The sequence below is a fragment of the Varroa destructor genome, unplaced genomic scaffold (assembly GCF_002443255.2).
Source record: "Varroa destructor unplaced genomic scaffold, Vdes_3.0 BEIS01000007.1, whole genome shotgun sequence".
Taxonomy (NCBI): domain Eukaryota; kingdom Metazoa; phylum Arthropoda; class Arachnida; order Mesostigmata; family Varroidae; genus Varroa; species Varroa destructor.
This window is the reverse complement of record NW_019211460.1, coordinates 18,958,402-19,095,097: the sequence shown is the minus strand read 5'-3', so window position 1 is coordinate 19,095,097 and position 136,696 is coordinate 18,958,402. Positions and strand designations below refer to the sequence as shown.

Sequence of the window (136,696 nt, the reverse complement as noted above, 5' to 3'; positions counted from 1 at the left end):
AATAATGCTATGACCCATATTAATAATTCTAGACGTTTCCGTCGCGATCACCACGCAAGGATGAAGTGTTGCTTGAATAAATAGCGCTATTCTTTCCGTAGTTTTTATATAACATAGTATTGGCAGTGTAATACTCAAGTAGTGAGTCATATATATTTTTTAGCGGTCAGACGATAAAGCGTTCAATGCAATCTACAGAAGCTATCGGTTAAAAGCTATTTCCTGTCAGAGTTTAAAGGACGCAAGTAATGCATGCCATTCAGATGTAACCATCCACATTGAGAATCTATCTATCTATCTATTTGAAATGGTTTACATAACCCATATACGTTCCAAAGGGCCCCATGAATACCTGTCTAGGCTCTGGTTATTTCCTTTAAACATCAAGCCCTGTATTTACAAGGCACAGCTCTTTTCTTTTAAACTATACTAATATTTCTCCAGAAATTTTCTATAGTGATGATAATAAAATTATCATTTTAATTGTTACATGTTGCATCTGTTATCATAAATCGTATAGTTCCTCAAACGATGTGACTGTGAAATGGGCTCCTACAGGGAAAATGTGTTGTTTTGGAAAAGTTTGCCTTTTGCCGAATATTTATTCAAGGGCATGCCTTCCTGCACGATTATCTTGAAACACGGTCTACTCACACAAGGTCTATCAACCACCGTCTTCTACCCGTGATGTAGGAAATTTAAAAATGTGCATTTTTAAAAATGTCCCTCGATTCGTTCAGTGGTTAGTGGAGTTGGGTCGAAGAACAGCTCGCCTCTATGAGTATAATAAAACTCGTCAGAGGATATTGGCAAAGTATATATTAGCTAGCATAAGCCTTGCGTATTTTCTCACGTTTCTGAAGGCCGATTGACACTTCACGAATAAAGAACTGCACCGGTCTCAATTCCGGAATGAGGTGAGTATTATGTGCAGTAATTTTTTAGAGGGGAAAATAGTGTTACGCCCGTGGAGCGTGAGGCAATATACGTTCCAAAGTGGGATTCTCAAGAAAAATAATAAACCAAATGAGACAAGAAGAACAAAAAGTTGAAAAGTCGCGGGTCATTTGCAGTCAATATCCTCTCTTTCGCTTACACTGTGAAACTTAAACAGGGTTACATTCACAATTAAGGTCGAAGGATCTGGACAAGACAGGCTTCATGCTTCATCGATGTTTAAATAGAGAAAAAAACCTTTATGAGAATCTTAAGAGAACTTTCGTTTTTCTGTTTTTTATCTCTGTACAAAACTGCCTTAGAGCTAAAGAACAACGTTGGATGAAAAATATGTTTTTTTTTATGTTCATTTTAAACCTTTAGCTACAAGCACCGCTATAATAAGAACTGGAAAAAATGTCTAATTATTGCCCGTGGCAACTGGTCATTTCCAATTTGGGTCCTCGATATCGATCTCACGAGATCTCGATATCTATCGAGGAATACCAAAAAAGTAGAATCCAAATCGATTTTGACAACTGTAAACAAATGTTGACTCATTTCTCTATGAGTGCTGTTTATATATTGCACATTCATTGTGTGGTCATAGCGCTCCCGTCAGTCTGCTCTCAGATTCAATCATCCATCAGAAGAAAGCAACTTTCCACTGTAAATGTATGTATATTTTACATTGGTCTACGGTTGAATCGTGCAAAGCAAAAAACTAACACGATTACAATGCACGTTAAACTGCATATATTTGATCTATTTCCTAGTATCCTCTTTTCTTTCGACGTAATGATTTCTGCCTTTGTCTCAGCAAACTGTGTCGCACGTTTCCTGCTGTACTCACTTAGGCATCCCTGCAGCATCTCGTGCGGTAAAAACACGCGTTTCCGTTGTACATCTTCCCTTATCGGCCACAAACTTTTGGATCACAAGCCTTTGGATTGCACGTAGTTATGAAAACAAGGCGCGCATAAAATTCTCATTGAACAATTACAATAGCCTACGAATATATACGCCGGTTACCGTTAACTATTAATTATTATTATTTTTCGGTTTTGCCTGATCCCAGACAACTATACTTAGTGATACTGATTGGAAACGTAGTTCAACGTACATGTATATCTGTGTGCAAGGCTTTAACCCCATCTGTCGTCCGTCTCCGTAGATAACCCTGAAGTTTATTCAGATTCCATAAATTACTATAAACAGCGCTTTCAAAGCTGTCGATATAGCGGCAAATGTTTAGTTAGCTACTGCCTTAGATACTAATTATTAACTAGCATATTAATTTAATTAAGATTTTAACACTGGAAGCCAAAATTTTTCATATATTTAGAATGGGGTGTATGAATTATGTCAAACTTCGACGGGCCGTCGTTGCGTGTCGGGAGCGTTCATCCAGTTACCCCAACTCGACGATCTGGCATTTTGAATGCGGCTCCTAACATTATCAGGAAGCTTTTTAGACTAGATAAACCGGAAGATTTTCGTAGAGGACAGAACTCAATAACGTATCAAAACGGCTCCAAAAACTATTTTGATTCATTTATAATTTTCATAGGTGAATATATACAGAAACTGGCGTTTTAGTAACCGTTTAGACCGTAACAGGCAAATTCGGCAGACTCGCTCGTCACAGCGTCGTGGATGCAAATTAGAAAAAATTTTTGACTGTATGCTAGATATATTTTTCTTTATTTTTTACCAAGTCGTTCCAGCACCCTAGCAGCTTCTAGGTGCCCATATGTAATTTCACTATCGGTGGCTTATCGAAGCAAATCAATAGTAAGTTATACTTGTCTATTAATTATCCACAATCTGAGTGGTGCGCTCGGTCGAAAACGTCAATTAGAAATAAGAATGCGTTACTTCCAACACTAGCAAAACTGTGTGGAAAGGTGTGGATTATTACATAAGTGTTTACATACATATGTATAATAGTTTTCTCGCTCACATGAGTTTCCCCTGTCCGAACGCGTTCCTCCAAAGGATCCAAGGATGTTTGAACACAAAGTCATTTTATAGTATTTGTGACGTTTAAGCTTTAAATCATAGTTATCTACTTCCTTCAGTAGAGGAAAGAACGCCTATCCTCTGATACGGCCATAAAGTTTGATAGCCGCTGAAAAGCTTTCAATAATCACAGTGCTTTGGCGCGCTGTCAGCGAATGTACTTTGTAGCTCTTTGCCACGACGCCAACTCAGTGAAGCCGTATGGGTCTTTGTCGATACGAGCATGGAATACCTGTGAGAGCGTGAATGGAAGTCTTACTTTCTACTGGGAAACGAAAGGCTCCAAATGCACGAAGATCAGCACGTTCGGGCAGAGACACGTGACGTTTAGCTGGCTTTAAATGAGCACGCCTTTAAGTTAAATTTAACGTAATTATTCAACGATTACGCTAGTTGTATGTATGTCATCTCCTACAGGGATATGTATGCGTATTTGTCGGTTCAGTCACATAAATTAACTTGCCACAGCATAAGTTAGCTAGTCACCAGTTTGTATGATAAGGATACTGCTTCAGCCTGTTAATTGTACATACATAAGGCCGTTTGATTCTGAAAGCGATAGACAAACAAGATGTTATTCACACGCAGTCATATCTATAGACGTTTGTTATTTTTACAGATCGCTGAACTACGCGTATAATAAATTGCTCGTTACGTGAAGGTATGTATGTGTACAGGACAGTATATTCTATTGAAACTGAGAGTTTATGCATTTAAATATTTTTAACCTGAGGGATTGTGTACCGATTGCTTCTCTTAGGCTTAGCTTTTGGTATCGATCTTTGAATGGAATAGCAGAAAATGTTTTTATCGATCGCAGTCAGCAAAAAGACTCGTGAAAGCACATGTACAAACAAATGACTTGACCTATAAACTATCTTGTTTGAACACAAGGTATACAGAGTAAGAAACACGTCAAACTGGCCTTTTGACGTACCTACAGAAAATACAACGACCGAAGGCTAAGTTAAAGGGACTTAACAAACCCCCAGCGAAGCAAGCAGAAACGGCATTTTCGCTCCATTAATATGCCAGCTCTATATATATATAAACAATACCTGTTGCAAAACTTTCACCAGGGTCAATTCAGTCAACATAGCAAACAGAAAATACATATTTTTTTAGTAGCCTGGAAGTCGGCCGTGAAATGAGCAAAGATAGAAATGGTAATATATAATTTCTATATTTTTAGAAAAAAAAACAGGCGGCGGCGGCGGCGCCTTACGATGTTCGTAGTCGATACACATCGGCGGTCTACAAAGACCATTGTTTTGAGTTCAATTATAAAGAACCGCGCCTGTTGTGTCGTCGAAACTGTGCTTGAGTAGGCGCTCTGAGGGGCACATCGCACGAATCCTATACACGTTTTTCTGTACTACTTCTTAGACTAAGATATTCAACTATAATTGCTTATACGATTATTAAACGAATGAGATATAATCGCCATCGTTACAATGTCCTTTATTATCTGAATGAAGAACGAGGTACGCTGACACTCTACAAACTATCTTTAAATTGAATAGCATTTTAAGAGGCGGCTCAAAAAGCCTGCGCGGCTAAACCTCTGACCGAAATTGCTAGTTCAGGCCATTCAAATATTGTTTCCAAAATTGGAATTATTTTCACCGAATTTGCATCTGACCTGATTATTTGTATCTGATCCATCTGTATAATACATGTATAAGCCATCTATACATCCATAATTGCATGACGTTATCGAGCCTGTTCGGCGTTCCTCTCGGTACTGACCATCTTTTTCAAAGTAGACTGATAGTTCTCACAAGGTGCCTGTGTCAAGTTTCTTAAGTAGTTACATTATTTTTTTAGTCTTTTATTTATTGGCTATTTTTTAACTTATTCTATTTTGGCTATTTTAACTTATTCATATATTCCGATGGCGATCAATTTTAGCTTCTACTCTTATTACTGCACGATAAAAGTTGTATTACGTCAGATATTTGATTTTATTATCGCGCATTGTACGAATTTTCCTATTACACAGCGCTTTACGTTGCCGCCACGTAAATGCTAAACGATGGTCAATACATGAGCATAGTGGCAGTGCTTATAAAAAAAATTCCCAAGATGATGTAAAAGGCAGAGGCAGTTCACCGAAACAGCCTGTCCACCAGTCAACGTTTGTAGAATCCAGCTAGGATAGAAGATCGTAGGGGTCTTCTAGCAAGGTCTTCTAGGTCTCGTCTAAATCTTTACGGGCCTTGCGAAGTAAATACCACGTAGGTATTTTCGTAAGATAACAGAGAGGCAGTTTGCTGTAGAGACTATCTACGAAGTAGATTAGTAGATGTATATATATGTGATACCCGGAATGCAAGCATGCAAATTCTTGACGCACGTTCCGCCTTACCTGATATTTCCATGGCCGTTCTATCAAAAAGAGAAGAAAGCATCCATGATCAAGATTTAAGGCTGGCAGCTCCTATCATAGAAAATGGTCCTTTCATTCAAAATGATGCTTTTGAAACATCCGTCTGGCAGCGTATTATTGGCGCTCTTAAGACGGTCACTAGCAGACAACTGACAGAGATGCTATCTTTCACCAACATCAGCGAGCTTTGATGATCATATACAGTCCATTATCACCGGAGTGCTTCGCTTGCAGTACTGATTATTGTAACTAAAATCAGACGCATTCCCCTCCCAGGCCTTATATGCATAATGTTTTTGTTTTTCAGTAAACAGCATATATAATAACTTGATTCGTGCACGTTGCCCGTGCAGGCACTATAATTGATATATTGATTTCTACGGACTTCGTTCAGTCACGTTAAAGCGTTCCAAGATTTTTCCTGTATGAGAAATGCGTTCAATTGCTTCCTTTTTTGGTTCGGTAGTAAAGTAGGCATATTTTTTTACAGGATACTGCTAGTAATTATATCAATGTGATATCCTATTCTCACATAACACTCTCAGGTATATTACCTATAATCCTTACAGCGGTATGACACTGAAATAATTACATAGGTGCTAAGTTGTACGTCCGGATAATGATAGTACGAAACCATTGATATACGAACGATCTTTTTGGACCGGAATCACCTTCGTGGGTACATACATGCAATGTTAGAATTTCAATTGCAGCGTACTTTGTCTATTGTTTATTTGAGGAGTTTAATCGGGCTTACATGACTTAGTGAACGATGGGTGACAGTGCGAGCCGTTCCCTGAGCTTTCATTTACAGAGCCATATATATTTTTAAATTTTTTTAATTTAATTTTATTTATTTAGCGCTCACAAACGGTGGATAAAAGAGAGCAAAATATCTGTAAATCAGGCCAGTATCTCAGGCAGCACATACTTAACAATGTATCGTGGGTCCGTACGGCTATATTTAGTCAGCGTAAAACAGAATAGGGAAGGTCAAAGCATCCGTGAGTGGGCTAAATGCCAATTTTTAACATAAACTTGTAGATTTTCTTATGTGCTTCCCTGCAATGGTGCTATGTAAATAACAAATTACAAAAAAGAACAACAAAGTTTTATGGATTCAATTGACGAATAGCTTCTAACATTTATGTGATTTTGTTCTAACGATAAGCCTGGCTGCTTTTAAGGCTAATTGAACCTAAACCATTATGTATACGTTGGTTCCTGTATAGAAAAATACTTGACGGGCATCACGCACTAGAGTAGTTGAATCCTTCCTCTAAATTATTTTACATTTCTGCTATCGCGGCGGCTGCATTAGGTAATATAGTAAGTAATAATTAACGAGTTTCTCGTCATAGAATATGAAGCGGGAAAGAATTGTCGTGAGAAATTAGCATGAATTATATGGAAGTGGCGTATCACCCATGCCGATTTATTCACTCATAATGAAGGCATTGAGGCTGCTTTGTAGTGGTTTTGTTTTACAGGCAGAGTGGATTCTATCGTTTTTTGCATTACCGGTAATAGTGTCCTGTCAACTGACATGACGGCGCAGTGGGTGGTGTCGGAAATGTCGCTGTCATTATACGCTGTATGTATCTGACCTTACGTCAAAAGCTAATTATAGATGCAACATTTTCAATTAGAATGGCGGTACCATAGGTTTTACTAAAGTATGTAAAAACATAGTTTGTACAACAAATGGGCCTTGGATTACGTGTTGCGTTTGTATTGTCGATTCTGTCTACATCTACGAGCGGCGAGTGGTATTAACTCCTGTATATAAGGGGCTTCTATATACCTATACACCCCATAGTTTGTAATTAGAACTAAATGAAAACGTTGGCTTGCACTTAGATTCAATTATGACTAGATTTGCACGGCTGTATTTAGCATTTGTATTCAGGTTCTCGGCTATATATTTGTATGTATAGTAATTGTTTAACATCGTACAGATTGATTTGCTACAGGTAAAATGATATTTACTAGGAGCGATCTTGCATGATCTTCATCAAAACAAAGGTGGCCACTACGATTATCTCTAAACTTAGTTAGTAATTAGTTCAGTAGTTCAAGACCCTATTCTCTGCATCTTTGACTCAAATGACTTATATAGCTAATATAATTATATAGTTAATTACCATACACAGGTTTGGGTTGTATCGATTTTTTTAGTTATCGGAGCCGAGACCAAAATGTGAGCGCAGGATGCCTGACAGGACCCGAATACTGCAACTCAAAAAATGGTTTTGACATAGATCTGTATTAAAAGCAGCAGCTAATAAAGCAATGGCTGAGTTTATCATAACTAAAAGTCAAGTTTCTCCTCCACGATTCTGTCAGGGACAGCAAGCTGTTCCCTGTCTTGCTCACAGTTGATGCATTATCATGTTATTTAGTAGTCTTCGTTGGCCGATCGTCGTTAAATCAGGTAATGTAGAGAGCAATGCGGCCAAAGGAACAAAAACAAATCCAACGTAAGTGCTTCTTGTTTTTCTCACGTCTATCAGCTTGCACAAAGGCCAGTTAGTATGACGCGAGTAAACGCTTCTACCTCACATGCATCTGTTGTTGTGAGCCGAAATGAAACCTGTTTTTCATCAGTAGCGTCTTTTACGAATATTACTGATTTTTTTTTTTTTTAATATAGCAGCAGTTCATCTTCAGGATAACTTAATGCTTAAATTTAAAAACAAAGATGGCGTTAACAGCGCCATTTCAGAACTTCACCTCTGAGCGACGCATGAAGTTGTTGCAATTCTGCCGGTTAGGTAGGTAGCCGTTTAGGTTTAACCAATGCAACGCAAATATGTTGCGTAGAATGCATCGCAGGTCCTGCTGTTCCTCTCAACAAAATGCCCAAGGAATCCTCGCAGAGAGAAAGTACTGAAACCTGTAATATGTTGCAAAAACATGTGCAAACAGAAAATGACCTTCTTGCATGTTGACCTATAAGCTATCTCGTTCGTCATTTATCCTTTTTCAAAAACTTCAATTTCATCATCCGGGCTCTGGAGTTGCTAGAAGCTTCGGCAGTCCTTCTCAATTTTTTTAACACAAGTCTCATTTTGTCTTATGTTCTATGGAGTTACGCCAGTTTTAGATGTGCGAGAGTTGTGAGCGATAACGTAAGCGATAGGCGTAAGGCGTTGTTTGTTGTTGTTTATATCCGACAGGTGTTAGGCTGCTTTCGATATTCGACGTACCTTAGAAAACGTTGTGTTATTTGCAGCGGGTAAGCTTGGATAGGGCCCGCAAAAAAGGCTCTCGTTGCTTCAATTTATGACTTGCTATTTCTTCATCGTGTCATCGATTTCTACGTGTTATTTCTAATAAAGCAACGCTCAATTTTGTACGAACAACAGCAATCATCTCAGTACGATACTATTTGGCATCAGAGGTACCTCTTGCTAATTTAATTAAGATGACTATATTACAAAGCTTCATCGTCTTCTGTCGTTTACTTTCTAGCACTAAAGTTGCAGTCATCAGTTAGCCGGAAATGAGAACATGCCTTCCTCGTTCAGGAAAATTGTTATCAAAAGGTTTGTCAAACGAAATGTCACACATGTGTCACTTGCCGGAAACGCTGGCAGGCAAATTTTATCTACAACGTATTTTCTTGGCCTTGGCCCTTTCCACTAATGGCTTAATTGCATAATAGGTTACCTTTTTACATCGATCCAGACAAGCGCGCCTGATAACGCCATCCCTGTTATGTCGGCATGCTTAGAAATCTGCTACAATTGATACGCAGTGAATCAATAGAACGCGAAATTGTAGAATTTGGAAAAACTTTTGTTTTCCTAAATAATTTTGATGTTACGCTGTTTGCCCGGATTAATGAGTGATCACACGTAGTAATACCTTTCTGCAATGGGAAAGTTTAGCAATTGTACTTACTCTGTCTGGGTCAGATTTTCGGCTGTCTACAGAAACAACGAATGCCAGATATTTCAGTGTCTATTAATGCGACACGTTTTAATTTTTCCATTGATTGGTTCCAAGTAGGATCATTTGTACATGAGCTTATCGCTTGAGGCATCCTGGGCTACTGCGTGAACATCAAGTAAGTCTATTATAAAGAAACACATATTTAAATATACTAACCGTTACTAAGGGCTTTAATACAAAATTGAAATAAATTTAAAAGCAAGCCTTTTGTACTACTGATCAATATAATAAAAACGACTCCTAATATCGAAAGAGATTAGTGCTTTTTTCTAGCACTTTTTTGAAATCCTTTGAAAGAAATCCACGTATATCAGGACCATAACCTACTTCTTTTTTACCAGAAAAACCGCGCCGTAGTAATAACGATATACCCATATTAAGGTAGAGCTCTAGCTTGATTTTTTTTTGGGTCCAAATAAAATATTGTAGAAAACCAGCCTTGCCTTCATAAGAACTGGAAGGAAATTGACTTTAGAAATATTTTGCAAACTTCTATCATTTACCATTGTATGATGCTAGTCCTGAATATGCCAGAATACTCTAGTATCGGTTGTATACGTATCTTCGTTTTTGAATTGCTCGTATCGGCTATGCTGATTGAGCCCGTTTCATTAGACCATAGATTCTTCACAATTTTCCATCTAGCAGTTTTTAAACACTAACGTTTCGTGGCCAGACGCATACATAACAATCACCGTTGTGTATACTTCGATAGAGTTTAAATGTAGCAAAAAAAAAAAAAACCCTCAACAATCGGCCGGTGTCGTATTAGCTGTTCGAAAAGTATGTCAATTTGGCGTAAATTATCGACTATTCAGCTCTTCTCGCGCATAAACGTTAGACACCATAAATTAGTATTCTGCCTACAAGCTGACACAAAGATCTTCTTTTCAATCTATGATTTCTTTGGGAAGAGCGACTTGAGCCGGTTTGCGACTGGATAAGTATTCGTCGAGAGTACCTTTAAGGTGTTGTTTAAGTATATTCAAAGAGCTTAGTTGTCTATGCTTAAGTCTCTACCTAGTCAGAGCCACTTGGTACCATCGCTACTGGTAATCTAAATTTCTAAACGCGAGATCCTACTACCTGTACCTACCGTCGAACTGGTCAATACTGACAATTCTATGATATTTATATTGTGTACATGTATATACCGACTTTTGTGCTAAATATATTTTTTCATTTATTGATTACTAGCCTTATATCGTATGCGAAGATGTAGGCACCTTTATTCACGGTAGACTGGGCGACGCTTTACTCTACACAATACCGTTTTGCTGGCAGGCTAATAAAACAACAAAACGTATACGGCTGAACTGTAAATTTTTTAAAAAAATTTTCTACTCATTTTACCATATTTTGTTCCCTCTAATAGACAGATATACTTCGTTTCAGGTTCACCTTAGTTTCATCCTGAATTTCTGAGGAAATGCATGTTATTTCTACCAGAGGGTGTTGGAAGCGTGATGCCGAGGCACACCTCCAAGTCAAAATTTCAAAGCCGTCATCCTAAACCCATTGAAGTTCGCGTGCGGGCGTAAAAAGCGATCGAATTTGAATAGAGGATTTCGTGAACGCTCAACGATGTGCTTGCTGCGCTGCGCCGTCGTAGCTCCTGTCTGCGTATGTATGTATGTAAACTTGTTCCTTAGGTTGGATTTATACATTGAATAGATATTGATGTTGAATGCACCTTTCTATATTGGAGAGCAAGATACTTTTTTTAAACGACGGCTTACAATTTCCGATCTGATTGGGCTTACACTGAACGGATTGTTAGGCCCATTTCTGTAAAGTTATAAATGGATGTGGATCATACGTCGTCGGTAAACGCTGTAAGGGCACGATTATTGAAGCTGTTATTAGACCGAGTTGAGCTATTAGGCCGTAGCCATTCGAAATCTAGATATTTAATTAAGTGAAGTATAATAAGCGGTACATGGGTGGAAGTCTGTATTAGGAATACATACCGACTAAATTTTGAAAGGAAGCTCTATTACCATAGCACTAACGGATAGCAACTATCCTTATTTACAATGTGCCATTTTCATGCTCATTAAACAAAGCGCCTTTGGACATTTGTCCTAGTGTAGCCTTTCAAGTGCATTTTAACCAATGGCCTTTCGGGTGCGTTAAGAGTCGCTGCAGTCCATAATTAATATACTATACGCTCTAGACCGACTTCCCTATTCTGAGTTTGTTACGGGTTATCAAGCACAGGGTATCTGCATATATGATCGTAAACATTTAATGTATCTGTATTCCGGTGTTCACAACAGATCAACACACTCGTATGCTGTAACTATCCGTATAGTCATTTATTTCTTACGAAGGTCTTGACTTTTCTATTTGACGAAGTGGTACGGTATTACGGTCGCATGATTTTACGCATTTTAAAAAAACGCGCATTCCCAGTGAGCAATCAATTCTGTTCGAAATTAAATTATGACTTGAAGAAAAAAAGCTTCCAACATATGTAATGGTCAAAGATCAAATAGTCGACGGTGTCTTATACGCGAACTATCTCACTTGATATCTCGACGCGCGTAATTAATAGAGATGTTATGGATTCTACTGGCGGGATCGTGGACAGTTGATACCTGGTCAATCGAAGTATTAAACAACGTTTCGTTTCTGTTCTTCTGGACAATGCAATGAAACAGCTCCGGGTACCAAACATACGCCACACGCCCAAAGGTATGATGAGCAGTTACTTAAACTACGATTTGAGACAGCCTTTACACGTATCGTCGACGGACCGGGCTGACTATTTACTGCAAGAAATCCGCACTCTATGACTGCATGTGTTTAGTGTATGACTCTTCACGGTAGAACGATCATAAAAAACATCTTCGCAAATATACGAAATCTCTCTCCTTGCAACGTGCATTTTTAGGACACGTTTTAGGCTCTGACGTCTCAGATGCTAAACGCTTAAAAAAATGTATTATTTCAAAATAAAAGGAGAAAAAATAGGTCCTTCGATACAGAAAATAATCAAGAAGCTGTTTGGGTCAACCAGGCAAACCCTTCACTTTATTTTTTCTTTTATTTTTATATTATACTTCACTTTATTTTTATTAGATTTTCCTTTAACTCAAATATCACTGAAAATTCAAATTTCAAAATCGCTGTAAACAAAACCAAGACCAGCCGGGTCGGAAGCCCGGTTTTGTAGTATGCTCAATCATAACTGCCATCAACAAACATATTTCACCGTAAACTATCTGGCTTAAAAATAGTGCAGAAAGCATCAAAAGTCGTTCACTAATGGGCTATATAGGCTTTCAACTCGTTTTGACACGCTCCCTTAAATAGGGAATTTCAACGCAGTCAAGCTGAAGATAGTGTTATATTAAAGGATACGTAAATTTAAGTATGTGCAGTGTATTTGCGTTTTATTAAGAAAAGTTAATATATCTTAGTGTCATAATTTGATCTAATAAATAAAAAAAAAATATAGCTATCATTTTCAGATTTAAAATTTCTTGTATTTATTGTTTTTGTGAAAGAACTATTATATCAGTGCAAAGCTAAGTTACCGGTACGTTCAGCTTTTAGCAAAGCAATAATACTTTTGCTATAAGAGACAGTCTTTTTGGGGCAGGCAGTTAAGTCTTCTTAAAGATGACCACACCGATCAGTGAAGATAAAGTTGGGTTTAAATTAATAGCGACATTTTTCAAACTTAAGAGGCTTTCCAAGATCTATATTAATATTTAAATTCGTAACTCTACAGGCCTGCTATGCATTTGCCGCAAACCAAATTGTACGATTAAAAAGTTACGCGTGGGTAATAAATTTTCGAAAACGTCAACTATTCTTTTTTTTTTTTTGTTTCCTGATAAGGATCACCTGAAGCACCTTTACGGTTTCTTTGATTTATTTATTTTTCATCTTATTGTTTAATAACAAATATCTATTCTTTGCCTTAAATCTCGTTGATGGTTCGCTAAATCAAGTGTACACACATCTATCTCCCCGTGTTAATTCAGCGGTGCCATATTTAGCAGAAGTTTTACAGACTTAATCGTTTAAATCCGTATGTATCATACACGCTGACCCATAGGAGCATCCACTAGTAGACACTTGTCAGGCTAGTGGCAGCGTTCTGTCTTCGCTTGCCATCTGCATTATCGTCATTCATGGCCAGATCAAATGGCCGGATTTAATGTGTATGCAGACATCTGCCGTCAACCACAGAATTCCCCGGCAAACGTTCGACTGTGCCACCGTCATGGTTCCAATTTTATGCCTGGAACTGGGGTGCGCTCTCTTGCCAGCTGCAGCACTCCTCGTAGACGGCCGCACCACACTAAAGCATGCTCCGCAATATTTGTGTGCGTATGTCATATGCGATCCCTTTTCGGCATAACCACAGTGGCACGGGAAGATCGCCGCATATCTTCAGTGATGACTCGCAACGGGCCAATCAAGCTGTCCGTCGAGAGAATTAATTCCAATGAATGTTTACGGTATATTGCAGAATATTACTATGCCCCCGGGGATGTCGCCAAATATTGTGATTGTGCGTGTTTTTGTTGTCTGATCTATTCATATTTATGCGCAAGTGTGTGATCTTCATAGAGTGCCATTTATCAGTAGTATCGACATACCGCCGTCGTGTTCATAGTAATGTATGATAGTTTGCATCAGTGGGTTTAACTACACGGCTGAGTAATAGTAACTAAGGAAGGCAAGAGCTACGCTTAATTGTCAGCGACTCTGCTTCCGTTAGTATTGCTCTTATAAACCTACGGGAACTGTGGTAAAGGAAAGGTATGTACAATCTAGAAAGAATTTGGAGATTTGTTTTGACTGTATTAATCAGAAGATAGGGCTGGGGAAACGGTCATGAGAGACAAGAAAGAAGCAATATAAAAAGGTACTTAGAGAATAATTCACAACCTGCCTGTCTAAGCGAACCAGATGGTGTTAATAGGCCGATACCTCTAGTATAGCAACGTATCGATTGAAGGAGTGTAGTGACACAATGGATTTCTTGAGGTTTTGTAAAAAGCGGCGAAATATCAATGGAAGGACCAACTATAGGTAAGGTGGAAGTTAACGAACGGCAGAAATATCGCTACTATTGTCATCGCAACCGATACTTAAGCTCCGCTAAGTTTTATAGCCTTCGCGGAGCTGCGAAGTACTTGAAGAGAAGATGCATAGGTTCAGCGGTGTCGAAAAGCTTTCGTTCATACATGCATTGCGTCTGTTTTTAGCATGCATACTAACCATATCAGGCAAGACGACTAGCAATGGAACTACTGAATTGGCTTCCAGCCAAGATGAGAGTGAAGACTCAAAGAGGTATAGTATGCCCAAAAAGAGTGGCCGCATCCCAGAGCGTTCACGTTCGGGTTTCCTATGTACTCAATGTTCTCCTTCCCATCCTGGATCACCTGCCAACTAGCAGGAGAAGCAACACAAAAGCGACTAGCCATGAAGAGTTATCGCGTAACGACTCTCTACGGACATGATGTGCTCTGTCACAAGCGTGAAAAGAAAGCCGGCGCGTTTGAACTTTCAGGTGACAAGGATTCTTTGTGCTACTAGTAATGCCTCTGAACCACATTCAGCATACTGGTCTTAGCATAAAATGTGCAGCCATGCACTCTTTTTGTATGTGCCTTTTCACGTACGTCTCTAAAAGGAACTGGCGCGTTATCCAAGCGTCCGACCCTTAATTCCGCTTCGGCTGGCTTATGGCTAGTAACATAAAAAGGTGCCTGTATCAACCTTTTTGTTTAGTTTCGTCTCTTTGCCCCCCTTCCCAGTCATCCAAAGCGGCCCGCGCCACAAGCAGTGAGAAATGTGCTTGCGTGTTTGTTTGTGAAATGGCACCAAATAGTAAGATTTTGTCCTGACTATTTAAACGTAAACGGGTCCTCTGCTCCTGCAAGAAAGTACACTGAATTGTCTAGAGGCGTATAAGAATGACAAGCTAGGAAAATGTTTCTTCTAGAGAAGGATAACTAGCTCATAATATGCAATGCAACCTCGTCTATTTCTGGCTAAACGTTTGGACATTATATGTGATGCAACAGACGTATGCAGGACAAAGACACACGCTGCAACGGTTAGGTTTCAGTGTTATGTACGAATAGTAATAACTGAGCGACGACAGATTTCTATATTGTACTTGTCTTGTGAACAGATATTCGACAGACAACGCTAAACCGATAATTTTGTCTGTTGTTGAGACTACAAAACTAAAAAAAGAGAGTATATTTCATGCAATATATATATCTCTAAGCTGGCAGCAACAGACTATACGCTAGAGTGCACCGGTCCTTCGAGATGACTAACCAACTTACTCTGCTACTGATTGATAGAAGTTATTTTGGACAATCATCAGTCTATCCCAGATTATATACGTCCGTCTGTAGTATATATACATAAATATCAATAGTGCACGATAACATGTATGTATATGAAGTTTGCATAATCTAGACATGACAACAAGCCAAACATATAATTAAGTGAACACGGCCAATGGATAAGCTATGAAAGATTGGATAAAAGTTTATATTTTGACGCATAACAAATGGACGCTAAATATGTCTGCTAATAAATACGATCATAGGCTAATCCTCTACGAATAAAGTATTGCGATTCAATGTACTAAAAATATCTAGGTAGAGTATAGTAGCACGTAATGTCCTAATGGCACCCAGTTTCACTCTTCTAATGATCTAGGCCACATTAGCGAAACGTATTTAATGTCTGAGTGTTTGGAAATGTATACATTGATTTCTCTGGCTCAACTCGTGCATGCGTCTGTTGCAAAGCCTTACCAAGGCTTTTACCAAAAGCTGACAGCGTTGCTTATTCAAGTAGCGCCTGTCGACGCACGTAAGTTTTGCGTACACTCACATTTAGTCTAAGGCTTACAAAAGAACCAACAGGTGGAAGACATCGGCTGAAGCCCCCGACCAATGGCTATTACCATTACATAATCTCTCTATCCGTAGATACTAGTAAAATTGCGTGGTCATCGATTATGACAAAATCAGTAGCTGAATACATTAGTCTACCCTAGTAAATGAATCGGGCCTGTCGCAAATTGGCAGCTAGCCAATAAAAATTGTCTTCCCTGAGTCGTCTGGTCGGTCATACCGATACCCGGTCATACTCGCATCAGAAGCCCATGTAGAGCACTCCACAAGTTGAACACAGTGACACAATGGTGAATAGATGATGAAGGATCTACGGGTAAAGGTTGCTAAAAATGTATAGCACTGTAATAAAGTGCTCACCAAAAGATTTAAATGAATCTAGCAATGCTGGTGTCTTCAATGGCGAATGATAAATAAATGCGTTGTGGGCGTGCCAAATGACCAGACCATCAGCGTTACAGCATGTAGTACGAACACAAAGGAAACCCAACTGCCATTTTTCACAGGAATGCTTCGGAGCGATAGTCCAGTAGCATGTTTACAACTAGAAAAAAAAAAAAAAAATCTTCCGTTTCTTTAGGCAATTCGTTTGCCATATGAATGCGATAATACTGTAAGTAGCTAATAGCGGCGCATCTATTAATTGACACACTTCAAAAAATAAGAACTCAAAATTGTCATCAAATTCCTTCACGAAGGTCACACTGTCATCGTCAATTTTATTATATCATTAATCCTAAAATGAAGGCAACAAGATAGCATGAATGTTCGTGACACATATATCACCTATAAGCTTCTTCTCACAGCATCCCCACTTAATCCGTACGCTACCTGTCCTGGTTTTGATAAAAAACAAAGAGAAAAACCAAAAACTAAGAGTTATTGTTAGTGATTACCACTGAATAGAAAACAGAAGACAGTTTTTTTTTATACGAAAATATATGTTAGTTGTAGCTACAACCTTTTTGCGGTCTGCTAGTAATGGTGCTTTCTGTGAGCCGCCATTGCAGCGCTCGTGTAGTTCAAACAAAAAAAATTGCCAACAACGAGTTCGTTTCTCGTAGACGTCTCCACACAAAGCAACGAAATAAGAAATAATGGCTTAATTATAGGCAATCGCGAGGATTGCTCTAAGCTTTCACACAAAAAAAAATAGAGCAGGACCTTTTAAGCAGCAGCACGTAGTGATGGTAATGAATAAGCAGCAATGTGATCAACGCTCGAGTACAGAACACCCAAAACGCAGAAAAAAAACTCAGCGAAGTTTTCGGCCCTGAAAAGACCCGGATGCGCCTCGCTTGGTCAATCAGTTGTAGAAAAAAGCGGTAAACAAATAATGTACTATACGTAATGTGACTACCCTACCAACAAACGCTGACCTACTACTAGAAACAAAAGGTAACAATTGTCAGTACTACACAAACAAAAAACAAAGAACACTCAACCTCCTTGTATCATAACGCTTCGAACTATGTACCACTAATAAAAAAAGACCCGGATGATAAGTAACTCAAGATCTTCAAAAGACCTTTCCGGATACATGCTTGTCCCTCAGGCAATTGTTTCGTCTCCTATCCGCATCGAGCCATAATCGTGTCGGCGCTTCTATCGCAAACGTTATGAAACATCGTCTAATACTATTAAATTTGCGCATCGTCTTCTTGCTTCTACTGCCCTTGCCTATTCAGTAGACACTATCCTAAAATATCTGCCATTAGTACGAGTGGTTCGCATCGGTTACTTCGAAATGCCGAAATTAGGGTTGAGCCTGCATCGATTATCATGTGCTGCCTTCTCTCTATCGCGATGCCATCTACAAACCTCCGACTCAAAAATATTCGCCACTGCTGGAGATATACTTTTGCTTATACCCTAGATACGAAAGCCGATACCGTTGCAAATACAACTGACAAGGAAAGAAAAGATAGATGTGCCAAAACCACACGACAGGGCGAACCAAGATCTTTCTCCCGGCATCGTCTGGCATAGAATACGAAGACGATGCCTGGTTACTGGCTCCCTATGCCAAACCCAACCGATGTCAGTAACGCGCATTCGAGCAGAGGGTGCCTTTGTCCTATCCGTTCTGCCGGCGGGGATCACAGATTTCGCCGGATGAACCTGTCGCTCAAACGCTGATGCTTAAGCTATGTCCCGCTACAACGTATACTGCTACTGACGACATAGCCATTAACTCACGATTTTTGTCTCTCCGTGGACGAGACTCATACAAGTGGCCTCTTTTTGTGCATGACAAGAAATTCAACCGGCGAGACAGCCGACCGTCGGCGAACCTGACGCGGTTAGCCGTGAGTGAGACGATATAGACCATATAGGTGTATAGAGCCGCGGGAACACCGCACAGCCTAAGGCCCATGGAGGCTGCCGCAGCAGAAATAGTGTCTGGTATTAATAGCAGAATAGTATATGGCTACCGCAAAAAAAACAATACAACAACAAGAAAAAAAGACTGAATAGCGCTGGACGCCGAGTGCTGAAACCTACAACGTACCATCATTCGTGTTGTGGTTGACGATGCGCGAGTTGAAGGAGAGATTACTCAATGGCCGCTGTGATGACGACGATGGCATAGACTCAACACAATATTGTATTATGTATAGAAAGTGCGATCAGATGATGGTGTCCCCCTGATATTAGTGAATGCCATTTGATAGACATATTGTCGCTTGATTTTCGTTGTTTCGCGAAAGGCACTAGACTGTACGAGTTAAAAACGGCCTACGGTGATAACTGTAGCGGCAGTAGTTGCGAGAACACCACGTGCTGTTCGTCCCCTGAGTATAATAGACATGTCGATTGTCTGATTAATAAACCCAGAGGGATCTTCATTATCAATGACTTCTATCTAATCACTGGGCATACATATGTTTCAACTTACCTACGACCACTAGCAGCACTACCGTGTAGCTCGCTACTTAACCGTTGTTCGTTGCGGATGTATCGTGTGCACTCATAATGTACTGGCGGGATGGTGAAATGAAAATGTGTTGATCTGGACTATCGTATTGTCCTATATTGTTTCCCTAGCATTGATGTACAGTCCGATAAACGCTAAATGTTGTAGTGGTAAGACATCATCCAAGCAAGCAGTACTTTCAGGCTCATTTGTGTCCTGCTTAAAATGGTGTGGACTTCAAAAAGTTTCTTCCCGTCGCATATGTGAGGTGAGAGACCTTCATGGTTTGCTTGCCAGAGTAATACCGAGCATAAAACGTAGCACACTTGCAGCTGTAGATCCATAGTATATTCAATCTATGAATTTGACCATCGACGTTACCGGCATTCGTTTCACTCGAGCTTTTTCATTTTCATTACTAGTTTAACGTGCTCTCATGCAATGTATCAGGTCGGCGGCTGAATTCAGGCGATAAGAAGCCTGTTTTGTTGATAGGCCGTAGAAAAGAAAGTAGGTTCGATGCAGGAGCTGGTGCCATATGCATAATTATTATTTTATAGTCTTTCTGTATTTTGGAGCATATAAAGACCGTGTCTTCGTGATATTCACTTTACGTACGACGGAAAAGCGCTGTTTGCCTGCTTTAATACGGCAAACAAACAACCGATACGATTTAGATTCAAATTGAACAGAACAGAATAGATACACATGATTATTCCGTTCCACTAGCGACTTTTGACAGGTAACGTCCTGTAGAGCTTGTTCCTATTGTGCCACGCCAGGTTTTCGTAACGCGCGATGCCTGCCACTTATGGCACAACCCTACTACCAAATGGCATCCAATTAAGGTCGTTGGTCCTCCGACCTATACAGAGGCAGCCATGACTGTCGTCCCCATCCTCGTCTCTGCTTCATGCAAATATACCGAATTTTCGTATGTTGCAAAACATGTTGGACAATCGTCGTTTACAGATGCCCTTTATAACGGAGGCAAAGCTTGCTCGAGCTGCCTGTGATAGACCTCTTGTGTGTTTTGCAAAAATTGAGCGCTAGCATGCAAAAGGAAATTAATTTCACAATATATATAGCGCGAAAGAGAAAGCAAGCGAGCCGGTCTTTAGTATTGTGCTTTCATAAAGGATCCATTGCTTGATTGCACTATGAAAAGTTTAGCTAGTCTGGCTATTTCGCATGAATAAAGATCGTATTTACCTAAATTCAATGGTAAATTGCTACCTAGTTCTACAACAAACCTAACAATTTTAATAAAATTAATAAGGGAATGTTTTATCACGCACTTACGAAAGTCTCCAACGTACGACGTTTTTTGCTGAACTTTTTCGTTTGCCATAGTGCCCCTTTAAATGGGTGTTTCCTGGGGTAGTGGGTCCAAAAAGTAGCGAGTTCGCTTTGTGACAAGATGAAAGATACCATATTTTTAATAAAGACATTTCAGTACCCGCGATAAAGCCTGGTATGCGATTTTAAATCGAGTGAAATAAGGCCAAGTTGAAATTATCTGTAGGTCTGTCCATTCATTAGATGTTCGCTTTTTTGGCTTTGAAAAGCTCTTTTGAGACATTAAAAAACTACCATTGATTCGTTAGACTAAGGTTTTGGTAAATAGGGTGTCACGGGTAAATAAGCATCTCGAGCTGTCTCTGTGTCACTCCTGTTAACGTCAAATACATATTCATGCCCATAGACCAGACTCAATGTGACAAAAAAAAAACTGACAACGTCTAAATATATACCCAAAAAAAATATTCGTCTTAACTCGTTTGGGTTTTAACGGATAGTATGTTGTTATCTAACATATAGAGTATAATATATTTTAAAATATATAGTAACTTGTGTCGAATTTCAACTAGAGTAACTCATCACAATATTCTCTCAACTACAGAGGTTTTTATAGCGGTTACCTACGTGCAAGAGCGACGGCAGACGTTATTGGTCTTATTTGTATGTCTTTATGGCATAGGTTTACCCGGTGTGCAAAGGTTAACATTTGTAGCGCTTTTGATTTTACTTCCATACTGCTTTTTTCCGTTCGATAACAATATCTGCGAAGATCGAACACAGCGTATTGCGTAAGGTGCTGATAACCAGCAGAGCTATACATGCGTACACCCAATGTTCGCTAGTGATTACCATTTTACGAGCCAAAGTCGGTACCTCATGTATGACTAATTTAGTCTTGTTCAATTTTTACAACTTTCGAGTGGTTTTTTATATGTGGAATCGCTTAAATTTCCATGTAGTCCAAATTACCCGACATTCATCATTATATATATAGAACATCCATTATTCTTTTGATATATGGTTGTTTCTGCTAGTTCTACTCGTATAATTCATATATTCTGCTTTATCAAACAAAAGAGCCTGATAACAATTGAATTATAATCAACAGCCATATATCATATGAACCAATATTGTAAGACAGCGGGTAGACGGAGAAGTCTGGTCGTACCTTAGTTTAATTCTTACCTTTCTACCATTAGGCGACATGGTGCCTCTAGTTGACTTCTCAAGCCGGTGATCCGTCCGTGAAAACTAAAGGCATCAAAAGCAACCATTCGAGTATACTTCAATAGGTACATTCAAAGAAGGTCGTGTAGGAGACAATTAGAGAAATGCCTCTAGTCTAAACAAATGACTTCTCACATCGGACACTGGAAATATTTATAATGGCCTTTGATATAAGTACGAAAGGTAAGTTTGCACAGATGCCTTCTACTATTTGAGCAGATGTAGGGAGATCAAGTAAGCTTCATAACTATCTTGATTCTAGTTCATTCAGCCCCAGATCTGTAAAGACGTTCTCGTTCAGTAGATAAATGAGCGCTTTTTTGACCGAAATCTATATAGATACTTTATATACTTTTTCACTTATTGTAGATACAATTACTAGTTTGAGATATTTTAATAAGTTTTACCGAGCACTATAGAACTATCCATTGTCGATAGTTGAACTTAATAAATGTTAGCTGATGCCTAACCTATGCAGATGTTCCTAAAATCACGTCTAACACATTCAGGCCAAAAGGTGCCGCTGGCAAAAAGCGACCTTTCCGCTCTTAGTTTTCTTCATGTCGTTTCACTAAGGGCCGTATCAGCATTTTCATTGAAAGATAGCCTTTAAAAAAAATTGACTGTTAACCTCTATCTACTTAGGCTGCGTTGGTGCATGGAGTTGACCACGCTTCAAGTCGGAACGTCGAAACACGACCCCTGATCACTCAGATGCGTACGGGTGTATCGACTGATTTTATAACTTATCAGCTGCATGATTCATGTAAAAAGGATGGATCAGGCAGAACATGTAACCACTAACCAAAATGGCGTTTCACGTATAGTCTATAGTTTAAAAAAGATGCAATTCGTCCATATTGTTGCTCACTGTAACGGCGTGACATTCCATCCATTAATTTAGTTTAAAATATACTCAAATATTCGTTACGCTAAAGTAGTTCAACGAACAAGTAAATTAAGACAGTGATCCGTTAAAAAAAAAGTTAGGTTATTGGAGGTTGCTCGTTTCAATCTTGAGTGTGGCAATAACAAAGATCAACGGTGAAAAGCGTGAGTGACGTTTACGGCGCGAGGCAGGCCTGTAGAGCAGACCGTGAAGGTTAAAACAAAAAAATCTTTTATCAAGTATTGGATGAACTGCGAGATAGAGGCGGAGTTAATGAGTATAGGAAATTAACAAAGGGGCAAATAGAAAGATTACGAGAAACCCGAGGAGTAGCGCATCGGGCATCATTTTATTAGACTTGACGCTATCTTATTTTAAGCCTATAGCCAGCCTCCGAAACAATAAGAAATAACAAGGATAAGCAACATTTTGTAATCAGAACTTATAAATTCAGAAATTATACTAAGCTTCTAAGATGGGAGAGCGAGCGAGAGAGAGAGAGAGAGAGGGAGAGAGAGAGGGAGAGAGAGAGGGAGAGAGAGAGGGTAAATCACATGGGGACATTCAAAAAGAACACGGTTATTCTGGAAATTGCTATGAAACCTTGCATTGTGTACAGAGGTGAAGTGATGTAGCAGAATTGATAAGTCGTGCCGCGTACTTGCCTGAAGGTAGAGACGCTGCGTGCAGTAATAAGATGTGGACTACATTTGACGGCAAATTTTAGGTGACAGGACCCACTAAGCAGATGAAATTACTATAATTAGCCAGCATGAAGATTTTAATTTTCCAAGTATTTAGCACTGAGATGATATCAGTAGAAGCTATGATAGAGGTGCAAGTACTTTGGTTGCATATAAATAGAGAAACTGCATATAGGGTCGAAACAGGACGGGCCCTAAGACTGTATACTGGCCGATGTTTCCGATAATCTGCACGAGTGGAAAAAAAAAATACTAAAAATGTTGATTTGGATAAATAGCGCCCCATGAAGAAACGCCGATATTGCCAGAAAATCCAGGAGCGGTATGAGTAGCGCAATTAAGCCACATCCTGAAATGTCCCTCCCTGCCCGTTCATTGCTACTGGAAACGCACGTTTTAACATTGTCGAGTATTGCCCAAAGGATCGTCTTCAGCGGAATATTCCTTAGCCGATAGAAAAGAAAAAGCAGCCCAAGTCATACTGACACTAAAGCTGGCTGATAATAGAACACCAAAAGCGATAAGAACTGTAGGTTGGCAAGGGGTAGGATAATTTGTTTGGACCGTTGTTCTTATAGATAAGAGTTTGGGAAGCTAGTTGAGATACAGAAATTATTAAGTATTTCGGGTTTCAGCTTCGGTGCAACTACCGTGAAGTGTTGCCTCAGACGTCTGATACTTCTCAGCGTGTCTCTATGTCCGCTTTTAAATCTATGTTATTTCACGGGTCCTTTGGCTTTCTAGGCGAACACATTACCACCGTGCTATCACAAAGATCTTTTAGATACAGCGGGAAATGGATAGTCGAAGAAGGAAATATTGTTGGTGAATAACGTAGGAACTTTCAGAAGTATTAATTGGCTTATAAGTTAACTTTACGATAACCACAAACTTTGCCAATTAGAGCGCGGTCTAAATATGAAAAAGGGATCGACGAAGCGGAGCTTAAGGAGCCTAAACCCGCATCGAGCTGAGCGACCCACCACAGGTCTTTGTATTTGCCGGGCTGCTTAGTGATTACTTGAAGGATGGACACTATAAAGTGAGAATATGTTGAAGGAATAGTACCTACGATAGCTCGGTAATTATGTACTACTAAAATCTATTGTAATTATATTATCGTAATACCGTAAAGATCTTATAAACGATGGATAAAAAAGAGGAATAATAGAAATGTCTTATCTTGGGGGGCGATGTACGTGACCTAAACAGCAGCGTAACACCGATATGACTGGCCAGATTGTTATATTTAGATAATTTAATAACATGTATAGTAACGTGTTCCTTCGCTAACCGGAAGGATGGAAACGAAATTTTGATTCGAATACTAGCGTGAACCCAGCTTGAGCTTCCGGTAAAAAAATTCAGTCATCAGTAGTCATGTTAGATAGTAATCTCCTTTTTTGTTTGGCTCTCATAGTCAATACTGGAACACAATATTGGAAGAAAGTGGTACCTAGGCGAATCGTAAAAGAGACCGTTGAGGGTCAACTGAGGAAAGTTTTAGGCCAAATTTGTCAAGCATTATAGTCTAATCTAGCGACGCCAAAATAATGAAGACATGCGCCAGATGCGAATATCGATTAAAAGATGAGATCTCATACCTCATAGAAACCACCGGTGGCGTATTATTGTCGACAGCCAATAGACTGATATGGAAATCTTCGAAGGAAAAATTGAAGTGGTTGATCGAGAAAAAATATACCGAGAACATCGTGTCGTCACAAGGATTAAGACAAACGTAAATTAATGTCACTTAGGTATCAACCGATTTACATTAAGCAAAAGCCTGAACAGATATTAACCAACAACCAAATATTTGCGGTTAGCAACTGGAGACAGAAGATAGCTACTTTCTGTTGTTATGGATACTCCCTTACGCTTCATTACATCTCTCCAAGCAAACGACTTTTCGATGGCTAGCATAAGATGGCGTAGAGGGAACTTGCAAGGGAACTTTATCTACGTGTAGTCACATGGACAGGGGCCCCACTTTAAATTTTGCTACACAGAAAATATTCCACACGGCATGTTTAGAGTATCACACTGTTAATGCAGGAAGTGTGTTTATTGACTTAGATCGGCTGTCTACACACCATCGTCGTAAACAGTTCTCGACGATATACTAAATCACCATTTTCTCCGCTTATAACCTTTCTCCAAGTCAATTGAGTGAAACCATACGTGCGCGACTATAGGCTGGTGTATGAGCAAAAAAACTGAGTATTTTATAAGCCAGCTGTGATCTTTGTATTAAATATGTGCGACTCTGAAAGAAATTAGAATTATTTCTTTTGTTTATTCTTTAGTCTAGTCGAATATGCACTGAACATCCATACAAACGTACGTATGCACGCATTAGAAGTAGCAGACAACCCCAGCTGTCGTATGAGATCTCTCCGCGTGAAGGCCACTTGGCAGATAGTAACGCAGAACGAAAGCTTTTTATGAAGACTTTGCCATGGACATTTGCGGTACTAACTCTGAAGCTTCTCAGATGCGCGCACAACGGCCGGTGAACCCAAGGCTGTAACTTCTTTCTCGAGCTTGTGAAGATCTCTGTTTTCCCCTGCCTCTCGTAAGGGTAGCTTTTCAAGGTCTACGCCGTCGTACTAAACAGCTTGCTCAATCAGGAGAAAGCCTAGAAGCTCTCGTAGTTCTAGACTTTCTTTTAGGTATAGCTAGAGCTAACTCGAGAGGCTTAAGTTTTTACATAAATTTGAGGTTTTTAAATGAGGTAAACAGATCTTCGGTCTGTCTTTTTGTGAGGCTACTTGATTTGAAATAGCAGTTTATGCTGGACATAATACTATTTGACATACGGCCCAGTTATTGGAAGTTGTTCTGATCGTCAATTCGCCCAGCTTCACAAACTTCTATAAAAGATCAAGTTTAACAGATCCCGCTAACGGATATGGTCCCCTATAGTAAAGATATATTTTTTGTGGGTTGCATGCGAGAGCTAATTGGCTAAACGCTCGGCATAATTGAAATAATGTTTTTTGCTGATAATCTATTCTATTATTATAGGTAAAAATAGACCCAACACAATCAGCCATACACAGCCTTGACTATTTTTGTTCTGCTAAAAATCTTATGTCCATATTTAGTCTTAGATAAGCTAACCGGGTAACTGAATGAAGTTACGGGAACAAGACAAACAACCTGTTCAATGATTACTCGTACTGATTATGGAAAACGTTATATATATGGAAAATGACTGATTGTATATTTAGCTTAAATAAACGTTTCAGTGTTTACATTGGGTTAGGCCGTTAGCCATTGCCTCAGGTAATATGGCTTAATTATTTCGGCCTGGCCGGCTAACCTTTGTAGACGCAGCGAAGAGAAAATTTCAATTATATTTCACTCTGACACTGCACTTTCCCAGTGGATCATGCCGAGAAACATGCTTAGCCTAAACGTTTGTGGTTTCAGTCAACGGGCCATAGTCGTATTTCTGCTGGAGCGCAAATAACGCTCACGTGAAGTTTTGCTTCGTCCTTCAGCACTTCTCTGTACTTCAGCGATCACAGTCAGTATTTGAACAATTCTTTCTCGAGATAAACTGACCTCAGCTATCTACATTCAATCAGCACTTCATTCCTGTCAACGTGTACGACAGCTGCAAACGTACATTACCTTGTGCAAGCCATAATTGACTAAATGTAGTTTTTTATTGGGAAGGCTTTGAGCGGCTGCACCCGCTTTATTCTCATGCTACTTAAAAACATTGGTACGTAAACGCACGGCGGACCTCTACTTCAGCGGCGGCACCGCCTTCATTGTTTTCGGAGTGCGCAGTTGCAGTTCTTTCCTACAGCTTTCGTCATGTTCGTAGCTCAGGTCGCTTAAGTTAATTTGTCTTTTTAGTCGAAGGAACTCACTGGACAAAAACGTTGAGTGGGTAAAAGCCAGAGATCAATTTTTGGTGCTGCATTGTCAACCGACATCGTTAGCGTTAACAACTCGGTCTGTCGGTATCAAGCATGATAAACAAGTTCTAGTCAATAACGTACCAATCGACTGTCAGTCAGAACGCTACCTCACTATCTAGACTAAAGACTGATGGGGATGACGATTGCCTGCGTGCGTCTACCCTTTCTCTCATATATATATATATTTTTTATTGAATTTTTCTATGTGGAAAGTAAGACGCGTTCAAGGGATTGAGCTGTAGCACAATAAATTGACGTAGTTCGTCTAATAATCTTGTATGTTGGTTGTGACTTCAGTTCAGCAGCAGCAACAACGACGACAGGGGACGTTCATCATTGGCTTCATCAAACTCCGTCACAGGGCATTGCGAAGCGCAATCTTCTTCACCAATTTAAGCTATATCGTACTGACCGGACTTCCTCCAGGATTACCCCACAGTTTTACCCACTCGCATTACCGACGAAGACGTCCTGCCATTAACATTTGTCTCAGCTACTAAATAGAGTTCGTATAGTCGCGGCACTCTACTTTGTTTAACCCCTCTGACCCACAGACAAAAACAAGTACATCCATAGGGCTAAAATGCCAACGCCTTTCTCTGACTACAGCCGTTGCTCAATAACATTCTATGTACATAGCCAATGAGGCGTGAAGTAGGCAGTACAACTGTCGCTAAAAGTCAGCTCGATACGAAGCAGAAGTCAGCCGAAACGGAGAACGTAGTGCCGTACGCAGCGAAACACATCACTCTTGTGTTGGCTATAAAAGGCAAACAATAAACACCTTGTAGACTACGTAGCATGATCAAATTGACCCTTTGTGTCGTTGTCATGAAACCTATTGGAATAATATACAATGTTTATGCATAGCCCTGTAAGAATGCTCAAGTCATCCTGGTAATCACCTCTGGTCCGTCTCTTAAGTTATGCTAGTAAAGCTCTCGATATATATATATACAGTCTTCTTGGGGTTCCTTTCTTCCGGTCAAGTAGAAAAATCACGTAAGCATCTTCGCCTAATTATTACACAAGTAGACGTCGAAACGCGATTTAACAATATACTTTGCGGCCCTCTTCCCAATTACGTTAGACCACATATAACGGGTTAGCAGATATATAACGACTTAAGCTAAGTAGGATCGTAGTATAATGACAGGCGAAACCATGAAAACGATCTTCCTGCTGCTTTGAGTTCATGAGAAAAGTATTGTGCCGGTTTTAGCGCGTTGTGCGTAGCCAAATAATACTGTTTGTCGCCTTTTGATCTGAACATTCAGGTCAGTTCGACAATTGTCTATCAAGTTGAAGTAGGAGAAAAAATGGCCCGTCAGAATCGATGCAGTGACCGTTCTTTGGAAATCATCGGCGAGGCTGTCAGCCTTTTGTGTTGATCGAGCATTTTTAACTGGCACTGCTGGTAAAGTGAAGTCTTTTCAACGACCTTCATTAGGCAGCCACTGTCACTCTAAATGCTGTAAGAAGTGCGAAGTCCCGACCGCTGGCGAGTTCAACCATTACCTCGTCACTATACGATGCTAATGATTTGCCTAATAAGAGGAACAAACAAACGGTAAATTTGTTCGTTCGCTTGTGCACTGCCTTAAACGATGCCGTTGGAAGCTGGGCAGCAATCCGTGGACGCTTCGGCAAATAGTTGACGTTTTTGGCAGCACCTTTTTTGGATATTGCAGACGTTAACAAGTGTTCGGTCTTTTCCGGCGCTTACGGAGGGTAAAAGAATGTGTCTTCGATGAAACGAAGTAAGCGAGCACCAGCGAAGTCATATTAGTAAGCCATCTTCAGCTTTCTGTCCCATAGCCTAAAACCTTAAAAACGCAGACATTATCAATGCAGGACCACTGGACTCTTAGTCCTTGCCCAGCCTATATACGAGATATAAATTAAATCTCAATTCGATGTAAGCTTCACTGGCAACATTTTCCTAAGCTACAAAAATAAGGGATTCTTCAAAAGATTTTAATATCACAGCCAAAGCACAGACGGACGTTGCTTTCGAACTGCTAGGCTTCTAATCGCTGATTTGCATTTTACCTCACGCAATATATTTACAGCACACAATGAAATTACCTACGTTGAAGCGTTGACTCTGTGTATCATTGAAGCAAAGACCCAAACTTCTCGAATCTGACTGAGGCCGCGGCAAGCAGACGTTATAGCCGTAGCAAGCTCAAGAAAGGCCACAAATAAGGATCTATTTCACAATCCTAGCAGGACGAATCGATAAGATCAACAGCTATTTGTATCGAACAGACGGCGACATAAGTTTATAGGCTGCATCATTAAGACATAGAACGGTCCGAATGGCTGTCATGCGCTAACTCCAGCTCCGCGTTGTTGCGTAAAATGGGACAGAAGCTGGAGTCTCACGCTCTTCGTTTCTTTCAGTATTATTCCTATTCACCTAAGCATATGAAAGTATGCGATTATGATACATCTATTATACAGAACCTTTTGCCTAGGTTATAGTTTATAGGTTCGGTTTGGTGTGTAGCTGGTAATTCGCAAAAATCCAACCTAACTCATGGCGCCTACTACGTCGAACCTATTTCATGTCTACTTCAACTATTGGAAGCATGGAATGTCATAGATAAGATTTCGTATGCAGCGGTAAAATATCAAATCTACGTAGTATATTATATGATTATATATATTATAAATATTTACGGGACGTCCAACTCAACCAAAACTGACGCCCTATATTTGCAAAAGATCGCGTGGGTGGAGCCACAAGAGGTTATATAGGGTTTACCTAGCCCGAATATAATTGATCGAAGCCTTTATTTGATCTCATGGATCAAAGTTAAACATGACGAGAAACAAACGTAACGATAGACATTTTACTGACAGCTCGCCTTTCAGTAAAAAGCGATGCTTTTTTTCAGTAATTTGCTGCTTCGATCCATGAAACCTATACTCTATATCTGGTACGACACAAATGTTCCCCTATATTTAGAGGTTTTTTTTTACTTGTTGACGTTACTTGGATGTCTGGAATGGAGCCTAGAGTCGCGGTGCGAAGAATATAGATTCAAAGTGATATTAAATTTTTTTTACGACGGAAAAGCAAATCTTTGGCAGGCAAACTCACTGATACGAGAAACAACACTAACGGATTATCATGAGTGACGACCGAGGACCCTCTACGGATGCACACGTTCGCAACTGTTTAAGGGTCCTGCTCAGTGCGTATGGTTGCATTTAAAGTTAGTGGAAGTAAGCATCACTATTATTATTACTGTTGTTATCATCATCGACGTGCTAGGCACGCTGGTAAAAGGACCAGTCAAAAAAAGGAACACGAGTAACATATTACCATCGCTGATGTCAAGGCTCTCTTTAGCAGGTCCACTTGTCTCTTTAAAATTGCATCGGAGGATGGTATCTCTGTAGCAAGCAAATACAGTTCACTTAGCAAATTTAAACAGGCCTTAATTACAATAGTGATATTTGTATGTTGACACCTGATTATCCTGTACTAGTTAGTTTTTAAGCCTAATAATATATGATACCTGTTTGTTAACAGGTATCTCTTGCAGGAATTAAACCTGAATCGAGAAAGCAGGTTCGTTATTGCTACCTATGAATTTAGACGTCTTCTATCATGAATAGCCTCCTGAGTGATTGCCAAGAACGGCCGTTATGGAATAACAGGGGCGCACTAGGGGGATTATGTGTGGTTCTTCAAATAAAGCTTCTATAGACATATAATTTTTGTATTGTACTCCATATAAAATTAGCTTGTGCTAATTATGACTTCTTATATATAGCACATATTTCAGTGAAGCAATCAGATAGCTAATAATTTATTAACGACATTTGTAAGATTTGGGAAAACAGTTCCGTATGAAGAGTGCTTACGTAGTTAGGACAGGTCTGCGATTCGAAATATGGAAGTATCCATAGTTTTCCCTGCCAGTAGATAATACTGTGGATCATTTAAGCCTGGGTTGGAAGTCTTCAGAATAGGATACGCCGATAGCCGCTTGAAAACCGACAGAATATTTATTATAGATTCGATCTCTGTGAGCGTAGCCGCCATGTCTTTGTTTCGCTAAACCACAAACTTTGTAGGGGGCTAACTACGTTAAACTGCCTAAAAAATGTCCAAAAAATAATTTTCATCGCAATAACAAACCCTGTCAGTTGCCAGCGAAAGCCGCATCTGTATTTTTTGTTATTGCGACAATGAAAAACAGAATATTTTCCTTTAGATTTGTTCGATCGGTAATAGCCTGAGATATGGGTTAGCGCCTTACCAAATATATATGCCATTTGTATATGAGAATTACTGCGATGCTCAAATATTTAAGTGTCTGTTTAACTGCCCAATCGGTTAAAGTTAAACTACTCTACATGATAGATTTAACAATATCTTGCGGACGTGTGTCAGTCTGTCTCCCTTATACTCGAATCGGCATTAAGATAACGATGTAAATAAGTGACGCTTCAACACAGCCAATGAGAAACAATTTCTCAATTTCAATCTACATAACAAAGCTTTGGCAGAGATATGAAAAAGTAGATATGACGGAGTTTTGCCAGCGAATCCAGGGTGAACCCAAATGTTTGTCAAGCATTTGAACGGCTTAAAAGGTAATGCCATAACGGCTATTCAGCTGTTTTTTTTTTTTTTTGAATTTAGGTTACATTGAAATATGTGGAGGCATCGTGGTTAGATATGATATTGACAGTTAGATTACGGCAAATAAATACTCTTTCGCTATAGATGTCGTAAACGATTATGTGCCAGACCTCGGCTAGGATAAGTGGCCTTTTTACTATGCTAGTGAATTATGAGTGATGTCTAGAACCTGTTACCTTGCTTTAGGCATATACTATTTTCGTTACATTTACTGTCAGTCTATTAGTTAACACATTTGTGCACCAATCTTGTGGTGCTATTTTTTCCTAGCAGAAATTCTATTATGTAACACGAATAGCGAAAGCACTAAAATTATGCTTGAATATTTCATGAGCGTCAGTTGCTCGTCACGAATGATGTTTGTATCGTAGCAAGACACCTCGACATCAATTACACCTTAGCTTTCTGACCCATTACCTAGGGGTAAATGGCCCATGGGTCTAAACCCGTGTCCAGCCACTTGAGCCTTAACCTCTCAAATCGCAGGCTTTGCTTGAACGCCCGTTGGAATTCGTACTATTTAGAAGAAGACTTAGCTTTTTCCATACCAGAAAAGGAGTGCTTGTTAATAGTGGTTTTAACCATTTCTAACCAGCGGTGACCTGAGATGAACCGATGCGACTAAGTTACCTTGAGTGCACAAATATATTCCCTTCCATCTATATCCGAAATGTCGGCTTAAGTTCCTAGCTAATACTCGTTTAGTTGATACCGAAGTACTTGTTTGTTGGAGGTGCTGCGTGGATGTCCCAACGAGAATTCAAGCTCTCTACAGGTCGTTTATTTTTTATAGCTTTACTTTTTGAGGAGCACACAAATGCCAAAGATGGCGCCCTCGCGGAGGCATTTACCCGTAATGTTCATAATTTCTCAGATTCTAACTACACGTAATTTCGAGGAAACGTTGGATACCTTTTTGCGACACTGAGCATTGCCTCTGTGTGTATATATTACACTTCAGGGTGTAGTTAAATCATGGGAGATTTGGATATACAACAGAAACCCTAATGTATTAGCCGAACTGTGGTTTTGACAATGACTAAGCTCTCCAAATATCTATATGGGATTAGACTTTTAAATTGGAATTAACAGGATATATGTTTATATTGGAACATGGTTTTTAGTGCACGGGTGCTCCATATCGTGCTTACACATTTCTTGATGTTATACAAGGTTTTTTTATTGGAGATTTAATTAAAGGAACGATTTTCATTGACGAGTTAGGAGCTCCAAACTTATGGTAAACAGCAAGCGAAAAAAATGCCTAATAGACCCCTCAGCAGCCAAGGTTATATTCGTGTGACAGTTAGAGCGACTGATGACAGCGGAACGTGGCAAAGTTATATCCAGTAGATGGATCTATAATATTTTTAGATATATCATATGTAAGCAGGATAAAGCACCTTCTGGCTACTTCTCAGCAGAAGAACCTTCTATAAAGTCGTTATATTTCCGAATCAGTTGTCGATCTCAAAGCTGGAAGCTCCCTGGATAACTCACCATTAAAACAGGCGCTTGAAGCACCACTCTATATAGGTGGTGCAGTCGCATATAACAGCAATAATATGAAACCTTAACTTGAAACACGAACTTTGAGTATTGCTTTTATTGCGCAGAACCTAAGCGCTTGAGTGAGCCTATCGTTTAGGCAACGAAAGCAGAGGTACGCCAAAAGTAACTTAGGATGATTTTTGGCGGGTATAGAACAGAAGTAGTTATTATTCGCTCTATATTTAAGTGACAAACCTAGTAAGTTTGAGCGGAAACTTCATTGACGTATGTTCTCTACGGACACGATCGTCTTACAAACATTCTGCACCATTATATGGAGCTGAATCAACGGAATAAAAACGACGAACATTTAGTGTCCAAGTATTGATCATTGGGTTGTTTCAAATCTGATCTTTTTTCGCCCAACACTGATAACTTGTTGCTGTTTTGAAAGAGTAACCGAAGTCTGTTTATTATGATCTATGTGCAGTAGGACCGACCGGCAGCTGAAGGCTGTTATAACATTGCGAAAATGATCTATCAACTTAAACTCTATCACATCAGTAACCCCTTGCCAAAAGCATATCAACGCTAGCATTAGCTGCGTTAGCTGATGTTAGTGGTCAGGATAGTGCGAAAGCATTGATATTTAGCAATTTTCGAGAACCTGAATAACTTCGAAACTGGTATTAGTTTTTGTGTGTTCGAAAGCCCTCTAAACTTCGAGTATACGGATAGAATTTAGCCGAATAGATGCTGCGTTTGCCCATAAACTGTTCAATGCTAATTCTGCCCGAGGATCCGCTTGAACGTCGAGGCGAGGCACCTGTATTGGGGGCTGGCTATCTTTGCGAAATGTCCAATGATCTCGTCAGCAATAGCTTGAGGACTTGAGCGTTTTCGCTTCGAATTCAACGTAGCTTTCGATTTTTCCCAAGCACAGAATTCTCTGATGACGCTTTGAAATGTAGAATTATCACTTTAGAGTAATGCGAGTCTGCGCCTGTAAAACGAGTTCCTATAAAGCTGCGGTGCTTTTCCATTGTTATTGCTGAAACCTATCCTGTGATGCCATACGACCAGTTTGTCAGTCTTTCCCCTGACTCATCAAAGGTCTGACCAAAATCCGAACTTATTTGCTACCGCGAGCGAAATCCTCGTCATCGATTCTAGCAAAACATGTCATATTCATAGTGTAAATATTCACAGAACCTTTCGAATGTAGAGGTGACATCCACCGTACGTATTTTGTCCGTTAAATGCCTACCATGCATCTAAGTGGAAATTAAAGCCCTAGGTATTTCGTAGCAAAATTGTCTCAAGTGAACGGTACATGATACACAGACGAAGTTGATAACAGTTTTTTTTTACAGCGATGTGGTTTCGAAAGCGGGCATATCATTTGGTTGATTGTGTAGAAATGTATCTTTTTTTGGCTTCAATACGATTTTGAATATTAGGCGGTCTTTCACAATCTTCTGTTCCGTGGACGGCGAAATAATGGTTACGCGAGAAGAGCTGTTTATTGATAAACAATCAAAAACAACTTAAGCTACTAGGGAAATAATATGGCCTTTTTCACGGAACTGCACGTGGACAGTGTGCAACGAGCGCTCTAGGGCGGCTGACCGGCTAATCAATGAAAGTTGAGAAAGCCGATGTGATTCAAATTATAAAGCCCCTCGTTGTGGCCTAATTAACTACTAACTTTGGCTGTAACTATTGCAGGCTTACCCTTTTGTCAGATTATTGGAAAGCTGTTGGACGGACGAGATGTACAGCGCTTCATATCCACGAACCCCTCGTGGCGAACGTCTTGAAAGATATATATGGGTATATATACTTCTGGATAATTGGTGCCATATACTAATGTGCGCTATGCGTTAGCGCGGCCTTACCTATTAGGGGTTTATACAGTAAAAGGTACTGAGATTAGGTTCAGCAGAACAGACGAAGGTTGGAAGGTTTTTTCATATGAGTGTTGGTACAGTCGCCTGTTTATGGATTTGCTTGTGCTTATGTAAAAGACATTTTTTTTTCAAAGTGCGAGCTCTATAGCTTTTTATCTCGGAGAAAGCAGCACTACTTTCTGTACCAAAAAGCCCTTAGTCAGTCCGAAGAGAAATGAGCAAGCAAAAGTGAAAAAAAAAAAGTTTTTTTAGATCATCGACTTCTTACTCCGATTACTCCGGTTAGTTTGATTTTTGTTAATATAATAATAATTTCGCAATCAATGCATGTCTAGCATAGATTATTCAGAAAACCTTTTGCCGAGATCTCGCTTTGACAATATGTTGTTGTCCGATTTATATAATGTAACGCCTGAAAAAATGCTTGAGGATAATAGTAACAAAGTGAAAACACTTTGTTACTATTATTAGCGAGGCCAGCAGAGCGCTACCGGGTTGTCCATTAGCAAAATTAGCTCAAACGAAGCTTTGCTAAAGGCCAAAAATGCAGATTTTTTTTGCTTACTAACGTTTTATCTTGGTTTAACATCTTGTTAGTTTATCATCCTATAGTGTAATATTCAGAGTTGTAGGTCAACATTATTGCTTATCTTAAACACGATCAAAAATGATGGCTGGTCGTGAAGAACAAAGCTAAATATAACTCAAAATAGAGCAAAATGAGCAAGACATGTCTAATATTGACAGTCTAACTCGGTTGATCTTTCAGCTCCGCGCTCCCTATCCAGGTAGGAACGAATACATAGCATACTCAGCTCAGAGGATTCAGGGGAGCTCTGATGCCCTCCTGTGAATTTACATGCGAGCATATGGTGTATAAAAGTCAAACTGTACAGCCTAATCTACTTCACTGCTTCGGTTTATTACCTTTAATGATATGTACAGGTGAGGAGCTGTACTGAAGGTAGTCCCAAGTACAACGCTGGAATGATACAGAATCTAAGAGATACATTTAATAGAAGCGGGGTTTCGCACTTGATTTGATAATAGTTATGCGATACAAAATAATCGTTTCAAGCTTTACGTAATTCTTAGCTAGCTAAATAATATTCATACAACTAGTTGAAACACGATTAAACAACAGATTTTTTTTATATATGTTTACAAAGTACACAGAGCACTCGATGATGATCTAATAGGTGAGGCTTTCCTTGGGTTGTTATCCACCTTAACTGATCATAAATTCCCTCTTATTTGGGCTGACCTCAGTCACTCACAGATACGGCATGTGTTATTTCTGTTTTCTAATGGCTGTTCGACCATACAAATCAAATCGTACAAGTCTTCACAAGAGATCTAGTAGGACGACGGGAATAGGCCGAACACGTAGCCAACAAATGAGCCAACTGAACGACCCCCTACTGCACAAGTTGACGGCCATGGCCCTGCAAGGAACGCCGTAGTCTGTTTACAGCGAGACACAAGAGCTTGCATTTCGCTAATGTTGCTTTTTTCGTTCTACTTAAAACTAGAAAAAGCCTAGAAGGCAGGGGTGGACGCATTATTTAAATCAGACAAAAACATAACGTTTATATAAACAATGTATTAATATTAAGGTAACTTTTATCTTGCTAGAACTTAATGATATATTCTCATTTTGAAGAGCGGCAGGTGCTGTGGACTATCGAGATTTATATACAAGCACTGATAACATATACCCACCCTCAAATTTACATTGTTGTTTTCTATCTGAAATCGAAACTTGTCCTTATATAGCTTCTTATATGTGTAAAAATTACAGTTACTGATAGATACAACGTGGGCTGAGCCTTTGGCCCACTAGAGGACAAGCGTATTGTTGTTAACGGGTACTACTAGATTTCTTTTTCACACTGGCCACAACAGGTTTGGCATACATACAAAACCTTATAACTTTACTGACAAAATGAAAATTCTTTCGAGCTAACATATTACCGAGCATAACATATGCCATTTACGCACTACCCGCTTACGGTACACGTAGTTCATATATGTACTGTTTGCATATCGCTATGCACACCACTTAAATCTATTAATTACACTAAACTTAATTTTTTAATCTTAACTGTACTTAACGGCAAAACATCGCCGAGGTTCTTCAAACGGACTTCCGTTACGTGGCGAGCCAACGTATACACACAAATAGCAAAGACACAAGGCAAAACACAACAAAGGGAAACGTTTATCCATGTTTTCCTTTATTGCGTTCTCTTCAATGTATAGAATATACCGCTATTATCGAAACATTGATGACGCATCTGTCTACGTGACGTCACTGCGTCGATCCGTAGACCTCCGGATTTAGTCTACATAAAAAATTTGCGTGTGTTATTGCTATAACCGTTTACTCAAATGCTGTGAACACTTGGCGAATTTTTTTTCCCTTCTATATTTACATCTTGATTTGTTGACTACCTTATGTATGGGCAGCACCATAATTTTCCTTCAACAATATACGGCTCTAGTTGAGTTTGCTGTAGGGGTGTTTTCTAACTCTCTTTCTCCGATTCTCTTTCGTTTCTTCTTACGTGCATACAAAGCAGCCCGTACACGATATCGGAAGGGCAAAACACAAAAAAGGAATTCCTCGTTTTTCACGTCATGCTGTCGCTACGCTCGGTCCGCCTGTTAGCATCTGCTAGTCACCCTCTGCCGACGCTGGTACACAAAGCCTTTATATTATTTCAGTCGGGAGATATTTCGCCCTCGGGGCCACAATCACTGCCGTGCTCGTCGCCACTGCTCCAGGTGGTGACAGCAGCATGGACATCCGGTTACGACATGAGCCTCTTAGAAATCTGTGTACCCATGAGCAGAATAAAAACGCTGCGGCGATAAGCGTACCTCGTGGAGCTCCAATACCTGTGCTCGGGTGCGAGAATTAGGAGCAGACGAATATCCAGAGGTAAAGGGGTCGGCGAGTATCGTACGGGACGCAGGTGAATAAATGGGCGCCATGGTCTCTGAAGTGAAAGCGCGATGTTATAAGTCTGCTGAGAAGCTAGCGTTTCGGCTGTTATCACGATCGATGTGCTGGAGCTGTTGGTAAGCTTATGGTATGCTACGCAAGAGATTCGTTTGATGCCGGTAACTTGAGTGTAGCCAAATAAACGAAGCCTTTTAGTCTAGCTGCCTCTAAGTTCGCTAATTAAAGGACCAGGAAGGAACTATAGCTGTGAATAAGAAAAGAGGAGCGGAAAAAATGGCACTTGAATCGATTTTGAAGTTTCGACTGAAGAACATTTCGAACAATGGAGGCTTATGAAGGTCAACAAGGAAAATAAAAAGAGCTCTGCAAGCCACAAACGCGTACACTAGCTAAAATAATTCCTGTGTACCACGAAATAAATGCTACTTGTATAGACGTTGCTCAATGAGTGGTAACAGGTTAAAACGACAAAGCGAGTTTAGTTATATTGGCGTTTACCGCTACCTGAGGCCCAGTTACTTGCGTTGTCTGTCTTGATGGGGCAATCTGTAGAGGTAAAAGAAGCGACGACTCAAACTGAGTGGCGCTATTCAACATGAGGGAGTAGAGCGGTCGGTCAATACTGTCCCGGAACACCTGGTACAGGAACATCTGACAATTTGTCTATGAAGAAAGGCTATTGTATCAGAGGCGCGTGACGATGAACCAAAGTGCTTGATGTGATCGGGTCGGTCATCGAATATTCAGCACTGGCCACATGCGCAGCTTATAGTTAACTCCGTCCTTGATATTTTCCAGTGTTCACTACCTATCTTTGAATTTTTTCACTAGCAATTAATTTAGTTTTAATAATAATAATAGTTTTATATCGATTAAAATGTATAACCAAGCTATCTGCTGTTTAGCCGTCGAACGACTGCTAATCTATAATTAGTGCTGACACTTCATTTCAGAGCAAGGAACAGCAAACTGCTGCTGATCTACCCAGAAGAAGGCCTGGCGTCTTTCCAAGGTCCTGCGCTAGGCTGGTTATCCGACTTCGTCCTGGCGACGCATTAGTGAAACGGCCAAAGCGGCCTTACGGCTCATTTCGCGATGTGGTTGTATATCGCCTTCTTCGTGCTCGCCGGTATCATTGTGCTGGCATTAATTATTCGAAGCGTGATTCGTACTACTGTGTACTATGACCAAATTCCAGATCTCAATGGCAAGACCATCGTTGTAACAGGTGAGCACTCATATCGCAGCGTTTGTATTTTCACATTCGAAATAGGTTTCATATTGAAAATGCTGCATTGACGCCTAGTTAGAATATAGTTGGCAGTAGAAATATGGACGGACTGAGGTGTACGTACGTGTATAATATTTTTTCGTATTTTCGGGTGAGTTGCACCGTTTAAATAGGGTCGTCTACGCTCAAATGGACACCATTAATCTCAATGAGCTACTGTGAGAATGCGTGATGAAGCCGACAGTTTCCTGTTCAATGTGAGATTTTTCCCATGTGATGGAACAAACCCTTAGCCAGGAAGCTTTATTGTCGGAAAACTCCTATTGACAATGTGTAAGGGAATATAGGGCATTCAGTCACAGGTTCCTCAATATACCTCCACGTTTAGTTACATATCCGCTCTTAAGAGGTCTTTATCTACGCTGAAAAGATCGTTTAATTTGGCACAGCTCTTCTGGTTTGACAAGCAATAGTAATGGGGTAGAAGGGTGGGTGAGAATCAGGGTTTGTCACCCTTGACCTAACGAAATTACTTGATTGGCCTAATCCTCTTGACTGACATGTACCGAATGCAAATCGCAAGTGGGCATTAGAATATATTATTATCGTATCTTAAAAATCGACTAGTTTATTTAAGTAGAAAGCTCAAAATATAGGAAACCCTTTTTTGTAGATGTTCTCTTGTAAAACACAGGTTTATCAAACGAGACAGATTCAGGGCACCAACCTCAAGCATTTTAAAACTAATTTAAGTAAAGGATTTTCAATGACAGAAAACGTAGCGTCATTTTGTTAGAGTCCAGATTTGGTCCTTTATCTCGCTAGGCTGCGGCCAATTCAACGGTTGGATAGCGACCGCTGCGTCTTACCGTTAGGAGTCGCCGCAGTCCCTAGACATACTAATGAGAGTCATTCATACGCAAGTACACTCTCTTCATTTCACCCCTGTGCTTGGTTGCAGAGCCACGCGACTGATATCCCATATTTGCGAAGCCAAAGGATTCTAAATCGATGCGGCGCCCACCAAATGACAGGCTGCTAGCAAAAGGAAGCTATCGCTTTTTACCGTAGGGTAAATTTTTTCAGCCTAAACAGCTTATCTATTTTTTCGGTCGAAGATGCGTAGATCACCTTTCGACACAGGCATTTATTGTGTCCTCAAAATAGCGTTCTGTTTTAGAATATGTCGAAGCCTTGGCGACTGGTGTCGACAAAAATCGGCTCCTTGGTATCCCCTGGTCCTGCCAATGTCCTCGGTGCCGTTGAAACGACCATGAAACATCTGGCTTTTTTCCCAAATCTGTCATTTGAGTAATGCTAACATGAACCTATCAGCAGTACGTTTACGCGACCCGAACTTTTGGAATACCGAACGGATCAGCAGGCTATGGCAAATTAACTCAACATGTCGTGCTGGAATAGTTCATAAAAATCGCTAACTTCGCAAGCGTTCGAAGGTACACGATGGACCCTATATATGCTACGGAATACATGGAATAAAATAACTTTCATGATTTGATGCTAATATAAACAAGTGTTTGAGTCAAGCATGTGATCCTTTTGGATAGCTCCCAGTTGCAAGCAAACTTGCATGAACGGATTAATTTAGCTTAGTATTAATTAGCATGTACAAAATAGCGATGCACTATTGATGAAAATGTCGATAGGTGATTTTTAAATAGAGTTGAAGCTTCCCTATTTGCTTCGTCTTGTAATGTATTCATTTTTCCCTTTTGCCTAACTGTGATGTTTTTTAAAGTAACTGTAAAAGAATTGGCACTCAGCCCAGAAGATCGCGGGACATTGGGGCGGTTGATTTGTTAGTCACTGTGGGACCGTTCAACTTGACCTGGCTATCTTTGTCGCGGTGTATTTCCCAGGGTTGGTAAACTCCATCAGGTTTGAATATTGAAAGGTTGGCGTTAGCCCATAGACCATCTGTAAAGGTGGACAGGCGGGCAGGTGGACAGGAGGCAGAGTAGATCCTATTTGAACCATCGTCGTCACGTTTATGTTGTTCGCTCGAAAAGTAATATCATGAGGTGGCAAAGAAGCATTACATAAAGGGTTCTGCTACCGTCCAGTTTTTGCTATTAAATGAAATTTCTGCATTTATGATGACAAAAACCTGCAACTGAACCTCAATGAATGGTAGGTTATTTGCACAGATTATTTTCAGCGTGCCTGATCACTGTCTTTTCTGTCTTATTTTTTAGTTTAGAAATACCTGTTTTTTTTTTTTATACCTACCGTACGAATTTCACTTACTTTACTTCACTGCACTGAGTTCCGTCCTTCACATTTACTTAGTTTATATGACTTTTTGATAATACAATCCTATTATGATATCACTGGATTTATTATAAATCACACAAATTTACACGGTGCGCTAATATAGTTTCCCATAATTCACATATCTTTACGATATCCGTATAGCTACAAAATAACTGTCTAGTGGTATTTCTCTGCGCTAGTTTGGGTGTCATCGCATATATCCACTGCTTTACCGTGCTGCATGTTTCTAACACACTCTTACCGCACACGCTTATTGTCGATCGGCGTCACTTAGAAGAATCGTTTGCAGGTAGTAAACGGCACCGATTTACATACGGATACGTTTACTGAAACGTATAGGGTACGTATAAGGTATCCGTTAGCATGTTCTGCTTGGGTGTTTGATGCACTAAACGGTTCGTCAGTAGCACATCCACGCATACAACCACGGCAATCGCACAACAAGTCAGGAGCCAAAACCATTATTCGATTTTTCAATTTCGCCTGTATTGGCAGGCAATATCAGGGTTACAACGGTACGGAACTCTTCCCGTAGCCATTTTGGGCAACGCCTTTCAGGCCCCATTCGGCTCCAGTCGATAACGTTAGCCACACTGCATTTGTTACAGCTTGTAGTGATCGGAATACAACTACCTATCCAAAAACCTTAGAATAGCACTCGTCGGCAAAGGGTTGGAAATGTTTAACCAATCTGGAACGGGTCGGACATTACCTCTATGAACCAACTCATTCTGTAGCGTCATTGTCTACGGCTTGTAAGATTATTATTACTAAGTTTTACTCGCCAAAAATAGTTTTACTCGCTATGTTCCCCTGTTGCCAAACTTTGTTGTATGCAACGAGCCGAACTAGGCCAACTTGGCTAGCAGAGACAAACCGGATGAACAACAGCGGATAAGCATACTTCAATAAACAAAACTTCTTAAAAAAGAGAGACATAACAAAAAGCGTCTTGTTGTTGTTATTTCTGTTAGTCGTACTGTTCTTGCTATCTTTTTTCGTATATTAACATCGTCGTTCTTCGTTTTATGTTTGTTGTTGGATGAGCCTTTTTCAGGCGCTTCAAGCGGACTTGGCTTGCATCTGACGGAAACTTTGGTGAAGCACGGGGCCCGCGTCATCACAATCAACAGGTAAGCAGCATATGCGTGCGTGGAAAGTTTCACACCGACAAGAAATATTTCTTTCTGTAATTTGGCAGTTTGTCTATAACAGGTCAATAGCCACCGACGTTGAACGCGGGTTGAAACAGCTTCACCAAACCGTCAGGTTCTTCGTACTAAACACATAACCAGTGGCTCGAATTTATGGCAGCAATTTGTGTCAATGCTCGCCTTTGCCGCTCAGGGGTAACAACGAGACAGCTAGATCGTACTGGCTGAAACTTGTCGAAAAAAGATCAAACTTAAGACTAGGGCAAACGGAAGAAGTGGAGAGGGCCGTCCGTGTATAGCGTTTCCATGTTGCAACATAGTCGTCAAGAAAGAAATTGGACAGCTTTAATGAGCGGGCCCCCTTTGATAGTAGCGAGCTGTCGTTTGATGCAACCATTTTTAGGTCGAATGGCAATATGGGGCAGCAGCCACGGCGAGGCCAGCAGGTAAGCAATCAAAAGTTTTTCAATCAAAAGAAGGAGCTTTTATTTAAAGTATCGGCTTCTAAGGGCTCTTGTTCAACTTGTCTGTTGAGGAAAAACAAAGTCACGTCATCGCCGATAGTTTCTTTCTCGCATTGATGACATTGTTGTGGTTAGGGAAAGCCGTACTTGAGATAGTGGCAACTCGTACGAGGACAGAATGATTCATCTTGTCTGCGTGCTGATGCGCCGGAAACGTGTTTGCCTTGCAAACTTAGGCAAGCGTGAAGTTGTGTGTGTTTGAAGCTGGGCGTAGATACATATAGTTTCGTGCCGAAAGGTGCCACCGGGAGCCACATGAAATGACGCTTAATTAAAACAGTCGTACGAGACGTAAAACTGCTGTTAGGAACATATGCTATTTGAAAAAGCACCAGCTTTCAACTGGAAGTTCCACAAGGAACGTCATACCCACCAGCCACTGGGCCGTTTCTTCTGACTGGGCATAAGCAACACAAAGGAAATAAAAGCATTTTCTTGTAAATCTCGTACGATGGTGTTCATCTTAGTCGTATCAAGCTAGATTGCATCAGCTAAAGTTGTTTTACGCATATAGGTCGTTAGCGAGGTGCGATAGCTGGCCTTGTCGTTCTATTTAAAATAACTAATTAATAACTAATAAATAAAATGTTCGCATTGCTTTGCCTCTAAATGTTTCAGCATTCGACCTACATTCAACTAGTGAGCACCAAAAAAGGGCTTTTTTAAAAACGGAAGATTGCTCTTGAGGAACCATAGATTTTCGATATCCTCGAGAACCAGTCTCAGTCCATTTGTAGAACGGCCAAAGTGAATTGAGGGGTATTAAAAACGGCCAAGCATTTATTGCACCAAGTAAATATAAACAAATTAGAAGTTTGCCTTTTCGTCGCATGTGTTTGTATCTCGACTTTTGAAAGTTGCCTTGGTCTTGAATCCGAATATTTGGCGATTTCAAAAAAAAAAACATAAAATATCGGATTTTCTACCCGGAACGTTATTATCGAACGTATCCTATAAAATATTCTTGTGAAATATTCAATAATCGTGTATCTGTATTTAAACAGATAAAAATCTGAACCATTATCCCTGGGCCGTTTAATTTAATTGCCCAGTCACTCAGGTCGCTGTTTTATAGTTCGACGCGCCCGAATTCTACAGCGAGAAATTGTTTATGAGCGGTTTCCTTCTATCAACGAGCTATAGACGTCTGCTGGGCACCCAGTGCAGAAATGATCTGGATTGCTCAGTATAGTTGAATGTCGCTGTAAATTCATGGCGAATTAACCTGCTTTCCTGAGCCATTGACTGGCAAACGACCGTTCGACCCTATTACTCACGAACGGCCCATAGTGATGAATGTGTGGTTTCGGCCATCGCTGAGCTATTGCCAGTATGCCCTACCATTCATATAGTCTTTCTATAGAACCTTCGATTCTCTAATGGTGATATTTAGCAATGGCAAAGTCGTTATTTAGATTTTGTCGAAATCATATATTCCTTACTAAGTGTATTCTTAAGGTGCGATTTTTTTTACAACTAGTACGTTCATATAATAACCGAAGGTCTTAGGCCTGTTCATCGCCATACGGCAAGGACTTCAGTACCACTGCAAAAGTGACTAGGAAACGGAATGTCGAAACATCGAAGATAGCATTTCAATTGTTTTTATGCTCTTTGGTGTTCTGTCGTACGTCTATACATCTATTAGACGTAGTGCCATATGCGGCCGATCGTTACATTTTACTATTAATAACAAGAACTGAGGTTCTACTGAAGGAACTGTTTACTTAAAATTCTATTGAATACAAAAATGCAGCGGAAGTTCACAGATAGTATCCCAGGGATTTTCAGTTGAACTCATCGACGTGACTAATAATTAACGGGATAAAAACTTAGTTTGAGATGGATAGGACCGTTCAGGACGTTCATAGACAACTGGAGATCTAAAAGCATGAAAAATTATAGCAAACGACATTATGATCATAAACGTAAAGTGCCCATCGCATTTTAAATCATCGTCAATAATTTCAATGCAGACCGAAGAAAACAGTGCTTGGAAAAATGTAAAAATGGGAAAATTAGCGACAAAATTAAATAGCACAATTAATCCACATCATTTTGCTTCCTGATTTGATGTAAAATACCATGTTCGTGTACGGCCGGGGGTGGAGCGTGGTGTGGCATTTTAAAAAAATGATTGAATAAACTATTGTTTTTTGAGGGTACAATGAATGGTGCCTAATGAATTTACTGCGGGAATCCGCATTCGGAAAATAAGATGGCCTGTTTTATGTCCCACAGGAAGGAACACCTGAACACTATCGTCGTGCCGTAAGAGACGCCGTAAGAGTAATTTTATAAAAAAACTCTTATACACAAACCGGTTGCAGGAAGACGTTTCGTATAACTCATAGAACAGAGACGATGCCAAAGGTGAAATATGGAAAAAAAGAAAGGCCCAATTGTGAAAAATCCATGGCATTATATAGGGATGGAAAATGAATCATTCGAACTGTGAACACATTTTTCGGGTAACCCCCTCTTAACGATAAAACTCGAACGTAATTATGCTCTTAATCAGATGCTCCTAGTTGTATTCAATTCTCACTAAATTAATTGTAACCAAGATAAGTACATTTTACTCAGTGTATTTAGGCAATTGTCTAACCGATCAGATTCACATCTTTAAGGGAAGCAGGGTTGTTTTTTTGTTTTTTTTTCGTTAAATATAATTGGAATGGACTTTTATGTCGACAGAAAACAACAGTGAGGATTCGATCCTACTGTCCACACGGTCCTGCTGCTAAGATGGCCTGCGTGGGTGATCAAATTTGCGTTTAACATTGTTTATTGTTTCGATGCGTACGCTTATTTGTACCAGCTCATTCAGGCCCTTCCAAAGCAAGTCCTTATGGCTATCTCCGGACCTATTTTGACTAGCAACTGTGCAAAAGCACACTTGAATTAGTATTTCAGCAGTGCAAGCTGGGCTAGGGACTGAAACTTGAAATTAGTTAGTCATCCTATATGTTAGCCTAATTTATGTTAAAGTTACCAGACATAATTGAAAGTAACTATCTCCGTTCTTTGTACCAGGCATCTGGATGACATCAACTTCGTGCAGCATTTTGCGAGCGAGATTGTCCGAACAGAGAATCGTATTGACTGCCTCGTAAACAATGCAGGTAAACTAATCAAGTGGCTATTTGAATCGTTTAATATTTGTAAACAGTTTTCTGTCCAGTGTTTCGGTTAAAAAGAGAAAGAAAAAAAAGCAATGAGTTAAGCCCTATACGAGTTAAATCCTAACAAAGTAATATTTGAAAGTCACACAAAGCCTTAGAGCAGTCTGAACCATCCTAATTAACTTAATAATATAATACGTGACAATGTTCTAGGCCCGTATGCAGAAACTAGGGTCGAGTTTACTGATGCAAAATGATCACTATTATATTCTGTTTACTGAGGCAGTCTTTCAAAATATGCACCGTTTCCACTGAACTATAACCCTATCGTGTTCCGTCACGTTTACAAGTATTTATTTTCCCTAATACAAACTGATATCTGTCCTATGTACAATTAGGGTTCATATCTGTTGCATTTCAGCTCTTCTGAGAGAAGCTTCTGCATAGTCAATTAGATAACACAATATGTTTAGCACGTATGAAAAAACGTAACTTAATAGGTACTTAAAGACTTTTGTTTGGTAGATATAAATGCATGGATCATTTTCTTAAAAAGAAATTGATTTCTGTGTGCAAAAATCGTGCTGGAACATCAAGTTGAACTTTTTAGTATCTCTGACCACATTACAACGATATTATACGAAGTTAATTAAAGAACGTAGCGATGTCTGTCTGATTCGATCTGTAAGCCGATTATGTTAGCATGTTAGGCAAAAAACGGGATTTTCATCAACCCTGAATGTATAATTTCAAAGCTAGTACTATTGTCCCTTTTCGTTCATGAACATGTAACCCTAAAGAATGATTACTGCCACGGAACAGAATCAGCTCGCTTTCTACCACGGAATCGGCTATCACTCATCGCGCCAACCATCGCTCTTTATTACCTTAGTTGCTAATTTTGATTTTATTGATATGGCTGGTTAACATTTCCAGTTCAGCATTTGTTAATGTTTTCGTTTAACACTTTCGATGCTTATGTCTACGTACGCTAATCTTGGGTTTAGCTGACGTATTTCCTAGTTCTTCTCACTAGGTCTCTTCCCGACTAGACTTTATCATAAGAAAATCCGAGAATTATATCTATATATTATATCATATAAGCGCTACGACTTAAGTGCAGCGGGTATGTAGGTTCATGACGTGACTCTATTGGTCGTTTTGTAAGTCTTTAATAATTTTATTACATAGTTATCACACATTGATGACTGCGTTAAGGTACTTCACCTGAAGCAATCAGGCAGCAATTTTTCCGTCAAAGGACAGAAGGACAGCTCTTATACGCGGCAATCTACTTAACTGTTAAGCTTGTTGCTTTTATTGTCGTTCAATACGAGATGTTTGATGGCGTTCGTACTGTCATGAACCTACTCACCGATAGCTGGACCTGAAAAAATAAGCAGTCCTATGCGACATTAAATGACACGTGTCAGGTCATATGCAGCTGACAGACGCGTACCATTGGATTAAGTGGAGTTGAATAAGTTTCAAAGCTTTTCATCGGAAGATTTGCCTGTGTTTAAGTAAACAAAATTAGGTGTCCTATTTGCCCGTTACTACTCTGCTATCCACACCACCATGCAACACTCCCTTGCTCAAGGCTGTGTGCGTATACGCTTTGCTATGTTAACGAAGCATAACACCAGACAGGGCTGTTTACCAAACGCTTCAGCCAACATATCTGGGCACGGCGTTGTTTCTCACAGGTGTTTCTCGTTGGGGTAGGTTTTATTCGGTATGTCCTATACCTATCTCTGTGTTGCTTTGGATAATTACGTTTGTTGTAGATGAAGTATTGGAATACATTTTGGTGCTTGCTCATTAAGGCTGTACCTAGCATGCAGTTGCTTCGCATCGACTAAAAGGGAGATAAATTCGTAACGTTGCCACACGTTCGGTATTCTCGTTTTGATTCGAATAGAATCGTAGTGAAGAAACGTGCGTAGATAACTCATAAAATCAGCAATATGTACGTCAGAAGTCGTGATTAAATCGCATTCGAGATTCTGCTTCGTTACCGTCCTTTTCCACTCACTTAGCATAATACTTCGAACTTAAGGCAAAAACTGTAAGGAAGTGACGCATTCAATGTGTCTCTACTGCCTCGCTGCATCTACATGAATGTCCCCCTTGGGTTTTTCTCCGAAGTTTTCCCTCGAAGGCACTGCGGTCGTAAGTCTTTCGTACATACCCCAGAAGATCGGTCAGAACGCAGCAGACTTCTTTTCATTTCGCCTTTGTAGGTAGCCGGGTAAAAGGGAAGAGGCAATTAGAGGACGGAGAGCGAGCTCTCAAAGGAATTAAATGAGAGTCAGATCAAAACGCATGGAGTGTCCATGTTGTTATTTTCTCCATTTTACCATGCATAACCATACTCGGGTCGTTCTAGGCCGGTCACTTTTAGTTTGTTTTATCTCTTTCAAGAATCAGAGGTCAATGTTTTGTATACGCTTATGGGTAAAGCTCATTAAGGCGCCCAAATCAAGCAGGTTTATTTTAAGCCAGGTTCACAGGGAGCAAAATTGCGTTATGTAAATACGAAAGGGTTGACTTTTGAATGGGATTTTTTTCATACACAATTAAAACATCGTTAAGAGCTATAAAATGGGCCTTGATAACGTCGATGTTTATATATTGAATCTTACGAAGCATGTGGAAATAAATGGCTTTGTGTTGGGAGAGCTCGTCAAGTGTACTTATTTATTTACATGACGTTTTTTTGAAAAGGGAAACTATCTACATACGTACAACTAGGTGTAAACGAAGCAGAGATTTATACAGGGAATTTTGCCTCTTCTTTCGAAATAATTCTAAACTATATTATATTGCACAACCATTTTCGAAATAAGGAAAGCGATGGAAGTTTCATTCTGTGAACGTCGTACTAGGTTAACTAATTTTTCATTTTCGCGTTTACTAAACTGGAAAAAATCGGGTACTGCAAAAAACGCCCAGGTAACCAGCGAAATTCAGAAACAATTATCGACATGCCTGCAATAGCATACGTACTCAATAAAGCTTCATGATGCTCAACGTATTTTTTAAACCGTCATTCTTCGTACACGTCACCCTATAATGGCTACGCGTTTGTCTTCCATTTTAGTATTGCTTACTGACCGAAATAGGATGATCGACAATCGACAGAATTGATTCATCTTACAGCAGCCCTATCAGCCAAGGGAAGGCTTTATTCTAAGTAGACGAATGTGTTCCTCAGTAATTTGTACTTCAACATGCAGTACGTGAAGGGACGAAGAGGTTTAACCAATTATTCTATCATTATCAGTTCTTCTATATATATATATATATATATATATATATATATATATAGTCTCTACAACTTATCTAGTTAAAGTTTCTTATACGCTTGAATGCATGACGTCGTGTATTTATGATTAAACTACTAAAGTCTAGCTCTTTGTACATATGGCAAAACAGTAATTTACAATGTTTTGCATTACGACCTTAAACTAGCTAACCGTTCGCGTATAGGCAACGGTTGAGGCGTTTTGCTACCTGTCCGTAAGTTCCACTCGGAAGTTAGTGAAGTTCGGCCTACGTTAATTGGGCAGCTAGATCCTATCGCATCTAAAACCGCTGCTTGGCAGCGATTACCTTATTGGAGAATATGCTCCCCTGACTCAACCGAACTCCTATCGCACCGGATCAGTGTTCAGATTCATTTTTACTGTTTGTTGAATCAGCCCGTCTGTCTGGCAACCGCTAGGGTGTCGTTGACACTGCCCAATCAACATTGCTTTCTCTATATACTTGATTGCACTAAAGGGCAGAATGGTATTATATTAAATGTGGACGTGTATGGAGGCAAACGCCTTCTCGAGGAAACACTAAGCGATTGAAATGAATTTTAGGGTCACATGAGGGCCGGAAAAGTTTAGAGAAGCGTGGGAACTGTGATCGTCGATTTCCTGAAAATAGATTTAGACGAAATTCGCATTAGAGCAGAAGCGATTTTCGTTAACGTTATCGTATGAGCTCTGTTTAGTTCTAATATCAATGTTTTTCATTAGACATCATAGGCTAGCCTCTATTTAAATAGGACAATAGGATGGATTGTGAAGAATTTTACCACGAAGATCTTCTTACGACAACGTATTGAACCACGAAACGCGCTGTTAATCACACTACTATCAATAATCTCTTCCGCATGTTAGTTCTAAGTCAATATAAAGAAAAATTCTGTAGCGTGCAACGCTGTTCTTATGTGAGTGCGTATGGTGCCATCCCAACTCTGTGTTTGAAAATGATGCCTAGAGCGAATAGTTCTCTAGAAAAAAAAAGAGCATTTTAAGGGTAACAAGAAGAATTCCGAGTGGAGGTCTAATTTAATCTATCTATGTGGCTCCGAAGTTCGGCAAGGTTAGACCATCCTTGCCTAAATTGTTGCCATCTAAAAAGCGTAATTCAGAGAAGCTTGAGGAGCAGGACTTGCCCAACACATATATAACAACTAGATCAACAGCTTAATGAGATAAGAGTTAATCTTATTCATGTTTTTATTCGTCTTTTTTTTAATGCTAGTATACTCTATTGTTTTATCGCACTAAGATACCCAATATGATATTTCTTGAGATTCAGTTTCTAGATAGATATTTACCTTTACGGTTCTCTCGTTAGTCTGGATTACAGAAAATTCCTTAACTCGAAGAATTCGCTTATACTATCAAGACTCAACGGATACGGTACGCTTTTCATTGGCTCCCGTATATATGCCTATAAATACCTGTATAGTTGTTTCTACAGGGGCAGTTTATTCAGAAAATAGCTGAAACGGGTTTCCGCTGCAGCTGAATGGTCTTTATGCTAACACTTCTTAAGATGTGCATTACTTATCATAGCCTTACATTCGCTTACAACTCAACAGAAGGTGTTTAACACTGAGACACCATTTCCTATCCTTCTATATTAGATACCTTAAACCTAACGAGAGGTGCGAGTATTACTGTTGCATGCGCATTCACCACCTGTTGCCATCCTGAGAACTGTCTTTACTTCGGTTCTTTTTCAATTTTTACTAGGATCCATTCTCCCGTTGCTCTAATAGCTGTCGGGGCAAAGACCCCGGTCTGTTGTTGTTGTTTGCTATATATATATATATATATAACACGTCACAAAGCACAATACACAGGTTCGCGTCGGACTCACGTCGGCAAACAACAGAACGTCGCGCTTTAATCAAAATGTTCTAAAATTCGTGTAGGATCTTATTATAATATCTCAGCCTTGACAGAGCGCCCGAAAGATAATAGCAAAGCAACAAATGAGAAATTCCAGCGTCACAGATTTCATAATTGGGCGACTGGACCTACGCTAAAGAGAAAAACAGACGGCACGGCATGATTATTTCGGAAACTTGTGAGTTTAACACTTAGAGTTTTATGTAGAGTATATTGTTGGATAATGTGCAGAACCTTAAGGTATGAACCGGTGTCAACAACACCGACCGTACAAATTTTTCGCTGCTACAATTTACCTTTTCACAATACGAAGCGAAGCCGTTTTACGATAGTGTGTAGATACGCTTGACGCTTGAATACGACACAAAACTAGGGAGAGACTTATGAATTTGCGAATCTGAAACTAAGTTTAGATCAAGGTGTGCCCGGGCGACACGTTTGTTGGGGACTTTATGGTGCAGGAGAACACCTCTGGCCCAGTAATTAGCACAGGAGCACTTCCGTGTTGGAAGCACCATCAGAGGCCATAAATTGTCAGGCGAAACGAGGTGCTGACCATGCATTCCATTTGATAATAGAACTTGACAAACTTTTGCCGCGGTGTTGTTAACTGATTATTGGTAAAATAACGATAGCGGAGGCCGTGTCGACCGACCATCAGCCGTGTTCTTCTAATGGACCTTGGAAAAGGTTATGAGAAATTCAGTAGTTGTCCTTCTGCTCGTCCAACCTCAGCGCATTTACAGAGAGGCGGCTTTGTTTATTAGATTGGGTACTTATTTTGCTTGACTCAGACAGTCGGATTTTGTAGCGCTTCGTAATTTTCGACCAGATCAAGAGGTAAGACCTAATTTACGTTTAAACAACCTTGCTAGACATTAACCACTAAGCATCCTCACAATGGTGATTTCGCTTCGGTCACGAACTTATGTCGGCTCTCATCCCAACAGACAGAAACAGGAAAAATAGTTTTGTCTATAGTTTTCAGGTTTTTCTTAGGAAACTCTTGAAAATCACTCGCATGCATTGAATGGTCGATCTGAAGTCCCTTAGCAAGTTTAAACATTATTTATATGGGTTATTTAGTGAAATGAAAATAGCAGCGTATCGCGAAATTCCAGATTCTCCACCCTTGAAGAAAACATAAAACGCGCAAATACTCCATAAGCATCCCTACAATGTAAATTATGCATTGTAGAATAGAAAATGAAAAGCAGTTACTACACTACCACGATAAGCGTCGCTATGTTTCTATGCCCAAGTGAGCGTCTTGATATAATAGCTATGAATGTATGAACGGCAAAGATACATACTATCGGAGTGGCACGTTCCAAAGTCTGCACAATTCTTGCAGGTTTAGGGCTCAAGCAGAAAAAAATTACGCATGTATACATAGCGTGCGATATCGTTGAGCTCGTAAAACCAGGGTTGATACGGGGACGGCCGTCTTATCGGAAGAGACCTCAAAATGACGCCAACAAAAACAGAACCTAGTGTACTTGCATCATTTTTTTTTTTATAACAAAATGTATTACTATTAAATTTTACTTACATTCTACGATATAAGATGAGCATCATTCATGCTACGTCATATTTGCTTTGCTTAGTCTTTGGCAACTTTTCCGCCCCATTTCTTTAATAGCGGCGAAAAGTGCTATCCAGCGTCTATGATAAAACATTTGTTTTTTAAGTACTACAATAAAGAAAGGTCGAACAGAGCTATGCCACATGATATGAGGGGGCGTTGGAGGTTACTCTGCCTGGGGGTCAGATTTACGGGCGATCTCCTACTGTATTAGCTACGAAGAGGGAGAGAAGTTGTCGTGCTAAAACTACATGTCTTCCAAATTTGTTTAATAATTAAAAGTTTAAGATAGCTTACGATCATCTCCAAGCAGCGAACAGAGTTTAGAATATGAAGAAAAAAAACGGCTAATGATGCTTTCAGTGTACGTACCGCACCGGAAAGTGCTTTTTTTTAAAGTACGTAAAAATATAGTGGACAAACTTAAAGAAACTATCCGCGTCGCCATTTGAGAAACAGGGCCAGACGTATGCAAGGAAGTGGCCAAAATGTAGGTGAAACAAATAATTACTGTGAAGAAAGCCAAGGGAAGTTGTTCTATTCAAATAAAATTTTACAGTCTTCATTCTATTCAAGTATATAGAATAAATTAAATAGCTCGACAACGAAGAAAGCTTTGTGAAATACGTTCAGATGTTTTTATCAGCGTTATTTTCAAGTTGCTCCCGACCAGATGACCGTCTCTGTCTTGAAACTACGCTACTATCCAAGGCTTTGTCAAGGTATCAACATGAGAAATGCACTCTGAAATTACGTTTAATCTGTTGTTTAGAGATAGGGTTCCTCAGACCCGCTACCCTTCTAGACTCCTGTCGCCATTGAGTTGTTTCGGTACTGTGCATAATGTTTTACCGTTGTGACAATGTGACAAAATTGTATAGATCACCTGACGCAAACAAGCCCTGACTTGTTGTTTTATTTTTACATATATATCAGCTAGTCATAGATAAGGCATTCGATGGGAAAGATAGGCGATATGTTTTCGGTTTTAATCACTCACACAGCAAAGCTTTATATTGTTAAACGAAGCTCAAACGGCTTAGTTGTGTTTACCGCGTATTCGAAAAGCGGCTTCTAGAAAAAAGTTTCCGCCTTAACACATTGCCGCTTCAACGCCCCCTAGGTTTTTCAGTTTGCTCCACGCTGTCAGACAAACAAATCGATTAACACAAAAAACGAGATTTTAGTATTTTTCAGTACACATCATATAGTAAACAAGTCAGCGGTTTAAATTAATGAGTAAAACAGTATCGACCACACATAGCAGAAAAATCTAGTTTTTTTTTTTTGTTATTCCGTTCAATACGTTATGCTGACGGCCCTACTGATTATGATTGCTTTCTAGATCTATTAAATCATTCTGCTTCAGTAAAGGCTATAAGCTGATGAAGATATTGAGGGCACCTTTCGGTATACCGTGGAATTTTCAATCGCGCCGTATTAATACACAATGCAACATGTAACGCTTAAATGTAATATTTCATATTTTTTAATAAAACGGGTAGCACCAGCTAGACACACACAATTATAGTGATTTGTTTTAATAAAGAAGAAAAGAAAAACATTATGTAAATAGTTCTGGGTGGACAATTTTCTTCGTCTAATCTAATCCGATCCACTATACATACATAAGACCTTTTCTTTTCAATTTTTATCTCAACTGATGCATCTACCTTTGAACGATGAAAATATAGCGTTTACCTAACGATTTTCCTAAATAAAAGCCTTAACGAGATAGTTAAACCTGATCCCTGCGACATGGCTAGTTAGTGACGATGCTGTTAAAATTTCAGTGTAAGACCGTTTCTTTCCTTGCCTCGTTTTTTGACCGTAGGGATTTTATGCGATCCGGAATTCAGCACTGACGGCGTCGATCGGATGATGGCTGTCAACTTTGTCGGTCATTTCCAGCTGACTCGTTTATTATTGCCGAAGATGCGCGCTTCGGAACATGGCCTCGGCCGGGTCGTAAACATCACGTGTGGTCGCTTTGCGGAGGGTGATCTTCATCTGCTATTTGATATGCAACGAATGGAACTTAAATCTGGTAAAAATGGAACTCTATTTTCGCATGGCTTTTTCTCTCAACATAGTACCTATGTATACTTACTGAGTGTCGAGTAGACAAAACGTTTCCCAGCCCGTTGCCAGTTCAAACGAAGCGTAATTTTAATTTAAATACCTGTATTTAAAGAAATAACTTCCGTTACCGTTCAATAGACGAGTGCGCCATGTTCAATGTCTAGCGGAATAGTAAAAATAATCTCATGTATATTTGACGAAGTATGCGAAGAATGCCTAGATGAAGATGCGAAACAAAGCTTCTACAGTGAGTAATTCATTAGATATTATAGTTGTAATCCGTGTAAAGGCAGACTACGTGGCGACTGTATAGGAGGGTCATTCATCCTTGAGGTGTATTTACGGTTGAGGTCACCTAAGCGACGCGATATAATACTGACATAACAATCATTACCCAAACACTTGAAATAAAGCCCAATGATCGGCTGTAGACCCCTTTGCAACTGGTCGGTATTTGCGCGATCTCAAACGATGGTTAAGGAATACGTTAATTATCGTGGATAGATTCCAATCAAGACGTATCAAAAACAGCAGTGAATTAGGCAAAAAAAAAACCCTAATTAAAACGTGTATAGAAATTTTGATACTCGAGATTTGCGCATTACCGTAAGCGTTTAAACGCGCGACGTCGCGTCATTCGTGAAAATTTTGTTACTTTATTTATGAAATCAAGTTAACTTACAGGGTCGCAGATATCTATATTTCGACTTTTACGCCCGGTAGCGTCGTTAGGCATACCATCGGACGGTTGGCTCCCAGTACGAAACGAAGTTCATCTATGCCCTATGGGTTCGAACCTAGACCACAACGTGTCCCGAAGATTAGGAAGCCCCTTACAAAAATTGTACTTATTTCATTATCACGATATTCGATTTTTGAAGTGCAACAGAAATAGTGAGGGCTCTATTAATAGACTGACGGGCCGTAGTCGAACGGTGAAGTCGGTGTCCGTATGCAACTGATTGCAGGACAACGGGATTGCGTCGAGTGTAGTGTAGTGTAGTGTCGACGTAAAACTCATGTTCGTGCTAACATGGCAAAATTTCCAGGTTAAAAAACGTAACTAGACAATTATGTTGATACGATAACATAGGTGAAAATACTAGGCGAAAATATAGAATCTATATAACCGTATATAGCGGGACTGCTCTTACGTAGGCGAACGATCTGCTCAGGTACTTGTTCGGGTCATAACGGACGCCATTCGGATGACTTGCATTTTCATAGTCGGTTTACGTGTTGCTTTTTGTTCACAGCTGCTCTATGATTTAAATAGATGCTCAACAATATAACATTGTATACAATTCACTAACGATAATAATAATGATAAGTAGAATTGACCTGGCTGTATAACTCCGACTGGTGTGCTTTTGTGTGATTTGTACACCTGTACATAGACCTCGTTTATAAATTTATACAATGTGGTGACATGGCACCTACGTAGATGCTGCTATCGTCACCATGTTGCTAAACGATTGATTGCCGTTCACTAGCGCTAGAAATGTAGACGTCCATGTTAAACGAAATTAGCGTTTAATCAGGAGAACTAACAAGGACAAAGATGCCTACTATGTTATCCCCAATTTCTGCAAACACACTTTTAGCAAATTTCGTACGAAATGCGTTTAAAAAGGGCGATTTTAAAAGCAGGCCACAACCGCTGAGAAGCATGTGTGTTTGCTCAACTTGGAAACATGTAGTGGTCTGGGTTCGAGTTTGGGAACTCACTTAGTTTCCAGCGGAAAGGGGCCAACCACTTAAGTAACGGCTCAAGTACCAGACCTAAAACACGCAAACTAATACCGTCAGCGCTAATGTAGATATTAGACACAAACGATAAGATTGATACTAACACAAGATTATATCGACTTGTGTGTGCACTTTGGGGTTAGTATCGGATACTTTGGGGTTCTAAATTTCCTGCATTACTCCTACCCTATCGTGGTATACAACAGCGATTCAACGGCAGATCGTCGTTTTTTCGAAGCTTCAATTTTATCCTGCACCCCTTAAGCGTTAAGCTTAATATAAATGATAGTGGTAGGTCACATCAGCTCAGATCTGAAAAAGTCTCGACAGAGAATCAGCTTCTAAGATCTGCACAGTACATGCCATATAACGCTCAAGTATAACTTCTAATGTATATAATGTCGCTAACGAAACGTAAAACACGCTAGTATAGCACAAGTAAAAGCTTTTTTTAAAATGATATTATACCTCCGTAAGTGCTAGTCTTTCTAGGAGAACAAAATTCGTATTTTAGACTATTGTTGTTTTGCCAGTTACTCGCGGCTATCCAGAGCGACAATTTTAAGTTTATTCTATCTGTTTTAGTATTTGTCACGAAAAATCAATATAGAGATCGATTAAAACTACCCTTATATTCTAAAACAATCACGATTCTGACGACACCTATACAAGGAGATGGCTTTTAGCATGTAAATTGATAAGTTGGTTTGCGGTGAGGTTTTTTCTTCTATTTGGAATAACAATTTTTAGTTTTATTCAGCGCTTTGATTTAAAATATCCTGGTTTTGCACAGCAGTGTTTTTTAAATTGGCTTGCTTTTGAGAACACTACCTTTGAACATCGGCTAAGTTAGTTTCAAACAACTTCATTATTCGGTGCCTAGCTAAAGCGAACTCATTTTTGTGTCCTATATTTCATTATACGTGATCTAGAATTTCGGCTTTCTAAGCTGTCGAGTGGCCAGCCTACAGTTGCATCTTCACGATCTTCACGAGGACGAGTGCCCGGCCCCTAATTTGATATCGGAGGACTCCGCATATGCTGTATCACGCTAAGATGCTACGTATATTTCTCCAGACTTCTGAAGGCACTTTGAACCATCTCTGACACCTCTAATTCTGCCACAATCAATAAATTTTATTAATATTGCTCCCGGTATGGGCTCCAATATAATGCAATACAACGGTGACAGAACTGTATGACGTTTAACTTTCATTGAGTGCAACTCTATCATTTGATCGAGTCAAGTCAGTAAGTGGTCAGCCAGTTGTACAAAATCAATAGCTATAATACACGCTAGGGAGATGAAGCTCGAAATGCGTATACAAATGAACTCGTATACAGGATACCGGAGAAAAGACTGCTTCTGCTAGAAATCTTTTTCCAATATCTTAAAAAGATTTTCTAGTAACGGCCCTGTGCTCGTTCGTGGAGCAATAGGTCGGTCGATCTTTTGTATTTGCTACATCAACGAACATTTTCTAAAAAAAATTGGCTTGATAACTTTGGTTTCGCTCAGTGCTTTTGCTATGAATTTGTTTCAGGTGACCTCTATGGTTCGAGTTTACCGTTTCGCCGTTAGGCGTTTCATCAGACGGCTGCTTCAGGTGACTTGGATTTCATATGATACTACAGAGGCCTATGTTAGGCCAGACTGACAAAGGGAGCCCTTATCGTTGTCGCATCAAGGCAGAACCTATAATATATTGCTATTTCCCACTCTTTCCTTTATGTGGCACCTATAGTAGCTCGAAGAAGAAATCAATGCCGACGTACACTAAATTATTGACGTATTTTATCTTTCTCCGCAAATCAAGCACTTATCGCTCGACTCAGCCTCAGACTTCTCTTCAAAGCTTTATGACTTCCGTTATGTCGAACGAAATAGTTGTAACCTTGACCGACACGATTATAGAACGGCAAAGTCACTTGGCAGGAGTTTTTTTGGCGAAACAAATTGTGGGTTCCTAACAAGCATGTTGTAGGTGATCCTTTCGGAAAGTTCGAGTTGCCTACCATGTGGGCGCACGCCGTGAGATTCCGCTGTTATACCCAGTGACACGTGATCTTTCAACGTCAACTAGCATACTCTTTGTGAAGAAGCCTCTCGTATTTGTCTCGATTTCCGTTAACAGCCGTGCCAAGGATAACGGTCGTTGAGGTTCCAGTTCCACAAGCCAAATCTGGCAGATGATGATTAAATCGATATTGGACTGATGAAAATAAACCTGTAATAGGCACGAATTAGTTAGTCGTGCATGTCCAGAATCTATTTTCTTTCAATTCTGAGCTCTTCACGTATCCGCTACGCAAAAACAACATCAATCTAATACGTTTGCAACAAGCGTCACCTCCTTGTTCTCAGAACAATGACGGAGTATTAAAAATAGTTTTCTAATATTGTTATGAGTGTTCTGCAGTTACCCGATCGATCTCCAAAAGTATACTGTTATCTTTAAGTGAACGTAACTTGCTTTTGACTATGGTTCTAAACTGGCGAGACTTCTGTCATTTCGACCCTGTCAAAGATTTGGAGTCCAGGTGACCCTGATGGTAGCATTTTTGTTTACTAAACTTAAGAAACACATACTGATCTAGGTTTGAATCCGAGCCTGGACACACATCATTTCGTGCTTGAAGCCAGCCGCGTGGTAGAACGCCTAATGGCGGCACAGGACGTATAACTCGAAAGACCTTAGTTGAGGCCAAATAACAATTCCAGGGATAGCACACCACTATAGTCTTAATACCTATTTGAAGTTCGATTTTAACACATAATTTTATGAAACATTACAAATTAACCTTATTTGGCATAAAAGTCATCGTAAAACGGCTGCTTTATAGATGTGAATCTTTTGAATCCGCGTTTTTCCGTATATTTGTACCGTGGCCGCGTGGAAAGGCCTGACAGAATGAAGTACCACGTGAATAACATGATACGATGTGATGGGGCCAGCATTCGCAAGCTGAACAAACTTTGACAGCTACTCTCACAGGATTTCCACCAGTACTCGTTTATACCAAACCTGCTTTATGTTACGTGAAATCTACTTCGTATGCTATCTCCGTACTATGTATGTTCTAAGTTGCAAAAGATAAATCGTGACAGGCTAGCGGCGGAGGTATTTGCAGCGGGTGCACCTTGCATGCCCATGACATCACCTACAATAAGTAGACGAAATAAAGGGAGAATCCTCGTAGCAAATAAGCATTAAAAGAGAAAGAAGGCTTTTTTTACATGTATACACACTTAGAAGAATACTGAACAACTAGCCTTACCCAAATAGCACTTCGCATCCATATCCGGACACGTAAAGGCATCAACGAAGGTGATGGGAGCTTCTTCGCGGGTATTATTTGCGCTATCGCCAAGCATATGCTAAAGGGAACGCAAAACCTTTACGCGCACACGAGTATTATAGTGTGGCGAGTTTGTTCCCTTTGTTGCTGTTGTTGAATATTGTCGCTGTTCTTGTCAGTGTTGTTGCAGCGGACGTTGGCGAATACCTCGATGCACTTAGGCAGAAGCAAATGGCCCTTACACATGCTAGCACCCTATGTCGTACAATATGGAGAAGAAAGAGGGCGAAAAGGCCATCTTAACCCGTTCCGGCGCTGCCGCCTCACGTCTGCTGCAAAATAGTAAGGCGCCAATAACGTATGTCTTTCTAAGGCCGCAAACCGGTATACTCAGATTGGAAGAAGTGGCAAAATATGGGGTTTCCTGGCAAAAAGAACGCTACAAGCAGAATAGAACACAGTGTTCCATGTACATACGGGGGCATCAGAAAAAGCCCTGCGTAATGCTGGCCCCGCCGATAGATGGTAAAAAATAACAAACGTACAAAGAGAAGGAGGAAAGATAAAGCGAAACCATGTGTCTGGCTTCCTGCGTCAAGTACACCAGCAGTGTTTTCCAATAGATACCCCAAGACGCTTACCTCCCTTTGGAAAGAAGTCGTTGTGGCTTCTATGAAACGTCGAAAGACAGAACTGAACAGCTACAGTTTGACCGATAGTTTCTAGTTATTCGTTAATTGAAAGTAAGAAACAGACGATATTAGCCTTTGAGCAGGCGGAAACAAGGTCACCTGTACGAGATGAGCCCCACATTTGGCCTATATGAAAAGGGCTTTGCTCTAGAGATGCTCGCATGTAAATATATTAATCAGACCCTCTTAGAAATAGCTATGAAAATAGGTTAGATACACAGTATAGCCTATCAGACCAACTGTATGCACGTAATGAACTTTGACTACTGTGCTTTAGAATGATACGAGCAAACCGTAACATTTTCGCCGCGTCACAAAAAAGATACGCAAGCTAGTTAAAAAAAGAAACTCGCAAGGATCGAGGCGCTCGAGATTGGGCGCGAAACGTACGTTCCGCTTTTTTCCACATTTAATTATATGAAGGCTATGCACATACTGATCGACTTCATGATTTCAGGAACTTCATATAAAATCCGCGACTGGTATTACGCTTCGAAGCTTGGTCTTTACCTCATGAGCCGCGAACTATGCCGCAGGTATAAATCTAATGAGTTGTGCTCAATCTGCGTAGATCCAGGTAAGTTTGAAAAGAAGATAGAGAAGGAAAATTATATTTAGTATTGACTGCTTTCAAATCTGTTGTGACATTATAGTCTAAAAACGTATTTCCATATATTGAAGCCTTCTAGTTAAAAGTACAAAATTACATCCCGAGTTCAAGCCGTTACGTACCTAAGACTGACAGCAAATATTACATACATATCCAAGGTCTTAAGAGTTATGTAAGCCATATTGTTTCTCATTCATCAGTTCTTTGAAAACACATCTTTCCTAACTATACTTAGAAAACGAAAAAAGCCCTACAGGTAATTGAATTGAAGTTATCAAATCAAAGTCTACTCCTTTTTATCCATTTAGAATTAGACACAGTCAATATTGTGTCGTTCTATCTAAGACGGGTACTATCTAAGATGTACCAATCAAAGACTGTACGCAATCTTCACGGGCTTTAAGTAGGTGGGCGTCAGAAAAAACTTATACATATAAACCGTTTCCATTGCAGAAAGTACGCAAAGGGCAATCCGTCTCTATGTATGTAATTTTTTTAGCAACACATTCTAGTAATTTATACAATGAAACAAGTGAATAAATTAGATAACAAAAAAAAAAGCGCGAGTATCAGTCGTTTTCTGCTTCTGTTTTTCTGATCTTGACTTTTTCGTCTTTGATCGTACAAAAAAAGGTTTATGTTCTTATATTCTGGAAAGCTACATTTCCCTATAGAATTATTTGACGCTACTTTTTTTCTTTGTCTAGAATTAATCCTTTCTATTCTTTCGATTATCTAGCCTTCACCAGCCAGCCACCGTAGCTATGCCATACAATGTACGTGTAAAGATCTACGGAGCTCGTAGAAATGGCACTTATCGAACGAATGAGCCTGATCTTTGAAAAAAAAATTAAGGGGGGAACTCATATGAGAAATTGCTACAACAGCAAGAGGGGAAGTGAGGAAAAGTGTTCCATGAAATTTGTTGGCTAAAAGCGAATTTCATGATTAGGTAGATATGTTTTGAAATAGTAACCTCATTGATAAAAACGTTGGCTTTTTTTTTTTTTTTTATATAAATAGCAGAGCGTATTTGTAAATTAGCATTTGTCTTTAATGAAAGTTGCTTGTGAGAATCATAGTGCTATTTTTCCTCTGACCGTTTCGCCAACGTTAGCCCAGTTGGCGTCGCATCAAAAAAAAAAACGAACGCTTGAGAAGAATCAAACGATCTCGAATATCTTCATTTCTTAAAAAGTATGCAGATATAAGCATTAATTTTTTTGTTATTACATGGTATGTTAATAGATTATAATAATGTAGTTAGTAATTTTTATATGGCAGACAGGTGGCTAATATTAGCCCAATAAGCCTCGCACCTAAAAAAATATGCCCTCTCTGCGCAACTACGATCTATTGGGGCTAGTTAAGTTTATGAAGTATGACTAATAGTTTAGTTTACTCACTCTTGGAATAGTTTCTCTGTCTGTTTAAAGATACTCACATTGTCACCACCCGCTCGAAGTCCCCAGGTAAAGACATGTGTTAGAAAACCTTAGTGATATATGTCAAACTAACAATCTTAAATAGAACGCCATGTAATACCGGATTAAGCTGTTACAATGAAAGTACATAGCTATCATACTTACTCAAGTTTGCCAGACACGAAAAAAAGGTCTTTCACACATGACTCAACAGTTATTCCCGCATAGAAATCCCTTTTCAAATAAAACTGTACCTGTAGGGTGCAAAAATATTCGCAAAAATTGTTTTCTTGAAAGCACTTCTTTATAAAGCCTTTTGCTTGTCCTGCGAACTGATTTGTTACGACACGTACACGAAACGGATCCTGCAGGGAACTGCTGACGTGACCATGCAGCATCCATCGCACGTTTTTATAGCAAACGATCATGCCAATTATAAACGTATTCGAAAAAAAGAACTTAAAGAGTTATAGCTACTTTTGAAGCTGTAAACAAAAATAGAAAATAAAAATCTCTGCTTCTTCGGTTGTCACTCACAACTTTTAGCTGTTTGTACTGCGGCTGCTCCATTGAGCTCAATGTATGAGCAATTCGCACGAAGGGCTAGTATCACACTTGAGGTAAATTATATTATAGTGAAATCTAGAAGTACGTGTCCAATACTTAACTAACATTATACTCATAGCTTGACGTTTCGGCCAAAGTTGAAATGTTGGAGAATTTCTATCAGAGCTTACGCATATTCGACGTTACAGCTTCTTAAATTTTTTCCCGTGGCCTCTTAGTCGTTCATCACAATGCTGCGATCTAACTCGGCAATATGGTGCCCAGATACCACGCAGTTGGCCACAGGAGAAGGTCTACACGGTATCATTGTAATACATCTTGTTGCAAACATGCTTTGCATAAAGGTACGATTTGATTGTTAACGTTCTTCGCATTATACAGCGGTTAATCCAACAGTATACTTCGGGCAGGTTGGCAAACGAAAACGGAAAATGCCTGTATCCATTCACATTGGTTTTTATTAGGCAAGACTGTCTTTTGTACCTGTTCCCTGCGAAATGCAAGGTTCAGCCACTGAAAACCGTCTTCCATGGGAAATCCACAAATATTCCATAAAAATTCACTTTGGCAAAGATCTTGAAATAAGGCTAATTGAACACCCCAATGCACCCACATTAATCTCCGGTGTCTCACTAACGTCATTGGTGCTGCATAGCAAATTTCCGTTGGTTGCTTTTCAGAATGACTGCTTTGCCGCTTGCGTACCCGCAGACCCACTTCATAGTCGATACGTTTTTGTCGACTGACGAAACTGAACGAAGCCCAACAGTGGCTTTTCTGCCCCCTTTTTTCTCTCTTCTGTCCCTTAACTGGTTTTCTTGCTAGCAAGTTGCAGTTCCTTACTTCCGTCTTTTGGCCCGTATCAGCGCCGCCGTTGCTTGGGACACTGTGATAGTGCATGCTGCGTTTTTTTCGCTCTCAAATGCCACACAGGGGATACATAACCGGTTGATATTTGAACAAGTCGCTGCCATTCGAGGGTTACCTATGGGGCATGGGTTGGCCGCGTCAAATGTATCTGTAGCGAGATGTTTTCCCATTACCTGTGTCGTTTTTCTACATGCGCTCTACCCCCTATGTAGCAAGGAATTGTCGTCTGCAACATGTGGGGCACGAACGTTAGCAGCGCCAAAAAAAACAGTATCTGTACTGTCATTTTTTAAATAACGACGCTGCGTGCTGATGGGATATGTTCACAGGACAAAACATGGACGGATAGTGGGAATATGCATGCTTTTAGAGTGCAACAATGTGCTCAGTTGGCGCTGGTAAAGTCTTCTTCAGCCTTTTTAAAGTTTACTAGAAGACCCGTAGCCAATACTGCTGTACAGAACAAGTGCGCGAGCGAACCCGGTAGAAGACGTTTTGTGTGATGCTTCTGTTTGCGACTGGGTCTGTAGCGTTCATCTTCTGACTGATCTTCACTGTCTTCGGCCCCTTTCCGTGGCTATGACGATGGCAAATGACCAAGGATGAGCCGGTGACCTTGATATACACTCTTTTGCGGACAGAACCATTGCGCGTAGAGACAGAAGCTGCCGGGATCGCTGGTATGCATATTATACAATGTCATGCCAAACGAAGCTTTGTTTTTGTCCTGGCCGGTAGCGCTTTTTAGACGAATAAAGGAACGTCGCATCTGTTTATTTATCAAAGCAAAACGTTTTTTGCCTCCCCCCAGAGATTCGCGCATTCGAAATAGGTCCGACGTAACGAGCCATCAAGCGTGTTTCGATATATTTGCTCGCAGTACGAACGGGTTTGAGAACGAAGTTCCATAGTGGTTAGGTGTAATCTGTCCACTTTAGTAGCACATACATTAGTATAGTACTTAGAAACTTCACTGCGGACGCATGGAAGTTGGACACAAAGGTTCAGTGTTCGCTCAAATATTTACCGACTCGACGACACAGCTAGATAAAAACGTCTTCATTAGATTAGAAGTTGTATCTAAAAGGCTCGCGAATAAAACATTTCATACCCATCAGCAATTGAGAGTAATAACTCAATTAATATTACAAGCGCTTCCGTTGCTAGAGAGTATAGTAGAAAGCCTTTCCTAGACTACTTCTAGGGACACCTAGTTCCTATTTCTTCGAACAACGCAGCTTTCCGGTAGGTACCGCGAAATGCGATCATTTTTGTTACAAAATAATATTTTTTGTACCAATGTATCAGTAAATCTGAATATACTGAATAAAAATATCCGCGAAAAACAATATTGCAAGGCGATTTTTTGTGGCTAGTATTAAACCACGAATAGCATAGAGCATCGGATGCAGCGACGTTTGCTATCAAACTAAAAAATCAACGTGCGTAATTGCATATATATAGTAATCTTAACTTGTTTATATACATATACATATATATATATATATATATATATGCTGCAACATCTTACATGGCACTCTTAAAGGACTAAAGTCGAAAATAAGAATGCGTCGGTACAGTGGCTAATTGTAACTCGTAACTTATCTCATTGTTAACAGTTACTCAGTCGTACATAATAGGTCCATTGTTAAAATGGATTTTCTGTCGATATAACATAAACATTAGAGGCAAAAAACACATGGATTGAGAGCGTTTCATGTCATATGACGGCAGAGACTTTGATGCCGGGAAGAGTCGTCACAGAGGAACAGACTCCATTTTGTTCCCTGACCGATCTTTTCACAGTAATTCAAAATGCTGTTTGACGACGACGCCGAAATGCATTAACACTATCTAGCTCGGATTTGATGCATGTATCAGGCACGAAAGAGCACGACCACTACAAATGAAGGAGGCACCTTTTTCATATATAGCAGAGAAGGCATAAGATTTGCCTGAGATGATCTATGCATGTTCAAACTTTACTCATCAGGGCACAATGTTTACCTCTCAAAATAAATATAGCGGATAATTTGCGTTCTTTACATATGCCTCAAGGAAAATTACTGCTCTTTGTTTCTTGGGTCTGTTTATGATTAAGGTCTCCGAGTGGGTGCAATGTCCAGTTTCTGAATGGAGGATTTCATTAGCAATTGAGCATCCATTTATTCACTGGTATATAGCAGTTTTTCAAGTATTAAAAAACATTTGAAGATTGAAGCATTTAAATTGCCTATTAACGACAGACGTATGGAACTTGGTATCGGACGGGCTTGTAGATAGGAAACCGTATCAAGTGAAATCTAAACCTAGTGATTCTACAAAGGCCGTTTTAGGAAACCCTATTCTGACAACTCTTTTCATCAAAATATACTTACCCTACACTACAATTCGTATAGAGGAAGTATGCTTCATTAACAATGGTCACAAATAAATCAATTTCAGAACTGATCATTGTTGAAGCCGTTGTGGGACTGGATTCGATGCTATAAAGCTCAACCTAATCACGTATCAATGTACTGTTAAATTAAATATTTAATAAATCCAAATTTGATAGATAATATATTTACTAGACATAATGGTCAGCACTATGGGCCTTGTTGCAGAGTTCTTCAATGATACTAGATGGACCTACACAAGCTAACTAGTAACAAAACAATGTCCGTGTCTGATGCTGCCAACGTGCACCCTTCACAACAACTCGCTAAGTCACTGAAGAGCAACATGCTCACTTAAATGATGTCTCCTCTACGGGCGTTAATAGATAGATAGCTGTTCATAAGTCTGCGGCTGAGTCTATTGTGAACGGTCTCTTTTGTTTCCCCAATGGCCGACATGAATAGAGTGTAAGCGTACTTAACGCAGATGACCTGCGGTCTCCTGAGGAGTTCTAGAGGAACCTTCTGTTCTCTCAATGAAGAAAATAGATAAATAGACGGTGGTCACCAGGCCAAACGAATTAGTAGGCTTGACTATGACCGACCGATCGCTATATATAAGTTAGTACAGAAAATAATAGATACTATAATAGTCTACCCAATGATCTATATATATATATATATATATATATATATATGCAGCAAATAAATAGCGTCAAATTAATTGAGCGTGCTCCTAACTTTCCATAATATTTTCTCAACAAAACTGAACCACTGCGTGACGCGAAGAAGCAATGCTAACCTATTAAGCTGTTGCTGGAGCGTATCGCCTCGATTTGTCCGCTCTAGTCACGCATCAACTCCGTCTTCCGGCCTTCAGTCTTCAGTTTGTATCCCGGGTGTTCTGTAGTAAGGCCTTTTTCGGTCCACTGCTTACTGACTACATGTGCGCGCACTACCTCGGCCATTCAAGGCTGAACGAAGCGGCATCTACTTGCGTCGAATAAAGTACGGGCAATGTGGGCAATCAGGGGCCTTTGACTGGTCGATGTCGATAATTATCTGAGTATCTTTGTATACAATAAGTTAACTTATAGATTTACGCAGAATGCTGTTACTATGTAGATGTGAGGTGTCGAAGAATAACTTTAAGTTTCGTTTTGTATAACTGGATTTATTATCGTTTGTAGAATGTAGTGGTAAGGAATCAGTGAAAAGTCTTTTCGTTAGAGGTAAAAGAACGTATGTGTCCCTATATGTTTACGAATGATTTAAAATGCGTTCTGTTGAATTCGTCTCGTTGGCTGGTGGACGTGAACAAATCGTACGACTTATTGTTTCTATTCTATTGGGTATATTATTGTTGAAATTTACTGCTACACGCTTAGTAACATGCTTAATATTACAATCAACTCGCAACATTGATTACAAATATAGGGCCTGCAGGTTAACTGTCATGCTTCTTATGTTTATTGCCAGTAATTGATGAAGTAAGAAAAAGAAACTGAAACTCTACTTCGGTTGAGCTTACCTCAACGGTCATACAGTATGACGCCTTCTCTAACCGTTATCTTGTTCTTGCGGTTATCAGTTTTTTAACAATCATCCCTGAGCTCAATCCGAAGATTCTGGACTATGAAAAACATGCGACAATGCATTGAAAATATATTGGCCAAGTCAAGACTATCACGGAACGGTTGGCGAGGCTATAATGTCTTGTGCTCAGGCTAAATCAATTGAGGGGTATTGTTAACACATTTTGCCTGAAAACCTGTCTACTAAGTACCTTAGAATCTGATAGCACAACTTCCGAGAGCTATAATTAAGTGGCTGGGTTAGTCGCGTGTTATTTTGCGTTCAGCTCAGTTAACTTCATTACCACCGCATGCTTCAACGCGCCCTTCAAAATGTGCCTTTGCCCTTTTTTTTTAATTGTCATCTGTCAGCGAAGCGCCAGCTTTGTCATGTAGATTTACTGCCATTCCATTTATCAGTGGTTATTTTATAAATCGTGCGGTTCCCCAAGATTTAACTTTAAACTCTTTTTATCTTATATTTAATAATAATTTATATAAGCATGTATATTTATCTTTTAAGTGAATGTACTACTTTTATGCATCGAGTGTCGTGAACACGAATTTCATGACCTCTTTCTCATAAGACAGACTTACAAAGCAGCCAACGCATATATACCTGACTCTGACAGGCAATATGAAATGTAACTATGATACATTTGGTACTATTGCGAGCATCTCTAAAACGAACTGTGTCCCCTTTAAAACAATCTCTCAATCCTTTACCAACTCTGATGGGACAGATGTTCCCTTAAGTTTATCCGCAAATCGCCTTGGCATGATATTTTTAGACTAGTCTGGTCACTTGGTTGAGTTATGCTCAGAGTGATATGCTTGCATAGGTATGCCATGTAGTCTACCCTAACGTACACCCTTGTGCTACTATTATAGTTTATTTTTTTTAAGTGGTAAGTAAATACGAGTGGACAAGCATGGACCTTTTGATCTAAAAATCATGCGGAGCCTCCTGAGAAGCAAGTGTGACTTAATAAAGAAAGCGGCTCTCCCACTATGACTGCTCACTAATCACTTTGACCGTGGCCCGGTAGCACTGAAATATTGTTTCAAACCATCACCTACCTAGAGAAATAGTCAATCGCAGAGGGCCTGACATATTCCGGGACCTTTTTTCTATATGATTTGCGTCTAACCCTCACCACCAGCTTCGCTTTCAACTTCGTCCGTAGGTAATTCGTTAGACACGTACACGTAAACTTGAGACTATGGCCTGCAGATTCCGGTCCAAACGAGAACTGCCCTCCTGCGTAGCCCGACTCAGATGACTTACCGTGTATTAGCATTCTCCTAGATAAATTGAGCTCGTTCAGGTGTTCACACAAGCCTATTAACATTTGCTTAAACTGTATGAGGACATATTTACGTTAGGACCGGCAAGCATGATCAACGTAATGACATTGCATAAGCGTCATTGTTCCCGTTGATTTTATGCTCTTGCAAAAGCAAAGCTCAGTTGCCATCTACTTAGGCTCAAATCATTACATAATAGGATGTAATTCTATTGGTCGAAGGCCACCATAAAATAAATACAATCAAGGTAGTTTAAGCGGGACAGAATATATACGTATTTTATAGTGGAAATTTAAAGCACGTTATAACATTTGACATTACTCGCGGCTCTATATGTATACTGTAAGCTTCTAGTGACCTACAAGGACTTTTAACTTCTTGGTAAATACACACATAACGATAATGGTAGACATGCTATGTTTACAAATTGATATTTCTACGCCTAACGGTAATCACTGGTCACGGGATTAATTACTGCCTACGCTCAGCCTCCCATCACCACGGCAAGGATATTGAGTCGCCGGGAGTTTTGAATAATTTATTGGACTTCATGCGCTCAGTTGTACCCACTCGTACGATTAAAGAGTAGTTATCAGCAGCGTTCAGCCAGCACCCATGTGCTTCACTTTCTCGTAAAGGAGAAATGTAAAAACGAATGGTAGCCATAATCCTGATTCTCACATACGGCACTAGTAGAAACGGCCTAAAATACTACAGTATTACACTGCTTAATTCCCTGTCATTGATTTCGATGTAGTACGCGTTGGCGTTCGTAAGCAGGAACTTGCCTAAGCAAGGAGACTCAAAGAAAATGCTCGGAAACGATGCTGATACGTTAGCATCGATAACACTTACAAGTAACAGTGATTGCTTTTAACGAATACCTACTGCGATTGTAGGGAAGAGATCGATTGTGAAATTTGAAACACGGGGTATTTTACAAGTCAACTTGTAACCACTTCGGAAACGAGGCCATCCAGGCGTTACCTATCTGTTCCTATCTTAGTTAAAAAAAACTTAATTGTATCTTAAGATAATAAGAACAAATCGCAGATTGAATGAGTTCGTGCATAGTCAATGCGTGTAACGTGCGTTAGCCAGCTTACATGTACCTAGACCCAACATGATGATAACTTCCACGTGGGGCACTTCGCATTTTGCTTAACATGAGTCGTCTTGTCTACCTAAAGCTGTATACGAGGGACTAATCCATAAGTAAGCTGTCAATACTTCCATTGCTAAAATGAAAAAAACGCTTTTCGACATTCTAACTTGTCGATTTAATCCAAATCGGTTCTAGACGGATCTCTAGAAGCGCGTTTACGACGGCTCAACCTTCCTTTGATATCTCGAACTCAGTGGCTCGAAAGCCTAGCTTGATACGTTGTTCAGTCCACAATCTAAATACGGTAAAGGGTTATATACCAATCTTGCAAAGCGGCATCATCTACTTTCAAACAAAACATTTGTATTGAAAAAGTTATTCGTTAGCTTAGTGTGCGATACCGCGATCGGGTACTACTTCGAATGGTCTGCATCCAGAATAAAAAATTGTTTACACCCCAATTCGAACCAAGATCATTGGATTTGTCTCTAAATTTTGTAGGCACACACATTAGTAAATGCACGCAAAAAGGGCTAAAGAGTTTTATTGATAATTTCTACGCTTTCAGGAGACAATATCCAACAAAAATCCGCTTCTCTCACGGTGGGCAGGTTCTAATACAACACTATCTAGAAAAGAATCGAGCTCCATTTCCTTATGGCATTTTTTATTTACATACACCATGTTTATATAGCGACTCATGCCTATGCCATTCTCATGTTCTGTGAAACTTTACAGGTCTTCTATCAACAAGTTTTTACACTCGATTACCACAGCCACATCGCAGTGTGTGGTGTCTCTTAGCGATGTTAATGTTCCGCTCGCCGGAAGATGGTATCCAAAGTGTGCTATTTGCCCTCTTCGACGAAAAGGTTCAATCATGTTCAGGAATGGTAAGTTGTCAACTTTTGAAGGTTTCATTGAGAAAAGCCTTTTATTTGCATACATTGGGAAAAAATTTCGATAATGTCTCTTTTTTCTGTAAAGCTTGGTATATCCAATGCAAGCTCGAATATATATATATATATATATATATATATATATATATATATATATATATATATATACATATCGAGCCCTGTGAATGGTAAACCAGTAGGTTAGTATGCTCAGCCGCAGATTGGGAGCCCTTTCAAGAAAGCAGAAGGGACCCATTTAGGCACAACTTCCGGAATGACACGGTGTATGATGTCAGATGTCATTTAGATCGGCAGGACTGTTGTACTGATAAATACAAATAAACAAGAAATGGGTTACTTTTCGGGAACAAAAAAAAGCTGGATACAACGAAAGCCCTTAAAATATTAGCATAAACGCTTCTCACTCTTGATAGACAGCCTTTGACTTAGGCTCCACGCATGGACTATTTTGGGAAATAAATAATAATATAATATAATAAATGAAAAGAATTAGACAACTCTAAATATTCGAGGATTGTAGATATCTATATTATGAATGAAGTTTTTTAATATCTCTTATCGAACTATGCAATTACAGTTAGTTTGTGAGTATTAGAACGACTTCTGTTAGCATGGTCATGAACAGAAAGAATTGAGGAACGTTATTTATTTCCAGCCGCAAACTAAGAGCGATGACAGAAGATTAGAAGACTTCACTTTATATGAACTGTTCGAAGTAGTTTATGAACTTGAATTTGGGCTATTTGCCAGGCATCCCAAGACTGGTGCTAGGAAGCAGCATGCGGCACGGTATCTATCCGTTCTCGCTATATCTGGGACACCTGAGCCTGTCAGCGTCATGTAAATCCCTTCGTTGAAGCCTATACTCGTGACCGTGAACCACGATGTATCTAGTTAGTCGGTTAATGCCGTTTCATTCGCTGTTACTTATCGTATTTGAGTTTTTCCTCAGATTTATTTTAAAGGCCTTTTTTTCAAAAAAGTACAAACAACGTAGCATATTTCCCGCTACCAATGGGAAGTTGGCCAGAAGATATGTAAGGCAACTGCGGGTCGATATATATATAATACCTCTGCTCTCTTTAACCTTAATAATGAAAAGCGGACTAAGAAATAACCATACAGGATACCAAGTGCCAACGGCCATGGTTCTGCTTCCCCTTCAGAACTTCGTCATCTCCGTGTCAGTCAGGTGTGCTGTTACTTCCAACTCTGTGATTGCCACTTGCGGTCTGGCTAGCACCTGCTGTACTTTTAGCCTGCTAGACCTATATAGCAGTAAGGCGTTTGCATACCTTCAACTAACTTCTTCGGCCGTCTTATTTGATTAGAGGTCATTCGATAAGACGAAGAATGAAAGTGGGCTTGAGCTGGCCTTCAAACTCAGACCAGTTGTCTCTAAAAAAGGTAGAAGTTAGGCGCTTCCATCGTCAATGGTTACCCTATTTTTTTTGCAGAATTGCTGTGCGCAAACACACACTTACTATAACTTGTCTGAGAATTGAACTCAATCTACAGTGGATAGCGTGACGTTTTTCTTGGCGTTTACAGACTAATCTATTTAAGATTATTGAGGGCTTCCAATAGTAGAGTTCGCATGCTAAATACATCTGGACATTTTGCTAAATTAAGGTGGTTTCCTCAGAGTTTAGCACGTTGCATTAAAAGTTTATACGGTATGACGCAAAGTATCGTACTAATCATGGTCAGCTATGAAGACGGCAATCTTGAGCACTTCGGCCACATGATCTCTTATTCAGCGCCCAACCCGATGTTACCCAACTCGGCAATGTGCAGTGTATAAATAGCTAAGGGTTAGCGACATCTATATATATATACATGGTCCATTTATAACCAGACAAGTTACTCGGCATTTCTATTTTTTTGTCAGGTAAACCTAATAAAGACAGCTGCAGCATTCTCTGACAAACCTTCTCTGTCGAAAACGCTTTCGGTGGTGCATATCTTAAATGCTACCTTTGAAAGAATCTCTAAATTTTATGCTTTCTTCAATATGCCGTGAGACCATCGTAGGTGCAACAGGAGAGAAACATAAGAGTTCTGAACGCAGTTCAGCTGAAACAGTTCCTCTAAAAGTTATTAAGCATAACTCGTCTAACAACATTTCTAGTTAAATAGGGAAATAGGCTTGTGTTGAAGTTTGCCACTTCTGAATATGTGGATGTTGAAGCCATCCGGACTTTTGACAAAGGAGGATAGCTTTTCAACATCAAAGAACATAATTACTTGCAAACATCGTAACACAGCCCTATATCCATAAGACGGCACACAAATATAACTCAAATATATAGCAAAGATAACTTATTTGTTTATCAATACGTTTCCATATACTTAGTTTATATAAGTCTATGAACAGGGAGCCTATTTATCATTTTTATGCGTCACCGTAATTTTTAGATAACCTGGCCTATTCTCATTCACAATTTGCAAAAAGTACACAATAGCTAGTGATTATGGTTCTGAGCTTTTAACTGAAGGAATACGTTGCTCTTTGTTCTAAGTTATTAAGTTATTATTATTACATAGAGTACCACTCTATAGACAAATCCGCATTTAATTGATTGAAACGTGTTTTAACATCGTTTGCATGAGGACGTTTGCCATGTACGTCAGACTGGCCTTCGTGAGCTCTTTAACTAACAGTTCCAAATGGTTCGTCGTTCCTTAATGTACGCGGTGTCGTAGTACAGAAAATATACTTCTGCTAAATTTACTGCTTACTCGGTTAATGTGAGATAGAAATTTAGTCAAACATTCAAGGGTCCTATGACGTTTAGCCGTCCTTTTCTTGTGCAACGAATAATATAAAACTAATAGCATGTTTGCTATACATAAGCAGATATAATGTACTCTACGGTAAGGCAACTTGCAGTTACTTTGCAGTATTTTAAGTCCAGATGCTATAGGTCCAAGTTGCTTAATAAGTAACATGTATTTTTCTAATGAAGGACATGTTCGTTTAAAAGCGCTGGCAGGCCATAGTGTTCTACGTGTATTAACATTTACCATGCATACAAACATCACTCTGAGTTACGCTCGTGTTTGTTCTTAGCGGAATGGATTGTCTATTGTAATATAGAAATGCACCTGAAATTTAATGAAAAAAAAAAAAAGAAACGTCAGCTACGAGCGATTGCTGATAATGTATATATACATTTTTTTTATTTTCCTTCACGAACTCTTAGAACGAAAGCTTACCGAACATTCTAAATGCACGAATTTTTACCAACTACCAATTACTGTTATAGGTATTAGCCTACGCGAAAGTGTTAGTGGTTGAACAATTCTTTTATAAGGGGTCCGGTATATAACGAGCACAATAAAAGTGATGGACTTATCTCTGTTTGCATTTAGAAATATGTCATCATTTATCATATTACTATTATTTATCTTATTTTAAAGAGAATAAAAAACATTTTATGTGCGACATTTTAGAACCTAGACACAAGGTATCCAAAAACAAAACTCAGCCCTAATGATAAGTACTCCAATTCTGAGACTTAGCTTCGCCTTAGAAGATTTGTATTGACATGCCAATTACGCCATGTGTTTTAAAAACAACAAATAGTAAGACTGGAAAAGTTCCCGCGCTTCAAGGAAACTGCTCTTTCCTTACTTGTTCGCTTCTAACACATACTTCGAAGATGCTCTGTCAGCGTGTTGTAACGGCATTGTGTTGTGCAAGTTTAACTTGAAGAAACCTTTGAAAGAGGGGCGGCCTAAGTGGAAAAAAGCGTGTTTTACACACCTCTTGTACCATACATCGTGTACGCCAGCAGCGGTATCGCTTGAGTACTGCTCAAGAGTGGCTTACCAGGTTCGAAAACGGCACCCGGGACCTAGAGGATGTTCCCTGCTCTGACCAACCGTCTGAGTTTAATATCAACCATTTAAAGGCACTTTTGATGGAATAGAACGGACAGATAACTCGAAAATCAGATAAAATGAAGGGTTACAGTGAGAAAACCCTCGTTAGCCACCTTAAGCCTGTTGGATTTACATATAAACTTAGAGCTTAGGTACCTTATGAACGCTCCGAATTCAGCAAGAAATCGCAGATTAACGCTGTGTATCAATGTCTCAATACCCAGTATCGAGCGTCACGCAGCCACGATGATCAATTCTTACACAGAACCGTTACGGGCAATGAAAAGTGGTATCTGTACTATGTAATATGAATTAGAGATCGGAATAAATGGCTTAAGGAAAGAAGCTAAGGGCCAGTGTTCAACCAGGTCTTTATACCTATGTGTAACATTAATTTGGTAACACTAGCAGAAAGAGAGTATTCTATTGAGAAACTAATATATATTTGCTTATTGTCAAACTATATAAGAGACGTATAGGGCCCTAAGCTTAAATGCTGCTTATCTATAGGTAAACTAGAATGCCGAGATAGTCCAGCTTCTTTCGAAAGATTTAGTCTACTAGCAGCTCCATTAAAAAGAGAAGCAATTCACATTAATGTTTACTTTTCATTGAAAAAATTTATTTTCTGTATTTGAATTAAAGGTGTACTCTTAAAAAATCGTGTTTACGGACGTCATATTTCATACTTTTAGAAAGAATTAATCTTTGAAAAATTCCTCCGTGATGATAACCTCGTTAACGAATCTGGTACTCCAGTTATACGATTCGGGTTGATTTTGCGAGCTGGAAGTTTTTATACAATGGTTCTTGCAGCTTCCACTGATGATTACTGTGAATCAAATACATTAAGTACGACCCTTCGTTCTCCATAAATGGTAGTAGAAGTTATATTTAGTTTCGAAACGGCGAAATAGCTTTTTCCCACTTGTTTTTTTCAAAAAAAAAAAGATTCACACACTGCTACGATATCAGTAGAGCCTGCCATACAATTTCTTGAACAAAATACGCAGTTACCCCGTGGCGTAATCGCTGCCCGCGACACAATGCCAAAGCCACATACCTCAAGCTAACTTCATTTGTGAAATTGTCGGCTTCATCCTGTTTCTTTCCTCGTGGATAAAAGAGGGCGTACTCTCCCGCTATTTAATTTACTTACCTCATTTGTTTTTTTATTCTAGAACTTTTTCAACTCCAACAAAATTATGACATTGAGGTCATGTTTAGTTTACTTCAAGTCAAAGGAGTGGCCGGCAACTATATGCTATGCTAGTGCTCTTTGTCCCAACACCTCAGCAGTCGTGTTACGATTATAGAAACTTCAGAGAAAGCAGTTCAATAGCGTTTGCTTTTGATTTCCTTGCAAGCGACGACTATTTCTGGCCTTGCGTTTTCCCATTGCTGCTGCTTCTGTACAACTGGCAACTAAAGGGTATTATTTGACTTTTTCTATTTCGAAGCAGTTTGGGTTTGTGGTTTAACTTCAATACCGCAAAGTATTTGAAGTACTCAATACCGTAAAGTGAGTCTTCTTTTGCTATAAGCGCAGAAAATACGCAGCCCGGAAAATTGCTTAAGAAGGTTATCAGGGAAAAAAAGGAATCCCTAGTAGCAGTGAATGTGTTTCTGTGCAGAATAATAAGGAGACTGTGACAAAAGAAAGCATCTGCTACAAATAGGTTCCACTTTGTTTTGACTGATTGCGACCGACGATGAAAGGCTGTCATCCTGTAAGCGGCCGACCTTTTATTAATGATAATGACAACAAGAATGGAATTAGAGAAAAAAAGAAAGGCAGACGGCGTAGAAATGCAGGTTGAAGGAGAACAAACGTGAGCATACGCATAGGGTAATATGCAACTGACTCCATGTGAGCCTCTGCACACACATTCACCTCATTGGCCCACGAGGAGTAGGGGTCGGGTGTTGTGCCCTGACCAAAGAATTTACTTTAGCTTACAGCTAGCAGAATCAGTGATAGCAATAGCAGCATTAGTACAACACTAGCCGTCACAAAACAAATTAGAATAATACCCGCGGTAAACACCTGCTAACTTTATCTTCGCCACGAACCTATTCATATAAATTTACGGAGCACCACCATTCTCTATCCACGCGAGCAGCTTACGAGACTGAGCTGTCCCTTAAAAGCAAAAGCGACCTAATGTGTCTCCTTTTCGAGACAAGCACGCGGTTACTCAACCTTAGAATCTTTCGTTTCTACAGCTATATTTATTCCATACATCATCATACGGTTTTATGTTGTGACCTTCTTTTGGGTGTATATGCATCCGAAATATATAGTATGTATAGAGAGAATTTACCGACCTACCCTAGAGCATATGTATCTAAAAAAAAGTGAAGGAGAGGGAGAAAAACCTGTCAAAAGTTACATAACGACTGTTTATCCACCTATTGCGTCCGTGGGATCATATAGCTATGGATTGTAAAACGCATCGGGATGAAGACATCAGACAGAACGGGGAAGGGACAGCTCGTGGTTGTAGTACAAGTCTGTAGAATATTGATTTGTTTATAAGAACAACGGCCTGTCAGCTCACTAACAGGTGCAGGCTGGCAAAGGAGAAAAAAAAAATGAGGAGAAGGCCTGTGTTTCAGTAACGACTTAGGTGGTTACCAGCGATTGTCTGTTTGTCGAGGCGACTAGTGCTCTCCGTATCTCGTTTCTTGCCGAAGGCTACAGCTACAGCGTTGACGTGGAATTGCGAGCGAGGAGCACGGAAAGCTTTTCCTTCCGAAGCGGATCTTAGCCGAACAGACAACGAGGCGCGATATTAGCAATTCACTTAACTGGACACGATTAGTACGGTTACTAGGCAAGCTATCAGCTCAGTCGATTTCGTAGGGTTGGCCTGGTAAAGTTTACCTTTGTTTGAGCCTTTCAGAGTGTACCTGTGAATGTGTGTGTGTATAGTTTCGCATCTTAACTCTTCTTGTCCGTGTTTTCCGCTTAGACGAATAGAGATTTCCCGAACAGGAATAGGAAACAACTGCACACGACTGTAAGTGAATAATATAGCAGCATACTAAATTAAATACAACATGATCCTATCGCACCTTTTCAATGAAAGACATGAAAAGGGTTTCACTCAAACGCTTTATCATGTAGATGTACAGCTTGCATGACTTGGTCCCGGCTAAATGTCTTGCAGAAAAAAAGGTGCGTATACGCAGCTATGTGATAGATTAAATCGATATTTAAACTATCTCAGTTATCAAGAATAGATTCACTGATTGTTGAGGCCTATATGCCAATCAGTATACCAAAGAGACACAAGCTAATACGATGCGTACAAATAGCTATAAAATATTGTCCAATATTATGACTAACGAACGATGTAAAAATCGAAACATATATCTAATATTACACTTACCCGCTTTTACTAAAATTTTCGTCTACTTTAGTATCTAAATTTACATCCAGTTCTCATACGAAGAAAATAATTGCGCGAAGTCCTCGCTCAACGGATCAGCGACTGTACAACCTAATAGACCTAGATCTAGGATCTAGAAACCGTCCCTGAACGTGCCGCCGCAGTCGAGAGTTTCCATAATGAGAACGACGGGTCGACTCAATGGTCTATCCGAACAATAATATAACAGTGCTTTGTTCTTTATACGCCTTGCTTAGAAAGAATACACGCACATATATTTTGAGGCGCTTCGTCGCCTTTTAGATAACATGAATTTACGGCCATTGTTGTGCAAGGTGCCCCGAGCCTCTGCCGATTTACTTTTGTATCTTCCATAGATAGTCTACGGGATCACCTATATAATAATAGTATGTAACATCTATGCATTCCTTCGTATCTTGTTTGTTGTTACGAAACGTGCGTCTTCCAGGGCCACGTGCCAGTCCACGAGTGTTTTACCAGTTCCTACTCGATCCTCAAAAATTATCTTATTAAGCTTAAAAGTAACAAAAGCATCGTCTATCTAGAGATAGAGGGAGGGACCCATTTTTGACTGATAGGACATTTTATATACTTACTCTCTAGCCTTGTACAGATCATAGACATCGCGAAACCAAAAAGGGTATGATCGAAACTCTGAACGAACGCGGCATTTAACAGCGACTCAGGAGGGCTCTTGGACAGCATTGTTCAAGCTTCTGTTGCTAAAACTTTTCCACCGTTTCTATTTCTGTTAAAGCTGAGAATCATCGTCCTTTGTAGAAGCTGGGATCGTTTTTAGAGCACAAAAAAGCTCTAGACTGCAACGAGCAAACAAGTGAGCCACAAGTGGCCTGGCTGTATTTGCAACTGTATCCATTAGATAGAGAAAGCCTACACCTGGTTGCAAATGAACCAACTGTCGATCAAATACGCGTTGGCTGGGAGGCGAAAAAAGTTAGGCGTCAAATCCCGTTTCTAGTATCTAAAGGTCTTGAAGCTTTGAGTTTATTCTAAATCTTTCGTGCTGCTTCCGGATCTTGCCAGACGCCACATGGAAGCCTGCTGCACGGTATTGTTGTTGCTTCTAGCGAGTTCGGATGGCGTCGTTCAGAAAAACTATATTTTCCTGTGGGCCGTTCTGCAACAGCCGGGTGTGTCCTGTGAAAAATTTGCGTCGTCCTAATCCGAAAACACTTTATGCATGTGCGTAGATCTCATGGCGCAGACTCTCCGGTGGGGGCAACAGATAACAAAGCACGCAAAAAAAAAGGGAAACCAAAGAAGACTGTTATTCCTTGAAGGTAGTCTAAAAAGTTACAGTAAACATAATGAGGCGGAAATCATTAAAATGGAGCAACTCAAGATGAATGCAACAGACTAACGCTGATCGATGAATGCCTTGTGCTATTTTGTTATTAATTAATATTCAACGGATCTATGTATATTATCAAATATTGCATGCATGCATGATCTACACTCAAACGAACTTTCGCGTAGGTGGGAAAACGTTCGCAAATTCACGGTGGCGCTGCTATTGTTGTGGGCCTGAATAGTAACCGGAGGTCATCGGCGTGTATTCTGTTCAGCGACGCTTATTTAAGGCAAAAGGTGTCTTTACAATGCAATACCATCCTTATTTATTGAACAACTATAGACTATACCGCTATTTAATATGTTCATCTTGTGCATATAAGTGAATGGAATATAAACGATGGTTTCTGATGTATCTGACACGACTTACCATCTAATTTCACTAGCTTTCGAAATTTATTTGCGGAAACAGATTATAGTAACTACCCTTGCTAAGCCTTGTTAGCCAAGGTCTGCTGCATTAAAAACAGTTAGCGCTTTACGACGCACTTTGTTGCCTTTTTTTTGCTCAAAGATAGATTCAATAACGAATTGGGCTTTTCGTTCGAAATTCCCGCAGTAAGGAAATAACGTTGACCAGATGTTGCAAGATCAAGACGGTTCAATCATAGGCTCTACCGAAGGGGGCATCCTCATACCTCGTGGCAACGCGCCGTTAGTAAATCATCCACCTAGCTATTGAGCAGCTTCAGATGTATCAAAATCGAGTCTGAAGTTATGTGGTTTTAGGGGAGATGTTATGAGTACAATAAGGATACTGTGGGCATTCGGTAGGAGCGAAGGCAAGGATGACCATCTACATCGTACCTAGATTATGCTGTTTATTAATCGCAGCTCATATGCTACGTTGATATTTCATTTCTCATCGCACTGATAGACATCTACAGGTTCAAACAAAACGAAGTGGTCTGTCACAATTTATAGAAACGACATTATCAAATACATAATCAGCTGCAAGGCCTTGGAACAGTCCCCAGTCCATTACCCAAAAATAGAGCTAGGATTTTTTAAGAAAAAATTGTATGTCTAATGCTGGAAATTGATTTTCTTTTGTATTTAATCACATTTATCGCTACTGGAGAAATTTGAAAATTAGCGTCCAGGGTACCAAGGCCGATATGTTTAAAAATTTCGGCCTAAGTAGTTACGTGCATTGTTTGGTCAGATACTTAACCGTATTGCTCAACGGACCGTTTAGTTGCTTCTCTGGGAAAGAAACGCAAGTATACATTAATTTGTATAAAGTATATATGTTATTGAACCTTTTGTTAACTTCCTGTGCAAAAGAATTTCATTTGCAAAGACCGAAAATGTGACCGGGAACGTTTACGCGATTACTCTGATCGCGCTGCTTTATATATGTGCAAGAGTTCTGCCTCTAATCCCTATCATATGAGCCTTAAAAAGTCAAATTGTGTGCGAACTTTGTTTTAGCATTTGGGCTGATGAAATTTGTAAGCCTGTTCTTCCACTGAACGTTTTATAAAACATGTAGGCATAGACCTCTTATACTCTTTTGTAGACTATTGCATACTGTTCGAACATCTCCTCGTGTTCTTAAGTTTAAGTTTAATCACAAAATGTACTGTTTTTAATACATGCTTTTTCACTTCATATTTTTTGCTACATGCTCAAGTAAGCCTTTACATAAACAAATTGTTTATTGCTTAAATCTATGACGTTTGTTTTTTTAAACTTTTAATTGTTTTAGTTGCTCGTGCTATAGGAATACTTGAATTAGCACTCGTATTGACTCTATTTATAAGCCATTAGCTTTAATTTCTATGATTCCTCTTGTGCCATATTGTCGTTTCGTAGATGATTAAGGACTGTAAGATATACGATCCTGCCGATGCTGAGTTTCTTCGGAGGACACGTTCCGTCAATATGTCCGAGCGCGTCTGGGATGTTACCGAGCAGCTGATCGAGGATAAACTAGATAAGGTAGGTAGGGTTCGCTTGCCGTATTTGTTTCTGTAAGCTTGCAGAAAGTGGAATTTTCCCTGTGTTCTCATTAATTAGTGTTATTATAATTATCATTGAAGTGTTTACATATAGACCCGAAACAATAGGGGTATTTATCTTGACTTGCTCTCCTCTAATTCAGTAAGTAATGGCTTACGGTTAAACTTAATGATGATTGAATGACACATTGAACACTAGTAACTTAAGTTTATTAACTAAAAAATATGCATATTTCGATATATCTGTCAAAGATAACCTGTCAGGTTTGAAAATACTTAGATCTAGTTATCGATTGAATTATTCACTAAGGTTAAGATGAACGACCCAAGCTAAATGAACAGAATCTTTGTATGTTCAACCATCAGTGTGGGGTCAGCTGAATAAAAAATAACTAACAGTCACAAAGGCACACCTCACTGTTGTTCAGTTTTCGATGCTACAATCGAGGTCAATATAATTATGGATAATTAATCTCTGTGTTGAACTCAGTGGTTCTGCACAGCTTGCCAAAGCAAAGCAATGTCGTTAACCAACGTAATCCGTCATTGTATAATAGAGAGGGCGAAACAAGAAGGATAAACAAGGAGGTTGACTAGTTTTTGTGCACCGACACCGCCCTTCATAGCAGATCTTGCTGTGCCAGATTGAAAACTATATATCGTATAGTTTATATCGTATATAGAAGGTATAACTACTTCGGTTGGCTGTAAGCTGTCGCCGTCAAGGTTATCTACTATGATTTAAGACCGTTGTGCTGATAGAAGAAAATATCATTTTTAATTAAATACGACAATTACATTGCCTGTATCAGCAAGGAACGTATAGTTAATTCATAGCCAAATAAAGCAGAATCTGAAACAGGTTCGGAAAGTTGTACGGTACATATTTATGATTTTGGCCGATCTAAATAAATATGAAACGAGCCCATTAATTGTACACACGCGTCTGTTTAGAGTACATAAGCAGGCTTCTTTAGAGTTCTCTGACTTCAAACTGGTCATTAAAAAGATTTCCAACGTGGAACGTTTCCATTGCGGCAAAGGCCTGTCCAAGGCCTGTTTTCAGAATCTGGAAGTTCCAGCCGAGCTGGAAAAGCTGACTTGTTTCTTCGTTCTGTCCTTTTAAAGGCTTCTGTCCCAGAGCTAACAGGCCTCCTTAGCAGTCTGTACATGAATCCCTATTGCACTTTGAGCCGTCGCAAATTAAGTACCGGGTAGTTTTATTGTGATTCGTTTAGTGATGGTTTACTGAAGTTTCTGTTATCGTTGTGTTTAGGTGAAATATTTTTCATTCAAATTCATTGTAAATAAGTGTACAAAGCGTGTACATCAAGTGTGTGAAAGAAGCTACATTTTCAGTGTTGTTTGTTTGTTTTCGAGTGATGCGAAAAGATCTACTAAAACACCACGAAATAAATTTGGCACGTATCCACAGCTGACATAGTTAAAACATACCACCATCCGATTTTTCGAGTTTGTCTTGGAAAGATGTCTTGGAATCGCTTTTGAAGGACAACCATTATTAAATAAATCTATATCTCTTAAATATAGTTATTAGTGTAAGCGAAACATAGTTACTTTCTGAGATTTTTTACATTAGTGTCACAGATGTACCCCTTCGTCGTCCGACATTGCCACTCCTGTGCTGTGAACCTTGTTATTGTGTGATCCCGAAAAGGCGCTGAGAATAGTTCCATCGTTTACATTAAGCGAAGACCTTCCAGCGTTATATAACAAAATGACCACTAGCAAAAGGAAGAATTCTTTAAATCTGCCATTACTTCCTTAATAACCTAATACTCCTATGCCAGCTCATGGCATATGTAAAACACGCTTGCGCCTATATTCGGAGCAGAAATCAACTAGCTCATTCTCAGTTGCTGCCGAAAATTTGCGTCAACTTCAGTACATCCAGCGAAAAAGCTACGGAGCTAGAAAAATCGCAGTGCAGACAATACGAAGCGAGTTATTTTATCTCCTCTACCATAACCTAGCGACTGGTTCAAAGCGAATTCCGCCTTGGAGACTTTCGTTAGAAGTAGAACTTGTCACAAGTTCCGAGATCGCCAGCCATTGCGTGAATCTACTGTGGGACGCTAGTGTTGAAGGGTCTCCTAGACTGGGTTAAACGGGGTGTACATTGCTCGACGTAGCCCTTGTCGCTTACAATTGTAACAACGGTATTCGTGGTTAGCTCATTTTTGCCGGCTGTTGTAGAAGTTTCCGTCCAGAGTAACGCCTAACGGCTTAGGTGCCGAAAGTAAAATACGAAAAAAACCGTTGTTGGGGCTCATCGTAGACAGCATATGCGCATGAATGCTGTTTGATCACAGGGATAGATGGTGATACGGAGAGTGAGACTGATGAAACGTCGATGAGTGAACCTAGTTTAAATGGCCACGAGGTTACTGCCAAACATAAACATGGTACGTGGTACACTTACGCAAGAAGATTCGTCCGCCTACATCACGAAACCTGCCTGGTGAACTTATGGAAGACACAGCGTTTTAGTTTAGTGTGATTCGATTTTCCCACTGCTTTGCTATACAACTATCGGCGTTAGGTAAACTCCGCACAAAATAAACCTATGTTGAAATCATTTGCATACATAACACTATTGGGTGCCTAGTTCTGTTTCGTTTACTGCCTATGTCTCTTAGGTATAACAAGTCATCTAGCAACCACAAGTCGTTCATCTATCGTATTAATCGTGTTGCTCACCCGTTCGGATCACATAGACGACCATGATTGTGATAAATAATAGAGAGATACAGCGTAAGAAAAAGACTGTAATAAGCATTGGTGCCAGTGCGACCGTACGGCAAACGACGTAATGGCTTCTACAAGTTACGGTTTCGTAGTCGAGGCCATAATTGGCTATCCGATTCGCAATGAAGTAAGCCCAGTTGATGACGAACCGAAGAAGTTTAGCTAGGATTAGGTTAATCTAATTAAATCTAGAGCGAACAGAATATTATCGCACCAGGACGAGGTCGAGAAAGAGACGGTAACAGATCGAACAAATAAAAAGAAGTCTTATCCTATTTATCTAAAGCGAACTTGATACATTACAGGCTGATCTGGCTGTCAATATAGGCCCGCAATTACGCACTGACTGCCACTGCTTCCGTACGATTATAACTGGACGAACGAACCACTAGACAGCGGAGCCATCGCAGCTAATTGTTATATAAAGCCTAGTTAGGTACTGTCAAATAGCTGGGCTACACAATCTGTACTGGTCCAGTGACGAGGCTTTTGCTACCACTAGGCACTTTTCTCCCATCTCTGATGATATCGACGAACGGTGAAACGCTCGGTGAATAGCTCATTGCAAATTTGCAAGGGTTGATGTGTTTAGTGACTTTATCATCTGTCATCTATATTATTGACATATGTCCAAATTGCAGAATAATAGGAAAACATCAAGCGAAGATCTACTGTTTAATTCTCTTAGAACTTTTTTTTTTTAATTTTATCAAATCTATATGAAGACAATAAAAAAAAAATGAACTTATAAACAAAATACCAAAAATAAATTTTATAAAGGTTAAGTCTCTATCCACTGGTTACTTTGGCTAAATAGGTAAAGGCCTTTATAGGCCACTGGACTATCATTTGAATTGCTTCGAATCATTGAAAGGGCTATCCATAGCAAAAGTTCTTCAGGCGATTGAATCTCGAAGTGGTTAATCTGTCAACTAATGAGCTAGATTTCGAAAAAGACCTCAAATCTAAAGATACGGTATAAGGTAATCGAGAAAATATGTCATGAGATAATAACGGCTAGCTGTTAATAGAGATTCATCGTAGTGAAACAAACTGTTTGTGCGCTAATTACTTGTGTTAATCTCAAATTAAGTGTGCGTTAATAACTTTTTGTTAGCATCTTATTGTAATTCTAAAAAAAAAAAGTTATATATAAGAAAAGTTAATATTATCGATTCACTATGATACGGCTTCAGAAAAAAAGTATTTGGTTGTGCAAAATTCAATGAACATTACAGCCCATTATGGGACCGTGCCTTTATATACGCTATAAAAAGTGGAAGGTTCTTGTGTGTGTCTGGGTATTTATTGCGAACAACGAGAGACCGCAGGCCCAGGTCTATCTGCTAGTACAGTCGACTAGGCCTGCGTCGTTTCTAATAATGTATGTTTAGTCAAGAGGATCGTACTATTAAAGCACAATTCGTTCTAAACTTAATATCCATCTCTTTCATCTGTTTGCCGCATCAGGACGTTCCATAGCTGCGCGATTTCTAATGAAAAATGAGTATCTGATTACGCAGACCCCCGTAAGTATTCGAGAAATTGGACCCGTAACAGTGCTTTAAAGGAGATCAGACAAGTCGTTCGACTCGCCGTTACTACCGACAATCCTTAATCATCTTGTACTGAGAGAAACCAAACGACGTTTTCAGAATCACATTATATATATATATATATATATATCATTGTTGCCAATGGCACAGTTGTAATAGTACAAGCTATCAGTTTACTGATTTTGACACGGAGTCATAAGTATCACACTTTATGCAAGGGCAGAGTTCATAGATTGACGCATCATTGTCTCCTTTAATTACAGGAAGGGACGACATTATTCAATGGCAAGAACTATACCTGTAGTAGATTCTTTGTGGCAGACTGCATAGGATCGTCAACCTTTCTGTTATATCGAACCCCTTGAGATGCAACAATATATAAATGTCAATTTTTAAATGTTTTAAAAATGGCCGAAATCCAATTCTAGAAATTGATGCTACTCATTACGTTCAGTTTTCCCTATATGAATATTGTCTCCTAAGCTTAAGGTAAAGATTAAGTACTCTGTAACAGGTTTCATCATCAAGAATTTTTTGTTCTAGAGTGGATACTTAATAAGTTATTAGTATTACGTCACTTCATCGGGCACCTATCCCCTTATTCTTACACAGTACCACACCGTAGTAACAATCTTCTATATAAGAGGTGAACGATCTCTTGATGTCAATAATTGTGTCACCGAATTGCTATTTACACAAAAGAATATGGCCGGTGAGCAAATATCGTAAGTTAAACGCTCAAATTAAGTTTCGTATAATTATTCGCTGCTTATTTACAGGAGAACCTATGGTACATTGAGGATAAACTCACTGATCGCGTTGCAAGTTATTGTTATGAACACATTGATCGGGTGGCGTTCCTTCCTTCATATTCCAGCAATATTATTGCCCTGCTAACTTAGTAGATAACGACTGTCGTGTACACCCTCCTTACGATTTCAATCCTGCATGTACGTAATGGGTTTATCGTATATATGCTTGCCCCCCAGTGCCAATTTCCAAACGGCCGGGTCTCATGATGCTATAGCAGTTCGTATAATCTGTTGTGTATTTAATTTATGCAAATGTGTATTGCTGAATAGGCACCATCAAATCTGAAGGGCGCTAATTGTAGCGATATATCGCCGCCGTTAGTTGTAGTTACGTTTAATCAACGATGATCAAAGGAATAACGTCGTCGGCCTAGTCATCTCTAGAGGACAGGTCTTCATCAAAAAAACGCATGAGTACCGATTGTACATCGCATCGTGGCCCGGAACAGGAGACTATTTTGGAATCGATGTGAGCACGCCTGCATTCATTAGTAGCCGTACTAGACCAGACGTTGGTTAAATGAAGTGAACAATGCTTTGTCAGAGTTCGCACAAATTTGGTCGGCTTGTTTCATATGGCGAACGTTCGGCAATCCGCTGCCCCTGGTACGAAAAAAAAATCTAGCCCCTCTTAGTGCAGGGCCGTAAATTCATTATGGCGGGGTTGGTCTTCCAAATATACGCGGAGATTAGCTATTGTCAAATGTATTTATACGGGCTGATACGCACTGAGATTATGGGCTGTCTTACTGTTTGCTGTTACCAATATCCATATGTCTTCTAAATAGTTCAAGGAAGACTTCCATGCGGCAAAGTATGGGATTCTGAATAGCGTTTTCATCAATCAAAGTCTCGCCATTTTCGGTTATCTTGAATTTTGGTACAGAAGTTAGCTGCTGTTTTCGACCTCAGCTAAGAGAAGTCTACCGCCAACGGGATCGTTTAGATGAGCTCGAACGGTTTACCGTTTTCAACGCTTGTGTTTCTAGCACCTTTAGCCTGCTGTCTGAATTCTACTATATTCTTTGTGTTTAACGAACCTAAATTTACCAGTCTCGCTTCACGTACCCAATTTATGAGTTGAAGGTTAGATTCGGAAAGGAAGCCATGATCGAGACAAGCGGAGGGTATTTCGAGTAAGTACGGTCGCCAGAACGGACACGTTCAGCGCGGATAGTGACAAGTCGTCGACTTATCTATTTTCCTTCGGCCGCAATCTTAGAAACAGATTACAGGGAAAGCTACAAAGTCGGATAGATCATTTTGTAAACTTGAGTTCTACTAGGAGAATGTTTCCAGTCGGGTATGTCTAAGTAGAGGGTCGTATTTATTTGTATATACCATATCATATTTATATAGGCACAGTTCGTGTAGACACTTGTTCATAAATCAGGTAGAGAGGGCACACACAACATTAAAATACTTTAAAACGATAAGATTTCCAGCCAGATGTAGTTGAAGGTAAGCAAGAACAGAGGCAACAATCACGGTGCTGTTACATGGCAGTTGGCTCTTCCATAGGTGACTAACCAAAATTTTAATAAAATAAATAAGTTCGTAAAAAAAATAAGATAATAACCTCGGGTAAATTAATAGCACACATGGACCTAATGGGTTATTTATTTATTTATTTATTTATTTATTACTCAATGAATATATCTGCCATAGCTCATGTACATGTCTGTTTGGTTTTCATTTCAGTCCGGAGCATCCAGCAAGCGAGAATCCGTCGTGTAGAAAAAAAGATCGATTACGTCCTGTTCAATTGAAGTAATCAGAATACGTTGGAATCGAACGAATATATCATTGAATGCTAGCCATATCACTATAATTAACGCGATAATTATTACCGGAATATTAGACAATAATATTTCTACGGTGCGTACGTAACATGTGTGTTTATTCGTTATGTATAGAATGCATAGACCTCTATTCTGATTCGAACTGTATTCCGAGATAGCTTGACGCAATCCGTTTAGCTCGCAGACCGAAAGATCATGAATCTGAGTAAGTTTCTGATCTCGTGATGTAGGACCCTTTACAAGTGATAGCAGTTCTAGCTTAATTTGGGTTGCGACATCCACAAATAAAAATTCTTTAAGCATTCCTTACACAACAAAGGTACGAGAACGCGGCTCCAATAATCGTAACGTATGGGCTAATATATATAGCTATGAAGATAGTATGTGGATGCCAATGGTCCGTGTAGGCATTTTTTTTTCAGTTCTAGTTATTTCGAAATTCATTCAATTAGATCATAGCATGGCAAAGAAATTAATTTCGAATAAATGCACAGTAACGGCACATTAGCATGATTTTATTTACATGAATTAAATATCTTTAATTAAAAATCATTCATGTTGCGCTGAAAAGCTGAGTCGGACGACAAGTTCATGTTGTCAAAGATGTTAGTAAAACATCTAGAGTTAGGCTATGCAAAGTACCAATGCTGCGCTGAAGAAGCCTCGTTTGTTTGACTTATCTTCCCAGCATACACACACATATATATAGCTGTATATATAGCTGTTCAGAATATGTGTACATGCATTCTAAATATGTGCACATCCACAGTCCATAATCTATGTGTACATAGATATATATCAAAGCTGCTATAGCGGTTATCTACAGCTGAAAGTATTAGGATGCTTCTGGACGTACAGGATGTGCAGAATTCTTCCATACACTATATGTAGTTGTATTGATATATTGTATTGAAATATTGACTGCGGAAAGCGTTTCAACAGATTGTACAAGCTCAGTCTGCAACCTACCGGTTACCATACCTAGAAAACAATACTACCCAATATCTAATATTCGTAAACTTAAATAAATTTGATATTTCATCTGTACACATTTTCCATGTAGAACATCCCCTATCTATGCCAAAGGTCGATCTACGCGTATCCTTCGCCTGTTGAAAATATTGTGCCGCGAATAAACAACCGTTTTAAATAGTCGATTTCCTGTCGTGTGTTCGAGGCTTTCCTGTATACATACAGATAGAGAAAATAATAGGTTCCACTTTATATGACATTATATAAACCCTGCTTATATGGCGTCAAGGTTGTATTTTTGCGAATAAGGACACACAGCAATTTTAGACGATAACAAAGGCGAAACTTTGTTGGCTCTACGGTGGCTACTACCTCTGCTGAGCTGCTAGCAGGTGAGATGTCGAAGAACCAATTTTAGATCGTCGCAGGATCTTCGAACGGACCGGACCGTTAGGTCAAAGAAATTCGTTCGTGTAACGTCCGTCCGATAGTAATCGTGCATCATGCAAGTCTCAAAAGGAGCTAGCCGCGTTGCTAATAACAGCTTGAACAGCGGCAGCCAATAGAAGGGATCTTTTTTCGGCAGAATGTAAATAGCTTACAGTTACGCAAACGTGCGATTTAAACGCTAAATCTTCCTGTGCTGAAATACATTATCGTTGGAAGAGCTAACGTCAAGTTGCGACAGTCTACCACGTCCACCTGAGGTGTACGTACGCTTCTACCTATATCGTTTGCAGCTTAGGTATTTCTTTGTTCCGAAACTAACTAGAGTACCGCTTTCCTCGCATCAAACTCAGAGTCAAAGAGATTTTCGAAATGGGTTCCTTTTTCATCCTCAGTGGTAAATATAATTGAACTGCAGTCCTGGAACGCTTTCGGTGCGCTGTCAGATGGATGGGGTCTCCTACTGCGCTCCGATGCCTTGTGGTTTGTAATAAGGTTTTGGTTAGCAAGAAGGCACTCATAGGTAGACTGAACTCTCGGAACTACGCAATCGCGCGCGACATCACATACGTAAATAGAAAACCAGGAAATAAAGGGTTAGTATTCGCGCATTGCAAGGACCCTTTCAACGGTGGGGTGGGGCGGGGTTCCTAGGGACATTTATGGACCCAGTTAACCGTCAAGCAAACAATGGGCGTATAAATAGTTGTGATCACACTATTTTTGTGCTACTGCGCTTAGCGCAGATGATATGCAAACGTGCGTCGCTCGTCTCCTATCACGATATGATGAAAAGTAACCACCAGTCATGTTGTGTTCGCATGTCACCAAACGTGACGGGCGAATCGAACGAGATTATCTATAAAAATTCTAACACGTGCTTCGGCTGTTTTTTTTTTTTTGATGAAACCTTTGTGGCCAAGATATACCTACATAGAGCAGCTCTGCTGTATGGCTTTTTGAGTGCAATTTACTTTACTCGTATGCGTACTGCAATAACAATTTATGTTGGCAAACTTCGAAATTTCAATTAGATCATAGGGGATGTGTCTCGAGCTACGAATGATTCTAGATAACTTAGAGTGTTCGGATGTTGCTGGACTCGGACATGTCCGCGGAGATCGCTTCAATAGAAGAGAAGGTTGAATGTTGACGTAGGAAACATCTGCCAGATGACATATGGTTCTTGATCAGATGGTCCTCAGCAAGCTAACCGTTGTTTTATCATTACGAAAGCTAGTAGTTACGTGTTTTAATCATCCATTCGACTTCAGCAGGGTAGAGCCCTCAATATGGTGAAAGGATCTCGCAGGAATATCAGGACTTCTTGGCCATTTACGTTCAGCGCGGATAGCTAATAAGAGAAAGTGTCGAAACACAATAGTAGACTCGATTGTTTCGTTTCTATAATAATCATTGTTTGATCGCTCTCCAAAAGCCGTAACAAATCGAGATGTTTCAGCGTGCGTCGTCTGGTGATCGGTTGGTATCATGCTCTAAAATAAGCGTTGGGCCAGTCTCAACTAGAGGAAACGTAAGCTTTCTATTACTTTAAACTGGGCGCCTTTTCTCTACACCTATATCATATTGTTTAGGTAGCTGGTCAGCACGTTATTATGCTTTTGGTCATTGATCCTATAGACGCGCCGTCCTTATTTTTGGAATTATTTGTGTCATTGATTGAAAACTGTTTTCCTATAACAAGATTAAAGTGGAAAAATAAGTTAACGACATCGATGTGGGGCCATGTCATAAACGTAACCGCTTACGGAATCATAGCTAATGCATCCGTCGTCGCTTGTTAATACGTCTATTAATGGGCAACCATAAACGAGCATTCGCAAGCCGTTCTATAACGCCTGTTCTATGCTTCAGGGGTCGTACGAAGTTTACTATCAATTTTGCCCAGGCCATTTGTCTCCCCCATCGGCGACTCGCTACGCATTTTAGCTTGACGATTTGGCCAAGAAGTTAATAGCGTTCTGTGATCCTCGGGTGTCGCTAATGAAATGTGCACCATATCAAGGACGCGCTAGTGTCCTACTAAGAAAACAACGACTATTTCTACTATTTTCTATAGTTAAAACAAACTAAATTCTTTCTTAAGCAAAAGACGCTTGATGTATTCAAGTGTTTCTTCAACACACGTAGCAATATCTATATGGTTTGACACGAACATTAAGATAATGATCTTATTATCGGGCGAAATGTTGGCAAGTCTACATGCGACCTAACGCAACGAGGTTATCGTTTCAATCTCTATATATAATTTGTCAATATTTATTACAGTGTTTCAATGTAAATAAGTAAAGAACGTATAGGTAGTAAGGTTATTATCAATCGAACGTTACTTTACAATCCGACTTCTAAACACAGATACATACTAGTTTTTTTTTTTAATCAATTGAGAAACGCCAGTTTTGATCTGATAGATACTTTACTCGATTTCAAAAAGGGCCTTGTTATTGTCAGCCGACAATAATTAAATGCGTCATATTCTTAAGTTCCTAAACGAGCGGTAGAGGAATGAACGGCTTTACTACGAATAACGGAAACGCCCCTGTTCGTACCATCACTTAGAGCAAAGTTGCATTTGTATTATACTGCAAAAGGAACAACAGTTTCAGAAGTGAGATAACTTACAAACACTCTATACACGTTGGCTATAAAGGACGTGCATCTCAGGAGCAATGCTATTATAGCTCTTGATGCTTATTCATTTTTGCCAATACCGAGGTGAAATGTATAGAAAGCAATGAAAAGGCCAGAATGAAGGAGTGATCCAAGCAGCACAAGCGTAAAATACTTTGTTTTCACAAATGTCGTTCTACTACCGTTTATGATGTATGGGTTTGCTCACGTAAATCACTGGATATTCATCAGTTTCTCGAACCTCTTAAAGAGAGCAAATCCAGGTGAAATAAAAATGTCGCAATTGATTCTTCGACTGTTTATTCAACCGTTCATAACTTTGTAACAATGGCCACCTGCCTTCATAGCTATCGTCTACTTGAACGGACGTGCACGCTACTATATTAAGAGATCCACTTCCTCCAATATAACAAACATTAGATATCCTTTCTACAGACCGTCAGTCTGTTAGAGCTCACATTGGAAATTATTCTCTGAATGAATTCCGTCCATACATTAGCTTCTGAGCTATACATCACTGTACAGATGCATGGATGTACATGCGGCAGTCTTCCGGTAACAACAATACGAACGCTATGTGTTGAGAAACAATTACATCGACGGGTGCATCTCTCTGCTTATGGCAAGCACACTCGTACTGGAAGGTATAGCCATATATATATATATATATATATATATATATATATATATATATATATCCTATGCATATATACGTCATGATAGACAACTAAACCTAAAGAGACAGAACTAGCTTTGATAGACGTGTTCTATATTGTACATTCTCCACGCAGGAACAGCAGAATATCGCTAACTATGAAAGTAAGTCGGTTATGATAGTATTTAAGTGAAGTTCATTTGTAACAGGTGATACAAACTAGCGTAATGAATAAATTTACAAAGAAATTCATCTCTTCAAGTATCTTACGGAACCCGGTGGCTTGGAGCGGCGGTTGGGCTTTAGGCTTAAGGAGATTAAAGTAAATAGCTATCTTCGGGTCCTACCGACGACACAAAATTTGTATGAATATAGCAAGTTGCTATTATTAAAAATAGAAAATTTAATTTTTATTCGTTATACGGTAGTTTTTACGCTAATCGATTCATTAATAAAAAAAAAAAAAATTTGTACCTTCAACGAAACCGTTTTCAGGATGCAAACGTTAGCTTATTAGTGTGTACTAGCCCAATTCAGTTTATTTCTTATTTATATAGTTTAGAACAGTTAGATAGTTATCTTTATTTTATTTACTTATGCAAGCAAACTGTTGTAAATCTAATCGTAAGGTTTGAGGACTTGATCTCTCTCTCTCTCTATATATATATATATATATATATATATATATATATATATATATATATATATATTATTGAAGCAGTAGCTTCAATGTTTGAAACCCTTGAAGACCAATCCCTAATAGTAATACACGTATACACATATATAGTAACAATGTTTTACCCAATTATAAGCAATGAATTTTCTGCCAAAGCGAACATTACGATGCAATCCTCTCCATTTTGTTTATAAAAATGATCTCAGTTTTCACGTCTCCCATTTTGCTGTTAATTATGTTAACTTGTTGTTGGTCAGAATTGAACTGCGCGCTAAGGAACAAATCTCGCAAAAAGCTCTTGCTCATTAACACATAGGAAGTATTTGTAATTTTACCTTACAGCCACCTGCGTCTTATGTGTAAGGTACGGCATCTCTTCCTCTCGCAATAAAGAGAGACAGGCAAAGTTAAAAGGAGAAGGCGAGTTGAACCGTGATTGGACGCTAGAGTAGACTTCAAGCTTCTACTAAGGTTCAATTTTGTTTTTTCCGGTCCGATGCGCGGTAGCCTGCCGGCAACTCAGCTGCAAGCAAGTTAATCGCCGATTCGCCTTTCCCTTGTTTTGTCCCAGTTCTCTTGGCTTGAATGTCCGGTCCAAGCTGCTTTTCCCTTCCAAGCCCTTTCGACCTGTCGGTCAAAGTTGAACGACTCTAGTGGGGACGTTAATGACACTGAAGAACGGCCGCAGCGCTGAAGACGACAGACCAGGCAGCAGGACGAGCGGTTTTCGAAGACCTGTTCGTGCATGTCCGACACGAAGAGCTAAAACCTAAAAGTGGCGTCAGCTACGCCTTCTGACAAATTCTTACAGTATCCCTGCTTCTATCAAGTTATTTTCTCGCATTCAACTGAAGTCAAATACGCGCGATGTAGACTTCTTGCGCGTACTTTGGAGTGAACTTAGTTAATTACCTAACGGGAGGCTTAGCAATAGTCTAAATGGCCAGCTGGACGGCAGAAGGTTGTATGAATGACCTACAATCAACGGATCTGCCTCAAGGAAAGTGCGAGGGGAAACGATGCCGTAGAGGACACAACAGCGGTAACAATGATGGGGCGTGAGCTATCGCTTTAATACGGAGCAACGACGTTAAGGCTGTATATAATAAAATGATCAGACGGAGGTAGCTGCATATGATAGGAGTGCTTAATATTATAATGAATCTTTAGAATATGAAGAGAACGAGCAGTCAAATACGTTGACGGGATAGGGTCAAAAAACCTGGAGGCAGCACACAAATATAAGACGCTGGCTCTAGCATAACCAACTCGTCACAGATAGTACCTTCTGTAACAGCATTTTACTAGCCTAGAACAGAACACAGCCCCAAACCTAGCAAAACTCATCTGCTTATTTGAGTTTTGTTGGCCTCTTTGGCTTATTTGAGACGTAAGAAAAACAACAAGCTGTCTGAATCATGTTTTGTAGTAAGCGTATCTTTAGCTTAAGAGGTTTAATTTTAATAAGAGGCTTAATAATTTACATAATTATTAAAATCACAACTGGATTTGTTCCGCTAACAGTAATTTATGACTGAGAATTATTCTGCCTAGGATTGTAGCATTTGATTTAATTCATCTGAAAACTTGTGCTATATTTCTGTAGTCTTTTTTTGGGGGTGATCTCTCAGTAATGAGCAACGTTACCGATCCGATAAGGTACAGAACATCTAAGAGCACTTTGCCGGAACATACAAGACTCCAGGCGTTGGGTATCCAGTTCGCAACTGCATACCGTCTTCGTTAAATTATAATAATAAATATACTAGAAAATAACGCTCGTTGAAGAATCGAATACGAGGTCAATCGACGTTTATCGAACCTCTATTAAAGCACCATTCCGGTAGATCTTCATTGCTGGCATTGCGTTTTCGAGGTCCGCTTTTATTAAGAATTTTTCGTCTTTATTCCTTCAACATTTCTAGCGGAAATACAGGCTAATACTACTAAGTCGTGTAATCTTTCGTTACAGCATATGTTAAAATAGCTAGGTAGGCATCTTTTGAAAGTCCTGCATCTAATTTACACTTGTAACATAAAATTTACACGCTCTCAGGCTACGAAAACAGAATGAAGGTAAAAGAGGACAACTGACCCTTGTAATAATTTAATTTAATAATGAAAAATCCCAAGAACCGCTTTACACAAGTATACGTGCGATTTCTAAATAACACATACTTAACCATGCTAAAAACAACTACTACATAGATTATTAGCCGATTAGGAGCAATTACTGGAATTCAGTAAGGTAGCATAATTGCTAACGTCACAGATTAAAAATCACATTCCACAGAATCCTAAGATCTTCCGGCGTTTCCTCTTCGCATCTTCACGCGCAGGCGCTGCAACGAAAACTCCTTACCGGGCACCTGGCCTGTTCGCCCCTTAATGTATTTTCGAGTTCGCCTTTCAATGCCAACTTATTATATTCTTAACTACAGCCCAAAAAGTTTCAAATGCGATAGATAGCATAATATATACAATTTGCACTTTCGGTTCCTCTCTTGGTCGGCTGCTTCGGTAAATCACTTCGCACTTTTCACGTAGACGATTGACCTATGCCAGGCAGCCTTGTTGTCAAGGGCACGCTGTGATATTGTTTGAAGAAGTGTAGAACCCTCAAACAAGGATACGGTGGTTCCAGCTAGAAAAACACGCCGGCGGTGGTAAATGTATGGCTTAAAATTTTTTTCAAGTTAGAAGATTGCGGTTCTTAGTCGCTAACTGACAGGATGGTACTCAGCAATCTTCCGCTCAGCCCATTGAAAACTACTTTTTGTTATGCTTTATCGAAGAAACACTGTGTACACCTTAAAAGTCGATTTTTCTTTATTTAGATTGTCTTAATGCCGACCTCTCGTTACATCGTTCTCCGAGATAGAATTTTTCATTTAAAACGGAACAGTTGATCACCTAATCGTCCAGCGTCCTCGAGCTCTGGCGTTGTTTTAGGAGATCAGACGTAATTTCTTTTAATGCTATTCGAGCTATTTAACTTACTTTTAGATTGCGACTAGACTCCTTTACGGTCCTTGCGCTAATACCTTTTCTATCAATAAGTATAAAAGTTCAGGTCTACATCAACTCGGGTAGTAAATTATTAGCCAGTGCGTCAAGATATTGACAAAAAGCGCTATTTTCCAGAGGAGATTCGGCTGAATTTAAATAAATGGACCAACTAGGAGATGCGTACTGTAGTAGAGGTACACCTGAGGTCTCGTAGCATAGATTTCCGACGAGTCCATCAGCAACCCGTTATCTAAGAGCGATCGCCTAAATTTGTCCTTGAACATCTTTAGTAGCCTATGTATGACTATACAAAGAATCCTTGTTTACTCAAGATTTTTTGTAAAAAAATATATGACCCCCCTACATATCGACGAAAATCACTTGTTTGGGCCCCTAGCGCTTATGTGGAAACTTTGTCGCCCGAGCTGGCCCGGCATCGACGCATCACTGCTTTAGGATATATATTTATAAGGGCTTTTTACCCCAGGCTTTGTAATGTCGAGCTACATATGATAAATGTAGTATCACTTGTGTGCTTTGCGGAACGGGTCGGTACCGCAACAGCAGAAAATAACAGACATCTACTGGCTAATTAATCCTCGTAGAAGAAGGTCGATGTTTTCTTCATGTGATCGGAAAACCCTTCAAATGGCGAGGGCATACTTCCTGATAGGCTATCTGTGAAAAAACAAAGAGGGGCAATTACCGAAGTTGTAAACGCACTGGACCTCGGGTGTCGATGACAGTGCTATGGGATGACTCCATCTTTCTGCTTTCGAAAATGTTTCTTGGGCAGGAATTTAGCGTAAAGTCGTCGAACCTTTTCATTTGTTGTCTATAAAGGAGGCGAGCTTTACTACATCTTCTGCATAGGATAGCCCGCAGTCGGCGGTTTCTGACCCTCTGACCTAAAATTGAGCTGTGGTAGCATTGAACAGAATCGATACACAGTAATATCCCCCCTGTCCGTGTGTCGAGGGTACATTATGACAATTGGATGGGGCAAATTAAAAATGAGCATCACTCGACTGTATGGGTGAATTTGCGCTATACGTATTTTTTCACAAGGGATCCCTTTTTATCATCCCTTTTATCGTCCTGTGTAAAGTAACAAGTTAGCAAATACTAGTGCTTATGCCGTCATGGCCATAATTAATCACATGCTAAAAACTTGCTTACAACCACCTTCAGGCCTACGATATTAAAATCAACATCTGTCAATAAACTTAAAAAAAGTTAAAATCTTTGCGGGTAGCTTTTCATTTAGTTTGCATGACCTGTGTGTGTGCACTATTTGCCATTTGCCCACTTTGAATCGCAGTTTTCGTGAAGTTCGCTGGAATGTCTTGCGCTTGGTTACAGTTTGTTGTTGACCGACAGCCTATTGCCTATTTCAGGGTATTCTCCTCTCTACCCGAAGATCCATCGAAAACACGCCGTTGGCCAATGTCTACGCTACGTGTTAAACTGCCAAGAGATGCGGAGCCGTCAAGACCAGCTGCGTTGCCTTCCGATGCTAATAACTGCTTTTTTGAATCCTACGCTAATCGTGCCTCTTCTATCGTTGAGTTTATGCCGGTAGTTCGTTTGTGTTAGGGTACAGATAGGCACTTCGAAATCATAACAGGAATACATAAATACGCATAAACTATCTAGATATGTGGTCATCGACTTAATTATTTAATTGTTTTGCACTGAAGCACGTACCTCTGGTTTTTGATGATCAATAAGCAGCTACGTGTGCTTGTGATTTACGCTAGATTAGCGTACATCTTATAGGGAAGCAAATTTTCAATAGAACCCCTAACAACACTTCAACTATCAGTTGTATTTACTATACTCTGCTGAACGCCCAATTTATGCGACATAATTACTACAAATGTTTCGCTATCATTGTCATGATCGAATAACTATTAAAAAAAAGATGATTTACTGTCGAAAAATTAATAGATCAGTGTTTTTTTTTAATTATCAATACACAGTGTTATCAAACAGCGTAGAACATGAACGTGCGATTCGGGGATAACGCACTTTCTCAATAGGAAACGACCAGCCTCCCTTCCCACAGACATTTAGCTCATTGGGCATAGTCAAATTTGTAGATATAAGAACGTTCTTGTTTCCGTAAATAAAGCATCATATTTGAGAGATGACTGCTCCGCGCGTTCACGAGAGTTTAGGTACTGTATCTTTCAATAGAATGGCAAAAACACTAGTAGATGCGCATGGCGGTAAAACCACCTGTTCCCTCAACAATACAGGTATGAATCGGAATATTTGGTTATGAGCCTCACTCGACATTCTTAACGGGATTTTGGTTACAGGCTGATCAGTTAAGTTCAGCATACGGTTGTTACGTTAGAAACAGTCATTTGTCACGATGGTATACGTTTGCCAAATTGCTAATCTTCGTTATGGGTCGTTCATGGTTACGTAAGTTAAACATTATGGCACATTTCTCTCCTCGTCATTCTAACTTTTCCACCACATACGTAACTTCGTGATACTTCTTTGTCGTCCAGTTTCATACTTAACCAAGTTAGGTAGATACTATTATCAGCCTAAACACAGGTATTATTCAAACTCGAGTCTAGTTTGTAACTAGTGCGTGTTTCCAGTAAACGTTCCCTTGAAAGATGCGAGGCCAACTTCCCATTACCGATAGTATTTTCTTCAAACTGAAGTAAGTGGCTGTTTTTGTTTTAAATGATCTAAATAAATGATCAGATTATCAGTATGATCCTATGGCTTTATTCTAATAACATGACGATATTGATCAACCTATTTGATACAAATAGCCTTTGGTCTAGGTAGAATGAATACTTGAGAAAGAATAATATTTCTCAATCAAGCTAATCTACCCTATTAATTGGAGCATCCCGGCAATCTCATTGCATTGTGGTAAAGATAGCCGCAGTTGAAGACATCATCCGTAATCGAGGTCGCGCTCAGTATTGATTGTCGCCCTCGTATGAACTCAGCAATCCCACTGTCCGAAAATTAAGCTCGAGGTCACACTCCTACAAACGGGAATTTTTAACTACGTAAATTAATTACTACAGACATTTTCAATTTTGCAAAATACATGATGTGGCGCGGCCATCAACAGTTTTGAAGCTACTACGATGCAAGCATACGGAATCGCCCTTTACCCACGATTTCAAAGGCAGCTAGGATATCCGAGAACCGTTCTAAATCAAGAATCTGCATATTTCACAGCATTCAACATAAACGATACGGTTTCTATTGCTTATGAGCTGCCGACACTTACTTTCAGTGTTGCAGACCTTGTGAAATTTTTGTGAACTAACAGTAACTGGACGACGTTAAAGATCACTAATTTTTTCTAAGCTTTTAAGGTCTCGATCATTACTACATATAAGCTACGTCAAAAACTAACGAGTGTTTGCGAAGCTGTGTTGGGTCTATAGAGGAAACGAAAGTCCATTTTAAAGAACATTTACTTTTTTAAGAAACTTCCCCGATTAGGCCTGGCTAATCATTTTTAACCAACTTCATATTGACGAAGCAGCGCAGGCCAGCAGCTTCGGGTAGCTAAGTTAGAAGTGGGAGATGATGAACGAAATGGCTGTTCATATGTAAAAGGTATATCGTGAAGTACATTAATTATTTCACCTAGTGCCTAAATTGCCCTTGCAACCAATAATACAGAAGTTACTATACCCCTACACATCCCATCGGATCATTTCTCACAAGCAGTAATCCTCTGCTATTGAGTCGCGACTTCACGTAAGTGATGCTTGACATTTGTGAAAGAAGTCAAGAATCCAGGGCTATCAAACGCATGTTATGCTAGCCGAAAAGATGGAATCACTTTGAAAGGTACTATCATTATTATTATTATTATCATCTTTTCCTAGTTTGTTTTTCTCTGTTGAAATTATTTATTGAATAAATTGATTGAATTAATTAAAATAACTATGCAGAGGGTTCTACTTCTGTATCACACTGTTAGGTGCGTGGAACTAGGTCCTATGGTGACAATTATTATGATAACTAGTCATACAATTAAAATATCATTGCACAAAAAACTCACCCTCTAAACAAACACAAAGCGACATGTGCCTTAGAGTTTACGAACGTTTCCCGAAACACTTGAAGTTGCGCAGTAAGCTTAACTATCACGACGTGTGACGCTCAAGATGCTTTGCTTATGGTATGCGTATACTGTACTTCATGCAACGACCCAGTATCTTCCCGCGTCGAACACTAGAGTCCTACAAAGCATGCTGTTTATGCTCCTGGTTTTGTCAGTTTTTTCGATGACCTATATACGCCCCGAATAGCGGAGAAAGTCAAGGAGTATGCAGAGGACACGCCCTTGTGATTTTCCTAGTTCACCGAAGTGAAGCTTCGCAGCCTTGGTAGACATTCGGTAATGCATTAAGCCTTGGTTGCACGGCATGAATTACCTTGGTCTCAATCGTGACGAGACAGAAAGCGTACTCATCAAGCGTGATCCTCCATTTGTACAGGATCTAACCATCAAAGAAAGCTCTTCGTTACTGATGCAGTATTATCTAAGTTCAGCATGCGGGACTGTACTATCGGCTGCCTCATCGTTTCAAGCTATAGCTTTACAGCCAAGCAGCGCCTTGATCGGAGTTTTGCCTTTCAAAGCTGCGCAATTTAATCAATTTGGTGAGTACAATTGCGTAACACAGCGTCTATACATAAGCCACGCAGTTTATTATGATTAACTTCACTTCATAACCGTTATTGTATTTAAACGCTAATGAACTTCACAGATCGCCAGCGACATCGCCTGATTACTTCTGACCAACTACTTCATGTAAGGAAAGCATAGGGCGCTTTCGAATTATGGTTTTAAGCTATGAATCACCTAAGGTTCACAAAACCACCGAGCATTCAAAAACACGTCCATTGACTTTAAGCATTCGAAGCTGACTGGCCCACTGTGACCATTGAGTCAGGCAATATGTGTGAAACGCTTCAGCAAAAACAACTCCCTATAGTCGTTCCGTCCGCTTTCAGGGAAATGGGCCTAAAGTCTGCAGATGGTCATATGTGGACATCTAACGCATATGCATATAGAGATGACTCAGATAGTTTAAACATTTAGTACACTTTAATGTTTTCGATTTCGACCAACATACTCCTTAGTACCCTACCAAGAAACACAGAGAAATTCTTATTCACAGTAATTCAATACCGATATATGGACTGCAGTAGTACAATTTCCTCCGCAATCAGTAATTTTAAGGAAACTAGCCCTGAAGGCATGAAACAGTCATTATATGTAGAGCAAAGTTTGCCTTGGGAAAGAATCGTAGGGTTGTCTACCTTTGAGATTTGATACTACTTTGGGTCGGTCAAGTATGCATGATTATCATTAATGTCCGCAGTTGATAAATAACAAGATGGCTATGAAAGCAAGTCAATAAATACCACACCTTACCGCAAATAAAAATTGACCTACATAATAAAAATCATATATCTTCATTCTTTAAAATTATACTCATCAATTCAATATTATTTGCAGTGAAGCGTTCGCCCTAGGTCTGAAAAACATAAATATAAACGAGCATTTAAGAAGTCAAGGATATTTTACATTGATCTCTCAGCGACCTTTTGATTAAATCAACTCATATAAACATTCAAGTAGATGTTTCTTGGAAGCAATGGAAATGACCGCTGGAAAGAACCCCTTTGTAGAAGAGAATTCGAAATCGCCTCTCGGTTCTATCCGTTCGCCATGTGAAATCAGCAAGAACGACGCACACTTTAGTATCGATGATGATGATGTTCGCTCGCACGATAAACAGAAAAACTAGGCGATCTCCTTTTGCAGCTTTTCGGCAACAGCGCAAAGATTAAGCTCCGTGTAAGCGCCGTCGATACGAAGCGTGCAAAGGCGGAAAAAAGGCGTAGTCCCAGCGTTTTTTTTCGGTGTAAGCAACAGACACTTTCCGAGAGGGAGCTTCATACCAACGTGAGCTGCCAGATAAGACGACATTGTCAAGTGGCCAATAAAACGTGTGTACCTTTCCGTGCCGAGGGTGTGTCTTGTACGTGTACACAAGTTGCCATGCGAGAAAAGAGCGAAAAACCTATTTTGCCCTAGCATTCGTCCTTCACATTGTATTTCCAATTTTAGTGGTGCAAATACCTATCAGATCATCTCAATAACTGATCTACCGTTGACGTGAAGATACGGCCATCAGTAGATCTCACAAGTACCGTCGATCTACGTAGGGAGATCTAGTGTGAAATCTCGAATTTCGAAGGGTAAAAAAGAATAATCTATTTAGATGAATAGTGAACATTTGAACTTTTGAAAATATTAGAAAGTTTGAGCAGCTTTGTGAGACTTTGTACCATGGCTACGGACAAACGTGACTTTAAGGTTTCGTTTTTTTTTTTTTTTTCGAATACTTTACGTGGTATCTTTTTTTACGGATTGCGTGACCTTCCGCACACCGTGTACTATATGTACGTTGCATAACATATCTATTAATATATAGCAAAAGTTTTTTTCTTTATAGTTGTTTTCTTTTTTGTTGCTATCGTTTAAATAGGTACACTACGTCCCAATGATTCCCCAACAAAAACAGCAAGAAAAGCCGTACTGTTTATACAATGCTATGTACTTACCAAATCTGCCCGAAGACTAGAAAATGAAAGTTCAGTTTAATGAATAAAAGTTTTAAGCGTTGCTTTTTGCCAGTTGTCTCCCACGGCCATATCCAGTCAACAAGAAGCTATCAGCGGCACGTCCGTGTCTCCGTCCGACGCGTTACGAAAGTCCACCGCTTTCAGATCTTGAAGGATTTCGAGATCCGATAGAATAATGTAATCTTTGTAGGAGAAAATATAGTAGATGATCACAAGCAATGAAACACGAATTGTTTTTAGGGAGAAGTTGAGGCGGCAAAAAGATATTTGTTTTCATTTTTTAATTCTTTAATTCAGTTTAAGTTACGAATGTAGACGATCTTATTAGTGTAGTGTGTAGTTGCCTATTACAGTCGGTTCTGATTGGCTGATATGTACATTAAAACAGTTTCGGTATGTATGTGGATGTTTTCATCACAAAAGTTACAAGTTACCTAATTTGGATTTATAGGAAAAGTTTTGTTTATTAGATATACTAAAAAATATTAAAGAGGTCACTTGCTGACCGATTCGCCAATACAAAAACCATTACGTTACGTTAAGGAGTGAACATAACAAGGCCCAGGAGGCTGTGCCAAGATCATAACAGCCCCACTTCTGACAAAGGAATTGTATATTTTCTACAGTCCACCTACACCAGGAAAATTACAAACGGCTACTACAGAGGTTCTTTCTTTGCCACTACCGCCTTAAAAGTTTACATTGTATTAAAATGGTCCCTCACTGCTATTGACACTAGAAGCTTCATTGTTACGCTTATATCGGAAGAAATGGTCAGGCCAACAACATGGTCAATACGTCGCCAGAAGCCCTGCGTGTGTCTAATAATTGGCAGCCGTACCGTTGACTTGTGTAAATTTAGATAGTTAGTGTGCCCAGTGTCGCTACGCTTAATGTAATATGACAGTCAGTTAATTCAGGTTGAGTAATCTTCTTCGTAAAATAGGACAAAAGCAACCTCTGTGTCGTTTGGCGCAATGGGGAATAAACAGTTACCCGAGCCAATACCTAATTCATAACCGTTGCTTGACTTAAACTAAGACTTGCTTGCATAAACTTAACTTACTTAAGGAGGTTTATTGGACGACTTCCTGGTTATACACAATGTTACTGATTTGTGAGGAGTAAGAAGAATGGAAGTAGATACCCGTTAGTTATAATAAGAATTTAACTTCAGTGATCAAGGGGGTTCAAAGGATGAAAGACAGGAGAATGTTCGACGTTAACCTGTATATCGATTTAATAATTAAAAACAAAACAGAATCCTATTTACATGTCCCTTAACTGCTGCTTCTTTGGGCCGAAACTGACTTGAATATCATTTAATAGAGGATGTCAGCTAACACTCAAGCGATATTTGCTACTTTTCTAAACACTGCTTACTGCCTACTGTTTTAAGGCCATCGAGCTCCACAGCAACTGCTGTCTTGTGGCAGAAGCTCCAATCCACACAGGACTCAATAATTTTGTGCAGCTAATATTTTGCCTAAGTGATACGCCGTTGATTGGTACCACTTAATAGACGCCATTCGGTGGCCATGGTAGCGTATATTGGTCCTAAATAACTTTTTTTTTTTATCCTGAACCATTCCATCATATCCGAACCTATATCAGATTTTTAATTTAGCATTTAATGATAGCATTAGTTCATTGCATTTATCGCCTAACAGCAAAAACAAACATAATCGCTCCAAAGATCGGCTCTGGTGGGGTAAATGAAGTCACGAGAACATCTTGAACAACATCGTGAATCTAGCCATTATGAATCCTTTCACAATGATGGGAACCTTTTAACTAGCACATTTAGCAATTTCTGATAGATTAGCTTTGAAAAAAACCTTCAAGACGGATAAGAATGTTAACAATAGAACTTGGTGGTCCGCCACCCAGCCATCCGGGAATGAGATCGTTTTACGCCTTCGTACATAAAAAAAATTATTTGTCTTTTTCAACATCGGAAAGCGCCTCAAGCTAATATCTATCGTGGCGAGCTCAACAGACTTCACCCCTGGCAGGCTCCTTTCCGCTCTTGCTCTTGGTGGGCTGTTGCGGAGCGGGCGAGTACCAATACTACAAAAAAAAATGAATGCATTTTACCAATTTAAGTAAAAAAGCATTAGGAAACAGGTCTTGAAATCTGAATAATAACTATGGAATTAGTCAACACTTGACTCTATTGCCATAAAAAGTAACCTTTCATAATAAAGAACAAAGAACTTCCCTTCAGGTCCAAAATTTACTCTAACATTCATAAAACGAGTTTGAGTTTTGGCTTTTCATGCGCCGTATTGACTGCCTACGCCTCTTCCTTATCTATCTCTTTCTTCAAATACGTCCACCCTCAAAATCTTCTAAAAAAAAAAAGGGGAAAAGAATGATCGAAACGTTGACCCCTGTTACATCTCCTAGGATAGCTTTCCAGTCAGCAGGCGGGTCAGGTCGGTATGGCTGGGATTATCAATAATCGAGAGGCAGAGATGCGTGAAAATAAAACATGGCAAAGAGACAATTGCTGGCCGGACGTCGTCGTAGAAAATTGTGAAATATACATGAACCGAAATTAACTGAGCGCCATTTCCAAGTGGAAGTAAAAATAGAAACGTATTATATGCGTGTAAATTCAAAGTAAGTGACATGAAGGTACGCCAGAAAAAGCTAGGGGATCAAGAGCTGCGGCCTCAGTATAAATATAATCAAGCCTCGCTCTATTTCTAAAAATGAATTAAAAAATCGATTATCCTTCGCAACGTACATGCATACATATTTTGTACACAATGTGTCCTGTATGTTCATACGAATATAAAACTGTGTTCTTTAGAATCGGTAAAGGGAATCAGTTGATATGACGTTGTGTAACAAGCACTTGTTCGCTTTGCATCGATACAAAACCCCCTAAATACATTATTCCAACGGAATTAGGTAACTTACTCTATTCGATTTGTTACCATATATCTTCTATCTAGCTCTGTCAGGATCGAGCCGTTGGGTGTGGGGTTACAACCGACTTAAGCCTCATCTAGCATCGGAACACGATGAGCCATGAGCGCCGATTTTAACACGTGCACCATAAGCCATAGAAACATTCGAGAGGACGCAAAGACAGACAGTTCTTCACAAGCGGAAACAAGAAATAGCAATCTCAACGGAACTGTAGAATATCTAGACAACCCGGCAGGCTGAAGCTTTCTTTTTGAGTACTTCAGCGCATGATCAAAACTTTCGAGAGCTGCTAGATGCGTCAGAGAAGTTAAATGCTCTAGAAATTGACGGCGTTACACTGCCTTATTACGAACCGCGCCAGTTTTGTATAATTGTGTCCGGCATACTGATTCACTTAATGAACATCTCTTTCAGAACATCGCATACGATGGCGTTCGTAAACAAAGGTATCTCTCGTTGGAGGTGCACGTCATCGCCAGCGCATCGGATCTTCGAAGACAAAGGAACACAAAGGAGAAGTTAAAAATCGAGGCTATTTTCGTTTAGGTACAGAGCACTAACCTACAACAATGCGTATATTCAAGAAAATATAAGGTGCATCGGCGTGTAGTTCGAGGTGCGAAAGGGACTGTATATCAGAATAGTCTAGCCGACGTTATGGAACCATATATCAAACAACGAGAGGATTTCCTGTGCCGGTGGTTAAATTGATCACAATTCTCAAGATTCTGTTTTAAACTATTGTAGGTCTAGTCGTAGACAAAAAAGAAAACTATTTTAAAGGACCCAGCGCATCCTTGCGTAAGGATACGACGCAAGTATAATAGATAATGGACCGTAACGCTATTTCTATTTGTGTAAATAAAATTCTCTTCAGGCGTAGGGTCGAAGAAGAAAAGATAATCTGAACAGATACGACGAGAAGAAAACGATTACAAAAAACGTTATTTTCAATATTCGGAAGTGAATTGAGAAGCTCGGAAGAATGCTAAACAGCTTTCCAACGCAGATTCTTACTAGGCATGGTAACTTTCCGAGTTACTTTTTTAAAACTGGCAAGGCCGTATTACTTACATGGGTTCACCCTAACGAGGGCCCTGAAGACAATACCGCGTACACACTTCTGCGGGGAACTGTAGCATCAAAGCAACCGAAAAAGGTCGGTGTCAAATGCTGCGTTCTCCTACCTCACGAAGAAAAAGAAGGAACAGAAAAAAAATACTCTGATCCAAGTATTTTTTTGGAGAAAATGCATCTGGAAAGGTTAGCGCAAGATGAACAATTTGACAAAAGTTAGGGGACTCTGCCCAATAATTTCAGCAAGTCCCCAGCATCTCTGCTGTCAGCTTATAGCGAGTATTGACTATTGAAGAAGCAGGAAAAAACGCGTGAAGGAGTCGGCTGTAGATTTAATGAGTATGACTTCAGGGGAACAAGTCCGATTTTTCGGGAGAGAACCTTATACTAGTTCGGGATTTAACGAATCATGCTAGCAGACTAGCATATATGAATGTACAATCTCCCACACAAAAATGAACTATTATTATAAATACTAATTTTTTTTATTCAACTCACAATAATCAGTACTGCTAACCGTGTGTGTATATGTAATCGATGTCATAATTGTAAACGATGGTCCTTAACTACGTGGTCGAATGTCACCTGGACCATGAGTGTGTCCCATAGCAGCGGTGTCCAAAGCAAGCTTGGCCCTGAAAAAAATAGCTATGGCAAATTAGTAGTCGCTCCACCAGGTACTGCCTACGTGCATTTGGACACTCGTTGTCATTTTGGTCGACTAGATCTACGAATACCGGAAGCTTTAGCTTTGAATGGTGTGTCAGTGTTTACAGAAACTGTTTGTTAATAGAAATAGGACAAGTTTTTTACCTCCAATGAACCCATCATGTGCTACACGGATGTAGTCTCGTTTTCTGCATACATTTTAACCAGTGTCAATTTGTATGGAGAGTTGTCATAAAGCCAGCTGAGAGTGACCCGAGCGATTGTTCAGCGAACTTGCAACAGTCTTAAGCGCGCGTACATTACGTATGACGCGAAAAGGCTGTGCAGATATATGTTGTTATAAAGCTTGTTGTCAGCAGAGTTCGTAAAGGAACATGTACAGGGTGAAGCGAAAAGAAATAATCCATTTAGCGGCAAAAAAAAAGAACATGAATCTACTGTAAGGAACCAAAGACAATGAATTTCCTATTATAAAAAAGTATTTTATGTTGGACGTCCAGGTTGTCTTAGCTCTGAATCTACTGTCTTAAAACTGTAAATATACGTCTATCTTAATAGCGTATTTCGTTTAACATTAACATTGGGCTTTCTCCTAAGTTGGGCAATCGAACGCTGAACGGAAAGCAAGGCGGTGGCCCGTAGCTGAAAAGACGGGCTAAGTGAGAGCTGCTACGGAGAATTCGAATAAAAATAGAGTTCCCCTTGTTACTATTTAGTGAAAGAGGAACTAGGGCTCAATTGTGTGCCGCATTTCCTGAAGGATACGAATCTATCTGCTATGAATAGACGTAACCCAGCCAGCCTTATCGTAGCTACTGCATCCGCCCAACTGGGCTAATTGACGCATATGTGTATGGCATTTGCAGCAAGCAAATGATAAAACGGGTTGTTTAGACGGTAAGGTGCCAACCTACCGAACCGTTGGTTCCATGGTCGTTAGCTTCTTGCTTAACAAAGAGGATGTACATTACGGCCTGACCATTGCTGTTGTCACCGCTTCCATTATTACCGCCGGTGTTTCCGAGAACGCGCCATCAGAGCTATTACCGCGTAAAATTACATGACATCTAGTAGTTAATGGTGAACGGTTTTTCAATTCCACAAGAATTCACTGTACATGTAGAAAAGAACCAAGAGAAAGATTACGGATTAGGGGTTCGTGATTTTTGGTACTATCTTTTTTTTTTTTTCGATGGCGAGACACGGCTAGCGTAGGCCTTGCAGATTGTAGGAGATGCATGCATGCATGTTTTCGTATTTGCCTCATATTCGACGTAATAAGCAGGCCAATAGAAGAGCAGCTAGTTCCTATGACTGTGCGAGCATTGGTTAGTTGGTGGAAAAACCGTGATGTATAATGTAGTGTATATATTTGGTCACATTGAAAACGCAAGCACATTTAGGTTTATGGCTGGTGCTGTTACGATCATTGTAATTCTTATAGGAAGTTCTTATAGGAACAAAATTTCATCACCAGTAAGTACTACCTTTACACCAATCCAGTTACTTTTAGAAAAAAATAGAAACATTTGACCGTCACACTCGTACATTATCATTTGGCTTATGATTCTAGTTGACTAGCTAAAAATGTAGATATTTATGTTATCTGAACAACTTTCAAAGGAAATTAATGTATTTTCTTAGTTTTTTTTTTTTTACCGATTTTATCGCATATTATTACCTTAAGCTCTGGACTTTGTCAAAAGTTGTAAGCTTTCTTCCAGCATATAATAGATTCACTTAAGGTGACTTCACCCAACAATAAACCTTCGCGATTTCTCTCCGTTTGACAATTTGCATTAATAACATAGGCCGTGTAGTACGTGCCGATCACAGGACTTGCAGCGGCTATTCTTGCTCTCATATATTAGCCAGTCAGCATTAAGCTCACCAAAAATAAGTAAGGAATGATTACAGGTGAGCGGCTGTTAACAGCGAACGGAACTTTATTGGGTTTCTAGCGATTATGCCTGAATAACTAGCAGCGAAGTGTTTTCTGGAAATTGTTATTCAGAAACGTACTGCTTTTAATATTATCCACCTAATTTAGTTTTAATTTAAAATATATTTATATTTGTTGAGAGTTTCTGGTCGGACTAAAACGCTTCTGTACAAAGCTGTATTGCCCCCACGCGCTTTTACTTCTGTATCATTTACCGAACGTCCTATTGTGCTTCTTGCACCAGTTAAAAATCTTTTAGGAAAATGCCCCTGAGTATTATTTACCTAATTCGTAGAGTTCTTATGCCAGCATTTGGTATGCCTCAATCTTAACGGAATTTACGGTCAGGGTTATTAAAGGGCATTCCTCAAAGAGGGTGCATTTGTGAAATATTTCGTGTTCTTACATGCAGACGCACACACCTATGCTGCCATAGACGCAACCTCGCAAAACTACCGTGCCGATCTCCTAGAGGAATATATATTCCTTGGTCCTTACCGGTCAGAGAGACCGAATTAAAACCATTCTAGTAATACTTGCAAAGTTTTAATTCGGACAGTAAATATAGAGGGACACCGTGGATACGTATGGCGACTATACCGGTGTTGCCAGGGTGAGCCAAAGTAAGATTTTGCTTACATTCTTAATACAAGATGGCATGCCAATTTATGACCGTAAATGATGTTCGGTAGCAATGTACCATTGTGTTAATCACTCTATTGTAACTATCGGCTACATGATATGTGGTAATGAATGGTAACAGCGCCACTTCCAATCCCGTCTTCATAAACGTTTGTCTGAATAATAACATAAAATGAAGTAACTTGGATTTTGACTAGGCTGACAAAACACGCCTCAGGGTTCCTTACACCGATTGATTACACTCGTTATCCTTTAGATTTCCTGATCTCAATTTCCCATGTCCATTTACGTCGATAGACATAAAAGTCTAGTACGTATCTGAATAAACTGTTCATCTCTATATATATAAATATAGAAAACACCTGTGGCGCGACACCATATAAAACGCCGTTCATTCAGGCGATTTATATTGACTGTTCTAGTTGATGCAAAATAAGTAAGTCTGGAGAATACATTGTTCTTGCGTTCCGTGCGATCGATAACTAAATTAAAAAATCAAATAGTTTACATTTTACATTCAGGTAATTAAGGCTCTCATAAGCCTCATGTTCGACAGTGAGGGGCAGATGAACAAGGACTGAATAGCTATAGTACAATACATTGTCTTAAATCACGCTCTCACTTTTCCCAACAAATTCGCGAGAAGATACAGCTACATTATACAAATTAAGGGAACTCCGTGTAGATTTGTATAACATATAGAATGTTATATGAAAATTCAGCTGCATATTTACATAACTATGGAGCATTGAAATAGGACATTGCAAATCCTGTTAGTCGATGAGGCCTTTTTCTAGATACCTAGTAAAATCAAAACTACTCGTACGCTGCGAAGATTATTTTTGTCATTGTATGTATAATATGTGGTAAAACTTTTTCAGGCTATGTTAGAGTATCTCAGCACAATGATCCACGTGCCATTTGTGGAACGTCAGTGTGCTGAACCACGCTTGTGAGTTGTTCGGCCTTAGAATAGTGAGCGCCATTAAGAGACACGTCTACCTCTGGGGTCGTCTCTATCAAATCTGTGAGGTACGCTATCAATTATTTGTGCTGTAAAGTCTTAAGCATAGCTAACACAGATCATACGGTAATACTGATATGGGTAAAGTATGTCCTATCTGTAGGATACTTCTCGGTACAATTTATAACACAATTGTCTATCATTATAAACGAGCTGAACGTCTTCGTTTTAGTTTTTTAGTTGTAAAAAAGCAGCACAATTTCACTATTATGCACAGACGGCTTTCGGTTCGAAAAGTAACTAGATCTTGCTTAATTTATTATTCTTAAATATAAATGAAAAAATATTTACATTGGGTACTGGTCCCACCTTAGTTGGAAGTTCCTTTTTCTTTAACTGTAACAGTTCGTTGGGCTGACGACGACGACACAGTTCTTAATGATGTTTTGCAAAATTCCATTTTTGCCGGACATTGCTATATATACAATATAGAATTTGTCGTTATTATTCCCTACCGAAATATTTTTTTATCCAAAGTTAATCCTAGTGATTCTTTAGTTGCATTCAAACGTAACTTATAACGCAGCATCGCTTTTAGCCGATAACTTTACATTGAAGACAAGCTGTGACTGAAATTATAACAGATATCCTATAATAATTATTCACACTTTTTTCTCAGATAAAACAACCAGAATTTTTTCGACTAAAATTAGAATAATCGCCATATTAAGGCAACTTCAAAATAGCGACAAGAGATTATCAAGGTTGGAATGGCAAGGTCGTAATCACGAAAAATGGAATTTTGCAAAACATCATTAAGAACTGTGTCGTCGTCGTCAGCCCAACGAACTGTTACAGTTAAAGAAAAAGGAACTTCCAGCTAAGGTGGGACCAGTACCCAATGTAAATATTTTTTCATTTATATTTAAGAATAATAAATTAAGCAAGATCTAGTTACTTTTCGAACCGAAAGCCGTCTGTGCATAATAGTGAAATTGTGCTGCTTTTTTACAACTAAAAAACTAAAACGAAGACGTTCAGCTCGTTTATAATGATAGACAATTGTGTTATAAATTGTACCGAGAAGTAGCCTACAGATAGGACATACTTTACCCATATCAGTATTACCGTATGATTATGATAAAAGTTTGGATAGTGAGATAGTTAACGATCGGATGCAAAGAAGGACCAGCCAGCTAAGGCTTTAACAATCGCAGCCTTGCGTAGGGGTCACAACGTCGAACGTACTAACTTCTTTAGAATTTGCCGACAAATTTATTACGTTTGCTGTCTTTTTCGATTTGTTGCAGCGTGAAAAGATGACCCGTATTCAAATTAATTTTTTTATTTAGACCAGAGTTAGAGAGGAAGAGAGTTCAGATTTATCAAGGTACGTGTCTTCTGTACAACATGCTCCGTCGCTTCTAATAGTAACTAACCCTAATTCGTTTATAACAGTCTAGCCACTAGCGTAAAGGTCACGCTTTTTTGGATTTGATTCATGATCCATAATAAAATTATATAATCTCAATTTTACAAATGGTCCTTGTAAGCGTATTAGCTAATAATTATAATAATTAAATAGATATGTAATACTTAAGTGCTTGTAGCGGATGGACTATGCAACGAGCAGTCGGACATTGCTATATATACAATATAGAATTTGTCGTCATTATTCCCTACCGAAATATTTCGGTTTTATTTGATACCAGGCATAGGTATCACGCGCCACGAGCTCGAATAGTAGTCGGCTATTCACTATAATTCGAACTAGTGACTACAATATGAGCGGAACCATTACAAGTGCGGGTTATTTGTTTAACGCCGTACAAAATACCGAAGTCCGTTTAGAAGGTCTAAGATTGAAATAACAGACCTGTGATGATCGGAGGGAAAAGCCAGTTCAAATGAACCCGATTCGTATCATGTTTGTTGGGAAAGCAATTTGTTGCCATATAGACTCTGTTTCCCGATATCTTACAGTATCATGCGTCATGCAAGATAACGGAGAGGCTCAGCTTATCGCAGAAAAATTTCACCGTATTTCTATAGCAAATCACAATACACTTAAAACTATTAAACTCTTTCTCGTTGGCTTTACTCTCCCATCATTTCGTAATAGATCGTAGATACCCTGCCTCACCTTGTTAAAGCTCTATTCTCATTGTGAGGCATCGGGGGGGATTCGGCGAGAGCGGTCTAGGACTCATAGGCCACACGCCGCCATCTACGACAATTGCTGGGTCATCTGCGACCAACACATTTGGTATTATTGTAACGCCGTAGGTAAGTCACCTCCGCTGTCGAACTTTGACTAGGTCGGTGACATAAGCAGCTGATTGTACAACTTAGTTAAATACAAGGTAGACCTGCAAATCTGGAAACAGGCACTTTTAAATTGAATTTCCAAACAATCATGGGTAAATTTGCAAGGAGATCACAACGCTGGGCATGGAGATAGGTAGCGCATCGTACGAGTTCCCACTGCGCCAACATTTCGTTGTCCGGTCCTTACATGAAGGATTTCAATAAAATGTGCAAAGCAAGCTGGCACATTATTCAACAGCGATACGAAGTAGTTAATGATTATCTCTAGTATGTCAATGAAAACGTTCGAAAAATTCTGCGTTCATTATTTAGTCTATCTACACCAAGATCTGCCGTTGTCCCACATGGTTATTTACCCAAAGGTTGGACCCGTTAAATTTTCGGTGGTGTTGATTGCTGGGTAAGTAGGTTGTATGTCGAACTGCAACGTAATTATCAGGTAGTTTACACACGTTACCAAGCAGTCGATTAAGGAGCAACTTTCGTCGCTTGGGTAATAGGGTCGAGATAGAGTGCTCCATAACAAATAGACTCATGCAAGGTTCTCTCCACCGAATAGAAAATGGTACTCCGGAGGTTCTCAACCAAGTTCTCTCCTATTTCACAGTAATTATCTACTGGATTGGATGAATTCTTTCAAGTGAGCAAAAACAATTAGCAAATAACACTACATGATCGTATGCTAACATATTCAGTTGCATCCGAAAATTAAGCACAGTTTGATAAAATGTAAATGTCAGAAACGTCTACGGTACTTAAACGGTACGTACACGCAAATAGAGTGTGCATCTACAAAATCCGTTAGCGCGACTGGCGCTGAGCTGCCAAAAAGATAATTTCGAAAATTCCGTCAAAAGATCGTCACCGCTGACATCATGAGTTTTTCTATTCGACTCAACAGTTTCCTTCCGTTGACGGAAAGTCAGTACTGTGTTTTGCACTTAAAACACGAGGCTTTTGCAATACTCTACGGGAGCTACATTGAATGAACAAGTGATCCAGGAACGATTGGCAGATCCGGGTAGATTGTCACTTTACTAGCCTATGAAAGAGCGATGTCACTTCAGTGTGTATAAATCTTTTCCCTTATTCGTAGAAACTATGAGTATTTGTTGGCGAGATAAAGCGACCTATAAATACTCGAAGTCTTAGATTCCGGATGACCCGCTTCCAGTAACAAACAAAGTGTAGTTACGCCCGATCTCGAATCTAAACTTCACCTGCCCACAAGTTTAATACATAACCGCATTATTATCAGACCGAAAAAGCGGTTTAAAGCAGTCCGTTTAGGCCTGTTTCAGCTGGCCGTTTAAATCACCAAAGAAGCAAAATAAATTTTGGTTATCTTCGACAAGTAAGTCTTAATCCCTTGAGGAAACTTTGCAATATCTGGAAAAAGCTTATTTTCATGTTTAAAATACAACAAGAAACTATTGAATGTGTAATGTACTATGTTCTTAGTTATGCTCAAGTTTTAGAAGAACGGAATTGCTGACAGAAAATACACTTGCTGATTACAACGATAAAGGGTTGGCACCAAACCTCTAGGACAAGCTTCGGAGCTTTACGCAGATAAATGTTGAAAACTAACTCATATAGACACCAAATATATAGCTTACCTAAACGAAAGCAGGGATCACATGCACTCGCACGCGTCTTCGCCTGAACTTTTGAACTGACCAACGCATCGCAATGATCCTCTTTATAAAGCCGCTGATCCATAGCTTCCTTGAAACTGACTGAAATCCACTCAAGCATTGCATCCGAAATATTTGTAGCGCAAGGGTTATTGAGAACATGTAGACATCCATGTCAAACATGTCGCCAGCTCACTGATCAAGGTGCCAACGGTGTGAAATAAGGTAGTCACAAGTACACGACTCAAGACGTGCAGTAACGTAGTTCATGTAGTACAACGAGCGTAATTTCAAAGGCATTCAAAGGGTTAAATACTACCCCACAGCCTGAAAGCTGTCCACTAAGTTCGATGAGCTGATGATGGAGAAGCGCAAACAGCTGACACACGAATCCGATGTGACCAAATTTCAGTGTAAAGAACTTGTACAATATAAAGGTCCAGTGGGCGCGTGCCTGAGCTGGAAAAACTTGAACTTCTTCGTAAGAAGCAATCCTGAACAGGGCATAAGAGACAGAATAAGGTGTTCAGTCTGGGTAGGTCCCCAAGCAAAACTCTGTCCGCTGAATGTGATCTATAAGATCTCAGACGTAGCATGTACTCCAAAAGCTCGTAAAAGTACTAGGTGTAGTTGGAGAAGCTCAATAAATTGTCTAGACCCGTGTAAATTATCATTGATGTTTTCACCGTAATAACGCAACGGCACGCTGCCATAAGGCGTCAAAAATATTCGCGCAGTATATCGGTCCACTTCGGCATCGAATTTCGAAAAATCAGAATTAGTGCTTTGATAATCTTTACAAACGATCCAGAGGGTACCCAAGTAAGATACAAAGCAATGCGTCATCGTAGTACGTTATCAATTTTTGGTTAGATTTATCAAGAGATAGACATCAAAAAATTGTTGTTCTCCTGTAAAAATTCATTCGCGTACTCAAGCGTTAATTGCCTCAAATGCATAGCAAGCCATTTTCAAGGCACAATTTTTCCCAGTTACTCGTTCAGTTTCATTAGATAGATTTTATTTTCTATTTGCTATTACTCGACATTACAACAAACGATATTATGAATATTTAACCAGGCTGGGGAAGGCTTTCTGTCTGCACTGTTTCAGTGAACATGAATATTCTAGCAATGTGTTCTATTGTGAAGAAAATTGCAGTTGTTGTCGTCCTGTTCGTGTGCTAGCAGTTAAGCTTTGGATGGCCTTTTTTTTTTTACCCTACAACTTGCTCCCGGCTGTAATCGTCATTGATGGGACGAAAACATTGTTTTTGAATTTGAATTATATATATATATATATATATATATATATATATATATATGATTATGTCAGGTGCAAATAAAATTAATTTGCCACACCGTGTTATTTCCACTATCGAAAAGCTGCGGAAGCGACCCAGAACATTGGCTGATAGGTGAAGTGACCTCTCTGTAGCTGAGATACATATAGAGTCATCCGGGAGCATAGATGGCTGAAAGCGATGTTCATCGGACCCCTACTCAGATGTCTTGATCAGATTTAGATTGAAACTGGAAAGCACATGATTAACGCTTTTTCAACAGCATGATACTTCAACAATGTAGCATAGCGGTATGGAGCTACATGAATACAGATGAGACGACTGGCAGTATTGGCTGGAGGAAACCTTTGTGGACAATTCAATGTATGATCGCCTGCGAACTCTATTCGAGAAGTAACTGCTAATACTTAATGTAGTTCTGCAGTTGTGAAACGAGTACGGTTACAGTGTAACCAGTACATCGGACCCGTCATTGGTTGAACTATATTAATATCGTTTTTTTTCTAAGTATAAACCTGCGCTGTATATCGGTACCTTAAGACCTTTGGTTGCGACCTTTGGAACGATTGCTTATCGATCGCCCTTATGTCCCTGGATTACGTCATCAGTTCACGATTTTATGATAGGTTTAATTGTAGATTATAGAACAGAATCTAGTTTCACCTGCGGATAACGAATTGTAATATGGAGAATCTAATCAAACTACATTTCTTACTGTGAGCTTGGTATTATCACATGGTCATCATTTCTGAGGTATTGATTCAGTCTAGTAAGATGCCAGCTCGTTTTGTTTCTATAAATGAAGTTCTTGTGATTCTATGTGAATGAGCCACGGGTCGTAAAGGTGCATATGTACCAACGAGGCTCTGACACGGACTTGCTACTCGAAAAAGGAACTGGTAAAGTTACAATTCGTACTGTTTATGTCGTCCCGTTGCCCAACGGTTTACCTTTGATTAAGGATGGGTCGTAATTAAAAAAGCCAAACGCATCTCAAATAGTGATATAATGACAACGAAGACGAAGCATGCTACGTGTTATACAAATTGTTTGTACGGTATAGTTCAGAAATAGGTGCGGCAAAAATGACGGCGTAAAATTATTCGTGTCCCTAATTGGCCAGGAGGCCTCGATTTTACATTGTAAGGCTACTTAATATGTGCTCTAGTAATACGAATATGTAAATGCTAATGGGCATATACGACCTGGCATAAATACAGAACGGTCGGTAATTGGTTAGTACAAAACCCAGCTGGCAGCTTTGATACGCGAGAAAATAAATACACTATATGTAAATTGTCGTTGTTTGTTACAATATTTAGTTTAGTTAATTGCCGAATAGCTGCTGATCTATATAAACAATTCTTTGTGGACAGTATACGAGCCTATTAAGTGGTTACGTATCTACTATCTATGCTAGTGTTTGATAAAGCTTTCAGGTACGTAGGTTGACTGGGTGGATACTCTTGAATGTACAATCGTTAATTAAAAACGACCTCAATTATGTTCGCTATTCGTGTTTTTACGATGCCGTTTATTTGGAGACCAAACTGTCACCACTTATCATACGGATCTTCCTTTTACCACGTTTGTTGTAAACAGATGCTATCGTAAGCTTCCACTGAATTCTGGCGACCCGCAAACGTCTGGTAATAGGTTTTCCTTGGCGATTTTAAGGTGTTCTTAACTTTTGTATTCCGTGCGAAACCTCTCCTTAATCTGGGCCTAATTATTACCTACTAGCCAGTCTGATCAAGTTCGTTGACATTAGTCGATCTGGTCGTTTCAGTTCTGACGCGCGTGGTTGTCTAGATAGTCCTACAAGCTAAACGATGCAGTGAATAACTGTCTGCAGAAAAGACGGACACAATTCGAAAGCTCATCCACTTTGGAGAACACATGTGCTCTCTATTTTCGTCTTCTGCTAGTTGTTCGACGCTACGAGGCCGGATTCGTATCACGTCTGTTCGTTGTCATTGTGTCCCTGCTAAGGTTTCATTCATACAGTTGACAAACTAGTAGCGTTTTGTGTTCCTCTAAGGGTAAACCGCGGTCCCCGAAGAAACACCTAGCAGAGAAGAATTTCAGGAAGTTTTAAATCGGGACTCGTTGCTTTGGATCTGAGTGGACGGATACACAAATTCTTTACTTCAACCCAAACAATGATGTTGTTAAGTGTGACAGCTGCAGAACGGAGAAAGATAAGGTTATTTAACCTTGGCTCAAAACTCGCTGTCGTTACGAAGTGGTGTCAGAAGTTGTTCAAAGAAGGGTTGACAAATTTGACTAACCTTCCTCGAGTAACCCTTCGCTAGGCTGGCTCAGAGACACGTGGTGATATAGGTCCGAAATCCAAGCAAAGGCACACTACATTTTGTGCTAGGAGCTAACCATCTAACGCAACGCTCAACGTAAGCCCTTAAATTTTCTGCACTCTCGTCTATCGTTTGTAAGTAAATACGTTTTCGGAATTTGTATGTGAATAAATCTCTTGTTAGTGATAATATCAATGATTTTGCCTTGCCAAGACATCGGTCTGAGTGGGTGTTGCTTGATTTATCTAGGCCCCCTATATATACAGATATAAAAACTATACACATTTCGATATGGTCCACTTATATAGAAATTAGTCGTGTTCTTATCTAATGATTAAACCATAGTCTCGAAACGCTGAAGTCATTAGTTGATTCTTGACGTTCAGAAGTTTCGGAACTATAGTCACGAAGCAACCACGAATACGTCTATATGACCCGAAATGAATTACAGGGTTCACTCCTTCTATGAACTTTAGTTGATCACACTTCTTGAATTCAGTGAAGTCGAACGCAAACCAAAAAAAAAATGTCAGGAAAGTTTTTCACTCATAAAGTTTTCGGTTTTTCTGTATAGATTACGTTCTGTTTCTGTCTGTAGAGAGAATTTACATATTCTTTTCCATTATAAAGGGCTCTTATCGTATGCATTTGGCTTGACCCGTACGTGTTCTCTAACAAATCTTTGGACGTCCCAACGCACCGCAATGCTCCTCAGTCATTCCTGAGACCATTAAATATCTCTCCTTAATGAAGTTTATACATGTATACGTATGAAAGCCAGTATCTTCATAGAGCAGCGTAAGAAACTTCTTTTTGGGCCCAAGCACGAACTGCCTATTGACGTGAACCACTAACTGAAGCCTTGCTACTAGGCTTAGCGTTGTTTTCGTGACAGGCGCTTCGGCAGGAACAAATATCGAAAAAGGTTATCTGTAAAGTGGGGAAACAGAGGCTTTTTTAGTCTATCTCTAATGTTCACCGCTTATGGTAGAATGAACGTTGATCTAGTCATTGTTGTTTTGAAGGTTTTTGGAGTTTTCCTCTGCTCGCCTAGAAGCAGGTCAGCAAATCTAGGCTGTTATTTCATTGTAAGGCTAAATTAGGTCGGCTTGAAGCGATAACGGATCGTTACACCAGCCAATCAGTTCTACGATAACAATGTTTCTTCGCAGGCTTTGTCTGCATGGCAATGTCCGCAATGTGGGTCGGGAGAGAGCTAGCTATTTAGCTATGTGAGGTATTGACGAAACAAGTATACATATATGTATGGTTCAGATTCCCGCTTGTTTCCACCCGGTCTTTTTCGAAATTACAAAATGAGGAATGTAAGTAACAAAGAGGCCACTGAAGTGGTTCACGAGGAATTGTATTGAATTGTATTTTTTTTAAAATGTATAGACAGTTTTTGTCACCCACACACAGAAGCATAATTTAGTCTGTACTGATGTACGTCCGAAGTATTCGATTCAGAACACCAAGCGGATTGGCTCTCTTCTGTCAAGACGATACGAAGCTGAATTGCAATAGTGCACTTCGGAAAATTTTGTCTAAATTTTCAGATCGCGCAAAATCGCTGAAAGCATGTCGATCTACAAGGGAGATTTGTCGTCCTTCATGCCAGCCTCGCTTGTACCGAATAGATTAGCTTTTAGGGTAAATAAAAGTTCCATGTTGTATAGCTTATATAAAATGAATGGCTGTAGCTCGATTCGTTCCTCGCTGAAATTCAACGTCATGCTTTGGTGTTACATCTTCCATTGCTGTTACATCTTACGAAATTTGAATATTCCTCGCCAAAATGAATAGACGACCCGTTCATTACTTCGAGATTTAGCATCATCAGATATTATCTAGCAAAACATCTAGTTTTTATTTTGCACTATTAGCTTCTTACATTTTAGTCAAGACACAGGGAGCCAATTATTCAGGGTTCTTCTGTCCTATCGCTGGGCTGCCCGTTTGCAACGTGAATTGTCTGGATTAGTCTAGCGATCCGTTTGTTCCGGCTGTCAACGGGACCAATCTTCATGCGGAACTCAAAGCGCTACGCGAAGCGCAAAGATTGAACCTGATCAGGTGATCGGCTGAAATACGCCACAATATGAGCAGATCACTTGTATTGTATCAGCCCAAATGGAATAGATTTGGAAAAACGTTACAGATCTATTCATTCTGTTCCGTAGCCCGTCGAGCATCGGCTCAATCTATTTCTTTCGGATCGCGTGAATCTTTTGCGCGGCGTTCCCTAGAGGTGAATTATATGTCTTGATTTATGTCCATTACACAAATTGAATAAGTGCTTTGTAGAATATCCGCTTTTTGCAGCGTTAGTTAACCATAAGGATTCGATATTTGTTTCGCAGTGCTCATTGGGAGCGTTTGGTATATGTTCCCAAATAAATATTGAAGTGGTATCAGGTGGAACTCCGGTAGCTGTTATAAGCTCTTGGTCTAACAGAAACGAATTTTACATTTAAAATATAATGTATACTCTATGTTTATTAATTAAAAAAAAATACTTGTTAGCCCTAGTATCTTATGCACGTTTCCCGTCATGAGTGAAGTTTTTCCATGATTTACCTTTGACGTGGAATGTTCATAGCTGGCACTACGAGGAATAATGAAATACGGACACTTAGCCTTGCGGTCGCGTAATTGCTATATTTCCTTCCAGCATACATTTACAGAATATACCTAGACGAAGTCCACAGATACCATCCAAAAAATAGCTGAAAGGTAAGTTATTTCAACACTGAGCTTAGTCTGAATGTAGGGCGTTGTCGATAGCACAATTTGACGCGTAACACTAGGACTGTTTACGAAGCTCGGTTAACATGCCATGTACCGATCTTAATTCATCGTCAATCCGTTTTTTTTTATGTATGGCCGCTTTTTTTTTTATCGAAAATATATATATTATCTTTATTATTGCTATTAGAGGCTTCGACAATAAGCGGCTGTTAGCACCGACGAAAAGTACAAAACATGTTGTCAGCTTCCGAGCAACGGCCCTATTTTTCACCAGCTGCTGGAACCATAAAAAGACTCGACAAGACGTAGCAGACTCTCGGTCTCTTTTACAGGTAAATAATTTTTTGTCAGTATTAATCTTTCGTGGTCATGCACACGGGGGCTTTGCATCAATCACGAGAAACTATAAAGGTACATAGTCGCAAAGAGCGTAGCAGTAAGTACGATACGTAAATGACGCAGCATTTTTTGGTAGCACTGGTCAAGTACAACGGTCAGAAATATAAGTAACAGGTAATCGTTTGTTCAGAGATGGTTAGGATACAAAAGCCCTAGCCGTAAGCCGATATATTGCCAATGACCTAGTATCTGTCACGATATATAGAAAAAAAAAAAAAAAAAAAAGGTGAACTAGAATAGGAAAAGTTTAGGATTCGATACTGAGCGAGTGGCCATTAACCTGTAGCGCGCTAGCCAGTAACTCTAAAACGACCGAGTAGAAATGATTGGGCGAGTTTACACAGACGTGTCTTGTTTGCCTATTCGCCGTAGGTTTCTTATTGTGGTTCACATCCTACCTGGTAAGATATCGTTATTTCGATGCATCGTTATTGCCTGCCGAACTGCATGCTCTTCTAGCTTTTAGTGTCATGCATACTTCGATTCATGCACCATTTTTTTAAACTGGGAGGATTTTTTAAAAATGACGTTGTGGTAATTTGAGGTTAATAACCCTGGGTTAGTTAAGTTGAGAGATACGTTAGTAGTGATTTAGGATAAGCGTTCCAGCGTTCATGCATTGCAGTTTCTATTGTATGGTAATCGTATTAGTTTGCGTTACAGTCCACGTAAATGAATCGATAATTTAAAAACACGAAACTCAGCTATCCTATTTGCAAAAACTAGATCTGTTCCTGTATTTTCGCCGTGTATTACGCCACGACGCGGAGAGCGCTGAAGTGACGCCTTAGGCGCGTGGGGTTCAACGCCTGTCGCTTTTACACGCCGCAGTTTGCCAGCCGCCTTTTAGAAAAAACACGTCGTAAAAGGGCTGGTCATAACGAGGACGAATCTTACTAAGCGACCTCTTCTCTTTTTGTTTTTTACATTTCCATAAACCGACATACAGTTTAGACTAAAAAAAAGCTCATCGGAAGCAGAAAAAAAAAAGGTGAGACGGTCACACACATAAGCTAGGCGAGTCAATGCGGACTGATTTTATGATCTAATAAAAAAGTAACATTACGGTTCTTTTCATCGTTGAAATCTGACATTTGGAAGGAGGTTTTTCAAATGATCGCAGCACTGCACTACATAAAGTAGTCTGGGTTTATTGTACATTTTTTGGTAGCTCGTCGAATTTAAACACTTGAATCCCATAAATACGGTACGCGTTGTACACTCTAAAACTGGGGCAGATTTTAGTCTGATATCTAGTTCTGGTGTTATGTATCTTTTGATCGTACGGGATTTTCTCCCATATTTCGCTTAGACAGTGTATGTTACTTCGCCAGAGGGTAGTGGATTTTGTTTTGAAGAATTTTGCCAATCACATTTTGAGCTGTTGGTCCGCGTGATAGGTAGGGCCATGAAGCTGATCGCCTTATTGGCGAACGATCCGGCAAACATGGAGACTGCAACGTAATACGCCGTTCGAAGTCCAAGCAGGCAGCCTTGACGATGCTTGACCTCGTCTGTCAGCTGGGTCTTTTCTCTTGAGTAGCGTGATGGACTCGATGCACCGGAGCCAAGTGAACGCGCCGATCAGCTATCTGGTTCGTAGGAAGCAACTATTAGTGATTCGGGCCATTGCAAAAGCATGATTTCTTTGGGCTAAGATCTGGCTGAACTTTGAACCTTCGTTTCTTTACTGCAGCCACCCATTCCGATACTATGCTAACGTACAGGTACCACTTCTAGCCATCGGTGACGATCTTGTGCCCGGATCTATTAGTGTTACCGTACGTCGCTTGGCACTGTGTAAGGTGCTGAGGTACGACTCTAGGGTGTTATTTCCTTTTAGATTCAGAGAAGTCATGAGCTACGAAGCTCCAACTTTTTGCGTAAGCCCAAAGAATTTAAGGTGATTAACACTGACCTTGTGGCCGCAGTATCTTTTTGGTTAATTCCCTAGTTGTTTGTCGGCTGTTTTCCTTCAAAAGTGTCTCCCGACAGTTACCATAAATTCCGGTGGTCGGCGTGGGAAGAGGGCATCCTCTGGGTCTCGGATACCGTTTTCAAATTTGGCAAATTATTTTTAAGAAATATTATCATCGGTGCGGCTCTTACCGTACACAGGACAAATATCCCGGCCTGTTTTAGCAGCGTTTCGGCCTCGACACAATGCTTCGTAAAGAACAAGCCAAAATGTACGCTTTTCTACCAGAGACATGGTTGCTTATAGTTGAAACTGCACTCACAATATAATATCATCACAATACCTCAATAGAGCAGGGAAAGCGCTTTCAAACGATATATATTAGGTGTGTAGGATATATAAGGTGAACAATATATTAGTAAAGGAGTGTGCGAAAGAGGAATTTTCATAAAAAACGACGAAACTTGCCACTCAGTTTAAGTGAATTTTACTTCCGATATGATTAATAAGCCTCTTGACATATTTGAAAGCCTAAATGTCAGGCAACAAACAAGCAAGCGGCGCAGTGCTCAAGTAAAGACTGAATATTTAGCTAGCACTAAAGCATATAAACCAGGGTATGTCACTAGGACAAAGTATTTCCGTGCACGAAATTAACAAAAGCACTTTTATTCGGTATCGGAACAACCGGAAAAATTGAACAATGGCCTTCTTACCAGCAAAAGAATCATTCTTCGTAGAGTACCTAAACACGTCTATCAAGTCAAATTACCGGTTAACGAGAAAGAAGAAAATGCATCTTACATGAATATATGCCCGCGGTACAAGAAAAAATTACCAGAACTTTAAAAAAATAGCTTGGCTCGGGACGATCGGTTTCATAAGCATTTCAGAATAAACCCAGAACTTAGCATGAGAATGTCCGAGGCCATGAGCCTTTCTAACGGGACCGACATTTAATTTTTAGCCGGAGGCAGAGTGACCATCGCCAGTGAAACCTGCAAAAACAAAAGTCAAGCACTTTACAAGGATTATCGAGAGTAACAAGAATGGGGCAATAAAGGCCGAAGATGACTCAGCTATGCCCCATATCTGCTTTGGTTTAAGCGGCCCGACGTGGTTGCAAGCCCCTGTCAAGCACGTTTTTTTAACGAAAACAGAATTATTTACAATAGGTATTAAAAATAGATGTAGCTGCGTTACATACTCTGGTTTCGGTTATGACTTCTTTGGTGCTAGTTATCCAATGAAGAATTAGAAGAAGCAGTAGAAGTTCGAAGTAAACACCTACATAAAAAAGAGATGTCCTTAGAATGGAAAGCCAGTGAGAGAAGTTGGCCGAAACCCTGTCGCCGTGTACGCTTTGCAATCTTAACGACGAGATGCGAATAAACCGCTAAACGGTTGTTGCTCCGATGCTATGCAGTGAGTTCAACAAGCAGTCGACTTAGTAATCATTTACGTTACTACCACTCTTGTAGTACCCAATAAACTTTTCAAATCAACGTAGGTTATCAATAAATATGAACCTGCAAGAAGTGAGGCAACGATTTGATCTCCAAAAATATGTACCGGATACTACTCTGCCTTAACTCATCTTATGCGGCGTTTCAAATCTATGGAATATTGGGCTGATTGAAATTTTTGCAATATTTAACCTAGTAATGTACCTAGATTGTATACATATGTACATTAGAACATAACCCACCAAGCGTTTGAGCATGCTTTGATATTATTTTTAACATTTAGATTACGATTAGATCTCGAATATAGGTAGCTGATTAGGTCAAATACCAAAATGGTCGTTTCTGTTACATTATTTTCTTTCGATGTTTGGTGACACGAACGTGAGATCACTTAAACGACCTGGTTTTAGTATCGGTCGCTATGTCCAAGGGCAGAAGGTGGTCTGTGTGGCGATAAAACGTTAACTAACCCGTAACGAAATTGCCTAACTTCCGGGTGCGGCAGTTTTCCGCTGAGGCGCATGTCCATCGATGGATGCAATTTGGGCACTCCGAAGTGTCACAGAATCCATCTGATGATTTCTCTACACCCCTTCTCGACGTCTCCAGCGTAACACTAGACAACTATAGCTAGAAAGCCATTGACTAGATGTGTTATGGAAGTTTTTCACACATAAACCTTATGTTCTTTCGGCTTTTTTCGACTGCCTAAGAAACAGAAGTTAGTCAGGAAGATCATACGGTGGCGCTTACCTAATTTAAGAAACGAAAGAGTGACAAAGCAATTATTAAGGACCAAAACATGGACAAGGCCTTACACCTGCCAAGGGCATCTAATTTCGTTAATTAGCCGTTAATTGCTGAATCGAGGCACCTTAGATGGATCGAAGCGAGGTGAAACAATGCCCATTCGTATATTTCTCACGAGGTGACGCTAGTAAATCGCTCAATCCGTGTTGTTAGAGAGTACGTGTAATACGGCAACGATGACGTGCTTTCATTTGAGCAATTTGCGGCATGAATGACTCAGATCAATGAATAGGTTCAGCTTTGAGTTAAATATAGCAAGGCTTCAGCATGATACGCTGATGATTCCTTCAACGCAAAATTCGTATCTCAACGAATGACTACAATCACCATACATTGCCTCAGTGATCTTATCAATACTCTATTAATAGGCAGACTCTGTCTGAATTAGCCTTCCAAAGACGTATGTTATGCTTATTGATAGCGGATGGCCTTCGAATAGGCATCATACAAGTTCTTCACATCTTCAAATCAAATCACATTGATTTAATCCTGTGTTACACTTTGTATTTTAAGCGGGACGAGAGTAGAGCGTTTATATTACGCCGACAGCAGGGATATTCGTGTTTTGATAAAAGTATCGCGTATAGCTATCAAACGGAAAGCTTTCACTATTTAGATTTATGCTGAAAGTCTTCGTTGGGCGATTACGATGTTAGAAGTAACATCGTTCGTAAAAGTATCCATCTTTCTAGTTGTGTTCACAGTACGTACAACAACAACAAGTGCCGTATACCAGGACGTAAAAAGGACAATGTTTTATATTTAAAGACGAATGCGTTTTGTCTTAATGACGATATAGTTTGGATTTTTCGCAAGTGTCCTGTGCAAATGAATTATAAGTGAGTGACGCTGAAAATAGCGAGAGCCTGCCTATAGATTCAAGATTGCAGATAAAGCGAGAGTGATGTGTTAGAACAAGATAGACACTTCCTGTGAGCTAACAATATATGAAATGGTGATGTGTTGTCTCACAGGCTAGTTACGTCACAGTTAGAACGCCAGCTGCTTATGAACCATAATAAGAGCCCAAGCATTTTTTAATATGCCCCATATTGCAGATGAAACATCCATTAGATCAATTGAGCTGATTTGACCATTGATGTGCAAACCTTTTCCTATTATTTTTTTTCTATGAAAACTTGTCCTCGGCTCCAAACGACATCGTGGGCCCATAGCAACTTGCCATTCTAGAAGCAAACCATCGCCGCCCATATGAAATATCAGGCCCATCTAATTTCTAGCTAGTACACCCCGATAGACAATATTATTCGTTTAAACATTCGTATTTACCGGGATTCAGTAAAAGCTAACGTAATCGCAGGTGCAGCGAAAGATAGGATAACTCAAACGCGGTACGTGACCTTCTCCTCTTGTCCGCCTTGAGTGATTTACGTTCTCAGAGCACCGTCCCTTAACATTGGTATCGAAGTCCAATGTATCTGCTTTTTAGAACTACACATACGCCGTCGGTTCTCTATATATCTTTTTCTAGCATTGCCTCTACACGTACTTTTCGTTGTGAATTTCAGGCAAGCAACTGTCGCTATTATTGATGCCTAATCAATACTCGCCATCCACCACAGGGTGGGTTGTGTAATAGCTAAAAGCTGCTTTATTTCGTATCCGAAGAACGAAACTTGAGAATTTCCGATAGATCTGGACTTGTCTCTCGCACGTGCGTTGTCTTTCATTTCTTGAGGAAGTTCAACTATCAGATAAGGGTCTGGTTGATTCTGACCAAATCGAGCTGAGTCAGCAAAATCTAGTCTCTATCAAAGAACAGGTTGGAAAACGGAAATTTGGTCGTAGGCAAACGATACGATGCTAGTACATTTGTTGTGTACTACCATCATTGTCCAAGCAGTTCCAGCATGGCGGGGGCAAAATTCATCAGTGGAGCGTTAACACAAAACAGTATAATTGACCTTCACAAAATTTAACGAATTAGGTCCTGCGGTAGGCGACGATGAAACGAATTAATACAGGTACAATGAGCAGACAAGTGTTTGAAAGAAAGTTTTCATATATCTGAATATATCAAAAAGGCCGACCTGTATCTTGCTTGTTCCTCATACCCACTTACCGATCGATCTAGTGAGAGCGAAGAAACAAAAGCTACATAGTAGTGAAAAACTTGTGGGTCTTAGGCCGAGATTATGTTATATACATAACGTTTTAGATTTTATAAACAGTCGTCAAATGCAATGCGTATAATATTAGTAATACAACATGGGAGAACATGATAGCCGATGGAAAATTGGAATTGTTTATCATGGACGCTCGCTACGTAAGCTTCACATCTTATTTCACCTTTGTAATGTACGAATCTCATTAGAAAATCTGCCATGATGAAAATTTGCCAAGAAGCCATTGCCGATTGTCTTTGCTATACTCCATGCACGATCTGTTATCCTTATATAGGATTACGGGTATACTTATATAGGTACGGTGGATTTGCATTATATCGAATCGCGTTATTTATCTAGCATCTTTGTTAGCTGTCAGTAAGCACTAGTTGTGAAACGGGTAAATTCTATGCATATGATAACCTAAATGAAAACGAACATAAATATACAAGACTAGTATCGCATCTATATATAGATTGTGTGTGTCGGGATAAATTTACTCCTATAACTCCTATTTGAGACCGGATGTCTCTATATTAGCCAAAAGCTGCAAAGGAGGTAGCATGATGATTGCTCTGTGTTAGATATGTTCGAAAAAGACCTTTCCACACTGTTTAAACCCAGTGAGTACTGCGACGTTCTTTCCACGAGACCTGCCATAATCCTGATAGGAAGGCCATGTAATTAATATGGCTCCATCAGGAAGTATTCTTTGTTAGCGTGATTCAGGAAAAGAGCAGCGAAGAACTTCTGCAAGATAAATCAGTGTTTAAAAGTGAGATGATTCCAAAAATGTTCGTTGATTCGTTTTGTCTCGTTCAACCCATAACATACACAGTTCTAGATACTACATATATTGAGCACAGAAAGAAAAAGCCGCGAACAAAACCATCTTCTAATTCTATAGTGCAAATGGTCGAAATCAATGATTTGCCACCTTCCACCGAAGCTACAGATCTCAATAGTGCACCGCACAATAGAGTTAACAGTGGACAATAAGTTAATTTTTTATTTAAACAAATTTCATCGTCAAAAACATGGCCGTTTATATCGGCTCATTCATAGAATACCGCCCAAGCTAAAGGACATTAGAAGACTTCCGTGCTGACCCGCAGCGATTTTTTTAGAACTTACAGCTCCGGCAGTGTCAAAAATAAGCAAACAAACTCAACCCTCTTAGTGGTAGCGATTTGAGCTAGTGCCACAGAGTATCACAAGGGTTTGTTACAATATTACGAACTTGCATTTTGAAGCACGTACAACTCTTCAGAGATGAAATCTTAGTGCTGTCAATATTTTAGCGTAACTTTCAGGCCTCAGAACGTGAAGCCGTCGACTACGAATGGCACAAAAGATGTTAGGGAACGGTCGTAGAGCCGGAACGAAACTCAGGTCTGGGATTCACATTTTCCAATTTTGCCGCGAATCCTGTGGAGCAGCCCACTCTCTTATACACATCTAATAGCAAAAGAGATCCCAGATAACGATAGTTGCTTTCCATCGATATACGATCACTGGCTGCGGACCTATTTAACAGGCTGATGTAGATTTTAGAGGCCGAGAAAATGAGACTGCAGATCAAGCAGATCTTACGAACCCGCCAATCCAGACCTGTCCGAACCGACAGAAATAAGACCGCCACAGTTAACTAACGAAGCGTTTCCTATTGCTTAAGTAGAAAAATAAAAGCAAGTCATAAAAAATTATGACGAGCGGTCTTCACTAGTCGACCTCAGAAACCCGTGCTATACTTTCTCTAGATTCCGGCCATTGACACCGTGATCATGAGCTTCGTCTAATTTGAGATAAATTCAGAATTATTATATCGTGTTCTATATGCTTGGAAAAGCTTCAAGTAAATGCGTGCGAAATTTGTGTGGGTCACGAACAGCATTTTTATTTTATAGAGATGACCGCATTTAAAGGGTGCCCAAATGAGAGACGATCTTGTACATTCATAAAAAGATCTATTTGACATTGACGCATGTCCTTATAAATGATAACATAAGGTCTGCAATAAGGACAGCCGTGGTAGGAACTACGTGCTCGTATTTACACGCGAATACAAAACTTAAAAAAAAAATAGTAGATTCTATATAGTTGAGATGATGTTCTCTATAACTCTGGTTTTATGCAAGGGGTACGTTGGCAAACGAATCATCTCGTTCAGTATCAAATCTATCGTTGATTATAAGGTTCGAAATGAATTTAAATGCGCAGTTTGTCGGACGTGTAGTAATGTTATAATATTCTATGTACATCTAATCAGCGTCTGAGTATTAACAATGTTTTAACAACACGAACACTAAGTTTTTTTTTTTCTGCATATTGTAGAAGCTGTAGACAACGGCCCGTTGGCGCCCACGCAAAGGAAGAGTGTCCGCACTTCAGAAGCGAGTTCAGTCAGATAAAAAAGTTGGAAACTTTTCATGTTTATCAGCACTGATAGCCGTTAACTGGCTGTAACTATTAAACAATCGTCACAAATCGTACGATACGCTTACCCTTAGTATGGCATACAAGTGTTAGTTCATGTTATTGATGAATATTAATATTTCGGTGTCCTCGTGATGGGGCCGCGGTATAGTGTTTGCATGGAAAACATACGGAAGTGAAGTGGTCCATGTTGGAAAGAGGCCGAAGACACGTATCGTTTTCGTGCCGAAAAGAGCCACTCGCATAGAACAGTATTTACAATAACGATGTCGCATTTAAGACTGAACGCGTTCGTGTATCACCTTTTTATGTTACGTGTAGCACTTTGACTTACCGTATAAATGTAGCATTAATCTACTGTTGAGTAGATTCTCAGCAAACTCCTTGTTTGTTTGTTTGTTTGTTGCCAATTGCTTATGTAAAAAGCATTTCAACAGATTAAAACTGTATGAGTTCTTCTATAGCTGTTTATATATCGACGCATAATGGATGCTTAACAGAGAGCTCGCGATAACGTCTTGAACACAGCTGATTGCAGGCCGTCGTGACCTTGACGTTTGATAAGCGTACATCTAAGTGTACACCGAATTACATGTTTTACTTTACCTAGGCCTATGCAGTCCTATAAATTAGGCTATTTGAGGTCATTGGATCTTAGACGCAGCAGTCCAGAGAAACGCAGCTCGTTTACAAGTAAAGGGTTTCCATAAATTTCAAAACTCGAAGACGACTTATGCCGCTTTCAACCATCTGTGTTGTTGATTATTTCGCTGGAAGTTGGGCAATCATGTAAGTGAGTCAAGCTAGCTTTCATCGCTAACGGTAATTAAATATACAAATCAGACCATTTTTATAGATGAAGCTGTGTCATCTATTACTAAACTTTTTTTTTTTTTTTAGATCTGATTATACAAAAAGCCTGTTATGATATAATTAGAACCTGGTACATTTGATTACGGCAAATAGCTCATAACTTACGACCGTGTTTAAAATAGGTATCATGTAATATTGTCGACCTCCACTGTAGGATATATTTTTACAAAATTGGTATTTTCCTCATGTTAGACTATTAAAAAATCGTTTCCAGGCCCAATTTAAGTGTAACCCCACAACATTCTTGAGCCATCGTATTAGCCCCTAATATATATCCTTAAAACTTCTTGTCAAGAACTTTTAAGGATATATATTATCCTATATATATATCCGATATACCAACGGGATTTTGTCATCAGCCTTCGCGTACTCGGACGAAATTCATCCATTACCCATTTGAGGCCCATTTTGCGGGCTACTAAAAATGTGATAATTCTTAACCATTTAATATATCCAAATATATATACACAATACTGAACTGCAATGACCTCCAAGCATGCAGCCTAACGCAATCCATATAGTATGTCCTTCTCCTATTCTTTTATCGTGTCTCCTCATTCACGTATGTTACTGTAAAGAGACACAAAGGCACGCAGTTACTAGTACCAAATAACTTTTTACAAACATATAGATCTACGTAAAGTGTGACACCGTATACAATAGACGAAGGGCAAAGGAAAGATAAAAAGCATCTAAGAAGGAACCTCCCGTGGAAGCACAAACAGCAGTTATTGGGAACAGAGTCCTCTTATTAGAAGCAAAGAAGATAAATGTAGAGATTTTTTTATTACTGTGCCCTTAAATGGTTTTGCTTAGACCAAGCTGCAGCTGTAAACTGGGCTTTACTCCCAGATTGTTTGCCTGTTTACCGACTGTCTTCACTCCGTCCCCATCCGCGCTATTCTAGGAACACTCGATACTGCATCTACATCAGAATGGCTTTTTGAGGATGATCGTAGGACAGCAATGCGTAACTAATGCAGATCCTTGTTGCTCACTGCATCAACGAAAAGAATAGCTAACTCTGTAGAGCACAAATACGGGCTAGTTGATTTTTCATCTGTGGAAAATAGTTAAAACAAAAACAATAAACTGAACAACAAGAAAACAGCGAGAACAAGTGGCAAAAGTGTTAAAACTAATGTTTTGTACTCAGGTGAGTGTAATTAGGGCATTCGAGCCTCAATTGTTTTTTGTTGATTATCGCTTTTTTTTATTTTTTATTTATGTACGAGATCTGCGCGGAGCACCTTCGATCGATCCCAGATTCAAGTGGTTTCATGCTGGCATATATATTTCTTGGAGGCCGTGCAAAATGTTCAAGGTTCTGGCCAATTTATCCGAAACTAAGGCGATAAAGCGCCTCAAGCGAAAGCGGCCCAGTGTACTCGATTTGGATCTATTTTTAGAAGACAACAGTCATTTGCTAATTCGGTAACACTTGTCACAATAACCCTATGATCAATCTGCAAAGGCGGCTAAAACACGATAGATACGCTGAAGGTATGGAATCCATAAACCAACATGACAGTTATAGGCCAAACTCACGACGTAAATTTTAACAACTCGAAAATTATTTTGCTCTTTCTTTCTGCAATTTTTGCAGTTTCTTTTTGCAATTTCTGATAAGATCTTCAGGGCGGATCCGGATTGGGTTTAACACTTATGCATTAAAACTATTTGATATTTTTCATACAGATCCACATAGCCAAAACTACCGAAAGTCAGCAGGCAACGTTTCATAAGCCTTATTCGAGAGGCCTTCTTGGAAGCATGGTTCGTTCTTTCTTTCTTTCAAAATCTTTTCTTTAACGGCGATTATTTCCAAATCAAAATGTTAACCTGAAGAGGTACACCTGAGCATGAGTTACATATTCAAAACGTGAATAATGTACATTTTTGAAGAATTACCTAGATGAATTGTCAAGAATATTCATGGCTACAGTGTATAGATAGGATAAGAGATGTAAAATTAGTATAAAAACACAATTTTGTACATCGTCGCACATTTTTGTAGATTATACCTGGTCAGCTCTTCCTTACTTATGTTTTTTGGGGAGAATTATTCCTCATAAGTTTATCCATCAAACTTCATTTATAATCTTTATTAATAGTAATCGAAAGTTTCATGCACACAGAGTGGGTATATAGAACCGTTAAAAACCATTTAAAATACTTTGCGTTATATGGGTTTTTCGAGTCTTTCTCAGTTTATACAAACTAACTTAAAAGATTTGTCAGATATTCTGAGACTAGTACTGATGATATCTATCACAAATGCTTTTACATCTGGAACACCTATATATGTATCATCAGGCTTTTGGAAACCGGCTTCCTGCAGAGTGTGTGGCGTAACCTATGCATGACAAAACGAGTAAAGATGTATCTTTTTAATCGGTTCGTCTATTTTTACTCGTTGTCCCTCATCGCATCCAGGGCAAAGAAATCCTTATCGATCTTTGCGAATTTTTTTTCTAGTTTTTAAGATTGATTTTCAAGGCTTCCATTGCTGTGAGTTCATAGCCATGACAATAACTCTAGCACTCCACTGGATTTCCGGACAGTGATGGAGGAATGGCTAGGAGATACGCGAGGGTCATTATGTGTAGTTTTAGTGCTCTTTTAAGGAAAGAAACTTTCATGCCATTTAATCAAGTTTCTATACTGCAAGACCTTCTGAAATGATGCACACCTGATGCGTTACTATCGAAGCTTCCTTGGGTACAAACAAGTTGATAGCGGTTATGAAGGACAAACGGTGAGATTTGATCGCCCATGCGGCCAACACTTCCTTCCTGCATTTTTCGGTTACCTGCGCAGTGAAACTTCTGACAGCGACCCCAAGTAAGGAAACCGGTTTTGTAGAGGCGAGCGGTGACCTGGCGAGGTACGAGGTGTCAGTGGTTGCTGTCCTGTCTTTCTTTCTAACCTTTATCGCCTCTACCTTAATTACAACACGGTCAGTAAATTGAAAAAATTAAAATTAAATTTGTAACCCCGTGGAACCAGACTGGAGCTTACTGCATTTGGAATCGGTTCTATCCGTATGTGACTAAATCGTTAGATGACTTAAAGTACGACTTCGACTGTCTTCCTTCTCTTACTTAATCAGAGAGACTCAACAAGGCATAGAATAATAGCGACCACAATTGTCCCCCAAAACTAGGCCGCTTTTCTGTCTGACAGGTGACTGATCAGCTACTCAGTCGTCGAGGGTGCCGGAACGCCAACATACCTGAGATGCTCATTGTAGACTTTATTCTATAAACCTATTTTTCCTCATAATATCGTATAATAGCTATCGAGACATCATATATTTATCGTTATCTTTGGCCGTTTCTCATAGAGTGACAAACTGCTAAAATAAATGCGCTTTTTATATTTAGTTACATAAAATTTAAGTTAAACACCATTTCTCAGCTACTTGGAGCCATCTATTTGGGAGCTTAGAAGTGCCTTGTCCACAATTGACTTTTTCCTTGGGAAAAACCGTAAACACGGTCTCGTATGGAGCAATAGAAATAGCTCTTTTCTGCAAAACCCTT

At 39.6% G+C, this 136,696-nt stretch overlaps 1 protein-coding gene and 2 long non-coding RNA genes across 9 annotated transcripts; 2 read left to right on the top strand and 1 right to left on the bottom strand.

The window, feature by feature from the left end:
• Nucleotides 1-16,893: 16,893 nt before the first annotated feature.
• On the bottom strand, nt 16,894-18,858 carry LOC147754414 (uncharacterized). Its single transcript, XR_015316775.1, has 3 exons — nt 18,722-18,858; nt 17,374-17,482; nt 16,894-17,045 (listed from the first exon to the last, which is right to left on the bottom strand). It is a non-coding gene; the product is annotated as an uncharacterized LOC147754414 (long non-coding RNA).
• Nucleotides 18,071-89,570, top strand: LOC111254819 (retinol dehydrogenase 14-like). Of its 6 annotated transcripts, XM_086974527.1 has the most exons (10): nt 18,071-19,394; nt 35,069-35,173; nt 39,172-39,446; nt 42,802-42,877; nt 46,459-46,547; nt 55,165-55,377; nt 61,611-61,730; nt 71,728-71,882; nt 82,403-82,528; nt 87,653-89,348. In XM_086974527.1, exons 3-10 carry the CDS (start codon nt 39,314-39,316, stop codon nt 87,773-87,775), a joined length of 1,035 nt encoding a protein of 344 aa, XP_086830653.1. In that variant the 5' UTR covers nt 18,071-19,394; nt 35,069-35,173; nt 39,172-39,313; the 3' UTR covers nt 87,776-89,348. The 6 variants fall into 6 exon arrangements, with proteins under 6 accessions (XP_086830653.1, XP_086830652.1, XP_086830654.1 ...); XM_086974526.1 differs by lacking the exon at nt 35,069-35,173 and having other exon boundaries at nt 18,072-19,394; nt 87,653-89,347; XM_086974528.1 differs by lacking the exons at nt 18,071-19,394; nt 35,069-35,173 and adding an exon at nt 38,313-38,334.
• Nucleotides 89,571-91,794: 2,224 nt separating this feature from the next.
• Nucleotides 91,795-99,845, top strand: LOC147754413 (uncharacterized). Of its 2 annotated transcripts, none has more exons than XR_015317558.1 (2): nt 91,795-92,388; nt 99,296-99,845. It is a non-coding gene; the product is annotated as an uncharacterized LOC147754413 (long non-coding RNA). The 2 variants fall into 2 exon arrangements; XR_015317559.1 differs by lacking the exon at nt 99,296-99,845 and adding an exon at nt 95,232-96,024.
• The last annotated feature ends 36,851 nt before the right edge of the window (nt 99,846-136,696 follow it).

What these genes read in the sequence shown, in the direction of transcription:
- LOC111254819 (XM_086974527.1), top strand. Translation starts at nt 39,314, where the DNA reads ATGTGGTTGTATATCGCCTTCTTCGTGCTCGCCGGTATCATTGTGCTG. An exon ending in CTGCCTCGTAAACAATGCAG is followed by an intron (nt 46,548 to 55,164) that starts GTAAACTAATCA and finishes TTTTGACCGTAG; the next exon opens with GGATTTTATGCGATCCGGAA. An exon ending in TTCAATCATGTTCAGGAATG is followed by an intron (nt 71,883 to 82,402) that starts GTAAGTTGTCAA and finishes GTCGTTTCGTAG; the next exon opens with ATGATTAAGGACTGTAAGAT.